The following is a 141,720-nucleotide window of genomic DNA, read 5'->3' as shown; positions in this document are numbered from 1 at the left end:
TTAGAAGCCTTTTTAAAATCGGCCTCAGGTCTAAATGATTTAAGGACTAGCGGTTTACAGCAGCACTTTATGTAGGCTACTAACGTTCAGTGAGTTCTTCTAAAAGATTAACACTAGCACATCTACGCGGTCCATCTGACCGATTTTGAAGTGGATTTTCTTTGCCCGTGAAGTTCTGAGAACGTTCCCCTTGCATGACTTTTTCTAAATGTTCGATTCAAATCATCTCTGTTTTTTTTCTCATCTGAAACGTTTTGTAAATATTATCGGGATCCTATGCTGAACGCTATTCTAAAGCCCTACGCTAAAATCGAGGCTATACCACTCACCTCGCTGTCCGCTGGGTCCACCACCACTACCTAGAAGAGAAAAGAAAGAAAATAAGTTATTTAATTTTCCCCATCACCGCCCCTCCAGAGAGGATCGGGCCTAAGAATGACAATTCCTGTGTTTGTTATATGAAGTATAACTAACCTCTCATCCTCTGCAGAGCCAAGGAACGAGGAGACCAAAGACATTTCTGTTGAACTGTTTATTGAAAGGAGCCAGCTGAAGTGGTTCGGGCATCTGGTTAAGATGCCTCTCGGGCGCCTCCCTAGGGAGGTCCTCGAGGCACGTCCCACTGGGAGGAGACGCCGGGGCAGACCAAGGCGCAGTTGGAGGAAACACATCGACTCACTGGCCTTGGAACGTCTCGGAATCCCCCAGGAGGAAGTCACTAATGTTGCTCTGGAGAGGGAAGTCTGGAGCACTCTGGTGGAGCTGTTGCCCCCGCGACCCGACTACGGATAAGCGGTTGAAGATGGATGGATGGATGGATGTTTATTGAATGAAACCCCTCTGAGTTGAAACCCATGCTGGGCGCACCTTTAAGTTTCAATAAAGAGAATTGTAAACCCTGTGCAAACCTGTGTCCACCAGTGGTTCTTGGTATCAGACCTCACATGCACGACATCAGTTTGTGTTGTGAGTGACGTCAGACTAGAGTTTGTCGGCCTATATAAGATGCCGCTCACATCTGGAGAGACACTTCGAAGGGGATAATTGACATTGAGGACCTAGACGGACAGAGTCAGCCAGACATAGAGTCCGAGGTAGAGATGTTGACCTGGACATCGACCCTGAGAAGAGGACCACAGACATCCCAATTCTTCTTTGGTTGTGTTGCTGGACCAGTGGAGGACAAGGTGTATTCCTTTGGAGGGTTCTTCTATAACGGGAAGACCTACAGCAACAAGGATCAGATTGATGTTCACGTCTTCAACACAGTGACTTTGTGCTGGACGACGTTGCCCCTGGTGACAAGGAAGAGAAGAGCAGGGTGTTCCGTTGAGGTTCCCTCCATGCGCTATGGACACACAGCTGTACTGATAGAAGATACCATTTACATCTGGGGAGGGATGATGAACTGTAAGACAAAAGAGGTTACCAACTGGTTTACCATCACAGGGGAATCGGTCAACATTCTTTATGCATTTGATGTCGACACCCACAGATGGTTCAAGCCGAACGTAACTGGAACTGTTCCAGAGGAGAGGTACCGCCACTCATCCTGTGTCTTGGAGAAGGTCATGTTTATCCATGGAGGATGGGCCCAGCTGACCAGACGCACTAATGACATCTATAAGTTGGACACCACCACAATGACCTGGTCTCTAATCATCACCAGTGGCACACCAGCACCGGCTTCATCAGCTCACACTGCCAACAGCATTGGAACAAAGATGTTTGTATTTGGGGGCTGCGGGCACCAGGAGAAGAACATCAGAGTGTTTGACACAGAGACCAACTGTTGGATGAACACACCTTCTGCACAGCTTCTTCCAGAACAACGTCAAAGTCATGCAGCCTTTGTCTACAATGGAGAGCTGTACATATTTGGTGGCATCAACTATAAGCAGAAGCAAGTCTTCAATGATCTGTGGAAGTTTAATCCTAAGAACTTCTCCTGGACGAAGGTTGAGCTCAAGGGGAAAGGCCCGGATTGGTTTAGTGCAATGTGCTGTTGCCTGGTGGGAGATCACATCGTCCTCTTTGGATCACGACTCGACTTAAAGATCTTGCACTTCAGTCCCAGCCTCAAGACATTATGCAAACTAGCTGTCATTCAGAACGGTCTGGAGCAGTCTGGACTCCCACACAACATCAGGTGGGAACTGGTGGCCATGACGACCAAAACAGGATAACAAAGGTAATCACTCCAGTAAAGTACAAATACCTCAAAATTGTACTTCAGTAAATGTACTTTCCACCACCCTGGGGTGCTACATAGCTATCTTGTAGCGCTGCAGCTGCAGAAGTCGAAGCAAGGTGATTGTTCAGTACTATAGGCCAATAAATACTGATCTATTTAATGTAGCCACAGTGCTACCCAGGGAAAGATTCATCCAGTAGGCATCATTGCATTTCCTTCACACCAAGGTGGGGGGATTGTTGTTGATGTACAAAATGTGAAAAAAAGGTATTTAACCCATTCAGGACGGGAACCCCTTTTGGTAAACTATGGTATATGAGTGTGTCCCTCACAGCCTTCTTCAACTCATCTCAGTTTCATCACATCCAGCACCATAGAGCACGGCCATTGTTTCTATTGCTATAGTGTAGCCCCCAGCCAAGACCCCGGCCCATTCTTCTTCCTTTGTGGCAACAGAAAAGAGAGGGAAATATATGTGTTAAAGGCAACTAAGTAACACCATTGTTTTTGGAAAAGGGTAACTAGGAAACATATTACTCTATTTGCAAACTAGCTTGTTAGGTTACTCAGTTACCAAAAAAAAGTATTCTGTTACAGTAATGCCGTTATTTATAACGCCGTTCCCCAACACTGACTATGCACGACATCAGTTTGTGTTGTGAGTGACGTCACACTAGAGTTTGTCGGCCTATATAAGATGTCGCTCACATCTGGAGAGACACTTTGAAGGTGTTACGACCCGGCCTAGGGGTTCACCAGGTGTAACACAAAAGTGTTCTCCCTCCTACCTAGTTCCCAAATATAATCAGCCAACACCAGTTGAAAAGCCAAAGTACAGTTGTTTATTGCATAAGTTACAGTGACATGGAATACATGGGATAAATTACCTCAGGGTGGGCACCTGTACAGAACATTACTACACTAAAAGAAAACCTATGCTTACCTACACAAAACAAACACAGGTATCTTACCTAACATCAACTAAAGAAACAGATTAACAAGGAAACCAAAAGAAAGAACACCCACCCCTACATTACCGGGAGTAAACCATGTTGACAGTGAAACGTCCTAAAATACTGGTAATGGCTAGCTAAAAGCACTCAAACACCAGGCTGGTGTTGTTGGGAGACTGGCATGGAGGAAGACCTCTGAAGATCTGAAGGTAGGCAGCTTTATACTCCAGACCAGAAAGCCAGGAGCCAATCACCTGTGAGGTTCCACCACTCCAGCCAGTCACACTCAGCAACCACTCATTCACCATTCACACAAGCTGGTAATCACTCAGTCACTCACTCAATCAGTCACACCCACACCAAGAGGGAAGAAACCTACACATATGACCCATGGTCATATAACAGAAGGGAATAATTGACATTGAGTACCTAGACGGACGGAGACAGTCAGACATAGAGTCCGGGGTAGAGATGTTGACCTGGACATCGACCCTGAGAAGAGGACCACAGTCATCCCAACGCTTCTTTGGGTGTGCTGCTGGACCAGTGGAGAACAAGGTGTATTCCTTTGGAGGGTTCTTCTATAACGGGAAGACCTACAGCAACAAGGATCAGATTGATGTTCACGTCTTCAACACAGTGACTTTGTGCTGGACGACGTTGCCCCCGGTGACAAGGAAGAGAAGAGGAGGGTGTTCCCTTGAGGTTCCCTCCATGCGCTATGAACACACAGCTGTACTGATAGAAGATACCATCTATATCTGGGGAAGGATGGTGAACTGTGAGCCAAAAGAGGTTAACAACTGGTTTACCGTCACAGGGGACCGGGTCAACATCCTTTATGCATTTGATGTAGACACCCACAGATGGTTCAAGCCGAACGTAACTGGAACTGTTCCAGAGGAGAGGTACCGCCACTCATCCTGTGTCTTGGAGAAGGTCATGTTTATCCATGGAGGATGGACCCAGCTGACCGGACGCACTAATGACATCTATAAGTTGGACACCACCACAATGACCTGGTATCTAATCAACACCAGTGGTACACAGAACATCAGAGTGTTTGACAGAGACCAAATGTTGAATGAACACACCTTCTGCACAGCTTCTTCCAGAACAGCGTTACAGTCATGCAGCCTTTGTCTACAATGGAGAGCTGTACATATTTGGTGGCTGCAACTATAATCAGAATCAGGGTTTCAATGATCTGTGGAAGTTGAATCCAAAGACCTTCTCCTGGACGAAGGTTTGGCCCAAGGGAAAAGGTCCGGAATGGTTTGGTTCAATGTGCTGTTGCCTGGTGGGAGATCACATCATCCTTTATGCATCACGACTCATCTTACAGATCTTACACTTCAGTCCCAGCCTCAAGACATTATGCAAACTAGCTGTCATTCAGAACGATCTGGAGCAGTCTGGACTCCCACACAACATCAGGTGGGAACTGGCAGCCATGACAAAAGAAACAGGATAAAAAAGGTAATCACTCCAGTAAGGCTGAACGATTTTGAGAAAAAATCTAATTGCGATTTTTCTGACCAATATTGCGATTGCGATTTGCCTCGCGATATATATTTGAGTTAATCGAGTAGTGGTTCGCCGGAACCGGGCCGGCACCCTGGCCGCATTCCTGTGGGTCTGGAACTTCCGGGGACCCCCCAGGGACCCCCACACGGGGGTGATTCTTTAGGTCAACCTCCTTCAGTTTAGTATACACTGTGTCCATTTAAAAAGTAATGGAACATTACAAAATGGCATAACATTAATTTACTAATGAAAACAAAAAGACTTGCTTCCAGTTCCAGCATGTATCATATTTATTGTTTCCAAGTACATTTTCTCCAGCACACCGGAAATTGGAAATCAATTATACAGTGTGGACATGGACAATATTATCAAGAAATGTCACCATCAGATAGATGCTACACATTATGGTGCAACAAAAGAAAATCAGGGCTATGAAAGCTCTTCTATAAACCCAGTAAGACCTGAGGCCCATTCTACAAGGTGGGTGTCTGAACTCTGAACAGTCAAGTGCATGTCTGTCTGACTGACCTGGCCCTGTGCTGGACAGGACTGTCTGTCCTGTGCTGGACAGGCCTGTCTGTCCTGTGCTGGACAGGACTGTCTGTCCTGTGCTGGACAGGCCTGTCTGTCCTGTGCTGGACAGGCCTGTCTGTCCTGTGCTGGACAGGCCTGTCTGTCCTGTGCTGGACAGGCCTGTCTGTCCTGTGCTGGACAGGCCTGTCTGTCCTGTGCTGGACAGGCCTGTCTGTCCTGTGCTGGACAGGCCTGTCTGTCCTGTGCTGGACAGGCCTGTCTGTCCTGTGCTGGACAGGACTGTCTGCCCTGTGCTGGACAGACAGATGCAGGACAGTTGCTACTTGCTACAGTTACTACTGTAGATGAACATTGAACTAAATCCCTTTTTTTTGCTCACAAGGCAATGTGCAAAATGTTCTTGGTAAACAGTTTTCTGAAAAGCCTATGCTGCTTCCAAGTAACATGTACTTAATGAAGTTTAAGTAATAGAAATAAAAGAAAAAGAATGACCATTTTGTGTAAACAATTCACAACTGAAATAAGTAGGTCATTCACTTATGGCTCCAGAAGCACACCAACAGAACTTTTACCTATAGGCTATAGCCAGTATTGAATTTGTAGTTTGGCATAAGACACTACTATGAACATTGAACTAAAACACTTTTGGTTTTTTTCACAAGGCAAAGTGCAAAATGTATGTTTTGCTTACAAAGGCATGGTGCAAAATTTGACTCAATGGCTAAGTCAACACACAAATAAAACTTAAATAAAATACGCTAAGGCAAAGTGCAAAATGTTCTCTTTTCACAAAGTTTAAGTCAAAACAAATACAAAAACTTAAATAAAATGCACTGAAGACGCCTTACATAACAAACACCACTTCCCTGTTCCCTTACTTAGTTCTCAATACTCAGATTTTTGGCCAAGAAAACCAACATGTCAACCTTTGCTGGTTTCAGACATGAACGATCGCATGTGACCACATTGCCTGCTGTACTGAAAAGTCTCTCTGATGGTGAACGTGTGGCTGGTATGCACAGGTATTTGCGAGCCAGTTGGCTCAGCATCGGAAAGTGTACCTTACGTTCCTTCCACCAGGAGAGGGGATCTTCCTCTTCATCAAGCAATGGTGTTGTCATGTAGCTGTTGAGCTCAGCTACAATGGCATCCTTCAGCTGCACAGCGGATGCTGCAGGCCCAGGGGCCACCCTGGCACTCTTAAGGAAGCTGCCCAATGACTTCTTTCTTTTCCCCCCAGTGCCAGTGGATGGTCCTGCTGCCTCTGCTGCACCTTGAAGCACGGTTTCTGCGGTGGCGGTGCTGACACGGGCCCTCTCCTACAAAACACAGAGACACAGAAAGAGTGGAGAAAGAGATGAGAGCTGTGCAGTTTTACAAGATATCATTTTGAACAATTGGGCATTTTATGTAGGGCTTATAAAAACTATTGTAATAAAAATGCAACAACTTGAATGCATTTGGCATCTCTTGTAATCACTAAAATAAAAATCACACCCGTGTGAAGTGAGGGGCGCTAATATATTAAAGTCTAACTCATGTTAATTTGGTGATGTAATGGTGATGTAACACAAACATTAAATGCCATTAACAATAAAGAGACAACATGATGTAATGAGGGACATTATGACGTACATTTTCCCTTCATTGTCAATGGCGTTTACAAAACAAACATTGAACTAAAGACAAACCTGTGTAGGAGGGGAAATATAAAAACCAGACAAGTTACCTTTTGTGCCACTTGTTCCATTTCCGTCTTCACTCTTGCCTTGGTGGTTCCTAGAGCCGGTATACTCATGTAGTCAAACTTGTATCTTGGATCAAAGAATGTAGCGATGTCTAGGAGCTCCTGACAATCTGGGTCGCTGTATTTATCCTCCATGTAGGCTAGGACCTTTGACTTCATTTCCTTGGTAAGGGGTGTGTCCTCAGGTTCTGCAGCCAGGAATTTGGTTCTCATCATATGCAGGACTGGCTTCAGGTATGACACGCTTACATACAATTCCCCAGAGAGGGCGTCTGTAAAACTCTTGAGAGGCTGCAGGGCGGAGTTTACGGCTTCGAGGACATCTTTGTCCTGCCAGGTGAGGACCAGGTGACGGGTCTTTTTGTCTTTAGACAGAACTTCAGACAAGGCCTTCTCCTGCTCCAAAACCCTCTCCATCATCCTCTGCCTCGATCCCCATCGTGTAGGACAACTCTCTGATCAATGAATGCTCCTTCAGATGGAGATCCCTCTGTGCCTCACCCAGTGCTCTCTTTTTCTTCCAACTGTGGGAGAAACAGCCAACCATCTCTTTACAGACTCCTGTTGGCCGGCTTACTCTGTTGTCATTTTTCACAGCATTTTCTGGAGGGAGAAAAAAAAAACAGACGTGGAGAAAGAGATGAGTGAGAGAGCTGTTAACTTTTATAAGATGTACATTTTAACAATTGGGCAATTTATGCAAATGCTTATAAAAGTATTATAAGTATTGGATTTTTCAAACTGATAATGTATAGAGAAAAATACAGTCAGAGCCCTATCTTGCACCAACCCTTACCCTCTATCCCTAAACTTATTTGCCATGGTTTACTATTTTAATATCATTCAACTAGCCAATCGACATGTTGTGAGCTTGTAGATCAGCTATTTTAAAATGTTAAACGTTTTAAAAAAAGAGTGAACTGGGAAGTTATGCTTGGGGTGGTGCAAGATATAGCTCTTAGCTACAACTCTGTAGCTAAGAAATACATTGAACAAAATACTCCATTAGTCCATTTAATTTAATAATGCACAGGATTTAAAGCACTTTTCTAGAAAATGCACTAAACAAATACATCGGAAAGCTAGTTATTGAATACATAAAAATAGTTTTATAGAACTTATACAGAAGGGGACTACACTTACCAATCGCCAAGTGCAGTCTGTGACCAAAACATTGCAGCCTGGTCCACTCCAACTCGGTTTCAATGGCTTTGATCACGTTTGATCCGTTATCAGTAGTAAAGCACGTCAGGCCCTCTTCTTTGAGCCCCCAGCCAGCCAGACTCTCCTTAAGTCCAGCAGCAATATTCTCTCCCGTATGGTCTTCGGGAAAGTACATAGTTTGCAGGCAGCGACTCTTCAACTCAAACTTGTGATCTATGAAGTGAACAGTAAGACTTAGGTATGGCTCGGTCGTTCTGCTTGACCACAGATCGGTGGTTGCTGCGTAGTAGTCCACATCGCGCAGCTCCAGTTCGACATCTTTTTTGCACTGCGTGTACATTTCAGGAATGCCAACTTGACTGATGTATGTGCGAGATGGTATTGCATATCTTCTATCCATTGTTCGGAGTAGTTTGTTGAATCCCGGTTTGGTCACTGTATTAATGGCAGCGCTGTCTTTAGCGAGGTGGTACGTTACGGCGTTGGTTATATCACGTTGCCTCCGCGAAGTCCTTTCATACGGAGTGACACTTTCAAACGACTGTTTCAGAGTTGTCTGTTTATTACTAGAATGGGCTTCATCAGTGCTACTGTTTTGTTTTTCACCTGTTTTAATCGTGTGCTCGTCGTAGAGGTGCCTGTGGTGTTTGTACAAGTGCTGGCGGAGGTTTGTAGTGTTGCCGCGGGACGTTTTGACTGTACCGCGACATGTCTTACACAAAACTCGCTCCTGTTGGACGTCTGTGGGGTCAAAACCAAAATAATTCCATAACAGCGAGATGCCTCCCCTCTTTGGGATTAAATTGTGCCTAGTTTGAGTTTCTTCGGGCTCTGCTGCGTCTGACTCTGCAGACGCCATGAGTATTGTTTCCTTCTTCTGCTGCAGTAAACAACACCAACACGTGTAGACGACTAGACGTAAATCATTCCTTTGTTTTGGGCACTGGGCGCGTGCGTGTACACATGCACTGCAGTCACATGCACTGCAGGGACACTTCTGATTGGTTAGAATAGATAGCACAGTAAGCAGTGTCGTAAAACACTCGAGCAAACTCGCTCCGGTTGAAATAAATAAATAAATAAAAATCGCATCCTTTGCGATTCGCTAATCGCGTGGTTTCACATCGCAATTTCGGTTTGAAAACGATTAATCGTTCAGCCTTACACTCCAGTAAAGTACAAATACCTCAACATTGTACTTAAGTAAATGTACTTTCCACCACCCTGTGGGTGCTACAGTACATAGCTATCTTGTAGCGCTGCAGCTGCAGCGGTCGAAGCAACCTGATTGGTCAGTATTATAGGCCAATAAATACTGATTTAATTAATGTAGCCACAGTGCTACCCAGGGAAAGATTCATCCAGTAGGCATCATTTCATTTTCTTCACACCAAGGTGGGGGGATTGTTGTTGATGTACAAAATGTGGGGGGGGGGAAAGTATTTAACCCTTTCAGGACTGTAATGGCAGTTTTAGAATGCCAATTATACTATTTAAATATATAAGTTCTCCCATTCAGTCAAATTGAATGGGCCACCACAACTACGCATTTGGACTGACCAACAGCTGTCACCTGACAGCTGAATCAGTTTCCAAGCCAGGCAGTTAAGGTGTTACTATTACCAAATAGATATACACACCTTAACTTCCATCCTACTGTAAGAACATTCGTATAACTCTCCCTATTTAGAACAGAAAGGAGACGAGACAGTTGTCTTCCTCTCCCAAACAACCACTAACGACAGCTGTCAATCTGACAGCTGTAGTTCCCATGCCCACTAGACCACTGTCAACAAAGGTGTCACTAATAGTGTGTTGTTCTCGCAATAGAACAGATTAGAATAAGCATGTTTGTTTCCTGCTCATTTAACTCCGACCATGAAAGGAGATGAGTGAATGACCACCTGTTATTATCTGCCTATGTCCTGTTGTATTTGAATAAACACCTGTCACTGACTGTCGATTTGGGGGGGTGTGTTTGGGAAATAAAGGGGAGGTAAATGAGGACTGGGAAGGATGGACCCAGTGATGCTACCACTTTGACTGTACTGAGATGATCTGACAACTTGAAATAAAGAATGATGCCACCATGATGATGTTGAGTCCTGCTTCCAACTCTGTCTGCTTCTCACAAATAGTGAGACCAAATACTCCCTTAACAGGACGGGAACCCCTTTTAGTCCATGGGCCAGACCAGAAGTGAGGGACATTTTTGGTGGCAAAATCTCGTTGCTACCATTTTGTTTGTTGGGTCCATATAAGTACTTTGAGACATGATAGCATTTTCAAAAGAGTAGCTTTAATACTTTTTTGGGACAATCATTGTTTCCCCATTAACTCCCATTATATGCAGAGTAGGATTTTGTGCAATTTACTGTAGGTGGTATATGTTTTAACAATTATGTTTGATTCACACTTATAATTACACACACACACACACACACACACACACACACACACACACACACACACACACACACACACACACACACACACACACACACACACACACTTTGCTTTACTTAACTTAAAAAGGTGATCTAAGAGTCTAAGTCTATGTTTGTGATGTTTAGAAATGCATCTGTTACCATAGTGCAATCATGCCACCTTTTTAATTTGCATAATTTGCATAAGTCGTGAAAGAAATGAGGTCAAAATAAGGACATTTCTATACTTTACTAGAAGTTTTCTACATTTTTCACAATTTAGTCAAGTTTTATCTTAGTCTCTCTTAGACTCTGAGTCTATACATGTCCTGAAATTCATATCTTGCCATGTCATGACTAAATTATTCAACCTTTTGTCATTTAGCATATTTGCATAAATGGGCTGAAACCCATAAATAGCTATTATATGTTTTGCTTTACCTTTATTGAGAAGAATCTTACAGTCTAAGTCTGTTTTGATGTCCATAAAATAATGTCTTGTCATAATTAAGTTATGTAACCTTGATGACTTTATTCCTGGGGCAAGCCTTGAATGAATCAAGCATGTCTGGTCTGGCTACTTTCAAGTCTTCATGCGCAAAACTGAAGCTGAGGATGTCCTGGTCGTGGACAGCATGTCAACAGATGACCCTTTTGGGGTTCCTAGCAAGATGTCCCTGAGGGCTTTCGCTGTACTGTACTGTACTTGTACTGTGATTTGATTGCAGCTCTACCTTATGAATGGCAAATACTGATAACAGTCTTGAAGCAGACACAACGGATGTACTGCATGATCACTGGAATACCGATAATCTTGGACCCAACACCATAGATAGAAGATAGTTGGCTTGATGGAGCCTGGAAATAGGCAAATACAGTATACAGTATATGGCCCTACTACAACAAGGCATATACTAGAAGCAAAGAACACGAATAGTTCTGTAGAAGCACACATGAAAACAGTCCTATTTCCCATCCAGAACGGTTCATGTGCAGAGTCAGCGCAGCTGGTTGAGACTTGAGAGCATGAGCAGCAGGCCATGCTACTACAATAAAATCTGATTCCCCTCTAAAAGACAATAATTCATCAATGTACATTTCATGTTCAATAAGAATCAGATCCCTGTGCCATTGGGTGAATAATGCACTTCACATAACAAAGGTCACTGTAGGCCTTGTGGACATAGGAGGAGAGAGCAAGGTCATACTCAAAATGCTGTCCAACCAGAAGAGGACTATATAACTTTGGTCAAACAAACTGAAATTTGATGTAAACACGACATGCTGTGGGCCAGCAACGCCTTTTTTGCCTAAGGAAACTAGCCAGGTTTAATGTTGACAGAAACCTGATGAAACTGTTTTACAGTGCCTATGTACATTCTATTATCTCCTTTTCTATCATCTGTTGGTATGGCAACATAAAAATTCCCTTAGAAGTATTGTGAAAACTGCCTCCAAAATTACTGGCATTCAGTTGGAGAGCCTCGATCCTTTTTACAATAGACAGCTGCTCATGAAGGCCAGGGCCATTCGGCAGGATAATGCCCACCCACTCGAGTCAGAGTACAGGCTGTTGCCATCGGGCCATCGTCTGGGTGCCCCCGTTGTCAAAAACAACAGATATAAGCACTCCTTTGTCCCTGCCTCGATTCGTGCAGTCAATGCTGCCAGTAATCATGTAATGTGATGATGATGATGCTGAAACATGCACTTTATGCGGCACTTTATATCTTATATCTTAGCACTTTTTTTGCCTTTCTTATTTTGTATCTCTTATTCTATACCTGCACTAGATGGGACCAGACCTCTGTTTATGCTATGGTGTCTCATGTCTGTTGTTGTCCTGTATTGTTTTGTATTGTTTGTATGTCGGAAACCACTACAATTGCTGTAAAAACAATTGCCCTTCTGGGACATTAATAAAGACCTTGAACCTTGATCCTTGATCAGCAACCAGAATAATACCACTGAATGTTTTCGCTTGCCAACAAAGGACAAAGATTATAGTGGAATGTGGTGTTTTGTTTCTCCTCGTGACATCACACCATCATATATGGCCGTCAGTGCCTCACGCCTTGTGACACATCACACCACCATATATGGCCATCAGTCCATCACGCCTTGTGACACGATCCATATATGGCCGTCTCCATATATGAAGATCACGACACTGCCCTCATCAAACCCTGGATAGCCATACATGGAGAAGACTGGATCATCACCTAGATCAGCATGGAGCTTCAAAACTGGAGCTGACCTGTTCTGACATTCCATATGTTGATCCATCCCCACCCGTCCTTCCTCTTCGATGTCTCCCTTTTGACTGATACCTACCTGTCCATTTAAACTCTAGACGGGCCTGCCGCAAAGGTATTAGTGCAGCCGCGCCCAGCAGCCGGCGAAAACTAGAGTTCTCAACAGGCCCGAAAATGAAGGCCCGGCCTACCTGGGCCCTCATGAAACCCTGTATATTCAATACACTGCCCCCGCCCACCATTAGATCTCCACATATGGAGCTGACCTGTTCTGACATTCCATATGTTGAGCTGACCTCATCAAACCCTGTACACTCAAGATACGCTCCATATATGGCCAGACTTCACCAAACCCTGTAGACTCAAGACACTGCCCCCGCTGCCACCCTTAGATCTCCATATATGGAGCTGACCCGTTCTGACATTCCATATGTTGATCTGACCTAATGAAACCCTGTACACTCAAGACACGCTCCATATATGGCCAGTACAGAATTTATTCCATATGTTGATCTGACCCCCCCATGGCCTGCAAGTGTATACAGACCTGCAAGCTTTCAGATTGCTCCTGCCTTGCGGTAACCCGACTCCGCCAGATGGGGCAGCAGAGAGTACACTGGGTTCCCCCCTCCTGCTCCCATCTGGGAACTCTCAGGCAGACTTGATGCCCGGCCACAAAACGGCCTGGCCAATCAGCAGCTAGAAGCTATAAGCTGATGCTATAAGCTGCTAGAAGCAGACTTTCAAAGTCAGGTTAGCCTTGCGGCCCTTGCCAACAAATTAAAGTGCACAGAAATGTGCACGCTACAAACCTGAAGTGAAACTGATTGATTATGTGATGATAATGATGAATATGACGAATACTGAAGAATTGATATTGATATGACAGTGATGATTATGTTGATGTTCATTGGTTAACACTCTTGGCGCCGGGCCAGATTCGAGCCATGTGATACGGAAACCCAAAGGGTTGGAGACAAGAGCCACGAATTTGGAGACATATCTAAAGAATTATTGAATATTCTCTGTTTTGTCTTTATGAACACACAATATCTCAAAATAAGCATTAACATGTCTGCTATCATGGAAAAAATAAACTGATTTGATAAAATGTACCGGTATGAAGCTGTAAGCAGCTGAATACAGCCCGTTTTCACCCAAAACAGCACACAGAAAAGGTTTCAGAGTTATGAGCCCGTTAGTGAAACGTAATTTCAAAGTACTTTCAAAGTACTTTCTACTAGGAATACCATTTCTCATTTCACACAGTGGTGCACTGACAACTATCTAGAGTTGAATGTGGTCAAAACAAAATAACTGGTCATTGAAACAAACCACACCGGACTCAACCCACTCCTCATAAATGGTAAAACAGTAGAACAGGTAGACAGCTTTACATATCTTGGACTCACATTGGACAATAGACTTAGGTTTGATCAACACATTACATCTATCCAGTCACGCTTTCAGCAAAGACTCCATGTAATCCGTAAATTAAGATCATTATCTGTTGCTCCTCATCTTCTGCTATTATTGTACAAAAGCATTATTCAACCTGTTCTGTTGTACTGTTCTGCATGTTTCTACACCATACTGTCCATGCCTAACAGGAACAAACTTTTCAGTATCACCCGTATTGCTTCCAAGATCATCGGACTTCCTACACCCACACTTTCTGATATGAACAATAATGCCATCACACGGCTAGCACTTTCGATATCAAATGACACTGATCATCCCCTGTATCGCTTCTTTAACCTCATGCCATCTGGACAAAGATACAGAACCTTGGAAAAAGGTCCGTTTTAGTAGGAGCTTTGTCCCCTCAGCCATCGCAGCTTTAAACAAACTGCCCCGCCGATAGGATGGTTCTGTACACAGTGGGGACCTCATGTTTTTGTTTTTGTATTGTCTTGGTGTTATGTGCTCTGTGTTGTTTTGATGTGGGTGTTGAACAGATTGTGAAGACAAATATCCTTCGGGACAATAAAGATTATTATTATTATTATTACATATCCATGACTTATCTCAAATTAAACCTTATGGTGTTGACTATAATTGTTTTAAAAAAAGAAGCTTCTCACATTTTCCTTTATAGAAATATGAACCTCAGATTATAGCATGCTTTTTCAACAGATGGCTGTATGTAGTGACACTGTGACACCGAACCATCTTCAACGGTCCATAACTCAAAAATGGAACATGATAGAAACTCACTTTTTGTGTGTGATTCAGACAGACATTCCAGGGTATATTTAAGCAATATTACACGAGAGGGTGTGGGTTAACGTGATTATTGCCACGACAGGGATGCGGTGAGGAACGAGACGAAGTCGAGTTCCGCAAGCATAGTTGCATAGTTTACTGAGACACTACACTGTATCTCTGCAATTATGCAGATATACAATTTACAATTTAGGCATTTAGCAGACGCTCTTAATCCAGAGCGACTTACATTAGGCAAGAACAAAAGTATGGGAATACATCACATATATAAAATGCATTTATCAAGAAACATGCGTAAGCTAAGAACGTAACTAGAACATATCTATATAATGACACTATACATATTAACTATACATATATACTCTACTATGCTATACATATGTACTATGATGTGCTATGACTACATACAATGCAATTATTGTGCTGTCTACATGACATGCTATAAGTCTGTTTCAAATGCTATCTAAGTCTAAAAAGTGGTATCTAAGGGGGTAGGATAAGTGCTATGGGCCATGATGGAGTCTGAAAAGGTGGGTCTTCAGACTACGGCGGAAGATTGGGAGTGATGCTGCAGTTCTGATTGCAACGGGGAGTGCATTCCACAGTTTTGGGGATATACAGTGTAGTGTAGTAAAAAGAGCTGATCTACAAGCTCTCTCACACACAAAGCTGAAACATCTCTATCAACAGTCAACAATCAAACCCCCCCCCCCCCCCCCCCCCCCCCTTCTGCGAGCCGAGCCTAAAAAAAATCAAAAAAGCCAAAGTTAGCATGCCACCATATCTCCCCTCCTCCCCCAGTCGATCGCCTTTCTGCTTGCATTTCGAGTTGTATTTATTTATACAAAGGCTACATAATAGCAAGGCGACTAAAAAAAAGTAGTCCTTCAAAGAGGCGCTGCTGCTGCCGTCTCTCCCCCCACATGTTGTACAAAAAGTCACGCTAAACAATAATAAAATCACATGGAAGCGAGAATGAGATATACCACGTTGCCTCTTCTCTCCTCCCACATTTTGTACTAAACCACCGTGGCCTCCAAGTCACTCTAAATAATTATAAAATCATGTCATTATCAAACGACATTCATTGTAGATGCGACGGCAACAGCAGCGCCTCTTGGAAGGAAAAAGAGGCGCTGCTGCAGCCGTCTCTCCCCCCACATGTTGTACAAAAAGTCACGCTAAACAATAATAAAATCATATAACGGATTATCAAACGACACAACGTATACAATACTATGGATTCACTGTAGAGGACTACATTTGTATCGCGTTTCATTCACTCAGTGGTCAAAACAAAAAAGGGGGCGTCAGCAAGATCCTAAACAACAGCAGCCATCCACCCACCACACTAAAATAAAAAAATATATAATCAAATAAATAATCATACAAATGTAATGTAGAGACATACCAGACATGAAGAAGTCACCATGGATAGATTCAGGGGCGACCGATGTCCTCGGGCGATCGTTCCGTTCCAGGCACTGGCCGGGTCATAGCTGGAGAGTATGGGCTTGTCATCGCGATCGGACACGGTCGCGGCTTGGTCCAGACACTGGGAGTGGGTCATCGAAGCTGGGGGGGTACGGTACGGGGACATCGTCCGGAAGATCACTCAGATTCATGTCGCCAGCAGCAGTCCTCTGGACGTCGAGCACTCGATGTTGTAGCTAGCCTGAACAACGTGTGCACCCGCCATCCAACGAGCCATCCAACGAGTCTGCCGAAGTGAAGGCTGACTTGAGCAGCAGGCGCGGTAGGGAGCATTTTCATTTTGTTGGTTTCTTTAGCGCCATCGCAACGAAAAAGAAAACAAAAGACTACTACACTGAACAATAAACTGGACGGACACACACTAAACCGGACTGACACACAAATAAACTAAAATCTATACTGAACTAATACTACAAACTAATAGGCTACTACTTGTCTCGATAACCAGGCTAGCTACTACAAACTAATCAACTCGTCTCTACCCCACAACAAACTGCCACAGGACCGATCCTATTTAGAGGAAAAAAACACGTTTGGGGGGTCACGTGTTTTTCCAGGCTTTAAGAGTGTTAAGCATTTGAAAAATAGCAGATCTTTTAAAAAAATGGCGAAAATGTGGCACAAATCTTTGAAATATTTATTCTTTCAGAGTGAATGTGGGGTCCCTGGAACAACCTATTTTGAGATGGGGGTCCGCAGCCAAATACAGATAATTCTGGGGGTCCTTGACATGAAAAAGGTTGAGTACCACTGACATAGAAACATAGTTTTTTAGGATTTAGAAGCCTTTTGTATCGGCCTCAGGTCTAAATGATTTAAGGCCTAGCGGTTTACAGCAGCACTTTATGTACTGTACTATCGTTCAGTGAGTTCTTCTAAAGGATTGACACTTAGCCCGCTAGCATTTATTGAAAAATTAGGATCTAATACACGCCAGCATTTTTTCCAGTTGAGCTCTTATTTTGAAAAGCCACATTTCCAGACTTCCGGAAGTAGTATTATCCTAGTAAGTCAACGGAGCCTGGACAGGCCTTGTTTACAAGATCAATCTATGTTGGTGCACTGGAGACGTCCACATTGTCGGCTCTGTGCCGTCAAATAAACGTTGTTTTGACCAAAAATGCCATCTGGGACAAGGAATAGGAGATACAGGCGATTGAAAGAAACATATAGAATGGATTATTATGGCGACGACAATCTAAGATGGGCGATCCAGTGCTGTGACAACAACATAGCTAGCTAACCAGCTAACGTAAGTAGCATTATGGCTTGATCGATCGAAATCGCTATAAAAGCCTAATTGCCATTAATCTACGGCAATGGCGGTAAGCGTAGTATCAAAAATTAGGCTTTAATTGACCTAGATCTACGTCAATGGCGTTAAAATAATTAAGGAGTAGCACTCTGGTATATAAGTGTGTCCCTCACGGCCTTCTTCAACTCATCTCAGTTTCATCACATCCAGCACTGTAGAGCACAGCCATCGTTTCTATTGCTATAGTGTAGCCCCCAGCCAAGACCCCGGCCCATTCTTCTTCCTTTGTGGCAACAGAAAAGAGAGGGAAATATAGGTGTTAAATGTAACTAAGTAACACCATTGTTTTTGAGTGTTGCAAACCACTCCAACAACTGGCTTTGTTAGTACCCGTGTGTGTTCGTACCAAAAATTACACCACTCAAAAAAAAGATATATATTTTTTCCGAAAAATTTATATCCAAAATTAATCTTTCCGATTATGAAAAATCACACCCGTGTGAACTGAGTGGTGTAAGGTCTTATATAGCCTGATCAGCTTTGGTCTGACGTAATGTCTGACGTAATGAAATCACACCCGGGTGAACTGGGTGACCGTAGCAACCATGCTCATTTTTTCTGCACAGACAGACAGACAGACAGACAGACTAAAAATGAGCATGGTTGCTATGGTTAGTATGTGACGTGGGTGTGATTTTTTAGAAAAGGGTAACTAGGTAACATATTACTCTATTTGTAAACTAGCTCGTTAGGTTACTCCGTTACCAAAACAAAGTATTCTGTTACAGTAACGCCGTTGCCCAACACTGACTATGCATGACATCAGTTTGTGGTGTGAGTGACGTCACACTAGAGATAGTCGGCCTATATAAGATGTCGCTCACATCTGGAGAGACACTTTGAAAGGAATAATTGACATTGAGGACCTAGACGGACAGAGACAGTCAGACATAGAGTCCGAGGTAGAGATGTTGACCTGGACATCGACCCTGAGAAGAGGACCACAGACATCCCAACGCTTCTTTGGTTGTGCTGCTGGACCAGTGGAGGACAAGGTGTATTCCTTTGGAGGGTTCTTCTATAACGGGAAGACCTACAGCAACAAGGATCAGATTGATATTCACGTCTTCAATACAATGACTTTGTGCTGGACGACGTTGCCCCCGGTGACAACCGGAAGAGGAGAATGTTCCCCTGAGGTTCCCTCCATGCGCTATGGACACACAGCTGTACTGATAGAAGATACCATCTACATCTGGGGAGGGATGGTGAACTGTAAGACAAGAGGTTAACAAATGGTTTACCATCACAGGGGACTGTGTCAACATTCTTTATGCATTTGATGTCGACACCCACATATGGTTCAAGCCGAACGTAACTGGAACTGTTCCAGAGGAGAGGTACCGCCACTCATCCTGTGTCTTGGAGAAGGTCATGTTTATCCATGGAGGAAATACCCAGCTGACAGGACACACTAATGACATCTATAAGTTGGACACCACCACAATGACCTGGTCTCTAATCATCACCAGTGGCACACCAGCACCGACTTCATCAGCTCACTCTGCCAACAGCATTGGAACAAAGATGTTTGTATTTGGGGGCTGCGGGCACCAGGACAAGAACATCAGAGTGTTTGACACAGATACCAACTGTTGGATGAACACACCTTCTGCACAGCTTCTTCCAGAACAACGTCACAATCATGCAGCTTTGGTCTACAATGGAGAGCTGTACATAGTTGGTGGCAGCAACTATAAGCCGAAGCAAGTCTTAAATGATCTGTGGAAGTTTAATCCCAATACCTTCTCCTGGACGAAGGTTGAGCCCAAGGGGAAAGGTCCAGATTGGGTTGGTTCAATGTGCTGTTGCCTGGTGGGAGATCACATCGTCCTCTATGGATTACGACTCATCTTAAAGATCTTACACTTCAGTCCCAGCCTCAAGACATTATGCAAACTAGCTGTTGTTCAGAACGGTCTGGAGCAGTCTGGACTCCCACACAACATCAGGTGGGAACTGGCAGCCATGACAACAGAAACAGGATAAAAAAAGTAATCATGTAGAAAGATGTAGTCATTGAATGCATACCAAACTTGGGGTCCTTGAAATGAGAAGGTTTTGATGAGTATTAAGGTCGACATGTGTTCCTCTCTGCCAAGCACCTTGATTTTTCTTATTAACGCTCGGCATTCGTACCCGGGTCTTCCGCGCGGAGGTACTCGTATCCGGGGCTCCTGTGCAGTAACCTGACTCCGCCAGATGGGGCAGCAGAGAGTACACTGGGTTCCCCCCTCCTGCTCCCATCTGGGAACTCTCAGGCAGACTTGATGCCCGGCCACAAAACGGCCTGGCCAATCAGCAGTAGCTAGAGGCGGGATAGCTGCTGCTGATTTGCCAGGCCGTTCTGCTGCCCCATCTGGCGGAGTCAGGTTACCTGTGCAGAGGGAAAGCCAAAATCTTAAGTGTCTAGCAGGTGTTCCTGGACTGTTAACCACAGAATGCTCTTTCCTTCTGGGTGGACCAATGCAATTTAAATTTAGGCATTTAGCAGACGCTCTTAATCCAGAGCGATTTACAGTAAGCAATAACAAAAACATCAAATAATAATAACAACAATCAAATGCATCAAAATAGTCATGACATGAGTCATACGTAAGCTAAGATCCTAACAGTGGAATATCTATATAATATTCCACTGTGTGCGTATACACACTATAGAGTGCTATGTCTACATACAATGCTATCTAAGTTAGGCTACATACATTGAACCTGCATACGCCTGTAAGGTCGTCGAGGCAATCGCAATAGATGTTTTTTTTCTTCTCTCAGACAAGTGTACTGACTAAACCAATATAATAGTAATGCTGGTGTGTAAAAAGTACAACTTCTTTGCTAAGAGTGCACACATTGGTAGTTACTAGACCTGTATGTGCCTGTCGGCGACCGGGCTACTTGAGAACGATGCACTTGGGAACCTAATAATACCTGTTGTCAACTTGTCATAGCACCGGTTTTAACTGTCTGTCGGTGTCCCACATGGAGATCTCTGTATCTGCCTGTCTGTGAAGAGGGCAAACTGACTGACTGTGACTGTGGTTGTGGTTAAGTAGGCTAATCAATTGTCAGGTGTGGGGTTGCCATGGCAATCAATTGGCTGAGGCAGAGACTGGAAATTGCACAGGTGAGGGGATTTAGGCTGATTAGGCCCACTGGCAGAGCCTGACCAGAGCCTTTTGTGGTTGTTCTGGAGAACCGTGGGTCCGACCGACTCGACTCCAGGCACTGCACTCAATGCGGGGGTGTGTCGAATATGAAGTCGTTGGGGCAAACGGTTCTCGAGTTACGTGCATTACAACCGTACATGCACGCAGACACGCACGCACACAGAGATGTGGTGCATTTATAGTAGGATTTGGTAATTCAGGCCTATAATCAGTTAACATTAAAAACTTGAACCCCATGCAACCTCCATTCTGGGGGGGGGGGGGGGGGTGTAGACGAAAAAGAAAAATAGCGGTCCAAATGCGTGCAGAGCTAACTCAGGTCCAGTTTATTAAGTTAAGTGGTCAAAAGAGTGCAAATCTGACAATGCATACAGACAGTTGATCTGAAATGTACGTACAGTAATGTTCCAGTCAGTGTGATTTACTTAACATTTTTTTTGCCAGGGAATTCTTCAAAATAAAAGGTGCTAGAGTGCCAGCAGATGAGACAGATTTTACTCTGAAAAGCTCCCGCCTTCCGTCCCCGTCCGCCCCAAAACCGGGAGGCAGAATCTTCCGTTCTTAACTCACGCTGTCACATCTAAAGCCTCTAGAAGTAGGTGAGTCAATTTATGAAATATATATCAAATATATATCACTTAACCCCCAAAAAATGGACACAAAATGTTTTTCCAATGGATTCTGGTAGTATTGGGCATGCTAAATAACATACTAAACGTCTACCAAAATCTAGCCGTCATTTTCTAGATTGCGTCCCAGACGGAGTTTAAACTTTTCTTTTGTAGACTTGTAGGCTATGTTATTTATATATGGGTTAAACCATATATTGATTCACCTAAAGCGTTTATATTCCAAACGAGATGCAGGCTGAACTTAAGTCGGAAATGAAGAATGTATGTCCCGGGCAACAGCACAATGTCAGGCACTGACTTTATCTTTAGTTATTTTTTATTTTTTTTAAGTAACACGTTAAATCCCACAAAAACGTTGTCATTCCAAACCATGCGTTCCTGCTAAGCCTTATTATGCTCCCTCGCTGGTATATCTGGCATAGCTCTATGTGCAGACTGTTCTGTATATCTCTCCTTCTCCTCAGCTGTGTGAATACAAAGAGTCTTTTAAGACTAGTAGGTCAACTGTTGAAAAGCTTTCGCACTTTCGTAATATCTGGGAACCAATAATTATATATTTCATGTTCTTTATGGGTGATCTTGTTTATTCAGCCAGGTCTGACTAGCTGGCTGGCTTAATTATGCAAGCCAGTTGTCTCTTTGTTCTACTGTTATTCAAAGTCTCACCTGGATTGAGGAGTCAGGACAGGAGGTGATGGTAAATTTGTTTACACTCCTGAGTCTCTTCCTGTGGCTATTTGTATGACAAAGGAGTTTGTTGACATGAAGGAACAGACTGGTTGATCAAAGGACTTATCTTTAAAGTGTATGCATTTTGTGTCGACACCCTACACTCATTTAAAATGCTTAAAAGGCTAACTAGAATACGACCACTCTGTCAGTTCGGGCGTCAGCCCTGTGTGGAGACGTCGGCCACTTTGCTGGCTGGCGTGCAGAGCCTTAAACCTGTGCTGTACTCTGAAATAAACATCAGAACATCTCATCTGCCGTCGTGCCGTGTCACACTTTTCTCGTGCTCTCCAGTTCTTGGTTAAAGCTGCTATAAGCAATAATATGTCAAAAAATCACACCCGTGTGAACTGAGTGGTGTAAGGCTATTATATAGCCTGATCAGCTCTGATCTGACGTAATGAAATCACACCCGGATGTGATTTCACAACTGGCTCTTTTTGTGCAGAAAAAATGAGCATGGTTGCTACGGTCATCCAGTTCACCCGGGTGTGATTTAATTACGTCAGAAATTATTTTGAACATAGCAACCATGCTCATTTTTTTCTGCACACAAAAGCCAGTTGTAGGAGTGGTTTACACCACTCAAAAACAAAATCAGACAGCCAGCAATGGGTAGAACGGTTCCAAGATGTGTCTCTGTGACACATCTAGGGGCCACAATCTGCATTCAAAGATGTTCCTAGAAGCTTTGTAATTGGTCGAAAAAAACCCGGTCGCAATGACCAATCAGGAAGCGGACAGGCAAATCGACCAATGACAAAGCTTCTAGGAAAATCTTTGAATGCAGATTGCGGCCCCTAGATGCCACCCTTAGATCTCCATATATGGAGCTGACCTGACCTGTGACATTCCATTATGTTGATCTGTACACTTAAGACATGCTCCATATATGGCCAGTACATACTTCATTGCATATGTTGATCTGACCCCCCCCCATGCCAAAGCGCCAGTGCTCACCCAGCAGTCTGCTGTCACCCAGGCGGATGCGTGCAAGCGATCTCACCCTCAGGCGTCTTACTGGTGATATTTAGTCGACTAAAACTAGACAAACACTAAAACATTCCAGGTGACTAAAATGTGACTAAAACTAAATGAGAACTATTCAAGATACTACGAGCCGCTCGATAATAAGATCAGATTACTGTACGAAAGAAGATTACTGTAAAGAATTCTCTTTTAAGGAGACGATTAGACGAGATATCAAGACAGACAGACAGTGTCTGAAAGTGGTAAATCTGTAGTGACTAGCTGTGTATGGAGCGATCGGCAGCACCATCTAATAATGCTCCTTAACATAATTGTATTAACTCCAACGTTGAAACATGCTGTAAAACAATCTTATAGCAGCTGGCAGGTTGGCCATGGTGACAGCTAAATCCGTACAGAGCTTTGCTATCTGTCAGCAATGTGAACCGACACCACACACGCTGTCTGGCAGTCGACACAAAGTGAAACAGGCGTCCCCCACTGTGAGAATCAAATTAAAACACAGTGTGAAAAGCTTAAAAGCCATCCTTATAGTGCTCCGTCTTGGATATGCGTACAGTCAGCAGAAACCGGTTCTATCACAGCAGCACAGGATGTGTTGGAGGAGTGACCTTGTTGTCTTGTTTTCCCCTGTAGATAAGCAGCAGCATGTCAGATGATGATGATATCCACAAAATTCTGCACCGCGGTGAGATCTATATTGGGTCAAAGCTGTTGTTACACCAGAGATACATTTGTCATATTCTAAGGTAATGTGAAGAAAACCTTCAGAAAACCATGCAGGGAATGAACATTTTTCTTTTGAAGTCAGTGTTAAGAGGTGAAGAAATAATAATCCACTTTGGGACAGGGAGTGCTGTCAGACATTTCTTTTTGTGTAAGTCTTTTGATGTATTGAGGGCAGAGTGTGATAATGATAATGCATATGTTTGACCCTTTTTGTGTACAGAAAAAATGTCAGTCTGCTCTCCTTGGGCAGGAAACCGGGTTCAATCCGGGGTAGAAAGTTACATATCGCTGCTTTAATTTGTGCATGTGTAGCCCCCCCCCCCCCCCCCCCCCCCAGCCAAGACGCAGCCCACAACAGCCCTACCAATCGGGCTCAGCCCTATTGGCACGGTAGGTTGCGCGTTGGTCTGGCAAGTGGGAGGCCCGGGTTCAATCCCCGCTTCCGCTCAATACTACAATCTGGCGTAGTCGGCAGGGCGTGGAGCGCGATATCCTCACGTGAGGGACATCGCGTGCGGCGGTCCGCGGTGTGAAGCGTGAGGACGCGCTTCAAAGACTGGGGGGGGGGGGTGATTGTAGCCCCAACCTCCGCGCAATGCTACATGAGCGTAGAATTATAGGCACTGAAATAGCAAACGTTCAATCTGGTGTTTATATTTTTGAGCACGTTGTGACTTGTAGTCCAGGAAAGAGACCACATTTTCATGACACGTTTCATGAACATGTATGGCGTCATGCCTAAAATATCACAATACACATATTACACGGGATCCAGACGCAATTCCGACGGAGCATTAGCCCGACATGCGGGAACAACGGTCGGACTAGCGCTCGAACATGCGCTGCTCCCATGCTTGCGGTTATGGTTAGGTTAGGGATAGAAGCAGGTTGTCGGACTAATGACCGTCGGACCAAAGCACGTGTCAGAACTTAGTTTCTTGTGACTAAACATAATTAAAATAAGATCTGGTTTCAAAGGGGGCCCTGTAACAGAGTCCCAGACCTGCAGTGCTAATTAATCTAAGCAGGGTATAAAACACATTTATTTTGCAGTGGGAACCATCAACCAGTAGCCCTCGTGTGTATTTCCCTCCACCAGTAGGAACGCATGGATCATGTCCTAACAAACTATACAGTATGCAACGGTTCCAGCGGGCATGCTTATGAAAATGTACTACATGTTTCACGAGCTAAAAAAACTTTCTGGAAGTGGAAATAAAGATTTAACCCATTTTGACCTGAGATCAGATTCTAAAAATGTCTTCTACATCCTGACAGTTTTCTGAAAAAGCTATGTTTCTATGTCAGTCGTTCTTCGATTTTTCAAAAATAGCAGCTCGTATTGTAGATCTGCTATCAATAGCTAAAGCATAACATAATGCTAACACCAAAAGGGGTTCCCGCCGAAAATGGGTTAAATCGCTGCCTGGAAGCACCTGCGCTCTATCATGGGGATACAACATCTTCCGGGGATGAAACGTTAGGAAGAGATATTCTCGAGACAAAATGTTTGCACCGAGAAGATAAAAGAGGAAGAGAGCCCAGGCAGGGATTTGTGTGTAGCCTGCTACGTGCCACAGCTCGCTGACGCCGAGCACTGCTGCTGAGTTTTCATTATTGGTCTCTCATCTGGACCCAAAGCACCGGGCGAGTGGACACAGGGATTATTCATGTGTGACAGAATCGCAAAAACCTCTATCAGAAACCACAGGATTTTAACCCATTTAGACCGGAGGCCATTTATAAAAAAACGTTTTCTGGAAAACCCTAGGGGCAGTATTATGCGTGTCTTAAGTACCAGGTCTTATTACTTAACTTAACACAGCGAACGCGAACAACGTATCCGTACGTTATTAATTAATCAAACGTCCGGTGCTAACCACGTATCCATACGTTTTAATCACTTTTTTTATAGCATACTTTCATTCATCTTTTTACCCACCCGGACAATGAAGAACCATCCCCCTGTCATTGCTGCTTAGTCCCGCTCACGTGATAAAAAAAATAAAAAATAAACAAAAGAAGCCCCCTCCCCTCCTGAAAACAGGAGGGCGGGCCGCTTTACGTGTAGAAGCCCGGGTAAAATGGACGCTCCCATAATCTAGTCGGTGTGTGTGAATAGAATAATCAAATTTCACCTAACCTCGCCTCACCAGGCTTTCCTCCACCTCGGACATTTCACCCAACACTATAATACTCGATTCCCCCCTCCCCTCCTGTTTCTCCAGGAGGAGGATCTTGCGAGATGGGGGCTCTGTCTCTCGGAAAAAAACATGATGAACGGAACGCTGCCTAAACACATATGCACCGGATCGGCATTGCATAACGTCTGCAACACACATGGACAGATGCATGTTTCCTTCTTCATACTGTAGCGACCAAACGATCCCCGAGCCTACAATACTACGAACTAACAAACGAACCACAGTATCGAGGGGCCGCCACGACAACAGACAGTGTTCCGTTGGTGGATCACGTATCGCCATGCAGAGCCGTCATAATCGGAGATCGCTCGGACGTGTGATTGTAACGCTTTTTTATTCATTATAATTGTAGCGATAAGACCGCAATGAACGCGTCGGGGACGTAATCGACCCGGGTGTAATGTATAACGAACCTTTCCGCGTCCTAAACCGTGGTGTTGTGATCTGTGGAAGTCATTTTTTCCTTGTCGTCGACATCACAGCCGGGCTTAGCACCTCTCTGGACACTCCCGGTGAAGCTTTTTTTTTTCTCCATCGCTTCCAAGCTGCATGCCCAGGCATGTTCCCCTATACTAGCTTGAAAAACAAAATCAGCTGATGATGACAACGCGTCTCACCGTTATACTATAGTTCTGAACCGAACGGTGGAATGGGACTTTTTATAGCCGTACGGATCAAGACTTTTGCTGCCCAATGTGCCCATGACCCCCCCCCCCCAATGTTACTGCGATCAAGACAATGAAAGCAGTGAGATAGATTAGGCGAGGCGAGGCAATCATCATCATCATCATCCTCATCTAATAAAGCAGAGTGAAGGTTTATAGTCAGACATTGACAGGCAGATATAAAAATAAACACAATAAATATGCTATACATCCTATACACCGAATGAAAGCCCTGAATGTGTACTTTTACGAGGAAAAGAGTAAACATTGATCCCATGTACAGTTTGTCATAAATTGGTTACTGGATGCACATTGCGCCCACCAGATATAACTGCTGAGAAGACATGGACCCGAACTCAAGATTCACAAAATAAGGCCTATTGCGACATATAAATACTATATACCGTATGAAACAGAAGACTCTCTGCTTTCATAAGAAAAAAACTTCTACTGTAGTAATAATAAAAATCACACCCCTGTGAAGTGAGTGGTGATACTCTGTCCCATATTCTGTTCTCTGCTTATTCAATACAGCTCGCTATATACGGACTGAGGCAGAAAGTCATGTAAACCTTTTATTTACAGTTTGGTCTGTAAACTTCTACTGTAATAATAAAAATCACACCCCTGTGAAGTGAGCGGTGCAACTGTTCTGTACTTATTCACTACAGCTCGCTATATACGGACTGAGACAGAAAGTCATGTAAACCTTTTATTTACAGTTGCACCGCGCAACTGTAGAGAACAGTTGCACCGCTCACTTCACAGGGGTGGGATTTTTATTATTACAGTAGAAGTTTACAGACCAAACTGTAAATAAAAGGTTTACATGACTTTCTGTCTCAGTCCGTATATAGCGAGCTGTAGTGAATAAGTAGAGAAGTAGAGTTGCACCGCTCACTTCACAGGGGTGTGATTTTTTATTATTACAGTAGAATTTTTTTCCTTATGAAAGCAGAGAGTCTTCTGTTTCATACGGTATATAGTATTTATATGTCGCTATAGGCCTTATTTTGTGAATATTGAGGAGTTCACGTCCATGTCTTCTCTGAAGTTATCTGGTGGGCACAAGCTGCATTCAATAACCAATTACTGTCTAACTGTACATGGGATCAATGTGTACTGTTTTCCTCGTAAAAGTACACATTCAGGGCTTTCATTCGGTGTATAGGATGTATAGGATATTTATTGGGTTCAATTTTATATCTGCCTGTCAATGTCTCTGACTTTAAACCATCCATAACTCTGCTCGCTGTTCAAGATAACCACTTCCAGGCAAATGCAGGTGTTGCAAAAAGGTCAATATCTCCAGAATGGAACATGGTAAAATCAAAATGTATTTTTTAAATTGAAGTGGACAAGTTCAGCTTTCTTTTGATGTATGCTTGTGATTCTCGCTATAAGAGAACATTTTGCTGTGGGCCCCCGAACAAGGCCTTTGTGCAATGTTAAACGGTAGCAACATCAAAATAGGCCTGGGGAGATTCTGTATAGCAATCAAAGTGTTAAGACCTGGAGGCGTGATCAATGCCATTTGGCTATTCTGAGTGGCCAAACAGCATTGACCACGCCTCCAGGTCTTAAGTTAAGTAATATAAGACCTGGTACTTAAGACACACATAATACTGCCCTATGTTTCTATATGTCAGTGGTGCTCAACCTTTTTCATGTCAAGGACCCCCCCCAGAATGACATGTAGGCTATTTTGGCCGCTCATCTCAAAATATGTTGTTCCAGGAACGACCCCCCCCACCCCCCACCCCCCCAGAAGCAAATATTTGAGTTAAAAGAAAAACGTTGAAATAATATATATTCAAATATTTGCACACAGACGGCGCAACGCTATGGGCTTGTAGATCTGCTATTTTTCCAACAGCTAAAGTTTAAAAATAACGGTTAAAGTGGTCAAACGCTAAAGCGACACAGGTGCGTTCCGTCCTAAACGGGTTAAACGTAATATAATAAGTAGCATGGTACATTATTGATTAGCGGCTATCGCTAAGTACCTGAATGATTTTACATGACACACCATTCTGTAATTCCTTCATCGAAACCTATTCGTAATATTGTTGTTACGATTGACGTCACTCAAAAGACGGTGGCGGTAGGATTTTGGGGGCAGTGGTGGCCTAAGGGTTAGAGGAGCGCCCTTGTTACCGAAAGGTTGCCGGTTCGATTCCCCGGACGGGCAGGACAAATCTGGGTGGGGGAGTGATTGTCATCACTCACCCAACACCGCTGAAGTGCCCTTGAGCAAGGCACTGAACCCCCAACTGCTCCTCCTGGAGCTGCTTAGTGGCCAACAGTATAAGACTGTGGTTGTACTGGTCAGCTCCCAGGTTTTAATGTGTGTGTGTGTGTGTGGTTCTATGTGCAGGGCGTTGCTGAAAATCCCCCCCAGAGTTAGCGTTGAAGTGTCCTTGAGCAATACTCTGAACCCCGAATTGCTCCTTATGTGCTGGTTGGTGCTTTGCATGGTTTCCGCCGCCATCTGTGTGTGAATGGGTGAATGTAATGCACTAAAGCGCTTTGGATAAAGGCGCTATATAAATGCACCATTTACCAAAAGACAGCCAGATGTGCCCAGAATGTTCTTTTTAAATCTCGTCAACGTACGTGTCCAGCATGTTGCAACATAAATAGGTTTTGAATGGCATAGCTTAACTAATTTAGGCTGCAGTAATTGGTAAACACCATCCACGCTAGTAGAATCCCACGATTTGATGTGTGGAGTCTTAAATGATTGTGATGGTTTTCATAAACTGGATCAATTACTGACAGATGGTAAAGAGATGGAAATGAAAAGCTCCCCCCCGTTCCTCTCTCTCTCTTGCACTTTTTCTTTCTCTGCTTAGTTCAACTTCTAACCCATTTAGACCTGATCGAGACCCGATGCTAAAGTTTTATGAATCCTGAAAATCCTATTTTTCATTTATGTCAGTGGTTCTCAAAACTATTTCATGTCAAGGACTCCCACAATAGTGTATTTGACCCCCATCTCAAAATATGTTGTACCAGGGACAGGGACACTGCCCCCAGAAGCAAGTATTTGAGTAAAAAAAAACGTTGAAATAATATATATTCAAAGTTTTTTCACACACATTTTCCCTGACGACGACAAGCTCGTAGCGCGGCACTCCTATGAGCTTGTAGATCTGCTATTTTTCAACAGCTATAAAGTTTAAAATAATGGTTAAAGTGGTTCAAAAGCTATGAGGTGACACTGATATGCGTCCTCCGGTCTATACGAGCTAATACAGCAAAGCATTTTTTCCAGCTGTAGTTGCCATAGAGATGGCGAAGAGATGGAGAACTACAAAGACATGGGGTCAGGGTTTATCTGTTCCAGCGCACATTACCACAAAGCGGATCAGAGGAGAGTACACAATGTGCTCTCAAGTCCATTAGGACGACAATTGGAATGTCTATTTTGGTAAAAGGAGAACGTGTATGAACGTGTGCGCATTTTGTCCATTTCTGACAATGAACTTTGTACCGAAATCCAAAGAGACGAGTGCACTCGAGATAAAATATTGAATACATGAAAAGGTAACAGGTACGCTCGCCCCTTTTCCGTCTCGCCCCACTACTCTACCTAGCTGTAAATAACAAACAAAATTCATGTTGGTGATTATATAAAAAGGTATTATCAGATGAATTAATTCACTCTGTATATCCACGGGCATAATAGCATGATGATGCCATTACAAAACATGGGCTACATGGAAGAAATGTGTTTAATAAAACGAAATTAACTGCTAGAAGGTCCTAAATTAACTTAATTAAGCAGTCACCGTCTCTGTGTCATGTTGTTCTTTCTTCATTTTACAGAGTATAGAGAACGACTACTATACAATCAAATAAATCTGTATACAAGATAATTTCAGATTTCAGAGAGGCCTTTATTTTATATATTTTATGGAGGGATTTTATGTAGGCTGACAGGAAATGGGGAGAGAGATGGGGGAGTGACCAAGGGGCCAGTGAGGCTATTCAACGTTGAAGCTCTGGGCCCTAGTGGTAGGAGGAGGGACTACAGGCGGACCCGTGGATTCATGACCGGGAAACCCCGTGCAGCTGGGCTTTAACATTGCGTCGTGACGTAGGACCATCACTCCAACGTCACCCCGGACCTCAAAATTTGAGGTCCGGAGGAGGGACTTCCGGCAGTCTTCCGGGTGCTTCAAAACGCCACTGAGCAACTTCCACTGACATGAATAGCTGGGGGGGCGGAGCTTCGCGCCAGTTCAGTCTCTATCCTTTTATATACTCTATGGGAGTGACATGCAGTAAATGTTCAAATCCCTTCTTAAAAACGCACCTTTTTTTCCCCTGGCGTTCAATGTGAACTGATATTAACCTATTTAGGCACTCATCACGCTGTTTTTTTTATATGCTATGTTTTTATGCTTAATGTATTCTGCTTTCATTTGTATCTGTTGTTGTGAAGCACTTTGGTCAACTCTGGTTGTGTTATAACGTGCTATATAAATAAAGGTTGATTTGGTTTGATTTTGTGAGGCACCCATGACATGTACAACTCAGTGCCGTCTCTACAGAGGGGGCATTGGGGGGCATTGTGCCCCTCCAGTCCATGGCCAGTAGTACCCTACCCCAGGGGTTCTCAACGTTTTTGGCCGGGGACCCCCGGAAATGATTTGGCAATATCTCGGGACCCCCGCCCCCTCCCGACCCCCAATATAAATTGACTGCTACAATAACCTTAACCCATTTTGGGCGGGAACCCCTTTTGGTGTTTTAAGCATTATGTTATAATTTAGCTATTGAAAAATAGCAGATCTACAAGCTCATAGCGCAAAAAAAAAAAATCTTTTTTTTCTTTTATAATTTGGGGACCCCCTAAAATAATTTGGCGACCCCTCGAGTGGTCGCGACCCACGGGTTGAGAACCCCTGCCCTACCCTACCAATATTTAAATGTTTTACAAGATTCACAAAACAGTGAATCTGTTAATGTTAATGTAATGAGTATTACGAATCATGTTCTGTTGTAAGTAGGATAGGCATTTATAAGCTTTTAGCTTCTGCCTATTCCTTTTGATCATCTTCACGTTTTGTTTTTGTAACAGCTTCCATTCATTGCCTTTAAATATTCTATCTGAAACTGAAGGATGATCAAATAAACTAAACTAAACTAAACAAATGTTAAATCTATAAGTTCTTCATGATTATTGTAAATATATACAAATTATACATGTTCAAATTCATTGAATAGTTAATAGAAATACAAGGTAATATATGCATGCAGAAGACATTATAATGCTCAACATATTTGTATGTCTTTGTTGTTTGTGCTGCTGCATAATTGCACCCTACTTGTAGCCTTTTTCAAGCATCGCTTTCTTAACACATTGAGAGCCCACGCAAAACTGCCCAAAATCACTTTCACCTAGAAAATCCATTCACATTTTTTATAATTCAGCTGACTGTGGAGACACATGCTGGAACTTTTTACTTTTAAATGTTTTATAGTTTCTGAGTTATTTAATTTAAACGCCAAATACATTCTCAATGGCAAGTGTTTCGATTTTTCTTATTTTTTTTAATAAAAAAAAAATTTAAAAAAAAAGAAAATTAAAATATATATATATATTTATTTTTTTTGGAAGACGTCCACAGACGTCTTGGGCTATGCACGTGCGGTAATACCCAGGACGTCCACAGACGTTTTGGGCACAAAATGTGCGACTATTTGTTATACATAGGGGGGTTTGAAAAATGAAGTGCCCCCTTTGGAAAAAAGTATGCCCCCCTGCTGATTTGTGCCTGGAGACGGCACTGGTACAAATACAAGAATACTGTTAAAGAAAAACAAAAGCAGGATCGGTATAGCATTAAATCACGATGACATCGTATCAACATCGTCTACCAAGGAAGGATATTCACAGTATGCATCTCGCTTTGATTTGGTTATGACAATCTGAGCTATAACACCTCGACATGCATTGTGACATAGATACTAAATATACTGGGATATAGATCTGCATATTTTCAGTAGGGATTTTGAATTATGCATAAACAGAGTTGAGCCAGAAGGCAAAGCTCTCTGTCTACCGAGCAATCTTCGTTCATGACCGAAAGAATAAGAACCGCTGCTCCTTCGCCTGGAAAGGAGTCAGCTGAGGTGGTTCGGGCATCTGGTTAGGATGCCTCTCGGGCGCCTCCCTAGGGAGGTCCTCGACGCACGTCCCACTGGGAGGAGACCCCGGGGCAGACCAAGGCGCAGTTGGAGGAAACACATCGACTCACTGGCCTTGGAACGTCTCGGAATCCCCCCAGGAGGAAGTCACTAATGTTGCTCTGGACTGAGAGGGAAGTCTGGAGCACTCTGGTGGAGCTGTTGCCCCCACGACCAGACTACGGATAAGCGGTTGAAGATGGATGGATGGATAAACAGAGGACTGTTGTGACAGACGCACTGTTGTGACGAAAAGAGAGCTCAGCCAGAAGGCAAAGCTCTCTATCTACCGAGCAATCTCCGTTCCTACTCTCACCTATGGTCATGAAGTGTGTGTGGGTCATGACCCGAAGATTAGATTGGATAAAAGCATACTATAGAATAGAATATCTATAATATGTTCACCCATATAGAGCGTCGCAGTCCCTTTCATGACGACGCCAGGCCCAGGAAATAATTCCCAATGCATTTTCCCCATAGACATTTCAAAAAGTATTGATTTAAAGACCTTTTAAGCATCGTACGAAGCCAACTCGAGTCATGACAAATCATGACAACACACACAATATTTGGACCAAACAAATAATTGTAAAGAAAAAAAAAAAAAAAAAAAGTGTTGTAACCTGCCGTTTTTTTCTTCTAATTATTTGTTCCGCCCAAAACATTGTGTTTATTGTCATGATTTGTCACGACAAGAGTTGGCTTTGTCCGCGGCGTAAACGTCTTTAAATAAATACTTTAAAAAAAGTCTATGATGAAAATGAACGGGGAATTCTTTTCCGGGTCTCTCGAGGTGGGCGGGACTGCGACGCTCTATTCAAGCTAACATTATTCATACTTCAAACAATGCCTCCTGCATATTAAATATATGGAATATATAAAAACTGGCCTGTTCTTCTGACATCACAACACTCCATATTTGGGCATGCACTGACACAGAACTCCATATATTAGGACTAAAGGACACAGAGAACCGGTGCTCTGACACGGGTACAACGGGTATTGCATAGTCGGGTGGGGGCATGGATCTCGTTCAGGTCCATTTGGTGTCATGTTACGCTCTCAAAAGTTATATTATTGTTAAACATCTTTATTACTTAATTTACAAGAAAGTCTACAGAATTTGAGAATGTAGATCATGAATTGTGATTTTGATCAAAGTTTCGCCTGTTAACTCTCTTAATGGTACCAACATCAATAGAGGGTATGCACATGCATGAAGTGAATGACAAAACGAGTGGCAAAGTGACAGGAATGAGTTTAGGAGTGAGTTTAACATTGTTTAACATTGTTTAATGTCGTTTAATGCAACTAGATATGACTTTTCTGTTTGGATGCATGGGCTGTCAAGGCCAGAAAGTCGTTTTTAGCCACTCAGTAGGCATTCCTGCATAACTTCCTGGTTTGATGATGATGTCACGCGCATACCCTCTATACAACATGGACAGTGAAGACGGGACGTCAAACTATTTGTTGTTCAAGCTCCCTATAGAGCGTCGCAGTCCCGCCCCCTTTCATGACGACGCCAGGCCCAGGAAATGATTCCCAATGCAATTTTCCCCATAGACATTTCAAAAATTATTTATTTAAAGACGGTTACGCCGCGGACAAAGCCAACTCGAGTTGTGACAACTCATGACAACACACACAATATTTACACAAATAACTACAAAGAAGAAAAAAAACAAAAATAAAGTGTTGTAACCTGCCGTTTTTTTCTTCTTTCTAATTATTTGTTCGGCCCAACATTTTTTGTTTGTTATCATGATTTGTCACAACAAGAGTTGGCTTTGTACGAGGCTTAAATGGTCTTTAAATAAATTCGTTTTGAAATGTCTATGAGGAAAATGAACAGGGAATCATTTCCTGGGCCCTGGTAGGGTTGCAGGACTGCAACGCTCTATAGTCCAGAGCCACAAGGAACCAAATCCACAAAGGATGTACCTTTGTTTCCAACACAATTCCCTTCCCCTATTTGCCCATACTAAGGCGTGATGTCACTGGAGCTAAAGGAAGGCTGGGGTGCAGGTGTGGTCACTGCTGAGACAGGTATATAAAGCCTGGAATCAGAATAAACCTTTTTCATGATGGCAGACATTTCTTACATGAAAAGTCATGTATAGGATAAACACAGGTGTGTTACCTACCGATGATACTATTAGGTTCAGTTCCATGTTGTGTAGTCTTTCCAGTGAGCCAACATGCACAATAGCCTCGGTCCCAGGCTCACTTATCTGCGAAAAGAAGAGCCTGGTCACAACGTAAGGCAAAGAAGCTATCGGCGGACGTATCCTCCGGAACATCCATCAGATGTATTTCCCCCGGATACGATATTTTCCCGACCAATCACAACACTTGTTTCATTCGCGGAGAATGTGAACTGATTTGTAAAGCATCAACGTCATTTCCTTGTTTCGGTGGGGAATAGTAAACACAGCCGCACCGCGTGACGTAGTTATCTTACACGCAACACTTCCGCCACTTCCGCTGATAGTCTTTTCAGCGTAGGTCTTGCCCAGGGTGCATGCACAATAACAACAGCATCCTTACGTTTGACCTGAATGGATAGTTCAATGGATATGGATAATTAGCATAACCATTATTGGTTACACCAGTGTTTATCCAGAAAACTGTCACGTCTGGGGTCATATAGACCATTTTTACAGCGGCGTAAAAATGGTCTATATGACCCCAGACGCGACAGTTTTCTGCCCCACAAAGGGAGGGACTTTCACCCTACAGTTTTAGACCGCAACAGAGAGGCAGAGAGACACCACCGAGAGAGCTAAACAATTTAGGCAATTAGCAGACGCTCTTAATCTAGAGTGATTTACAGTAAGCATGAACAAAAAGCATGGCAATACATCACATACATAAAATAGTAGTTATCATGAGTCATATGTAAGCCAAGAACGTGTGGAATCGTGAATATAGTCCATATGGCCATAATGCTATATTCTGTCAATAACTACACTACATTTTGGTACTACAGGTTAAGTGGAGTCACATTGTCTGGTCAGAAGTGCTTGGGTCTGAGAGCAAACACCTCAGAGGTTCTCATGAAGTACCCTGTGGCTAAAGCTTTGTTATACTGCTTGGAGCTTGGTCACAGGTGTGAATCAAAACACACAGGGGGACAGCCATCTGCTAACCTAAAGGCCATCTGTTGATCTGTATGTTAATTTTGACTCCACCTCTGAATTCAATTCTGTACTATATCATGTCATGTTGTCAATGTGAAAATCACTAGTCTGGGCTGGCTACGGTCAGTCATATGGAGGCCCTGGGCTCCATGCTCAGGGCCTGAAGCTCTGTTCTGTTGTATTTGTACTCCTGCAATAAATACTACTTCGATGGATCTCCAGTTCACCTCTCTGCCTGCCTGTTCTTCCTCCGATCCGATCTGATGCTTTTTGACGGGGTTTTTCACTACTCTACAGCCTAGTTCATCTCTCTAGAGTTTACTACGGTTTAGTGAGTTTTAGGTGTGAAAATACACCACATAGATGGATGCCTTGGAAACCCGGTCCTGTTGGTTGGGAGTTGATTTTCCTAGCCACCAGATACCACATAGATGTTGCCCTGAAACCCGGTGTCTTTGGTGCTTCCAGCGCCAGGCAGCAGAGGGCCAGCGGGGGCTTTTGGACAATTTCAGTCTGATTTTGGCGGTTGGTGGTTGGGGGTTTGTTTGATTTTTCGGGGACACGGCGTTCGTCTACAGCGGGAAGAAGTGGTCTTCTCTTCGGCGACCGGGGACGATGGCGCAAGCGGTGCGCTCCGGAGCTCTGATGTCGACGGCGACCATGCTTCTCTTCACGTCTCGGCGGGGAGCAGCGGATCTCCAACCCAAGGAAGGGGACGTCTCTACACGGCCTTCACCAAGCGGCGGGCCGAGGGTTCGTCGGGGGACCGGGAGAGGGTTCATCACGGCGTGCAACGGGGAGGAGAGAGCGATCAGCGGATGGTTCATTTCATTTCATCAGCGGAGGTGGTCACGGGCGGACCACGGGTTCATTTCGTTCTTCAGAAACAGCGGATCTGCAAGCTCGTTTTGCGGCGTTTCTTTGTTTCGATGGGGCCTGTAGCTACACATGCGTTCATGTTTTTCTTTCCAGTCATTTATGTGATATTTCATATTCATATAATGTCTGGAGGGGGGAGTATGGTGCTGTGTTGGATGGGACAATGGAAGCAGGGCGACGGCGGCGCGAGTTCAACAGCATGCAGCTTCTGTTTGACCCACGCATGGCTGAACGGACACGAGGTGAGAACAATGACAAATGCGACATTATAAGAAGTTTATTAATAATAGATGGAGAGATTCAATAGTCTTTATCTGTATTCAAAAAGTGTGTCTAAATGTGAGTCTATTCAGCGTATATGTAGGCATACGTTGATGTTTGTGTGTTTTGTCGAATTTAAATTAGTTAAGAAGTTGATTCAAGAAATAGAGCCTAAGGGAGATTTGGATCTGAATAGAAATATTGACCGGAGTAAAATTAGTTAGATGTTTCTTTGTCAGGCGAAAGACAGTGCCCCTGTCGTACGCATAAGTGTTAATCGTCCTAATTGTGCATAAGGTTCTTAGTTTTGTTCGAATAAATTTAGTTTACGATAATGTCAACTAGAGGCAGTTAGGGTGCCACGACGTGCAAGATTTCTTTGTTATTATTGAGAAAGCTTTTGCCTTTAAACGTGAGGGAGTTAGCGTTCATCAAGTAGTTACTTGAAAAGTTAGGGTCAGGATAAGTAACGTAACCCGATAGTACCCTGGTTAAGTTGAACTGTGACTTGTTAGTCTGAAGCAGGAGGTGGCCTCTGGCTAGGATCGTATTGGCATCGGATCTTATTTTGCCTCACTCCCTTCCCCGCATCGCGCTTACCAAGCCTTTGAGGAGAAGTTTCAAAATATAAATGAATTTATCAAACATGTCCGGAAAAACTTATTTGAAAATGAATGTTATGACTATGTTTTACTCTTAATATCATATTAAACTGGGTGTTTAGTTATTAAGATTGAAGGCCAATAATTATTCCAAACAAAGTGGGAGTTTCAAAGTGAAACAGAGGGGTTAAGACGGAATTGTTGTGATTTTAATGTCAGTATATGTTTAAAGTTTAATTTCTATCATTGATCGATAAGGTTATGTGAAATTCGTTAAAAAAAGTGATTTGAAGTTACAGACAGGGTATTGTGAGTGTTTTGAAGTGTCGAAAAGTGATGCTAGGTGTACATTGATGAAATTGTGGTTATGTAGAAGAAGAATCATTTAGAAGAACGAGAACATGTAATTTGAACCAGTTGTAATCATTTTGGGAACTTTGTGTAATGTTGTCATTTGTTGTTGTTTTTCCTGATGTTCGATAGGCTATGTGGAGTCAAAGGGGGGTGTACTACAGTTGAATATGGACTATATGTATTGTTTTGTATGCCAATCTTGTGATTGTCATAAGGGGGGAGTGTGGAATCGTGAATATAGTCCATATGGCCATAATGCTATATTCTGTCAATAACTACACTACATTTTGGTACTACAGGTTAAGTGGAGTCACATTGTCTGGTCAGAAGTGCTTGGGTCTGAGAGCAAACACCTCAGAGGTTCTCATGAAGTACCCTGTGGCTAAAGCTTTGTTATACTGCTTGGAGCTTGGTCACAGGTGTGAATCAAAACACACAGGGGGACAGCCATCTGCTAACCTAAAGGCCATCTGTTGATCTGTATGTTAATTTTGACTCCACCTCTGAATTCAATTCTGTACTATATCATGTCATGTTGTCAATGTGAAAATCACTAGTCTGGGCTGGCTACGGTCAGTCATATGGAGGCCCTGGGCTCCATGCTCAGGGCCTGAAGCTCTGTTCTGTTGTATTTGTACTCCTGCAATAAATACTACTTCGATGGATCTCCAGTTCACCTCTCTGCCTGCCTGTTCTTCCTCCGATCCGATCTGATGCTTTTTGACGGGGTTTTTCACTACTCTACAGCCTAGTTCATCTCTCTAGAGTTTACTACGGTTTAGTGAGTTTTAGGTGTGAAAATACACCACAAACGTAACAGTGGAATATCTATATAATGAAACTATGCATATATACCAGTACTATATAGTGCTATGTCTACATAAAATGCTACAAGTCTACATAAAATGCTATCTAAGTTGCATAAGTTGAGCCTTTGCATACGCCTGTAAGAAGGTCATCGGGGCTAGGGAAAGTGCTACGGGCTAAGACGGAGTCTGAAGAGGTGGGTTTTCAGACTACGGCGGAAGGTTGGGAGTGAATCTGCAGTTCTGATTATATTGGGAAGTGCATTCCATACTTTGGGACGTGTGGAGCGTTGTCCCGGCATTTTTAGTGAAGGTACTTCCAGCTTCCCTGCGTTGGCTGATCCGAGTGCACGGGAGGGTTTGTATAGGGTTCGATCAGAAGGTTGCTTTGAAGGCCAGCAGAGTTTTGTACTCTGTGCGGGCAGCGACCGGGAGCCAATGGAGGGAGTGGAGGAGGGGGGGGGGGGGGGGGGGGGGGGGGGGGGTAGACATGTGAGAATTTTGGCTGGTTGAAGACCAAGCGAGCTGCGGCATTTTGGATGAGTTGGAGAGGCTTAAAGCTGCTATAAGCAATAATATGTCAACATTTTAATGACCTTTTTATTTTTTTGGTATTCAGACAGCCAGCACTCACAAAAATAATTTAGTCTCTGTGACACATCTAGGGGCCTCAATCTGCATTCAAAGATGTTCTATAGAAGCTTTGTCATTGGTCGAAAAGAAACCCAGTCGCAATGACTAACCAATCAGGAAGCAGATAGGCAAATCGACCAATGACAAAGCTTCTAGGAAAATCTTTGAATGCAGATTGTGGCCCCTAGATGTGTCACAGAGACTACATTTTTTTTGGGAGCGTTCTACCCATTGCTGGCTGTCTGAATACCAAAACAATAAAAAGGTCATTCAAATGTTGACATATTATTGCTTATAGCAGCTTGAAGTGCGCATGCCGGTATAGGCCAGTAAGGAGGGAGTTGCCGTGTGGAACGTTTCGAAATTCGCTCGAGACGACACGGCCCCGTTCGAGTTGCGACCCGTCAGGCACAGAATATAGTAAATCCTCGTCGTCGTCCCCCACAATGAACACACAGCGGAGTGCTCTCTACCCCACTGACTGACGGCCCGTCTCAACCAATCACAAGCTGCGGCGCTCCTTCCAGCCCCTCCCTTTTTGTGGGGCATAAAACGGGCTCGCTCCTCAGACGTGTATATCCTACCCCTGAATCGTTAAGTAACACATATCAATGTAATTGTGCACAGCTGTGTAAAAAAATAGTGAAATGAAAATAATTTAGTAGAAGACCCAATGAGACACCACCCAGGGTTCGCTGGCCTCACGTTCAACAATTTTGAAAGAACAAATTCTCAAAAAAGATTTAAAATAAAATAAGCTTTGCGTCACTACCAGAAGGCATGTATTGGCCTCATTTCCACCAAAGTATGTCCCTATTAAACCAAAGCACAATCACAGCTTGGCAACTAGTTAAGACAGAGTGAACTTCTGAGCCTCCGTCTAAACAAATAGGCTTTCAATTGCTGCCACTGCCAATCATTATGTTAATTCGCTAATACAGATTAAAAAGTAATTGGCAACAATGTGTACACACATAATAATCTGTCTAGGCTGGGTGCCACGAAGAAGATAAGAATGAGGCTGCAAAGATGTCCAGCGTGTGTAGGGCCTTATATTATTATTATATGCTTCATTACACTTTTAGTCCCAGAGTTTATTAATCCATTTAGGCCCGATTTGTGCCGCATTTTCACGATTTTTCAAAAATAGCAGATCTACAAGCTCGTAGCGCGCCACTCGGTGGCGCGCTATGAGTTTGTAGATCTGCTATTTTTCAATAGCTAAAGTACAACATGATGCTTAGTTAAAACACCAAAAGGGGTTCCCGTTCAGAATGGGTTAAAAAGAATATTCTTCCAGAGTTGCCCATCTGTGGCATTATAACTTCCGGATTCATTTTCCCCCTCATTTAGTCTAATTTCACTTTACAACCATTAATGAGCTGTCAATTTAACCTACACGGAATGTGAAAATCTACCATATTTTTCAGGCCCATTTAAAGTAGAACTCTCATAAACATGAATCCACATTCGATGCCGCAGAACTGAATATAGATCTCAATGTCTAAAATAGACAAGTTGTATATTTTGAAAAAGTGACACTTTATATCACATTCTTAGATGTTTACAGTATTTTACACCAGTAAGATGCCTGGGGGCACTGGCCATATATGGAGCGTGTCTTGAGTGTACAGGGTTTGATGAGGTCAGATCAACATATGGAATGTCAGAACGGGTCAGCTCCATATATGGAGTTCTAAGGGTGGCAGCGGTGGCAGTGTCTTGCGTGCACAGGGTTTGATGAGGGCCCAGGTAGGGCCGGGCCTTGATTTTCGGGCCCTGTTGTGAACTCTAGTTTTCGCCGGCTGCCGGGCACGGCAGCACTAATAACTTTGGGGCAGGCCGGCCCGTCTAGAGTTTAAATGGACAGGTATCAGTCAAAAGGGAGACATCGAAGAGGAAGGATCAACATATGGAATGTCAGAATAGGTTCCGACATATCCATAATCCATATACTAATATTGACGACATCAGGGATCTCCATATATGGGCTGCAACAGCAGGTCATGTTTACTATGATATGATCCCTGATGATGTCATAGTGATGTCACGAGACCTGGGCAAAATATATGACGTGATGTGACAAATTGAGTGACACAATTTGAGTGTGACACAACGTAACAAAAACGCAATAAATGCATCCACCGCAAGAACAAAAATACATGTTTTCTTCCACCTTGTGATATGTTTCATATCATACGATATGAAATGTAAGAATACGATTATAAATGTAATTACTGTTTAACTGCACAAGCTAGGGCTTCTCTAGAAACTAAACTTTTCAGTTGCTTGTCACTTCAGGGGGTTCAGTTAATTGTCTCCACCAGGCCGAAGGCATGGGGAGAGAGTATGTTTTGCACTCCGTCCGTGTGCGTGTCCGTCCGTCCTTCCTTCCTTCCGTCCGTCTGTTACCAGCTAATCTCCGGCACCGTTAACCCGGTCGATGCCAAACTTTGCACACACACTCCCTGGATGCCAACGATGAACCTCTGCCCCACATTTTCCAGAACGGCCTGTTATAGCGCCACCATGAGGCAGCTTTTCACATTATTTAATTAAAACTGCACCGATCTGCGTGAAACGTTGCATGCACACTCCCTAGAGGCTAAGGACAAACCTTTGACCTGCACTTTCCGCATCTTCTTTTATAGCGCCACCAGGAGGCCGACTTTTGTAAAACACATTTTTGGATATTACTCCTCCAGATTCTGTCCAAAAATCTCACAAATCGTTACACAGTATCTCTATGGTCATGTGCTCAAGTCGGATCTGTCCGATATTTCATATTCCATCCTAATTGGCTATAATTGGCTTTCACAGTTTGCAAGATTGCCCCGTTTTGAACAAAAGCCTCAAATCATGAACGCAGCATGCAATTTACGTGAAATCTTTCACATATTTTCTTACTGGGCTGAGGAATATATCCCACCCTTTTCACATTGGCCTGTTATAGCGCCACCAACAGGTTGATTTTTGCAAAACACATTTTTGGAACAAAATGCCTCAAATCATCCAATTGCCATCAAAGGCGTATGAAGAAATGGCACCCTTTTCACATTGGCCTATTATAGCGCCACCAGGAGGCCACAACCTGACCTGCCCTGGTGGAGACCTGTGCCCAGAAGGGCACTTTTTCTAGTTTGTAATTATTTCTAGGCTCGAGTACTATCACATCCATAAGGTTTCTCTCCAGTGTGAATTCTCTGGTGCTTTTTACAATGAGAAGCGGACGGGAGCTGGTGCCACTTGGACCCGGACATAACGTAGGACTACAACATGACGGACTAAAATACCGAATTGGCATTGCGCTCAGTCACTCAGTGTGCCTAACGCACCCCAAGTCTGTGTTTTGGCTCTTAACGAGCCCCTTTCTCACTTTATCAAACTGTACGTATTTGTCTAAAAAGCACCAGAGAATTCACACAGCATGGAGAGAAACCCTATGGATGTGATCAGTGTGGACAACACTTCTCTCTAATGTACAACCTTAAAAAGCATCAGAGAATTCACACTGGAGAGATATATTAAACCCATTCTCAACAAGCACTGGAACTAGCATTTAGCATATATATTCTTTCAGAGCGAACGTTTTTAACTTTAGGGCGGCTGTGGCTCAGGAGGTAGAGCAGGTCGTCCAATGATCCATGGGAAGAAATTATAAAGGAAGTGCAAAGGGGCTCACTAAATTGACATGACATACCAGGGTTTCTAATAAGAGGTGGAGGCTTCTAATAATCCAAACTATAACATTCTCTTTTCCAAAACAATATTTGATATTATGAAAATGAAAACATAAAACTGGCTCCAACATAGGGTTTGGTGTGATAATGTACAAATGTTTATTGAATGTTTTGTGATATTTTGTGAACAAGTGTTTTAATTAATTCAGTGCATTGTGTGTTTTATAAAAAACGTTCTGTATGCAGTAAGACTGACTAAAAAAGTAAACAATACAAGGTTTAAACAGTATTGACTGAAAAAGTAAAGTACAGAGACTGATTAAAGTAACGTTATTACAAATGTGAGTTTTGGAGCACATACAGTACACATGTATTTTCTATACAGTATTTTGGTGAAATGTGACGACAGAAAAGTTGTATTATTCTACAGTAACAGTTTATTGTGAATTGTGAAATATGAATGTGATTATTGAATATGATTGAATTTAAAGAGAGAAAAAGAGAGAATATGAACATAAGATTCTGTGAATAAAGACAGATTTGCAGCCTGCTCTGATGAACGCAACATAAATCTGCTGTCTGTATTTTCCCTGTACAACAGGATTTATCTTCTGCCATCAGGCAACTCAATCGTGAGGCCTGTAACACAAACAATGTCACTACTTTGAACTAACACCATAATTATGGTCTTGCAAGACCGACATTCAATAAGTCAAATATGTTATGATAAACTATGACCTACTGTTTATACCATTCTTAAATCTGTTCAAGTCTATTCCTACTGTAACTGTACAACAATAGAATGTAGTGTTTTCTTGCATTATGTGGTTTGGTTTATGGGTGAGCTTGGTGAGGGGAATATTGGGAATGGAAGGAAAACATACAAAGCCAAATCCAACAAAGGCACATTGAGCTTTACCTACAGTCATGGTGGCAAAATGATTAGCTTGTTTGAGTAAAGCTGGTATTGACAAAAATGTGATCTATTATTCTGCATATTCTGTTGTGAGTTACATTTGGATTACATTTAAACCCATATTCATGTCCTTGTATGAGTCTTCCTCACGTTCCACTTGCTATTCAAGCAGAACCATTCAGATATATGTGACAATCAAGTACACATAGAAACCTAATTTGCACCTGATTTCTCCAAATTAAGCTGTTAAATTGTCCTCATAGTATGCACTATAGATCGTATCAGTCCTGCCCCCTACCAGTGCCCCCTTCATGTCCTTGTATGAGTCTTCCTCACGTTCCACTTGCTATTCAAGCAGAACCATTCAGATAGACGTGACAATCAAGTACACAGATAAACCTAATTTGCACCTGATTATTTCCTTCTAAATGGTATTTCATGTGATTGACTGGAATTACCACACAGTACAAAAAAGTTAATAACAAACTAACAACAGAAAAACAGAAAACACTTCCTTTATTTGAGTCTGCACAGCCATTCTTTATGCTAAGTTTACTTGCAATTAATCAACACAATCAAAATACATCATGCAACACTTGTAGATGTGCTGATATTTATCAGCCTCTATTTAATCAGATTGATGTAGTAAAACTATTTCCACGTCGACCACAAGGGAGCAGTTTAAATCCATTGTGTACAACCTTGTGAAAGTATACATCATTTGAGCATCTGAAATCTTTCCTACTCACATATAGGGTTTCTCTCTGGTGTGAATTTTCTGGTGCGTTTTAAGGTTGGACATTTGAGAGAAGTGTTTTCCACACTGATCACATCCATAGGGTTTCTCTCCAGTGTGAATTCTCTGGTGGCTTTTAAGACTGGTCATTTGAGAGAAGTGTTTTCCACACTGACCACATCCATAGGGTTTCTCTCCAGTGTGAATTCTCTGATGCTTTTTAAGGCTGTCCATTAGAGAGAAGTGTTGTCCACACTGATCACATGCATAGGGTTTCTCTCCAGTGTGAATTCTCTGATGCTTTTTAAGGCTGGATATTTCAGAAAAGTGTTGTCCACACTGATCACATCCATAGGGTTTCTCTCCAGTGTGAATTCTCTGGTGCTTTTTAAGGTTGGACATTTCAGAAAAGTGTTGTCCACACTGATCACATCCATAGGGTTTCTCTCCAGTGTGAATTCTCTGGTGCGTTTTAAGGTGGGGCATTCTAGAGAAGTGTTGTCCACACTGATCACATCCATAGGGTTTCTCTCCAGTGTGAATTCTCTGGTGGCTTTTAAGGTGGGACATTCTAGAGAAGTGTTGTCCACACTGATCACATCCATAGGGTTTCTCTCCAGTGTGAATTCTCTGGTGTGTTTTAAGGTCAGACATTCCAGAGAAGTGTTGTCCACACTGATCACATGCATAGGGTTTCTCTCCAGTGTGAATTCTCTGATGCTTTTTAAGGCTGGATATTTCAGAAAAGTGTTGTCCACACTGATCACATCCATAGGGTTTCTCTCCAGTGTGAATTCTCTGGTGCTTTTTAAGGTTGGACATTTCAGAAAAGTGTTGTCCACACTGATCACATCCATAGGGTTTCTCTCCAGTGTGAATTCTCTTGTGGCTTTTAAGGCTGGACAGTTCAGAGAAGTGTTGTCCACAATGATCACATCCATAGGGTTTCTCTCCAGTGTGAATTCTCTGGTGGCTTTTAAGGTGGGACATTCTAGAGAAGTTTTGTCCACACTGATCACATCCATAGGGTTTCTCTCCAGTGTGAATTATCTGGTGCTTTTTAAGGCTGGACAATTCAGAAAAGTGTTGTCCACACTGATCACATCCATAGGGTTTCTCTCCAGTGTGAATTCTCTGGTGCTTTTTAAGGTTGGACATTTGAGAGAAGTGTTGTCCACACTGATCACATCCATAGGGTTTCTCTCCAGTGTGAATTATCTGGTGTCTTTTAAGGTGAGATTTGTAATGGAAGCGTTGTCCACACTGGTCACAGTCGTGCTGTTTTGGTTTAGCCAAGCTTCTATGTTCATTTACTGTTGGTAAGACAGGGAGGCCAGACTGATGATGCAACACTGGATTGGGAACAAAGATAAATGAAAACACATTGAGAGGTTGAAAGACAGAACTTTGTGAAATGTACATCTAGTTCTCTAATTAATACCAGCAAATGAATCCCAAATTTGTATTTAAGAAATAGTGTGTCAGCTGTCTATTTATTTCTAAATACCAAATAATAATCTAAGTTATGTTCATTGCACAATGCATATGGTACATACCATGGTCTTTGGGTTCCTCCTGTTCAGCAGAGTTGAGGTTGATAGAGTTCATCTTCTCCTGAAGTCTGGAGTCCACAGTCAGATCTGATCAGAAATGGAGCAGTTGTGGAGAACTGACACAGAGCAACTCTTGTTATACTAGAGAGCCTGAGGTGGAGCCACTAACTGCTTGGATTGATAGGCCGAAGAGGCGAACAATATAACCATCTCTCAGCCAATCACAACTTAACAGCCTGCTGCATGCTCCACCCCTCCCTCCTCCCCCAGGCATGCTCTATCTATATCCAATACATGTATGGACATTATGTACATAGTATTAAAAGCATAAATGTATGTACTGTATCAGTACAGTGAATTGTTACTGAAGCAGAGACATATTCCTTCAGTCACAACAGAACCAAGTAGAACCAGCTCTGATGAAGATACAACTGCTCCTTATACCGTGATCTTCATTTATCTTATAAAATGTTACATGCTTTAAAATTACAAAGTTTACTATTGACTCTCTATTTTATGTTACTCACTAAATGTGTGAACACACATGGACACACAGCACTCCTACAAACCACAGATTAACAACAACTCTTGACTCTGAACATTTAACCAAGATAAATAAATCACAAGTAAAATCAATGAGTCTACCAGTTATGTGTTTTCCAAGACACAAACTGCCACCCACCCCTGCACTACATAGTACACAAGTCACACACATTGACTTGTAAACTATTCTACATTATTATAATTAAGTTGCTTTATTATCTAGAAGACAGTTTTCTGGTTTCACAGGACTGGTGTTGTTTTGTACAGAATATCATACAATGACCGCTTAGCCCACATACAAGACAGTGAAGACTTGTACACCATGTATGAGAAAATAAAAGCTACAATTAAATTAGCAATCATGTTTCAGCATTTACTCAAATCAGCAAGGAATGCACAAGTCCAATACTTTACAGCAGATGAAACAAGACATTAGATTGAAAATCACATTCAGAGCAAGTGGAAATATTTCAAACATGAATCTGTTTAATGTATAGTTTGCCTGCTATTTCACCATTTGACCCAAGTTACAGTGATTCGTTGTTGATGTGTGTATGGGCGGGGGGGGGGGGTCTGTATGGCTATGCTATTGAGATGCAATTCAGTCAGACCATTGACTCATTGAGAATAAAGTAGTGATTTACATGTGTGTATGGGACAGTAGCCTATAATGTGTGAAATGATGATGTAAATCACTGCTATTGAGATGCAATTCAGTCAGACCATTGACTCATTGAGAATAAAGTAGTGATTTACATGTGTGTATGGGACAGTAGCCTATAATGTGTGAAATGATGATGGCTCATTTGCAATTGCTTGGTCTATAGTTTTACTTTTGAGATGCAAGTGAGTCACTAACTTAGTACTAGAAGTTAAAATGATATGGTTTGTGATCAATATCCAATAAATATTTAAGTACTTTTAGTACTTAAAGTACTAAAAGTAAAAGTACTCATTGTGCAGAATGTGCCATTTCACAATTTCAAAATGTGTACAAAATCTATTGAAAATAGCAGATCTACAAGCTCACAAAGCGACGCATTGTGAGCTTGTAGATCGGCTATTTTCTGATGTGAAGTAGAAGTTAACGTTTGCATTTTTCCATTAGTGTCTGAAAGCCAAATGTTTTGTCTTTCTTGTGTGTCGACATTAGAGCCTGGCCTTGAACTTGATTCCATTTTAAATTTGCATTAAATGAATCAAAATACAAAAGTATCCAAATCAAAAGTAAATATAAAGTAATTTGCATCCAAATAGTCAGCATACACAGCCCTATTAGTATGCGTGTGTGTGTGTGTGTGTGTGTGTGTGTGTGTGTGTGTGTGTGTGTGTATAGTCATAATGAAGGCCATTGTTCCCCTCTAAACTGCCTAGCAAATCTAAACTATCAATGCAGACCCTATGTCTTCAGCATGTAACGATAGGTATTTATGTGCCTATATATCTCAATTAAGAGACGGCACTCCTGGGCCACCCGGTCCGCGGGTATTAGAAAGCGGGCCGACCCGTTCATGCGCAAGAAAAACAACAAACAATAGCCTGCAACCGGAGCTATAGGCTAAAGAAGCTTTGCCTACGGGGAACAATAACAAACTAGAAAGGTCGCAATTTTACAAAATTGCAGAGTGTGGTTGCCTCAATCCCCAATATAGGACCCTCCCAGTAATTTCTTAATCATGCTGTCATGTTGCACCACTTCTGTTTTCCCATGCTGTCAAAATCCTTTCATTTATAAATGTAAGTGAGCACTATACTAACAAATCAAATTCTACTACCCAATCTGTAGCCATCCAATCAGCGATCGGGTTCCACCATTGTATCAAATATCCCTGCTTCTTGCCTGTCATCTTGTCATTGTCCTTTCAGTCAGCATCCAATCACCTCCTCCATCTCCAGCCGCACCTCAATGCTGGAGGTAGTTCATCTGCACTGTCAGATGCATGGGCAGGGGGATTGCTCTCCTATTGATGTTTATTTCAAATCGGTGTGATTTCTTTTATTGAAATGTATTTAATACACAAAATGACTTTACAAGGTTGTCATACGGACGGACACAGACAGTGTCCAAGATCTACTGGTATTGTCACTCATTGTTCTGCCTAAATTGACCACATTAAGAAGAGCTCCACCATTTCACACATAGTAAAGGATTTGTCTTGTTCCAGCATTCAGCAACTGTCCTCAACCGTTTCAGTGTCAAATAATAATAATACGCAATACACAGGATTGTGGTAGCTGTAGTAAGTACGCAGCACTCCAGACTGTAGACATTGCTGTGGTCTGGAGATGTACATGTGATCCAACAGCGTGTTCTTGTCTGTGGTCGCCTCCTTGATGAGTTGTGCATATCCTCTGGAGTCTAGCAGCCTGCTTATGGGCCCACCAAAAGTGGGCCCTTGAAGTAGATCTTCATTAAAATCTCCACAGAGTACGATGGGATGGTGGTCCATAATTTCTAAGCCGTCCAGGAGGGCCTTCAGGTTGTCCAGGAACGGGTCACCGTAACGTGGTGGTCTGTACACCGCAGCGATCAGAAGCTTGACAGGGGACTCGATCTTGACGACCACAAACTCCATGTTTGTCACATTGAAAATGTTCCGCCTTTCACTAGCCTGGAAATGGTCCTTCACATACACAGCCACACCTCCGCCGTTCTGTTCTGCACGGTCAGGGTTGCTTGCGTATGACACGTGTCTGTTGCGGCTGAACATGGTGTACCCATCCAATTGCAGACCGTCATCCACAACAGAGCCAGTGAGATGGGTTTCTGTCAAGCACAGGACATCTGCAAGTGGAAATTCGTGATGTTGCCTGATGTCCTGAATGTGAGCCCGTAAGCTTTGCGTGTTGTGATGGACAATCGTCAGCGTTTGCGCTTGGCCCATCCTCTCTCGAAAATGCAACAGTGGCATGACACTGTCCAGTGAGGCGGTCTTCATGGATTCCAGGGCGGCTGTGATTTCCGGATCAGCGTAGATTTTCTTCTCATCAAAGTCGATGATGTGCAATCCTTGCAATGACGTTGTCCTACTGAGGGCAACGTAGGCCATGCCTGGTTGGAAGATCCGTTTCAGGGAAACCACGGCGGATTGCGTAGTCATGCCTTGGACTTTGTGAGCTGTGCAAGCATATGCCAACTTGATGGGAAATTGCCTGCGAATCACTTTCTGGTCACTCAGGTATTCCTCCACCCTTATGATGTGCACTTGCTTAGCGCCAGGTGTAGTTCTGCGATATTTCAGCCCGGCATCAGGCTTGTCTAGCAGAAGCCAAAGCTTTGCTACCGTAGTGCCGTCCTGGTTCACCAGATACTCGACACTATCGATCTTGCCAAATGTCCCGTTGACAAGGCCATCTTCCACATCTATGTTCCTGATGATCATGACAGGGGCGCCTTCTGCAACTTGCAAATTGTCAAGAAGGTCCTTTTGCTGTCCTGTACAGGCTCTGTTAAGACGAGTCATCTGGTGATTCCGCTCATCTCTCCTGTAGTCTTCTGCAGGTATGTCAACGATGTGGGTGTGGAGCTCAGACAAGGACTTGTTGTTGTGTGCCGCAACTTCTTTGTTGGTTGCGAAGATGTGCACAACATCCTTGGGACAAAGGTGACGCTCAGTCACTCTCTGAGCAAGAAGATCTTTGTCTGCAACACTCAGCGGATCCTTCTTCCCTTTGACTCTCAGCCGATTGAGAAGTTCTGCGTAGGGCACATCATCTTTCTGTCGCATGATCTCCGTCAACGTGATCATCTGAAAGTGTTCGTGCAAAAGGTCCGGTTTGCATTCCTCGAGCACGCAGAGCGGTTTCCCTTGTGACGTTGGAGGGAGCTGGTGAAAGTCACCTACTGCAAGCACAGACATGCCTCCGAATGGCATCTTGCTGCCTTTAATCTCTTGCAGTCTCCAGTGGACGAAGGCAAACAAGTCTTTGGAAATCATCGACACCTCATCAATGACGATGATCTGCGCATTCCCCAGCTTCGCTCGCATGTCATCCAATCTATTTCCCAAGCCTGTGTAGGGGGGTTTGAGGCTTCTTGGCAACTTCAACAGGGAGTGCAGAGTGTTCCCTGAGATGTTGTATGCTGCAGTTCCAGTGAACGCAGACAGCAGCACTCTGGGCGTAGATGGATCAGTGTTTTCAAACAGTCTGGGGAGTCGACGGAGAATTCTTGTTCCCTCACCGTAGACGCACCTTATCAGGTGTGATTTGCCAGTTCCAGCACCTGGTGTGCAAGAAATGTGAGTGCCATGCATGTACACTGATGATTCCTTGAAAATGCGGGATATGAAGGATGATCCTGACTTCTGGATGCTTGCACAGATATCACAGAGGGTGGTGGAATGCATGGTTCTTGTACAGGGTCCGTGTTGGAAAGGTCCATAGCCTGCACACCGCTGTCTTTTTCATGAACTTCATGCTGTGCATGATGCAGAGCTTTTTTAGGAGAAGGCTCCACGGCTGGAGGAATTGTCTTCCGTATCTCTGCATTGACTTGCTGGACTGTAGCACTACCGTTTGGTGATCGTGAAAGGTTCGCCTTAGCAGCATTAGCAGCCCGGCTTTTCTTTGCAGCGACCGATTTCGGACTGGGACGAGGCATGATCACAGTTATGTGACAAAATAATGACTAGATCTAAACTTAACAATTTCAAAATCACAATTTACCTGTAAATATGCAGTCTAACTCTAACCAAGAATGAACTTACTTACCGTTAAATATATGCAATCTAACTCTAAACAAGAATGAACCTACTTACCATTAAATATGAAGTCACTCACTGGTGTAGCCGTTCAGACCTGTCAACCAAAGCAGAAAAATATTATTAGTATATTTCAGACTAGCGGCTATATTTTGGAGATAAAAAAAACGATTTTGGCAATCTATAATTGTGTAAAAAAAGATTTAATTTCATGCCATAACTTTAAAAACAGCTAATCTACAAGCTCACGACCTCACCAGGTTGCAAAAGCCAGAAGGGCCTCTGAGACCTTAGTGTTAACCCCTGGAGCATGATATGCAATGCCACTCATATTTTCTGAAATAGGCAAAATTATAATAGCAATGTCGGTAAACCCAAAAAAGCAACCCAAATGACACAAACTGATACGTTTAGTGTTGCAACCACTAACAACTAATGTTACCATGTACCTATAAGAGTAGGAAGGTAACGTGTAAAATGTGTGGACACAGGATGCAATTAAAGTAGTATAATATGTAATGGCATGGAGGCACAAACATTTTGGTGTCAAACCATTGTCAGTATAGATGCGGCATGTCAGGCACAAATCACATTATGTAAACTAGGTCCTTAGTCCCTGGTGAGGTAGGCTATTGTGAGCTATCAATGTTAGGACAGCACCAATCAGGATAGAATATAAAAACAATTGGATGGGTCTGTCTTGATCACTTGATTATAGAGATGTGTACCGTTTTGTTGTGAGAGTAATGCGTTTGTAGGAGCTGTGTTAATGATTTGTAGGATTTTGTTCAAAATGGCCACTATATGAAATGTGGCCTCTAGGAAGGGATGTAGCTCTGGTCCATGAGTAAGGCTATGGACCAGAGCTACATTCCTACCTGCTTTCTCTGCACCATTTAAGGCCGTTTCCAAATGTTAAAATGTAAAAGACCAATATTATTATGAAGATGTTAAGACCGCTAAACCAAATAGAATAAAGTTTACCTTCAGAAAAAGCGTTGTTTATGGCTTCTGAATGTAGGTCTTTTAACATGTAATGTCTATGGAGTGACGTCACGTCAACACCACTAGGTCTGTAAAGGGGGCGTGGAAGGGCTGTGAGATATGCCTATTCTAGAATAGAAGGACAGCCAATAGGAAGACAGTGGCAATAAAATTCTAGAATAGAAAAAAAATACCCGATCTACAAACTTAAAGGTAGCAGCGTAATCTTGTAGATCAGCTATTTTTGGTGCACAGATTTTTGGACATATGTAGGAGTACTGATAAAAAAATGTGTTTTGCACAAATTGGCCTCCTGGTTGTGTTTTAACAAGCCTGTGCGAGATTCTCCTCTGGCATCCAGGGAGTGTTTCACTTCACTGTAATGTACACTATACTGTACTAGTACTCTGTGGTGTAGTGTACTGTACTGTACACTGCTGTACTCACTGTACTGTTCTTTGCTGTGCTATTGTAATAGTTAGGGTGGTTTTAAGTTCAACAGTGCCACTTGAAGTTAGGTCACCCAACATCAGTGCAGCCGTTCATACTGCAAATATACAGTACATACATAGGCCCGGACAGAGGGACACATTGTGTGCGTGTATGATCTATCAGCTTACAAGGCTTGGCATTTCCGACAAATGTGCTTGTAGAATCTGCATTTTCACCGTTGCACCAGCACCACAGAAAGCCATTATCCTACACTTCAGTTTCTAAAAGCAACCTATTCTCTATAACTGATTATCTGTAGCAGTTATGAACAGTCTAAGCTGTATTTATGACAGCATAAATCCTGTTGCCAAGTGTTGTGTGAATAATAACACATTACGATTACCATAAACCAGAGGCATGCAGAAAAAAATACTGTATAATACAATGTGATATACTGATGTAATAGGAAACATAGGAAAATTGACAGTTTATAGGGGGTGTAAGTGACACTTGTATGTTGTAATACATTTTAAAAAACAGCTCAAATTATAATAGTAACCATTGATACCGAGTGTTCGTTCAGTAACCGTGGTCTCTGTGAATCTCCAGCTTTTTAGCAAATAGAACATCAGGTTGGGATAATTAAAACTTGTGACCCTACCATTAAAATCCTATGGAAGGCAAAAATGTCAAACTTTCCATTTGCTTTAAGTAGCATGTCAAACTAGGGGGTTTTCATGATTCTGAATCCATTCCAAGCATTAGTTTTGCACAAAATACACTCCTTGGGCTAAAAACGGCCATAGACAGCAGAGTGGCGATGGCTGCTTTTAGCCCACGGAGTGTATTTTGGGCTAAAAGCAAAATACACTCCTAAAAATACACGAGGGGCTTTTAGCCCAAGGAGTGTAACAGAAGCCTGTCGGCTGCCGGACTACATGGAAGCTACAGCATCATGAGACCCTGTCTTGCCAGTGTTTCCTGCAGGAATAAAGCTTTGGCATGGAGGGACCTCAAACATTTTGATTAATTAATTAATTTGATTAATAATTGTATTATTGCTCTTGTATTGCTATTGGAGACACTGGGGAGACACTGGGGAGGCACTCAGGGAGGCACTGGGGAGATACTGGGGTGGCACTGAGGAGACACTGGGGAGGCACTCGGCAGACACTGGGGAGGCACTAGGGGGACACTGGGCAGGCACTGGGGAGGCACTGGGAAGACACTGGGCAGGCACTGGGAAGACACTGGGGAGGCACTGGGAAGACACTGGGCAGGCACTGGGAAGACACTGGGGAGGCACTGGGAAGACACTGGGGAGACACTGGGGAGGCACTGGGGGACACACAATTATTATTATTTATTTATTTTCAGCTCTGCATGGCGCGATTTATTTCAAGCATGGCGCAGCGCCATGCCAACAACATTGTGGGGGAAACCCTGCTTGCTAAAGTGACGACACCTCATAAGCTGTTGGAAAATAGCAGATCTACAAGCTCATAGCACGGCACGCTACGAGCTTGTAGATCTGCCATTTTTGAAAAATCATGAAAATGTGGCGGGGGGGGGGGGTCCCTGGAACAACATATTTTCAGATGGAGGTCCAGCTCTTTAGCAAACAGAATATCACGTTGGGATCATTAAAACTGACAAATCAGAATGGGCTAGAACATTGCCCAAATATAGTTGACTTGGATCATAGAATGACATGTGTCGTTCAACAGCCACATGGAAGCTACAGCGTCAAAAGTGACGACACCTCATTAACTGACAATGGCTTGATAACAAAACAGTGCTCATATGCCAACATTACAGCATTGTGTTGTGCACGTCAAGAGAAATATAAAAATATTCAAATGTGACAAACCTGTGCGAGTACAGTAGACTGGAAACTTATCCACTGGACCAGGACGTCTGTCGAGTAGTGGAACTGGAGGTCACCCACTGTAAATAAAAAAATGTAAAGCTTAGAAATTGTCGCTGTGTGATCTTGTAGATTGATTTGCAGCATTCTGTACAAAACAGGCCACTCCTGAAAACTTTGGAAGGCAATCTCAGCCAATCAGGATGGAATACGATACATCAAACAGACCCATGTTGATCACATGACTATAGAGATAATGTGTACCGATATGCAACAACATTGTGGGGGAAACCCTGCTTGCTAAAGTGACGACACCTCATAAGCTGTTGGAAAATAGCAGATCTACAAGCTATGCATGCAACAGTTCCCTCAAATTGCACTCTGTGTTCATGATTTGCACTCTGTGTTCATGATTTGAGGCATTTTGTTCATAACAGACCAATCCTGCAAACTTTGGAAGGCAATCTTAGCCAATGAGGATTGAATATGAGGAAGCAGACAGGTCCGTGTTGATGACATGACTATGGAGTAGGCATGCCACGGTATACCGAATTTCGGTAATACCGCGACAGGAAAAGCCACGGTGTTGATACCGTGAGATTTCCGAGCTGACGGTATTTGAATACAGCGTCGGTGGGCTGCGCATGCTGCGCGCATGCAGTGCAACTCCACTCGCAGACTAAGGCAAAACATTTATTTTCACCACACAGCTGCAGTAGATTGAAAAGTTGCTTCCTACCTTTGAGTTAGTGTTGCTGAAAGACACCCAGATCCAATTGTATATTCCATATTTCCATATGTAGCCTACTATGTGTGAAGTTGTGAACTGTCAACACGGCACACAGAGTTGTGATCATGCGCAGTTGAGATTATGCACTAGCTCTGCTGCAGCGTGCAGGGTACAAAACGGCCATTAGGGGGAGCCATATAGTACAGTGAAATACAGTGGGGAATAGTTATTGATTAATTGATTGAATACTTTATTGGCAGAAATGTAATCAGTATAGGGTACAGTCAAACACATGTCCAAAGGGATCACTGAAAAAAGTCCCTGCAGTCTTGTTTCCATTCAGGTCCTGGGTAATCAATTCATAATCATGACAAGTCACATGACAAATTGAAATTATCATAAAAGGTAAAAATACAAAATAATATATGTAGGCCTACAGGTTGGGGAACAAAGAAGGGCTTATAAGGAGGTAGGGGTAGTCACTATACATAGGTGGGGGGGGCAATCTTTTTTATTTTTTATTATATATAAATACCGTGGAATACCGAGGTATAGGTTATCAATACCGGCACCGTACCGTACTGTAAAATATCATACCGTGGCATGCCTACTATGGAGATAGTGTATACCGATTGATGTTTGATTGATTGATTGAAGAATTTATTAACAGTTTGCAGAATTACAGTACATTTCAAGCACAAACTCAATACAAAGGCTGTTAACTGTGAGTGGACGACCCAATTAAGCATTACACTTGTTTCCAACAGGGTCCACCATGTTCAAATCATCAAAACATTTAGAGACGTACAAATAGACACTTCTATAGACAGAACAGGAATTCATCAAAAAATGTGATGTGATGTATGGATAAAATGTGTACCAGTAATGTAAAGAAATGTGTTTAGCAAAAGTTGGGGCATCGAGGGAGTATGTGTATGTGTGCAGTTTGGCATAGGCCGGGCCAAGGGTGCTGGAGATTAGCTGTACACAGACGGACGGACACACACAAGGACACACGGACGGACGGCAAAACATACTCTCCCCATGCCTCTGCCTTGTGGACACAATTAGGATGATGTAACACAGGACAGAGGCCTAGGGTCTGATCGCCTTGGACAGTTCAAAATGTGTAGATCTGCAAGCCTGCGACGGGTTGCGAGCTTGTAGATTTGCTAATTTTGACGTCTATCCGGTCAATATGGAGTTGCCGTTCATCCATGCACATGTACATGTCAGGACAAAAAATGCTCAAATGTTAAAACAATGTGACAGACAAACCTGAGTGTGGCTACACTACAGTAGACCAAGATGGAACCACGATCAATCTCCAGATGTCTGTCAGCAGCTGTGAATTGCTAATGGAAAAAATATATATTTTGTATTTTAGATGCAAGTAAATATTTTAACCCCAGCATTCACATTCTAGAATAGCCGAAATAGCCTATCTACAAGCAGCATAGCCAGGAACCAAATGGACCCTTATGTCTGTAACTCAGAGAATGTACAAATGGAACCAAATGGACCCATTAGGGCTAGAGCATGTGCATACAAAGTTGGGTGTGGTTCTCAAATGTTTTATTTGCAATGACCCCCTTAACTCAGAGTGTACAAATGGAACCAAATGGACCTGTACATTAAATGCCTTGTACTGTACCTTAACCTTACATGCCAAAAAATACCCCAAATGGGTCCATTTGGTTCAATTAGTAGCCTGGGTTAGGATTAGGTTACAGTAATGGAAAAGTGCCCAATTGTTTTACTTAAGTTAAAGTATCTCCTACCCTATTTATACTAATATAAAGTTAATGCATGTTTTATAATAATTATCAAAATCACGCATGCATGCATGCGTGCATGCGTGCAACAGCTACACACGCTTACATTGCCAATGAATGGTAGACTGCATCTTTGCATCTTTGCAATGCAAAGAATGGTAGCTAACGGCTAATAGGCCAGGCAGATGCAAAGTTTGCATCTGCCTGGCCTATTAGCCGTTAGCTACCGCCGCTAGCCGAATAGTACTAAGCCAGTTTTCAGCAAAAGGCGGAAATGTCCAGGCTAAATTACTTATCGACGGGAGTCGTGTTCGTATTACTTTAATAGTCGTTGTCATGTACATTCCAAATAAGCAAGTATTGAGCACTTATGATGGTATATGGTTATCATGGTAATATCAAGTAATAAAGGATAGAGACCGGACCGAACCGGGTACAAATTACTTCCGCGTTTTCAGGAAGTCAACAAAGGACAGAGCCAATCACAGACGCCTGCGTCATACGGCATTAGCCAATCTCTGGCCGCTTTGACAAACTCCGTGTTTGTTTTAAACACAATACATTGATTTATCAACAGAACGTGGCTAATATTTGTTCATTTTGAACGTTCTTTGGCTGGTATTTACTGTAAGAATAACGTGACTCGTGTCGATTGGTAGTTTCGAGCCAATATCTCGCCATTTACGTCCACACGTTGCCTCAGTGTTGAAGTAAGCTAGTTAATTTAGCCGAATCATGCTAACGGCTGGAGGACGGAAATGCGAGGAACCATGCTCGCGTTTAAAAACCAGCGAAGAAGAAGCCGTAATGTTTAAAATATATGCATGGAATACCATTACGTGGCTAATATTTACTTGTAGCTCGTTTTTTTAGCATTCATTGTTACATTAATTTCATACCAACTATTTTAACTGATTAAGAAAGGAGTTTAACATACCTGCAAGTCTTGGCCTGTAAACGGGGAAAAACACACACAAAAACAACAAAACAAAAAGGCAAACAATACTACTAATAAGGAGTAGATACGATACAAATCCAAAAAAGACAAAAGCACACGAGAAACACCAAAACAATACTACTACTAATACGGAGTAGATGACAAAAATCCAAAGAAATTGCTGTTGTGTTCAATTTCGATCTGCTTCGCTCTGTGTCTATGAGGAAAGGAAAGTGGAAACGGAAAGTGCCTTCAAACTTAGTGAATATTTCAAAAACTCACACCATGGCAATTCGGCCAATAGGAAAGCAGCTCACGTGGCCAATGGACGGCGACGTCGCTGCGTGGCGGCCATCTTACTTCGGGACAGCATAACATATACTCTATGGTCTATGGGCATGTACTTTTTAAATAACCATAACTTTCTCAATTTTCAACCGATTTTCAAACGGTTTGGTTTGATATAAACAGAGACGTCCCCATACTTATATGCTTTTATATGATGTTCATGTAAAAAATAACATTAAGCAGATAGGCATCTTGAATCATAGCCAAATAACATTATAGTCCACTTGCCAGAACGTGAACCCAGACATGTTGAGTACACCAACGTTTTATATGTTGAGTATGGGTCCCCACCCAGCATGTAGACACTGCCAGATGCTAACTTGCATATGTTGAGCAATTTTCATAATTGGCATAATATGTGACCATACCATTAACAACCTATAGAAGGCAAACAATTCAAATGTCATCCATTCCACGCATTAGTTTTGCACAAAAATACAAAAGTAATGAAAACACAATAGGCAGGTCGATTTATTTATTAGTACAAATGTTTGGGCAATTTATAATAATAATAATAATAATAATAGGTAATATAATTTGCATAGGCCCCTCCCACAAATCTTGCTAGCCAATAAGGGCCTTTCTCAGCCCCACCTCTCCCTGTGTTTTAGGATCCAAGATGGCCGCAGCACCAGGAGGGGGTAGCCTTACTGGGCTGCGTTCACAAATTCAAGACACCTGTCTTGCGTTTGTCTTGTGTCTGTGTTTAATGGCCACTCCAATGCATTTCCAATGGAACCCCATATGGTTTGACCAAACATTTTGTTTGATAGGGGGGGGGGGGGGGCAGAACAGAACAAATCCATCAAAGCTGTGTTCAGACACAAGTCAGGTGTCAGACACAAGGCAAGTGTCTTGAATGCAGCCCAGTAAGTCATACGTCGACCCCGCCCACTCACCTCTGCCCCACCCCCTCCTGGTGCTGCGGCCATCTTGGATCCTAAAACACAGGGAGAGAGGTGGGGCCGAGAAAGGAATATCACCTCACCTCTGTGATCATGTGTAAGTATTTTGGAAGGGATTTATCCCCCAAAAATCATGTTTTGGCTACAATTGGTTACGTTTTTCGCATTTGCGGCACCCCCTATGGATGAAAAAAGCCCTCCCAGTAATTGTGCTAGCAATTACAATGTCAAGTCACCCCTGCGGTCATGCGTAAGTAATTCGGAGGGGATTTATCCCCCCAAAAATCATTTTTCTGCAAGAAACTGTTACATTTTTTGCATTTGCGGCGCCCCCTATGGATGAAAATAGAATCGCTTTTGGCTTTTGGTTGATTAAACCACCCCGGACATGTGATTCAAATTTGGGATGGATTGGACATTCCGTTCGTGATTTTAGGCATTTTTTGTAAAATAGGCCCCTCCCACTAACTTCGGACGACGATTAAGGCCGAGCGATACGGACCAAAAAAATTCAAAAAATCTGAAAAAAATGTAAACGCGGTCCGATAGGTCCAGAGATCATGTGTACCGATTTCTGTGAGATTCGGACCAAATCTGTAGATTGAGAAAATTAAAGTGTGTTTTGAAGAAAATTCAAAATGGCGGAAAATCTATCCTGACGCAAATGGGCGTGGCCTATATGGGGAGATGCGTCATGACCCAAGGAATCCAGGGCAAAAATACATTTGATTTTACGACCTACGGTTCAAGAGTTATAAACCAAAACGTAAAGTGGGCTGTTATAGCGCCACCATGAGGCCGACCGATATAATTATAAGTTAATTAATTTTAGTAAGTATTACAAATTATCCCTCCAAGTTTTGTAACTATAGCCCTTACGGTCTCCGAGGAAAAAATACTTGAACGTGATTTTTCGCATTTTCCCATTCATGTCAATGGGGACATTTAATGCACGAATAAATTAATATCAATTAAACTATACAACATTTCTCTTAGAAACGAGCAAGCACACCATTCCTGACAATTTGAGATATGGCTCAAGTGCGTACAGTCAAAACTGTGGGAGGAGTAGTCCGGCAAAGTTTAGGGTTACTCCAGTAAATGAAAGTGAAATAATAATAAAGTGTTACAATTACAATAGTCTGGTTGCCCTTTAGGGCAACCACACTAATAAAGTTCAATAGAGAATTTGAACCCAGAATACACAGAAATGCGTCCATAAACTAATGTTTATGCACTAGAATTTCGCGGGCCTTCGGCCCGCTCATCCTAGCGCCATGCGATACGCAAATGGGAAGAAGGCAATGGCAAGCCATGATGTTTTCATTTATGCATTTGCTTGGAAAGCGCAAAGTTGCCAAGCTGGCTGAGTGGCCTTGTTTGGTTTTGTGTATTTGCGTATGAAAGCGAGCATGGCAAGGCGCAGGAACAGTATACTGTAGGCTACTGTAAGTCGTTGTACTGTACTGTACTGTACTGTACTCATGTGTACTGTACTGTTCTCTGTACTGTTGTTATTAGTGTTGTGTTCTTATTTTTTATTATTATTATTATTATTACATGGATTAATATTCTGATGTACTGTACTGTACTCTGTACTGTTGATATTATAGTTGTTATTAGTGTTGTGTTCTTATTTTTTATTATTATTATTATTATGATTATTACATGGATGACTATTCTGATGTGAGCTTTCTTTCTGTACTGTACTCATGTCTCATGTGTACTGTACTGTTCTCTGTACTGTTGATATTATTGTTGTTATTAGTGTAGTGTTCTTATTTTGTATTATTATTATTAGTAGCGTTTGTGGCGTGTGTGTGCGTGCCATTTGAGCTGCATCGCGAGGCGATCCAAACCCCCCCCCCCCCCCCCCGCACGCGCGCGCACACACACACACACACACACACACACACACACACACACACACACACACACACACACACACACACACACACACACAGACATCACACACACACACACACACACGTGTCTGCAGTGACACTGCGTTGTGTCACTGCAGTTGTAGTGTTGTTGTTCTTATCCATATATGCGCCTCGGTTCGTCCCGTTTGTACCACGCCAGGTGTCGACACGGTCGTGTTTGCATTATTTTAACTGTGTATGTAATCGCGGCGCTCTCCATCCAAGTTAGAATCAGTGTGTGCGGTGTGTTGTTGTTCTTCTTCTTCTACTTTTGGTGTGTGTGTGTGTGTGTGTGTGTGTCACGTGGTGGGCTTTGAGCAAATGGGAGAGGGAATGTAGTGTTGCCAGGTCCGCGTATTGTAAGCGAGTGGTAGTGTGTGTAAGTAGCGTGTTGAATGGCATATTTTCTGTGCTTGTTTTCATAGACGTGGCAACAAATTAGCAACAGTAGCCAATGGGAAAAAGGATTCAGTGTTGCCAGGTCCGCGAGTGTTGTAGTGTGTATGAGTAGCGTGTTGTATGGCATTTTTTCTGGGCTTGTTTGCATAGACCTGGCAACAATGTTCCGTGGCCCGTGAGTGTGCGCGCGCGGGGGTGTCGGTGCTTGTGGCGTGTTTGTGTTTATTATTGATATTGATATTGTTTGTGAGTCTGGACGGGAGCCGGCTTTAGTGGCAGTGCAATGACAATTTTTACGCGGGTGGTGTTGAGGGTGGGCGTGCGGCGCGACATGAGGAGATAGCCGTGGATCGACGCGGAGGGTAAGTCTGTGACGTCTTAGTGTGTTGTTTAGTGTGTTGTTGCAGTGTGTGTTGCAGCGTGTCAGTGACGTAGTAGCTGGTGACTTTGTTTCCTGGGTTGCGTACAGCTTTTTGGGTACACCTTTTCAATTGTATAATAGATAAATACAGTAGGCTGCAAGTGCAACAGTTAAAAGTAATTGGACTAATGGATTTAGTTGATTATTAAAAATATGTCGATTCATTGACATTTATATCATTTGATTAATCCAAAGGCGTAACTGATTGCGAAGAAAATAATCCATAGTTACAGTTCTTGCAACTAACTGTTGTCACCCGACGAGTTGGTAGTGGAGTTTTCATATTCTCCCCGACTCCAACCCGGCCTTTTAGGGGGCTGGGCCTAAAACGTACGCTGCCAATTAGTCGAGGCCTAATAAATATGTTTCACCTGTGCATTTATCTATTATTATGAAGATGGCGCTGACTGGCGTTTCACTTTTACTCTATGATAGAGCTCTAAAATTCTGCCAAAACCCGACACTTCCCGACGTTTTGGGGCCCAGCCGTGCTTAAAATGTATGCAAATTAGTCGGCCTCGAGGCCGGCCAAGTTAAGGCCGGGGCCTTCAATTTTCAGGCCAGTTGAGAACTGTAATTGGTAGACAGAGGGGTGAACACTCAGTAGCGCCCTGGTAGTTTTGAAGACGTATGCAAGCCTGCACGGCGCACAGCCATTCACAGTTTCGCACCTCGCTTATAAACTCCCTAACAAAACCTGCCGATCGATACGGAGTACGTGTCACAGCTTGAAATAACAGGAATGACCGACCTAGGCCTGACGGTCCATTGTGTCGACCTGCTAGTGCCGAGTAGGCTACCGTAGTCGGATGTTCTGTCTGAAGTAGTCTGACGGAATACCGGATAACTTACCCTTTTTCCAACTCAGCAGAACTGTGGACAGCCCACCCAAGAGACGGACAGCTCGCCCAAGACACATAAGAGTATAAATGACTATGAGACATTGTAAATAAATAACCTGGGATTGCCTCTTTCTGTAGAATGTTGTTCAGAAGACTTGCATTTGTAAAGCTGGTAACCAAATGGACCCTTATAGATCTTTAACTCTCGAGTGTAAAATGAAACCAAACGGACACTTACCTGTCCATTTGGTTTAATGTGTTAAATTAGTGTTAATCATCTGCATTACTTAATTTACAAGAAGTCTAGATACACAATTAGATAATTAGAAATTAGTTAGAAATAATGGTTATTTTGATCGTTTGCCCGTTATCTCTCCCAATGGTATCAACATCAACACAGCATGGAATTGTGGACAAAATCTTATCCCAACGGCAACAACATATTCTACATCTTGGGACCGAGAGGCTAAATCTCATCTAATCTCAACGGTGGTTCCGTGGCTCAAAAGCCAAATAAATATAGGGCCTTGATATGATATGAAAAGGGTTGAAAACCACTGTAGACAACCAGCCAGTCGGGACAATAATGTCTGAGAGGTTTGAGATATTATCGTCAAGCTGTATATTCAGGTTTGTTTTGATTATATTCACTTATGGAATGGCTTTATACAGTCGAGCAGCACTTCAAAGGCATTTTGGCATCGATGAAACATTTGGACCCAGAATACACAGAAATGCATTCATAAACTAATGTGTATACATAAATACAGTAGGCTGCAACAGTTACTGTTAAAAGTAATTGGACTAATGGATTTAGTTGATTATTAAAAATAGATTATGAGATGCATTTGTCGATTCATTGACACATTATCATTTGATTAATCCAATTTGAGTAACTGATTGCTAAGAAAATAATCCATAGTTCTTGCAACTAACTGAATTTAGTTGTCACCCGACGAGTTGGTCGTGGAGTTTTCAAATTCTCCCCGACTCCAACCCGGCGTTTTAGGGGGCTGGGACTAAAGCAAAGCAAAGTAAAGTTATTTGTTTACCCAGGGTGAATGGACTAAGCTCGACGAACTTGTTTACAGCCAGACCCTGCTCATAGAACATTTCATGGTAGGGGTTCAATGCCTATGTACGCTGCCAATTAGTCGGGGCCTAATAAATATGTTTCACCTGTGCATTTATCTATTATTATGAAGATGGCGCTGACTGGCGTTTCACTTTTACTCTATGCTAGAGCTCTAAAATTCTGCCAAAACCCGACACTTCCCGACGTTTTGGGGCCTAAAATGTATGCAAATTAGTCGGCTTCGGGGCCGGCCAAGTTAAGGCCGGGGCCTTCAATTTTCAGGCCAGTTGAGAACTGTAATTGGTAGACGCAGGGGTGAACAGTCAGTAGCGCCCTGGTAGTTTTGAAGACGTATGCAAGCCCGCACGGCGCACAGCCATTCACAGTTTCGCACCTCGCTTATAAACTCCCTAACAAAACCTGCCGATCGATACGGAGTACGTGTCACAGCTTGAAATAACAGGAATGACCGACCTAGGCCTGACGGTCCATTGTGTCGACCTGCTAGTGCCGAGTAGGCTACCGTAGCCGGATGTTGTGTCTGAAGTAGTCTGACGGAATACCGGATAACTTACCCTTTTTCCAACTCAGCAGAACTGTGGACAGCCCACCCAAGAGACGGACAGCTCGCCCAAGACACATAAGAGTATAAATGACTATGAGACATTGTAAATAAATAACCTGGGATTGCCTCTTTCTGTAGAATGTTGTTCAGAAGACTTGCATTTGTAAAGTTGGTAACCAAATGGACCCTTATAGATCTTTAACTCTCGAGTGTAAAATGAAACCAAACGCCATGAAAACAAAATGGACACTTACAGGTCCATTTGGTTTAATGTGTTAAATTAGTGTTAATCATCGGCATTACTTAATTTACAAGAAGTCTAGATACACAATTAGAGAATTAGAAAGAAGTTAGAAATAATGGTTATTTTGATCGTTTGCCCGTTATCTCTCCCAATGGTATCAACATCAACACAGCATGGAATTGTGGACAAGATCTTATCCCAACGGCAACAACATATTCTACATTTTGGGACCGAGAGGCTAAATCTCATTTAACCCATTTTTGGCGGGAACCCCTTTTGGTGTTTTAAACATTGTTATAATTTAGCTATTGAAAAATAGCAGACCTACAAGCTCGTAGCGCGCCACCGAGTGGCGCGCTACGAGCTTGTAGGTCTGCTATTTTTGAAAAATCGTGAAAATATTTATTTCAGAAAACTGGAGGATTTTTTTTCGACGTCAGGCCAAAATGGGCTAATCTCAACGGTGGTTCCGTGGCTCAAAAGCCAAACAAATAAAGGGCCTTGATATGATATGAAAAGGGTTGAAAACCACTGTAGACAACCAGCCAGTCGGGACAATAATGTCTGAGAGGTTTGAGATATTATCGTCAAGCTGTATATTCAGGTTTGTTTTGATTCTATTCACTTATGGAATGGCTTTATACAGTCGAGCAGCACTTCAAAGGCATTTTGGCATCGAGCATTGATGAAACGTTTGGTCCATAAACAAGTCTTCTACAAGGACAAAGATGAAATGATTGTAGAGTATTGATGCATACATTTTCCTCGTTTCACAATTATTCTAATAGGCTCCCCAGTCGCCCCGTAGTGTAATTTAAGTTTGATTCATGGTACAGAACGGACATCCTGGATGCTTGACCTACTGTATATATTCATGTCTCATATATGCCGTAGTGATTAAAAGGGACATTTCACAAGAAACTGCCGTCACTCGATGTTAATAGTATTTGTAGTATAGATAACAGTAGCACAATTTGAAATTTGCACCCTATGGCCAGAAAAAGAATGAAGTCTGTGTGAAGTTTGACTGGATTGCTGAATTCCTACAATGCCCAGAATGCTTTAGTGCACTGCTCCTCCTTGTGGAGGCTGGCTGGAGGTGTGACTTGTAGTCCAGGAAGGAAGTGAGACCACATTTTCACGACAGATTTTGGTCATGAAAATGGGCATCGTGACTAAAATATCTAAACACAAAAGTACCCAAATAGAAGAGAAATGAAAAACAGCAAAGTGTTTCTGGTTGCAAAAGGGGTGAAGTGGCCCTTTAAATGGTTCAGATCATACGACGTGTGGGGACATCATAAGCAATCCAACCGACGGGGTGCTTATCAATGATATCAAACGAGAGAAGAATATTCTGTTTTGAAAGAATCCCGGCGCCGATTGTGTTAAAGACGGAACCCCTTTTTCAAGACAGGAACCTAGCCTAAGATTTAGACTCTCATAGACGTTTTTGATACCGATTCTGATGTCATCACTCTCTACGAGAGTCTAAGCGACCTTGCCCCATGGGTTGCTGTCTAAACTTGTCCGGTACCACATGCACTATACACAGTTTATTCCGTTCAAGTAGGCAATGTTTGCACATGATTTCCCCCCCACCCCTTTTTTTCCCTCACTGTATATGTTTCTTTTCCCTTTTTACCTCCTTTATGATGAATTCCTGTTCTGTCCTTTGTCTATATAGAAGTGTCTATTTGTACGTCTCTAAATGTTTTTGATGATTTGAACATTGTGGACCCTATTGGAAACAAGTGTAATGCTTAATTGGGTCGTCCACTCACAGTTAACAGCCTTTGTATTGAGTTTGTGCTTGAAATGTACTGTAATTCTGCAAACTGTTAATACATTTTTCAATCAATCAATCAATCAAACCCTGACCGCTAGGGGCGCTGTTGCACATTTACAATGTCGGGAAATCCAAGATGGATGCCAGATTCCGAGATTAAAATACTTTATTGAAGACTACAGGCGTACGGGTTGCAATTGCTTGAACTTAAGAGTTACTTTGAGGCACAGCTTTTCAGACAGCAACCCATGGGGCAAGGTCGCTTTACTTAGACTCTCGTAGAGAGCGATGACGTCAGAATCAATACAAATGTCTACGTCTACGAGAGTCTAAATCTTAGGCTAAAGGGAACCCATTATGGGGTTGTTGTTGTTGCCATATCCAGTATATTATCATGGCAACATAATTGTTTTGTAATTTTTGAATACATGTTTGAAGTTTTTCCAGAAGGCGAATTGGCCATCAGGCCTGAATGGCTTAAGAATCCAGTATAAATTCCTTATTTTATTCTCCATGTTTTATAATGCATACACGAGACACTACAACTGTGTTTATGTAGCAGAGTGGCTCAGAGCCTCAGCCTGGTGGCCTCAAAAGAGGATGTATAGAAAGAGAATTACAATCCGTACTCTCAGTCATAGTAAGAGTCTGGTTTAACCCATTCAGGCCTGACGTCGAAATAAAAAAAAAAGGTTTTCTAAATCATGACAATTTTCGGAAAGATTTGAGGCACATTTTAACGATTTTTCAAAAATAGCAGATCTACAAGTTCATAGCGCGCCACTCGGTTTCGCAACATTCGATGTTGCACAACAGTGGGACGTCATCGAAAATGTCCCCCCCCCGTTTAGCCGACGAGACGTTAATAAGTCATTCCGTCCAATTCCAGAATTAAATCATACCTCCCGTTGTTGTCGATCGCCTCTGGAGTGTTTTGGCTACATCAAGCTGCTTCAGCCACATCCGGGATAACATCCGGTCCGTCGGTGAAATTGCTCCGCTGCAATCGGTAGTGCTGTCGCCTCACAGCTAGAAGGTCCGGGGTTCAATTCCCGCTGGGGACGCTGTGGGCGTGTTCTCTCCTCCGCGTCATCAGTGCCCATACCCGAGGCGGGGTTGGCGAAAGGGCCTTTCTGTGTGGAGTTTGCATGTTCTCCCCGTGTCCCCTAGGTTAGGTAGTGGTACCCTCACATGTTCTCCCCATGCCCCCTAGGGTAGGTACCCTCACATGTTCTCCCCGTGTCCCCTAGGGTAGGTACCCTCAAGAGACATTGCCAAAGCATTTCCGGGGGTCCCCGGACAAAAAAACGTTGAGAACCCCTGCCATGTACAATATATACTATAGTCCTTTGACGAGCGCACAACTCATGACTTTCAATTTGGAGACTCTCTATTCCAGGGGCAACTTTGACGATGGAGGGCCACTAGATTTCCACACTCACTCCAGAGGGCCACATTGCATATTGCTATTTTTGCTATATTTGAATTGAAATCCTGAATTATTTTTTTGCTATTTTTTAATTGGAATCCAGAAAATCATCATTTTTATGTCATTTCAAATGCCTTTCAAATTCCTTTAAAGGACCACTTCACCACTTTTCAACATCTCTTCATATAATTGGTCCTCAATAATGTTCATGATAAAACACCACAATTTTTTTCTGCTCGGTCTGTGTCTCATATAGGAGGGCTGTGGGCAGTTCAGAGATCCGTCCACCAGTGACATCATCGTTAGGCAAATTTGTTTTAAAATATATTTAGATTTTTATTATCGTGAGAACGATGGCTTCTATTTTTGCATTGCAACTTTTCAGGAAAAGAAAGCCTGTAGTTTCTATTGGCTTGGAATCCCCATCGATGATGTCACTGGTGGACGGGTTTCTGAACTGCCCACAGCCCTCCTATGAGACACAGATTGAGTAGAAAAAAATTGCGGTATTTTAGCATGATCATTAGTGAGGACCAATTATAGGAAGAGAAGTTGAAAAGTGGTGAAGTGGTCCTTTAATTATAGTTATGTTAACATTATAACTAAATACAAATATATTGGACAAAATTACAATTAACATTGTAATACTAGTCATTAAGCTACTAATTTACAGTAGACTGAAGTAATTAAAGCGGGTCATGTTTGCATGTTTGGAATTACAACAGCTGAAATCAATAAATAGATCAGTATTCTGATATTAACCGGGCCGCCCAGTTGCCCATGTATGCTCGATTCAGATCCTTTAGATTAGATTTCCAGAAGCCATCTAGCCTAGTAGCCAAAAAGTGAACCCGGACATGTTGAGTACACCAACGTTTTATGTTAGAAATGTTGAGTATGGGTCCCCAGCATGTAGAAACTGCCGGATGCTAACTTGCATATGTTGATCAATTTTCATAATTGGCATAATATGTGACCATACCATTAATTAACAACCTATAGAAGACAAAATATTCAAAATTTCATCATGCTTTATCTAGCATGTGACGTGTCAAACTAGGGGGTTTTCATGATGCTAAATCTATTCCAAGCATTAGTTTTGCAAAAAAATCACACCCGTGTGAACTGAGTGGTGTAATGTCTTATATTGTCTGACGTAATGTCTGACGTAATGAAATCATGTCTGACGTAATGAAATCACACCCGGGTGAACAGGGTGAACATAGCAACCATGCTCATTTTTTTAGCACAGACTAACAAAGCCAGTTGTGGTTTACATCACTCAAAAACACTCATTGGGCTTAAAACGGCCATGCCCACTTGCCCAAATGTGCTGACATCATCAATTTGTGATGACGGCATTGGCCGTTTTGTTTTTGACATGTCCGGGTTCACAATGGGGCTCTATGGGCTGGCTACTAGAATAATCTACAACGATAAGCACAGCAAAAAAAAACCATAGACACACAACCAGTCAGAGCAGAAAATGATTTGAGAAATATTTCTTATTCAGGTGGAACAGCCATTGAAAATGGATGAGGAGGGGGGAACATTTCTTTACAGTGAGGGTAAAATAGAAAAGTCACAAATAGATACACTATTATGACATCTCTCTTATTCTCCTTCCAGGCGTTCAACCACCAAACGGATGTTGCATAACTTAAAGGACCACTTCACCACTTTTCAACCCATCTTCATATACTAGGTCCGCACTAATAATCATGAAAAAAAATGGCGCAATTTTTTTTTACTCGGTCTGTGTCTCATAGGAGGGCTGTGGGCAGTTCAGAAACCGTCTTCCAGTGACATAATCGATGGGGAATACAAGCTAATAGAAACTGCAGGCTTTCTAGTCCTGAAAAGTTGCAATGCGAAAATGGAAGCCATCGTTCTCACGATAATGAAAATCTAAACATTTTTGTAAAACAATCTTGTTTAAAAAAAAATCTGCCTAATGTCGTCACTGGAAGACGGTTTCTAAACTGCCCACAGCCCTCCTATGAGACACAGACTGAGTAGAAAAAAGATCGTGCCATTTTATCATGATTATTAGTGAGGACCTATTATGAAGATAGGTTGAAAAGTGGTGAAGTGGTCCTTTAACGGGCGGGAAACCAGTTCACTTGTTGTAACAGATGGGATACACACAGCGTTAAAATAGTTATTTACTAGGGTATTACAGTACAATTAAGACAGCGTTACTTAATTCTTAATTTAATAAGTACAAGTTCATATGCGAGAGAGAGAGAGAGAGAGAGAGAGAGAGAGAGAGAGAGAGAGAGAGAGAGAGAGAGAGAGAGAGAGAGAAAGTAATTGCAAAAAGCTACACTGCATGTGCGTATGGAGCTTGAACTGTTGAACTGTGTTGAAGCCTGCAGGGCAAACAAAAGCCACCTCGAGAACCGTCGGTCTGTTCATTTTCATTTCACGGCTGCCGTCGGAGGGGGAGGTGGGGTGGGGTGGGGTGGCGAGGTTCTCTCTGGCCCCATTTACAGCATCTTCCTCTTCTCAAACTCCTGCCAGAGTGGACAAGATAGAGAGAGAGAAAAAGAAAAGGAAAAAGTCTTGAGAAAAGGACAGGGAATGATTTATTCATGGCCAATTCTATAACAACTTGTTTTTTTTTTTTTATCTGGAGTTTCAGATCTTGCCGTTCAGAAGAAATGGGCGAGGGCCATCGTTAAGAGACCCAGACAAAAAGGTTTCCCCTGGGGGGGGGGGGGGGGGGGAATAAAAAAAAAGAAGCTATTTTACTTCCTTATACTATCAAATCTGGTTTGAATCCATTGTCACAATGTGAGATCGGCTATTCTCGCCTTTTTTTTTTTAAAGAAAAAAAACACAATTAGTTAAATCAGATGGTGAGTTTTATAAATATAAAACATTAAATGAATGAAAACCATTAACAAGCGTGTGTGACTACATAACAGAACAACATTGGATCCATTCGCTATCGTTACTCTTCCCCCCATTTACTGAATAACGTAGGTTTGGGACGTACAAGGTTTCTGCAGGACAGCCGTTTGTAATTAACAGTTCAGGTTAATTTAGTGAGTTAAAGGAGCACTTCGCCACTTTTCAACCTATCTTCATATAATTGTTCCTCACTAATGATCATGATGAAATACCACAATTCTTTTCTACTCAGTCTGTGTCTCATAGGAGGGCTGTGGGCAGTTCAGAAACCCGTCCACCAGTGACATCATCGATGGGGAATTCAAACTAATAGAAACTGCAGGCTTTCTATTCCTGACAAGTTGCAATGCGAAAATGGAAGCAATCGTTCTCACGATAATACAAATAAAATAACAAATATATAGAAAGAAAATCTTCCCAACGATGATGTCACTGGTGGACGGCCCACAGCCCTCCTATGAGACCCAGACCGGATAGAAGATATGGTGGTATTTTTACCATGAACATTAGTGAGGACCAATTATAATTATGAAGTGGTGAAGTGGTCCTTTAAGACAGTGGTTTTCAACCCTTTTCATATCATTGAAGCATTTGAGCCACGGAACCACCATTTGATGACATTTAGCCTCCCAGACCCACCATTAAAGAATATCTGTCATCGTTGGCTAAGATTTTGTCCACAATTCAATGATGTTGGCAAACGTTGATCAAAATAACAATTATTTTACATATGCTCTAATTGTGTAGACTTCTTCTAAATTAACTAATGCAGATGTTTAACAATAATGCAACTCTAGTGTAACATTTGGTTTCATTTTACACTCAATAGTTAAAGAGCTATAAGGGTCCATTTGGTTACCAACTCTCCATCATTTAACCCATTTTTGGCGGGAACCCCTTTTGGTGTTAGCATTATGTTATGCTTCAGCTATTGAAAAATAGCAGATCTACAAGCTCATAGCGCGCCACCGAGTGGCACGCTACGAGCTTGTAGGTCTGCTATTTTTGAAAAATCGAAGAACGACTGACATAGAAACATAGCTTTTTCAGAAAACTGTCAGGATGTAGAAGACATTTTTAGAATCTGATCTCAGGCCAAAATGGGTTAAGTTGGGGACCACCTGGAACCCCCTCAAGGACCACTGGTGGTCCCCGGTACTACTGCTTGAAAACCACTGCCTTTAGACACACACTTAAGTGCAAAGAGTTCAAAAACATGACGGCGACATATGACAAGAGAATCATGTCAGCCATTACACACACACACAGGATGTAGTCGTTTACAGATGCAATTCACAAACATATCAAACAGGCAGGATGATAGAATGTCCCTCCCTCTAGAATCTCCCCATTCCCACACAAACATTCCTTAATATATGCAAATGCGTTATCAGTTCTAAAAGAACGAACACACACACACACACACACATGTCTGGCCCATTCTACACATGACTTGAATAGGCGGTGGCATACTGCCATCTTGTGGAGAAAGTTATATCTTCATAATAATCCTCCAGTCAAACTAGCTTAAATACCAGGGAGGAAACTCTAATGTCCTTCAGTCTACTCTCTGTCCTCAGCTCTGTCAGACAGAGAAGAGAGAGATAGAGAGAGAGAGAGAGAGAGAGAGAGAGAGAGAGATAGAGAGATAGGGGGAGAGGGAGAGAGAGGGAGAGGGGGAGAAAGAGGGAGGGAGAGGGGGAGAGAGAGGGAGAGAGGGAGAGAGAGGGAGAGGGAGGGAGGAGTGCGTGCGCACATGTCATCAATCATGGCATCATGACATTTCTGGAAGATGCTTCTAAACTTGTATTCTATTGCTAGTTTGATCACTTCAAATATTCTTTCATCTTAAAGTAACTAATGACCGAAAGTAGCCGATCTGCAAGCTCACAACGCGTCGCGCTGCGACGCGTTGTGAGCTTGCAGATCGGCTACTTTCGGTGCGCAGCAAGCACAGAAGACGCGCTGAAGGCTTCTATGAAATCCAAAGGACTGAGAACTTTAACCCATTTATATATGGCTTCTAAATCCTAACAGTTTTCTGAAAAACAACCTCATGTTTCTATGTCAGTGGGTGCTCAACCTTTTTCATGGCAAGGACCCCCGGAATTATCTGCATTTGTCCGCCGACCCCTCATCTGGAAATATGCTGCTCCAGGGACCCCACCGAGGAGCAAATATCAGAGTTAAACTTAAATATGCTGCTCCAGGGACCCCACCGAGGAGCAAATATCAGAGTTAAACTTAAATATGCTGCTCCAGGGACCCCACCGAGGAGCAAATATCAGAGTTAAACTTAAATATGCTGCTCCAGGGACCCCACCGAGGAGCAAATATCAGAGTTAAACTTAAATATGCTGCTCCAGGGACCCCACCGAGGAGCAAATATCAGAGTTAAACTTAAATATGCTGCTCCAGGGACCCCACCGAGGAGCAAATATCCGAGTTAAACTTAAAACCGTTCACTGTGAAAGAATATCTATTCAAAGATTACAACGAGAGAAGGCGGTCGGGGGAAGCATGGGTACACAACACATTCCCCGTTAGAACATACAATGATCAGATCGCATCAGATAGAGGATTATACCCACAACTCAAGATAAGATGGATCCTTATACGTTGCGTTAATGGTCACTCATGCCAAACCCCTTCAGCCCAACTGATGATTAATTGGATTTAGAACACACACACACACACACACACACACACACACACACACACACACACACACACACACACACACACACACACACACACACACACACACACACACACACACACACACACACACACACACACACACACACACACACACACACACACACACACACACACACACACACACGTGTGTGTGTGTTTGCGTCATCTCAGACGGCACGCTAAAGTGTCACGGAAGCCTGGTTGAAAAACACTGGGATACAGAGTGCATGTATATGTGTGTGCGTGGGATACAGAGTGTGCTTGGGATACAGTGCGTGTGTGTGCGTGGGGGGGATACAGAGTGTGTGTGTGTGCGTGGGATACAGAGTGTGTGTGCGTGGGATACAGAATGCATGTGTGTGTGAGATACTGTGTGTGTGTGTGTGTGTGCGAGAGAGATACAGTGCATGTGTATCTACAGCCATCACTGTGATAAATGGCTAGAGTACAATATGCTATAGATGGCAGACTTGGAAGACCAAAAACTTTCAGCATTATTAATGTTGCCGGCTGCCTTTTATTGCAATTCTTATATTTGCAACGCTTCAAATAAACACTCTCATTTCCTTGAGGACTATAAACACTCACCGAGACGTGAACCATCGAAAGACGGCGAGTCCTTTCTACCCATTTAGACCCGAGGACGCGTCTGTGTCACCTTACTGACAGTTTTCTGAAAAAGCTATGTTTCTGTGTCGGTCGTTCTTCGATTTTTCAAAAATAGCAGACCTACAAGCTCGTAGCGCGCCACTCGGTGGCGCGCTATGAGCTTGTAGATCTGCTATTTTTCCAATAGCTAAAGCATAACATAATGCTAACACCAAAAGGGGTTCCCGCCCCAAAATGGGTTAACCACTTTAACCATTATTTTACACTTTAACTGTTGAAAAAGAGGAGATCTACAAGCTCATAGCACGGAACCGAGTGCCGTGCTTCAAGCTTGTAGATCTGCTATTTTTGCTATTTAAATCGCGGAAAAACGTGGCGCAAATCTTTGAATATATGTTGCTTCTGTGGGGTCCCTGGAACCACATATTTTCAGATGGGGGTCTGCGGCCAATTACAGTACGTGCCCGTCAGCCACCGGCTTTCGCCTTTATTTTATAGAGGGACAGACAGTAGGCTGACAGGAAATGGGGGAGTGGCATGCAGTGAAGGCCGTCGGGATCGGGAGTCGAACCCGCGGCACACTGCCAGACTCGGACTACCGGCCAAGGTGCCTGGACCGCTGAGCCACGGCCCAGGCCAGGCCACCGGCCTACTTGAGAACGATGCAACTTGGGAAGCTAACAATACCCGTCCGTCTGTGTCCCTTTTGTGCCCATACTGTATATGGAGATCTCTGTATGCCTGTTGGCTGAAGAGTGGACTGGTTAAGTAATCAATTGGCAGGTGTGGGGTTGCCATGGCAATCAATTGGCTGAGGCTGGAAATAGGCCTATCTCACAGCATTTCCCCGCACCCATTTGATGATGTCATCAAGATGTGTTTCACCATGTTAATGATTTTTTTCATAATTGCAGTTCTAGAAACACAGAATGGGGGGGACTTTTTATTATTTCCACACAACAGCTCTAAGGTATATTAATGACATAGTAAAATGTTGAAAATGAGTGGAATGCCCCTTTAAGTGGCTAACCAGTGGGTTTGAGACACAGAATGTGATGATAGTCCACTCACTCCTCAGCCCATAATGCTATGCTACAGCAGCACATGTTTGTTTTCTCCCCTTGTGCGTTAGCGCTCCGATTACAGCGATCAATGACATTAAGCCATTTTGACCCGAGATCAGATTCTAAAAATGTCTTCTACATCCCGACAGTTTTCTGAAAAAGCTATATGTTTCTATGTCAGTCGTTCTTCGATTTTTCAAAAATAGCAGATCTACAAGCTCGTAGCGTGCCACTCGGTGCCGCGCTACGAGCTTGTAGATCTGCTATTTTTCAATAGCTAAAGCATAACATAATGCTTTAAAACACCAAAAGGGGGTTCCCGCCCAAAATGGGTTAACAGAGATGTATGAACACAATGGGCTGCAAAATTAACAACGAGCGAGAGCACGTTTTTCATCATTACGCGCAATGATTATGAATTAAACCTGGGGACGAAAAACACGTTTTAATCCATACGCGGTGTGCGGTTGTACGTCGGCCGGGTGCGCCGCTAATGAAAGTATATAAGATGATGAATGGCTGTAATACAAATGCTTTCACTTTTTATACATCTTGTTAAAAGTGCTTTCCCCCGGTAATAAATAAATTGAAATAAAATAATAAAAAAACAGGGAGGCAGAGGTGGTGCCAACTCAACAGACGTTTATTAAGGCGTTCGGGACGGGAACCGCTTTTTGGTGTTTTTCAAGCGTTATGTTGTACTTAGCTGTTGAAAAATAGCAGATCTACAAGCTCGTGGCGCGGCACCGAGTGCCGCGCTACGAGCTTGTAGGTCTGCTATTTTTCAAAATGTTGAACATGTCACATTTTTGAATATATTCTTTCACAGTGAATGTTTTAAACTCAAATCTTTGCTTCTGTGGGGGTCCCTGGAACAACATATTTTCAGATGGGGGGGGGGGTCGGCGGCCAATTACATATAATATTTTTTGGGGGTCCTTGACATGAAAATGTTTGAGAACCACTGACATAGAAAGTTAGAAACATGGGGGTTTTTCAGAAAGCGGTCAGGATTTAGAAGGCATTTTGTAGAATCACTTCTCAGGTCTAAAAGGGTTAATTTCTCCCCTTCAACATCGTCTGTTTATTGCATATTAAAAGTTAAATTCCTACCTAGCCAGATACAGCAATTTTGATTTGCCAAGTTGTAAGGAGGAGCACCACAGTCACCGATAGTATAGGACAGTTCTCAGTTTTCATGTCAAGGACCGCCAAATTGACACCAATTAGCCCCGCGGACCCCCATTTGAAAATATATTGCCAGGGACCCCCCCATGAGAGAAGATTTGTACGGCTCTAGCAATGATTCTCGACCCGTTATAATTTCAAGGACTCCCCAGTGTGACATGCATTAGTCTATTTTTACACTTGCTGAAAATAGCCGATCTACAAGCTCACAACGCGTCGCGCTGCAACGCGTTGTGAGCTTGTAGATCGGCTATTTTCAGCATGCAACCAAGTGTAAAATGACTTATACTGGATCTCTTGTCCACTAGTCCCTTCCTAACAGTTTCGTCTAGTTTTTATTTGTTGACGAAATTGTCAGTATATTTAGTCTTAGTTTTAGTCACCATAGCTTAGATTTCATTTAGTTTCCAATAGTTTGTCAGTGGAAAAAGGTAGTCGACGAACGTCTTAGTTTTAGTCGACAAAATCAACACTGGTCTACAGGTGCAATACGGAAAATAGTGCCAATAATATTTCTGCACGCAAACAAGGCAACAGAAGCCGAAATGCGGCCTGGTTCGTTTTGACTACACTGTATAATGTATATCAAAGACTTGGTCAACTCTAAATTTAAAATACGGTCTATAATACATCATTTGCATGACGGATAATATGAAGTGGTAATCTTTAGTGATGCACAAATCAGAATTAAAAAAATGGGCATATCGGTATGGCGCGATAATAATGTGACCGTGAATAATGCACCCCCCCATCTTCTGATGACACACACACACACACACACACACACACACACACACACACACACACACACACACACACACACACACACACACACACACACACACACACACACACACACACACACACACACACACACACACACACACACACACACACACACACACACACACACACACACACACACACACACACACACACACACACACACACACACACACACACACACACACACACACACACACACACACACACACACACACACACACACACACACACACACACACACACACACACACACACACACACACACACACACACACACACACACGAAAAGGAGCTCACCTTGAATATGGTGCTGCCCAGCTGGGCAGGAGACATGCTGACCACAACGCCGGCCGACTGCAGGGCGGCGATCTTCTCTTTGGCGCCGCCCTTGCCTCCGGCGATGATGGCGCCGGCGTGACCCATCCTGCGGCCCGGAGGGGCCGTCAGGCCCGCGATGAACGACACCACGGGCTTGGCCTTGGCTCCCTGGAGGTGGGGTGGAGGGAGAGAGATATGAGATTAACCCATTTAGGCCCGACGTCGAAATGAAAAAAAAAGTCTTCTGAAAGAATATATATTCAAAGATTTGTGCCGCATTTTCACGATTTCTCAAAAATAGCAGATCTACAAGCTCGTAGCGTGCCACCGAGTGGCGCGCCAAGAGCTTTTAGGTCAAAATTACCTAAAATAATGAGGTCACGAATACAAGCATGTTCAGTCACGCAGAGAGAGAGACTCGGAGTAGAGTCGCCTGCTTCTTCGCTTGGAAAGGAGCCAGGTGGTTCGGGGCTTCTGGTTAGGATGCCTTTCCAGTTTCCGAGCATCTCCCTAGGGAGGTCCTCGAGGCATGCAGTTGCATCTCTTTTGCAATGTATTATATTACATTCATTAGAAGTGCAAAGCTCCCAGTCTGTCCTCCCATATTATTACTAGAGTGGTCACGGTCTCGATCAGCATTGACATTATTAAAACGATGGGTCAATCAGACAATGTAATTACGTGTGTGTGTGTGTGCGCGTGCATGCGTCCAGAAAGGGTCACAGGCTGTCGCCAATTCACATGATCTCATTTCTGAGCTGGTAATTAGTCATGTTGGCGGTGATTAGCCCCGTCAGCTTTGCTCCCTCACTGATAGATCGCTCACATCCAGCAGGTGAGATCATTTCCAAAAAGGGTGGCCAAAGCTAATATTTCATCTTCAGCAACATCATAATCTGAAGTGTGTTAGCCACAAACAACGTGTGAGAGAGACAGAGAGATTGTTGCGTGACTACATGTGAGTAATGGCTAATATTTCATCATAAAGCCTGATTTATATTCCATTACGACAATATTCTGTTGCATTGTTAGCTTGAAAATCAGTTATTTTAACCCGTTTAGGCCCAACGTTAAAAAAAAAAGTCTTCTAAATTCTGACAGTTTTCTGAAATACCCTATGTTTCTGTATTAGCGGTACTCAATATTTCATGTCAAGGACCCCAAAGATTATATGTAATTGGCCGCCGACCCCCATCTGAAAATATGTTGTTCCAGGGACCCCCCACAGATGCAAAGATTTGAGTTAAAAACGTTCGCTCTGAAAGAATATATATATATTCAAAGATCTGTGCCGCATTTTCACAGGTTTTTCAAAAATAGCAGACCTACAAGCTCGTAGCGCGACACTGTGCCGCGCTACGAGCTTGTAGATCTGCTATTTTTCAATAGCTAAAGCATAACATAATGCTTAAAACACCAAAAATGGGTTCCCGCCCAAAATGGGTTAGAGCGAGCAAGAGCGCCATGATGTGACAATCAATCAATTACACTTTACACACAACGCCAGGATCATAAGGAAGAGAAAGGCAGGACGTAAACACCGTAAAGCCCAACACATTTAAATTGTATACTTTTTTTTTTTTTAAACAAACGAAATCCTACGAATAAAAACAAACAAAAAAACTATTAAGAACTTTGTAATGCTATACTGATGTTTGTTTGCAACGCTCAATCGAGTCAACTTAATTCAAGTGGCAGATGCCAAAAAAGTAGTTGAAATCAGGGACGTAGCTGACCATTTGGTTGCCCTACTCGTAGGATATTTGTGCTCCGCGTAGTGCCGAGTGCCGCGCTACGAGCTTGTAGGTCTGCTATTTTTGAAAAATCGAAGTACGACTGACATTGAAACATAGCTTTTTCAGAAAACTGTCAGGATTCAGAAGACATTTTTTTAATCTGATCTCAGGTCAAAATGGGTTAGGGGAACGTCATGTGTTCTACCTGACAGCCTACTGGTAGGTTGCGATCTACCTCTTGGGGCAGCCCTCCCATATAGGATAGGAACACATTTGTATGGAGGTGACTTCTTGCAAGGCCGTGATGCTACATTGGCAAGCTTCCCAGACACAGATGCAGAAACCCAACCTTGAAATGTGTTCTTCTGCAACATAAAACCCGTCAGTGGGAACTTGTTGAGAAGTAGAACAAGTTTTATTGCAATTTCCTGTCCACAGCTGAACAATAAAACCATCGGTTAGTCTCCAGGAACTAAACTGCAACTTATAGGAACAATCTTTTGTCATTAAAAAAAAGTGACCACTACATGGTCTCCTCTATAGAGCGTCGCAGTCCCGCCTCCTACCCTGGCCTGGACCAGGAAATTATTCTCCGTTCATTTTCCTCATAGACATTTCAGAAAGTATTTGTTTAAAGACGTTTACGCCGCGGACAAAGCCAACTCGAGTCGTGACAAATCATGACAACAAACACAATTTTTTGGGCCGAACAAATAATTAGAAAGAAGAAAAAAACGGCAGGTTACAACACTTTTTTTGTGGTTTTTCTTCTTTGTAATTATTTGTTTGGTCCAAAATATTGTTTGTGTTGTCATGAGTTGTCACGACTCGAGTTGGCTTTGTCCGCGGCGTAACAGTTTAAATAAATACTTTTTGAAATGTCTATGGGAAAAATGCATTGTGATTAATTTCCTGGTCCATGGTAGGGGGCGGGACTGCGACGCTCTATAGAGCGTTGCAGGCCAGCCCCCTTTCATGACGACACCAGGCTCAGGAAATAATTCCCAATGCATTTTCCCAATAGACATTTCAAAAAGTATTTATTTAAAGACCTTTTAAGCCTCGTACAAAGCCAACTCGAGTTGTGACAACTCATGACAACAAACACAATGTTTTGGGCCGATCAAATAATTTGTAAGAAGAAAAACAAAACAAAGTGTTGTATCCTGACTTTTTTTTCTTCTTTCTAAATCATTTGTTCGGCCCAGAACATTGTGTTTGTCGTCATGATTTGTCACATTGTGTTTGTTGTCATGATTTATCACATTGTGTTTGTTGTCATGATTTGTCACAACTCGAGTTGGCTTTGTCCGCGGCGTAAACGTCTTTAAATAAATACTTTTTGAAAAGTCTATGAGGAAAATGAACGGGGAAATTCTTTCCCCTGGGTCTCTCGAGGGGGCGGGACTGCGACGCTCCATTCAGAACGTCGGCCCCATAGACTGGGGATGGAATAAAGTAAAAAAAAATCTCAAGACTGAAAATGTAATGACGTAGTTTTAAGGGTCGACCAGCTGAAGAAATCACAGATTTGAGGAATTATTTATAAGGTTTGCTTTTATGACATTTCTGAGATCATTCATGTTTTCTGGAAGATGCTTCTAAACTTGTATTCTACTAGTTTGATCACTTCAAATACTCTCCGCGCTATGAGCTTGTAGATCTGCTATTTTTCAACAGCTAAACAGGGCTTCCCGCCCAGAATAGGTTAAGAGTCAAATTCAGAAGTGGGATCGCGTGGCTCTTGCGACACAAACACTCACAAATAATAAAGTGTAATTCTCAAAAGCACAAAGGTTGAAATGCACGGCTAAGCCCGCTGCCAAGCAAACAGGGTCTCACTGCTCCAACGCGCTTCGTGCTGTGCATTTAAATTAGGTAATTATGCACATATATTTGGGACTAAATTGTCTCCCAACTATGCAAATGATCCCAATTGCAAAAAAATAAACACTTAGTGTTAAATGGTAAATAGTGCATTTATATAGCGCTTTTATCTAAAGCGCTTCACATAGATTGTGCATTACATTCACACACACATGTTCACACACAGATGGTGGAGGAAACCATGCAAGGCACCAACCTGCACATCAGGAGCAATTAGGTTTCAGAATCTTGCTCAAGGACACTTTGGCCTCATTTACACTGGCAGACAAATCTAGCCTGAATCAGATCTGTGCCACATCAGGGTAGAAATCTGATTGGTTTAAATGGTCACATGACTCATTTAAACAAATCAGATTCCAATCTGGATGTGGCTCAGATCTGATTCAGGCTGGATTTGGCTGGCAGTGTAAATGGGGCCTTAGACACCGACTCTGGGGGAGCCCACAGGTATCGAACTGGCAACCTCAGGTGTTTTTTTTGGGGCCACTCTACCCCTGGGCCACTGCCTCCCCGGCCATGTTAACCCATTTTGGGCGGGAACCCCTTTTGGTGTTTTAAACATTATGTTATAATGTAGCTATTGAAAAATAGCAGATCTACAAGCTCATAGCGCGCCACCGAGAGGCATTGACCATAATAATATGGACGTCTTAACGAAGCCCTTTTTCCAATTTAACAAATTATAAATGAATAATGAATGTATTAGTGAATTAAAAATACGAAAACGCACCCAGGGCGCAGTACCCCCTGCGCCGCGCCCCCCCCCCCCCCCCCCCCCCCGGGGGGCAATATCTCACAACGGGTAAGGGCTAGTTGCATATCATTTTTGTCTGCTATTTTTGAAAAGTCGTGAAAGTGTGGCGCAAATCTTTGAATATATATTTCAGAGTGAACATTTTTAACTACAATATTGGCTTCTGGGGGTCCCTGGAACTACATATTTTGAGATGGGGGTCCGTGGCCCAATAGAGATAATTCTGGGGGTCCTTGACATGAAAAAGGTTGAGCACCACCGACATAGAAACATGGGTTTTTCTCAAAAATGTTAGGATTTAATCGACCTCAGTCCAAAATGGGTTAAAATATTATTTTCAAACAAAAAGGAGCGTCAAAATGGCAGATGTTTGGCTCTAAAAACTAGCCCTTTGATTACTCAATTTGGCACTTTACAGTTTCAAGGCGTTTGCTAGGCCAACGGAACACCTTGGCACCGGCTTCTCAAACTCTCCATGGCTGTGTCAAAAGACGCACATGAATAAATAGTGCTGTGAAAAAGCCACCATTAATAAAAATTGACATTTTGACACATGGATAATTGCAATCAAATGCAAAACAGCGGTAAGCGGCACTAAGCTGCAAGACGGTGTGGGCGTTGTTTACGCCAGCATTTCATTAAGAATTGGACCTTAACCCATTTAGGCCTGATGTCGAAATTTTAAAAAATATATTTTTAAAATGTATTTTTTTCTGAAAAACTCATGTTTCTGTATCAGTGGTGATCAATATTTCATGTCAAGGACCCCAAAAACTATATGTAATATGCCGCCGATCCCCATCTGAAAATATGTTGTTCCAGGGGCCTCCCCCAGAAGCAAAGATTTGAGTTAAAATGTTCACTCTAACAATATATATTCAAAGATTTGAGGCACATTTTCGCGATTTTTCAAAAATAGCAGACCTACAAGTTCATAGCGCGGCACCGAACTTGTAGATCTGCTATTTTTCAATAGCTAAAGTATAACATAATGCTTTAAAACACCAAAAAGGGGTTCCCGCCCAAAATGTGTTAAAAGGGAAATTACACTTTCAAATAAACGTCTCATCGTCTACCTCGATTCAGTATTTAGATATAATATTAATTTTAGCTGCCCCACCCTCTTCCTATACAAACTCATTCCACATTGTAACTTCAAACTCCATTTTAACCACGACAGAATCTCTTTTCTGGCGACTGACATTGTCCTTCTAATACATGGAGGTGTGGTTTTTCTTTTACTGGTTATTTCTTTTTTGAATAATTGTTCTTAGAAAAGAATGAGGACCCCCCCCCTGGAGGACAGAGTAGACTAAAGAATCAAAACAATAAAATGTTAACTCATTTTGGTCCATTTGGTTACCATGCTCTCCATCATTTAGCTGGGGGGGGGGGGACCACCTGGAACCCCCTCAAGGACCACTGGTTGAAAAGCACTGACCCAAATCTTTAACCCATTCTGTACGGGAACCCCTTTTGGTGTTAGCATTATGTTATGCTTTAGCTCAGGGGTGCCCACACTTTTTTGACTTGAGGTCTACTTTTAAAATTGCCAGCTCAAGGTGATCTACCAACCAAAAGATAATTATCCCTTTGCTTAAAATACTCAAAATATGTACCTATATGGCGAATAAATAAATAACATTAAGGCATTAGGACTTTCAAAATCTAGGTTTCAAAATCAATTCTATTTATTTATCTTTTCAGTTTCCCCGCATTGCAAAGAAGATACTTAATTTCTGACTTTTTCGGATTTTCTGACTTGATCTGGCCTGTTAACATTTTCATAGACCTGGTTGCTTGTTTCTCTCTCAGTCACGAAATGTGGCAACCGTCAAAACTAGTCCTAGTTTGTTTTGGTTGTGACGCATGGATGATGGCATCATGATGCTACCGCACAGACCACACAGAGACTACCGTGGCGGCGCGGACCCCCACGCAGACTATCGCGGACCCCCACGGAGGTCGGCGCGGACCCCCGCGGAGGTCCGCGATAGTCTGCGTGGGGGTCCGCGTCGACCTCCGCGGGGGTCCGTGCCGACCTCCGTGGGGGTCCGCGATAGTCTGCGTGGGGGTCCGCGCCGCCACGGTAGTCTCTGTGTTGGATAGATATCCTTTTAATTTGTTTGTTTAACAACAGAACAGACCCGAAGTTCTCCTTCAAAGCCACCGGCGCGCCGCCGCCTGCCCGAGGCGATTGTTTTTCTTCTTTTTTTTTCATGGCAAGGCCAAGCGGTCTACCTGCGCAGCGCTTGCGATCGACTGGTCGACCGCGATCGACGTAATGGGCACCCCTGCTTTAGCTATTGAAAAATAGCAGATCTACAAGCTCATAGCGCGCCACCGAGTGGCGCGCTAAGAGCTTGTAGGTCTGCTATTTTTGAAAAATCGAAGAACCACTGACATAGAAACATAGCTTTTTCAGAAAACTGTCAGGATGTAGAAGACATTTTTAGAATCTGATCTCAGGTCAAAATGGGTTAATCAACTCTTCACCATACCGCGTGGGGTGGCCGTACCAAGAATGGTCATTCATTCTCAAACCCAGTCCCAGACTAAACTATTACTACCCGTCTGTCTTACTTAATGCAAATACCATAAAACATATTTAACTGAACGAGATGTCAGTTTGAACCATTAACCCATTTAGGCCTGACGTCGAAATAAAAAAAAATGTCTTGTCTAAATCCTCCAGTTTTCTGAAGTACCCATGTTTCAGTCGTGCTCAATATTTCATATCAAGGACCCCAAAAATTATGTAATTGGCCTCCGACCCCCATCTGAACATATGTTGTTCCAGGGACCCCCTATAAGCAAAGATTTGAGTTAAAAACGTTCGCTCTGAAAAAATATATATTCCAAATTTGCGCCACATTTTCACGATTTTTCAAAAATAGCAGACCTACAAGCTCGTAGCGCGGCACTCCGTGGCGCGCTACGAGCTTGTAGATGTGCTATTTTTCAATAGCTAAATTATAACATAATGTTTAAAACACCAAAAGGGGTTCCCGCCCAAAATGGGTTAATAAAACAAATGTCTTGGAGAATTAGGCAAGGTTCTATCACACAATAGCTTATTTTGTGGCTGGCCCCGATCCATTTAAAAAAGGCTTAACTAAACTATTGTGTGTGTGCCGTGCACTACACGAAAATCAACTTCACAAGTGGAAGATCAATGTGTTCAGTCACGCCCCATGGTCTTTTTTCCCCATGCATGTCGGTGTCTCGCGCCAATGGTCTCTGGTCGTCAACACTCGGGGTGATTGGGTGGGTGGGTGGTTGGGGCGAAGCGGGGAGGGGAGAGGTTGTACTTTGAGAGAGAGGAGTTATTCTTTTGAGACACCGTGGAGAGATTTGCATGCATTAGAGCAGCCAGGAAGCAAATCAAATCCATTTCTCAGCTCCAGAGCACCTTCGACAAACACACTCACTCAGAAAAGGAAAAAAAAGGAAAGAGAGAGGGAAAAACTCATCTCCGAGCAAGCGAAATCCTACAGAGGTCTATTCAAGTGAGGAAGCACCACTTGAAAGTTATTTTGCGTCTTAACCCATTCTGGGCGGGAACCCCTTTTGGTGTTTTAACTAAGCATTATGTTATACTTTAGCTATTGAAAAATAGCAGATCTACAAGCTCGTAGCGCGCCACTCAGTGGCGCGCTACGAGCTTGTAGATCTGCTATTTTTGAAAAATCGTGAAAATGTGGCGCAAATCTTTGAATATATATTTTTTCAGAGTGAAAGTTTTTAACTCAAATCTTTGCTTATGGGAGGGTCCCTGGAACATCATATTTTCAGATGGGGGTCGGCAGCATATTACATATAATTTGTGGGGTCCTTGACAAGAAATATTGAGAACCACTGATATAGAAAAAAATCACACCCGTGTGAACTGAGTGGTGTAAGGTCTTATATAGCTTGAACAGCTGTGGTCTGACGTAATGTCTGACGTAATGAAATCACACCCGGGTGAACTGGGTGACCGTAGCAACCATGCTCATTTTTTGCGCAGACAAACAGACAGACTAACAAAGCCAGTTGTAGGAGTGGTTTACACCACTCAAAAATGAGGTTTTTCAGAAGAAAATACATTTTAAAAATATATTTTTTAATTTTGACGTCAGGCCTAAATGGGTTAACTATATAATCCACCCACACAGTCCTCCAAAAAAAAGACGACTTTCTTTCACAGCTCGCTTCACCCCAAATGTGAAATCGGCATCAGAAAAGGATGTTTACAAATCACCAGCGTGACCAATCTCTCACACATCTCGAATAAAGCCAGTGAATCTCCCTGTTCGGATGGTCCACTCCCTCACAGAGAGCAAGCCAGGTATAGGCCTTTTTCTGTCACAAGTAATACATACTCGCCTGATCACACCTATTTTTAGATGAATCGCAATAATTTCCGCGTTGTCTGAACAAACATTAACCCATTTTAGACGGGAACCGCTTTTGGTGTTTTAAACATTGCGTTATGATTTAGCTATTGAAAAATAGCAGATCTACAAGCTCGTAGCACACCACTCGGTGGTGCGCTATGAGCTTGCAGGTCTGCTATTTTTGTTTTAATCGTGAAAATGTGGCGCAAATTTTGGAAACATGGGTAGAAACATAGGTATTTCAGGTATTGTCATGATTTAGAAGACATTTTTTGAAATGTCGACGTCAGGCCTAAATGGGTTAAAATGCCATTGACCAGAGAATTTACGTCATATGTGCCTGAGCAAATCGGTCATATGTATGTCGGTGGGAACCATTGGCCAATAAGGGACCACCGTTATTGCTGATGATGTACGATGATTAGAAGCGCCCCTCACTTCACACGGGTGTGTTTTTTTTTAATGATGCATTACCATGTTTTTGTTCTTACTTACTGTAAATCGCTCTGGATTAACACATTCTGGGCGGGAACCCCTTTTGGTGTTTCAACTAAGCATTATGTTATACTTTAGCTATTGAAAAATAGCAGACCTACAAGCTCGTAGCGCGCCACTCTGTGGCGCGCTACGAGCTTGTAGATCTGCTATTTTTGAAAAATCGTAAAAATGCGGCACAAATCTTTGAATATATATTCTTTCAGAGCGAACGTTTTTTTATTTCGACGTCAGGCCTAAATGGGTTAACACATTTAGACCGTAGGTCGGATGTCTAGAAACGTCATATCTAATCCAACCGAGGGGTCCAGATGACGTGGAGGCACATCACATTTTTATTGATAAACAAAAAAAAATATTTATTTTTGGGTTGGCCTCTCCTTCTGCACCATACTCCTTCCTCGCTCCTTCGCGCATGCAGCGCGCTGTCGTTCACTTCCCCGTTTACGGCTCAGAAAGAATTCCTCGCATCTCCTAATCTAGGGAGCCCTACGTGGTTTTGACCAAAACGGCCATGATACTTCTGTACTTCATTTCGGACTTCAACAAACCTCTCGTTTTGGAATATCAACGCTTCTAGAGAGACTTTAGATGCGACATCGTGAGGGTGAAGACGGAACATGTTTTTGTAGGAAAACGGAAGGGCTTTCAGAGTCAAGTAAAAATCTGTCATATCTGCCCCGGCACCCTGAGCTCCTATTTTGAAAGAAATCCCGGCACTCGTGTTAACCCATTTTTGTTGTTTTGTTTTAAGCATGTTATGCTTTAGCTGTTGAAAAATAGCAGATCTACAAGCTCATAGCGCGGCACTGAGTGCCGCACTATGAACTTGTAGGTCTGCTATTTTTTTTTAAATGGTGAAAATGTGCCTCAAATCTTTGAAAATATATATATATATTACAGAGTGAACATTTTAACTCAAATCTTTGCTTCTGGGGGGGAGGTCCCTGGAACAACATATTTTTAGATGGGGGGGGGGGGGGGGGGGGCGGAGGCATATTTACATATCATTCCTTGACATGAACTATTGAGCACCACTGCTATAGAAACATAGGTTTTTTCAGAAAACTGTTAGGATTAGAAGACACTTTTTTTGAAGGTCTAAATGGCTTTAACCCATTCTGGACGGGAACCCCTTTTGGTGTTTTAACTAAGCATTATGTTATGCTTTAGCTATTGAAAAATAGCAGACCTACAAGCTCGTAGCGTGCCACCGAGTGGCGCGCTACGAGCTTGTAGGTCTGCTATCTTTGAATATAATATTCTTTCAGAAGACTTTTTTTTTTATTTCGATGTCAGGTCTAAATGGGTTAAGAGAGTCTGCTAAATGCCTACATTCTTTTTTTTTTTGTATAATTTTTATCCCACGATTTCGTAACCCATTTTTCACCCCTGTGTCAATGATCTAATGTGATCCTGGGCTCTACACACCCTCCGCCAACCTAGTCCCCATATATGGGGGACATGGGGAGAGCAACGGACTTGAACTCATGCTTCCTTCATGCCTGAGTGTCCAAGTTGCTCCTTTACACCTGACGGGGGGGGGGGGGGGGGGGGGGGGGGGGGAGTTTCCCTGGTTGGACGTAGCGCGTGGAAGGAACACGTTATTCCAACCAGTTGCCTACATTCTAGGGGTGTGCTGAAATATCGATATGGCGATATATATCGATACGTCCTCCCGCGATAAATAATCGATATTGATTATTAAAATATCGATATATTTTCTTTTTTTTTTTTTGAAATTTGAAATGTTGTTCATAATGAAGTGATGAACAACATTTTTTGAAAAGGAGGAAATGACAGCTAAAATAAAGCAAATCCCACTCAGATTCCACAGCAACCAGAAGTACTGAATTACTGGATGGTGATTTGTCCAAAGTCTCCAAACAGCTTTGTGGGAATACAAAATGCTGCATTTTTTCAGTTCCAAGTATTTTGTAGTTGCAGATATCGTGATATATCGTTGATGAAATTTCATACAATATATCGATATATCGCAATATATCGAATATCGTGATATTATCGTTATTGAGGGCCTAATATCGTGATATATATCGTATCGTGAGGAACCCATATCGTCCCACCCCTACTACATTCTATAATGTGCTGGTTTTGTGTCCCCCTCCTTACCGTGTTGTGCTGTTTGAGGTAATCGGCTGCGCTCTCCTCCGCGTTGCCTCCGATCTCGCCGATCAGGATGATTCCCTCCGTCTTCGGGTCCTGCAGGAACACCTCCAGACAGTCGATGAAGTCCGTTCCGTTGAACGGGTCGCCACCGATGCCTGAAAGAAGACACAAAACATCATCGGATGTTCCATTTCATCGACTAAAAGCCATAAGAAAAAATGTCAGTCGACTACCTTTTTTTTTCCAGCAGCGAAAACTAAATAAAAACTAAGCTATTAACCCATTTTGACCTGAGATAAGATTCTAAAGATGTCTTCTACATCCTGACAGTTTTCTGAAAAAGCTATGTTTCTGTGTCAGTCGTTCTTCGATTTTTTCTAAAAATAGCAGACCTACAAGCTCGTAGCACGCCACTCGGCGCGCTATGAGCTTGTAGATCTGCTGTTTTTCAATAGCTAAAGCATAACGTAATGCTAACACCAAAATAACCTTAAAACCCAAAATGGGTTAAGACTAAATATATTGACAATTTCATAAACGAATAAAAACTAGACTAAAATGTTAGGCAGAAGAGATCCAGTATAGAACTAAAAAGACAAGTCATTCTGTGTTTGGTTGTGCTCTGAAATGTGCAGATCTACGAGCAGGACAACTTGTCGCGCTGCGACACATTGTGAGCTTGCTCCTAAAATCTAAAAGCTGTTTGGCTTTACAATCTATTACATTTTGGTGATGTTTGTCAATTATCCCAGAGACTGTATATGTATATAAATACCAGTTTTATGAGGGGTTCACAAAATTACTGTACGTTCAAGTGTTACGTAATTTTTTTCCAAATATCCATCAGAATGCAGAACATAGTTACACAAATCATACATGTCTGCAAGAAAAATAACAGCAGTTGCTATATCATTATTTACATTATTTTGAGTACTTTACTGATAAAAAATTAAAAAAAAACGTTTTACAATACACTTTTTTTTTTTAAAGCTGAATTTGCATATTGTGTACTCTGCGTTTTCTCAGGCAATAAATCAACATTAACATGAGAAACGCTGAGAAATAATTGCTATGGTTGGATCAAAGAAATGTTGCATTCCGTGTTGCAGTCTAGTGTGAAGTAAATTCATTAAAACGGATGGCGGTTAACCCATTTTGAGCAGGAACCCCTTTGTGTTTTAAAGCATTATGTTATGCTTTAGCTGTTGAAAAACAGCAGATCTACAAGCTCATAGCGCGCCACCGAGTGGCGCGCTACGAGCTTGTAGATCTGCTATTTTTGAAAAATCGTGAAAATGTGCCTGAAATCTTTGAATATATGTTCTTTCAGAACGAGTTTTTAACTCAAATCTTTGCAGATCTTTGAAAACATGTTGTTCCAGGGTCCTTGACATGAATATGTTTGAGAACAACCGACATAGAAACATGGGTTTTTAATAAAACTGTCAGGATTAAGAAGACATTTATTTTATGTCGACGTCAGGCCTAAATGGGTTAACACACAAAGCTTACCGATGCAGAGTGACTGGCCGAGGCCAACTTGTGTAGTCTGGTGCACCGCTTCATATGTGAGCGTGCCCGACCTGGACACGATGCCTAAGAAGAAAAAAAAACACACACAAGCGGAAATGTAATTAGCCTTTTCGCTAAATCCCACCCCAAAAAGCGATTGTCCAATGCCAATCCAAATACTTTAGCAACTGTTGCTATGCAGCAAGCTTCTTTTTTTTTTATATATAATTTTTATCCCATGATTTTGTAACCCATTTTTCACCCCTGTGTCAATTATCTAATGTGATCCTGGGCTCTACACACCCTCCGCCAACCTAGTCCCCATATATGGGGGACATGGGGAGAGCAACGGACTTGAACTCATGCTTCCTTCATGCCTGAGTGTCCAAGTTGCTCCTTTTACACCTGACAGGGGGGAGTTTCCCTGGTTGGACGTAGCGCGTGGAAAAAAATCACCTGCAAGGAATTTCTTGACATAACATAACACGTAACATCTCTACCATGGATTTTTATGAAACAAACACTTTGCAGATAGAAAGAGGATAATTAAAGCTTTTCGTACAGCTGCAATGTTGGTGAGTTTGACATAATTTCATACAATTAGAGGACTTTGTCTGTTTAGATGTATGGGCGGTCAATGGCAAATTGTGGCTAGTTTCCACCCTGCCATTAACTTGTGGAAAGATGACCGCCGTGTGCATATGGTCTATTGAGTATTCAAACATGAGTATTCTGAACATTTTGAGCATCTCAGAAAATCTGTAGCTCTACTCCAACGGTTTAGAAGTTAGAGCCATGTTTCAACTAGCGGTCCTTTTACATAGGGTGTGGTCATTTGCAGGTATTTCGTCCCGGATAGAGAATTAGCCATAGTTCCCAAGTTGTTCGCGGCTGGTCATATTAGCCAAGAACAGTTGAGATATTCTCTCCTAAATGACGTTCATACATATCTTAGCCAGGTCCTCTACTACACGGGGGGAAACGTTTCAGTAGCAACACTTGCCAGCGTTCACACCAATTCCGCGCAGCTTAACCCGTTTGGATCTGAGAACGCATCTGTATCGACCTTCGTTTTTTTTAAACCACTTTAACCATTATTTTAAACTTTAGCTGTTGAAAAATAGCAGATCTACAAGCTTGTAGCGCGGCACCGAGTGCCACGCTACAAGCTTGTAATTTTTTTTTAAATGTGGTGCAAATCTTTGAATATATATACTTTCACAGCGCATGTTTTTAACTCATATCTTTGCTTCTGGGGAGGTCCCTGGAACTACATACTGTATTTTCAGATGGGGGGGGGGGGGGGCAAATGTTTGGGATCCTGGACATGAAATACTTTGAGCACCACCGACATAGAAACAGAACACAGAAATGTCATGATTTACAGTAGAGGACATTTGTAGAATCAGGTCTTAAAGGGTTAACCTTGAATCCACGGCCATTTCCCAAACCGGCCTCCATCATCAAATATTCAACGTATAACCCAGTCTGGACGGGAACCCCTTTTTGGTGTTTTAAACTAAGCGTTATGTTATACTTTAGCTATTGGAAAAATAGCAGATCTACAAGCTCATAGCGCGCCACCGAGTGGCGCGCTACGAGCTTGTAGGTCTGCTATTTTTGAAAAATCGTGAAAATGCGGCACAAATGTGACCAGATTTGACCGAGGGGCTGCCATTGGATTTTTTTGAATTTCCGTTTTTTCATGTCATGTGAAAGCAGGGAATCATAGCTTCAAATTGACATATTGGTTGTTCAGTTTGACCCACCAGGTTTGGAGATATGGCTTATAGAAAAATGTCTTGCAGGAGTAGTGGAAAAAAGACCAAGCAGAGAAAATGGACTTCTAAGCTTTAGTTCAGTGATCTGTGACTTTAGGGGGCGCTGTTTTCCCTTCATTTCTCCATTAGTCAACCAGCAGTGTTGCCATGTCTGCTTATTATAATTAGTTGGCCTTGTTTCTAAAGAAAAATAATGCATAGGCCTACTGTACCAATTTTATAATAATTTATAACCTGTTAATAAAAATGTATTTGACAAAAATAAAGTGTAGTTGATTATTTGGGCTTGTTTTTAAAGTGTAGTTGATTATGGAGAGTTGGTAACCAAGTGGACCCTTATTAGATCTTTAACTATCAAGTGTAAAAAGAAACCTTAAAAAGGTCCATTTTGTTTCATTTTACACTCTCAAGATATACATAATTGTTAAACATCTGCATTACTTAATTTACAATAAGTCTACACAATTAGAGAATGTTGTTATCTTGATCGTTTGCCTGTTATCTCTCCTTTTTAAAATAGGCTACTGTATTTATTTGGCCTTTTGTAGTATGAAAAAGGGAAAATAACAGTGGCAGATAAATTAGGCCTATGTAAATGTTCCAGATGAGTACAAATAAAAGAGCTATATGAATGCAATAAATAAAAAAATAAAAAAACAGTAACCAACAGACAACAGGACAGTTTGCTCTCAAACCCTCCCAGCACAAATTGTGCCCTCTTGGCTCTTCTCTTAATTCCTCTGTTTCATTAGCCTGTTATTATTATTATTTGTCTGCAGACCCCCATCTGAAAATAATTTATGCCAGACACAAGATTTGTGTTGTTTGTATGCATGTAGATCCGCTATTTTCGCTTATTTTGGGCTTGTTTTCATATACCGGGTTGCTTATTTCTCTCGCAGAAACTGGCAACCCCACAATGATAGCCGTTAGCTACATTTAGCTAATATATTGATATCAATCCTGTAAGCTAAAACAAGTACATTATCGCGCTATATTACATATCGATGCGATCTGCGTTATTATGACCTTAATTTTCATGGCAGGTACATTCCAAAGCAACTAATAATAACCACGTTATGGTGACATAATGTTACAATGTTTACAATACATTCATTCGAGTCTTCTTCTTCTGCTATTGGAAATAGGAAGCCATTTCCGCATTTTCCATTGTTGTGGTCAACAGTGCCCCCAGCTGGAACATTAGCATGAATTAGCTTTAGGCGGACCAAAATAAACACACTTTTTACAAAATATCGTTGTTAATACTTATTTCTGTGCTATTTCTGTTAGCCAGTTAGTAAAAGACTAGTATTATCTTCCAAAACGATTGTGTACAAAAAGGCGGATTTTAGCGGAATTTGCATACTATAGCAGGGAAGCCGTATGTCTAGTTAGCATTGGTTAACCCAATGGTTATAACATTAGACATAGTGACATGTTTAAGCATTTATTTCATATTTATATGTCGATATCAGCTCTGACATTTATTACAGACCTGCTCTAACATGACATGAATAATAATATAGCTTCAGATTATTTTAGACAGAAAAATAAAAAAGGACAAAGAAAATAGTCTTTCAGCTGTCCTCAACAATTGCCACCCCCGCGATGGCAGGCTCTATATCGCGTGTGGTCACAAATCATTGAATATATATTCTTTCAAGACTTTGACGTCAGGCCTAAATGGGATAAATCAACCTTGTACTGTGAGTAATACAAATATTGTGATTGATATACATACAGTACACACACACACACACACACACACACACACACACACACACACACACACACACACACACACACACACACACACACACACACACACACACACACACACACACACACACACACACACACACACACACACACACACACACACACACACACACACACACACACACACACACACACACACACACACTCTCTGAGCTTTGAGCTATACGCTGGGTAATAGAAGTTTTCATTGGCTATTGTGGGCTGCTGCTACAGGGTGATTTATTGGTATGGAATCACTATTTTTCTTTCAGCCTGCTATGTAGTGACTTTTGGTGGAACGGTTATATTTATGTTTTTTTGCGATCTGAGATTACCAGCACCGTAGTAACAGTAGCAACATGTCAAATGGTAATTAAGGCCTGAAAAAAACAAGTCTTCTGAAAGAATATATATATTCAAAGATTTGTGCCACATTTTCACGATTTTTCAAAAATAGCAGACCTACAAGCTCGTAGCGCGCCACTCGGTGGCGCGCTATGAGCTTGTAGATCTGCTATTTTTCAATAGCTAAAGTATAACATAATGCTTAGTTAAAACACCAAAAGGGGTTCCCGCCCAGAATGGGTTAAAGCATTAGTCACCAGTATTGGCATTTCTGTTTATTCGGGAAATAGAACTGGTTCAAGACGGACACGCTTAACCACTTTTACGTTGACCAACCCACATACCGGTATTCAGACTTGCATTCCTAATTTAATTCAAATTAACCTTTTTTGCCGTTAATTTTTTGACTAGTGTTTTAACCCATTCTGGACGGGAACCCCTTTGTGTTTTAACCATTATTTTATACTTTTAACTATTGAAAAATAGCAGATCTACAAGCTCATAACGCGCTACGAGCTTGTAGATCTGCTATTTTTAGATCTGCTACTTTCTTTCAGAGCTAATGCTAATGGGGGGGGGGGGGGGTCCCTGGAACAACATTTTCAGATGGGAGTCAGCAGCCAATTACATATATTTTTGGGGGTCCTTGACATGAAAATGACATAGAAACATGGGTTTTTCAGAAAACTGTCAGGATTTAGAAGGCATTTGTAGAATCGTCCTCTGGTCTAAATGGGTCAACAAGTCGTTTTGTTTCCCTTTGTTCCGTTCTATAAAAAGGACTTGAAATTGTATATTTTAATGTGTCTCGTCTCGTGTAGGTCTCTGTGGCTGTAAATGCCATTTTATTTTTGTTCATTCACCCGAGGCTCATGGGGAGTGAGTGACACATTTTATCCATCTACGGAACTTCTTCTACCTCTAGCACATTTAGGCATGACATCGAAATTTAAAAAAAATAATCTAAATTCTGACAGTTTTCTGAAAAACCTTATGTTTCTGTATCAGTGGTGCTCAATATTTCATGTCAAGGTTGTTGTTCCAGGAACCCCCCTTAGAAGCAAAGATTTGAGTTAAAAGAATATATATTCAAAGGTTTGGTGCACATTTCACACAGGCACATACGATTTTTCCAAAAAAAACGCAGATCTACAAGCTCGTAGCGCGGCACTCGGTGCCGCGCTATGAGCTTGTAGATCTGCTATTTTTCAATAGCAAAAAGTACAACATAATGCTTTCAACACCAAAACGGGTTCCCGTCCTGAATGAGCTAGTCTAGGAAACATGCTCGCATATATATATATATAAATGTAGAACTGGTTTCCTTTTCAGGTTATTGGGCCTCTGAATACTTTCACATTTCCATACACACGATTCATCAAAACCTTACCGATTCTGCCCTTCTTGTGAATGTGGCCAGGCATGATCCCAATCTTACATTCCCCAGGCTGCAAAGAAAAAAAAGCATTTCACAGAAATAACTGCAGTTACTAGCAGGGGTGGTAACGATACATGTTAACACATTGAGAGCCCACGCAAAACTGCCCAAAAATCACTTTCACCTAGAAAGTCCATTCACATTTTTCACATAATTCAGCCGACTGTGGAGACACATGCTGGAACTTTTTACTTTGAAATGTTTTATAGTTTCCGAGTTATTTCATTTAAACGCCAAATGCATTCTCAATGGCGAAAACAAACTTTGGCACCATGTATTAAAAAAAAAAAATTGTTTTGATTTTTTTTATTAAAAAAAAAGATATATATATTTGTTTTCCAAAGACGTCCACAGACGTCTTGGGCTCTGCCCGTGCGGTAATACCAAAGACGTGTTAACAGCGCTACGATACGCATCACGATACATGGTTGACGATACATGGACGATGTTGGTTCATTATGGGCGATACGATTCAATTATTTAACCCATTTTGGGCGGGAACCCCTTTTAGTGTTTTAAACATAGTTATAATTTAGCCATTGAAAAATAGCAGATCTACAAGCTCATTGCGCGTCACCGAGTGCCGCGCTACGAGCTTGTAGGTCTGCTATTTTTTGAAAAATCGTGATAATGTGGCGCAAATTTGGAAATATATATTTTTTCAGAACGAACGTTTTTAACTCAAATCTTTGCTTCTGGGGGGTCCCTCCCTGGAACAAAATATTTTCAGAATAAAAATATATATATACATTTAATTTTTGGGGTCTTTGACATGAAATATTGAACACCACTGATACAGAAACATAGGTAGGCTATCTGTCATGATTTAGAAGACATTTTTTAAATTTTGACGTCAGGCCTAAATGGGTTAAAATCGATACAGTAAATATTTAGCAAAATCTGTGTGAAACATGTGGATAGAGCAGGTTTTTATGGATATAAAGTAAACAATTTTGTCGACAAACAAATACACTAAAATGTTAGCTAGGGACTAGTGGAGAAGATATCCAGTATAAGTAAAAGACAAATATACAAGCTCAGAATGTGACACGTTGTGAGCTTGTAGATCGGCTATTTTCAGCAAGTGTAAAGAAAAGAAAATCAGCCTTTATGACAGCATCGAGGCCCGCCGAAATACATTTTAGTCGACTAAATCAACTGTAGATTTAGTCGACTAAACTCTTGTGACATTTAGTCGACTAAAACTAGACTAACACTAAAACATTCCAGGTGACTTAAAACTAAATTAAACACTATTCAAGAGACTATGACTAAAACTAAAATCAAAATGTGCTTTCAAAAACAACCACTGGCAACATATCTCCGAAATTGAATCTATGCATTGCGTCTTTCTTGACATTGATGACTCCTGGGCAGTTGTAAGATGTGATGCAGCCATTGGTCCTCATTCACAAAGGAGAAATACAACAGAGTGTAACGGAAGCGTATACAGATACTAAATATCATCGTATTTCTCTGTCCGATCACGCTGCGATTTGCTCCCGTCTTATTCAGGGAAGCTGGTGTAATCACTTCATTTGTGCGGATCGCAGAGTGTAGCCTTTCCGCATTTTCCCCAAGCGATTCGCCTGGTGTCGCCTGGTTAGAAGGAACATCCACGCCCATCCCACACCATATAAGGCAACAGGAAATATCGAAATACGTCATCATAGCCTGCACCGGGCTTTAAATTATATACAACAGCCGCGATAAGCTTGTAGAGCAGTTAATTTTGACAGGCGGGTCTCTGCACGGACAGATCTTCAAGCAAACAGCGCGAGTTTTGTATATAATTATAAACAAAACTTGCCAACTTGGCACGCATTGCTTCACTCCTTGTTAAATGTCAGAACGTTAATAAGTTAACTGATGTTACAGTTACTTTCACATAATGAGAAAGAAGTTAATTTGTAGCCTACTGTTCACCACACGACCAAATGCTATATTACAACTCGGCAATGATAAAAGCCCTTACTGATGAATGCACTCCAGGGTTATAAAAAAAAAAAAAAACAATTGCACACTCGCCTTCAGAGGTAAAATAGATATCCGATACTTGTTTTTATCAGAGCTGCATTGATTCATGCGGGGAATAGATTAATATCATCTCACTGTCATCTGTCTGAATGCCATGTGGAGAATGGATTTGTTCTGATCATGGACACGTAGGCATAGGCCTATAGCTATTTAAATTTTCAACCACGGCGGGTAGCCTCCTCTTTGTCAGATCCTCTTTGTCAGCCTAAGTGCAGGTTCATTTCATGATGTCGTCATATTAAAATGATTCGCGGGACATTTGGCACCAAACTTGATTGATCTCATCGAGATCTATCAATGTAGTAGCCTACAGCCTAGCTATAAGTTCCCCATATTATAATTAATTAAGGTGCACTGGCTTAAAACTATGACTGGCCGAATTGCACGCGCTGATGCAATAATGTGGACTTCTATTTTTTTGATAGGGCTAATTAGCCCTGGTGACTGCTGTCTGTCTGTCAGACCGGCATGTCTGTGAACCATAGAAATCATCTGTCCTGTCCTGTCCGGGCTCACCGCGCCGTTATATTCATTTTCCAATGTGAATTTCACCCAGATTGGACTGTTCAGCGGCAGCATGCTGCTGTGCTCCACGTAAATGCCTGTCCGCTCACGCTCCGCTCACGTAACGTCACTTTATGAGCGTAAACGCCGTTGTGAATGAGGACCATTGTGTGTAAGTTAAGCAAAGTTACTATATTTACCCAGGGTATCTGGGCTAAGCTCAAGAACTTGTTTCCAGCCAGGCCCTGCTCATAGAACATTTCATGGTAGTGGTTCAATGCCTTGTTCAAGGGCACTTCAGCGGTGGTAATTTTAACGTGTCGGACCGCTGATTCGAACTGGCGACCTTCCGGTATCAAGACTCCGCAATCCGTTCGGCCACCGCTGCCACTGTGTGTGTGTGTGTGTGTCAGTGTTTTTGGCAGCACATTTAGATTTTAGTTCTAGTCTTTCGAAAAGTTTTCATTTAGTTTTAGTTAGTTAGTTTTAGTCGACTAAAACTACAGTTGATTTAGTCGAGCAAAATGTGTTTAGGGCCTTGATGCCGTCGTAATGACTGTTTTTTTTCACAAGCTCACAACTGCGACGCGTTGTGAGCTTGTAGATCTGCTATTTTCAGCATGCAAACAAGTGTAAAATGACTTATACTGGACCTCTTGTCCACTATAGTCCCTTCCTAACATTTTAGTCTAGTTTGTATTTGTTGACGAAATTGTCAGCATATTTAGTCTTAGTTTCCAGTTAGTCAGTGGAAAAAGGTAGTCGACGAAAACAACACTGGTGTGTGTGTGTGTGTGCGCGCGCGCGTCTCTCTCCTTACATTGATGACTCCAGGGCAGTTGTATATGATAATGATAAAGCATGTGTGTGTGTGTGTGTGTGTGTGTGTGTGTGCGCCTCTCTCCTTACATTGATGACTCCAGGGCAGTTGTATATGATAATGATACAGCCTGTGTGTGTGTGTGTGTGTGTGTGTGTGTGTGCCTCTCCTTACATTGATGACTCCAGGGCAGTTGTATAATGATAATGATACAGCCTGTGTGTGTGTGTGTGTGTGTGTGTGTGTGTGTGTGTGTGTGTGTGTGTGTGTGTGTGTGTGTGTGTGTGTGTGCGCGCCTGTCCTTACATTGATGACTCCAGGGCAGTTGTATAATGATAATGATACAGCCTGTGTGTGTGTGTGTGTGTGTGTGTGTGTCTGTCCTTACATTGATGACTCCAGGGCAGTTGTATAATGATAATGATACAGCCTGTGTGTGTGTGTGTGTGTGTGTGTGTGTGTGTGTGTGCCTCTCCTTACATTGATGACTCCAGGGCAGTTGTATAATGATAATGATACAGCCTGTGTGTGTGTGTGTGTGTGTGTGTGTGTGTGTGTGTGCGCGCGCGCCTCTCTCCTTACATTGATGACTCCAGGGCAGTTGTATACGATAATGATACAGCCTGTGTGTGTGTGTGTGTGTGTGTGTGTGCGCCTCTCTCCTTACATTGATGACTCCAGGGCAGTTGGGCCCGATGAGACGGGTCTTGCTCTGCCTCATCAGCCGGTGCTTCACTCGGACCATGTCCTGCTGGGGGATGCCCTCCGTGATGCACACCACCAGAGGGACCTCCGCGTCGATGGCCTCGAGGATGGCGGCCGCCGCGAAGGGAGGAGGCACGTAGATCACAGTGGCCTCACACCCCGTGGCCTCCCTCGCCTAAAACACAAAATAAATTAAAAAAACACAAGTTGAAAGCATGAGGCGCGTTTGATTGATTAACGCATTTCGACCTGATACCAGATTCTACAAATGGTCTTCTAAAATCATGATAGTTTTCGGAAAAACTTTGCAGAACGCCCCCCCCCATCTGAAGATATGTTGTTCCAGAGACGCCCGCCCCCAGAAGCAAAGATGCGAGTTAAAAACGTTCGCTCTGAAAGAATATATATTCAAAGATTTGCGCCACATTTTCACGATTTTTCAAAAATAGCAGACCTACGAGCTTGTAGATCTGCTATTTTCCAATAGCTAAAGTATAACATAATGCTTAGAACACCAAAAGGTGTTCCCACCCAAAATGGGTTGATACAAAAACTGTTACATGTGGACGACACCATGATTAAGCACTACACTCGTTTACGACAGGGTCCACCATTTTCAATTAATCAAAACATTTAGAGACGTACAAATATACATTTCTATAAAAAAGAAAAAACAGAAAATCATCACATAAAGTAAAAAAGGGGAAAAGACTTGTACATTATGGGGAGAAAAACTCTTAAACTGGCAATTTTTTTAAAGTTATGAAACAGTGCCATCTAATGGTTCCAGGGATCCCCCAAAAAATACCATAAATGTCAACGTTTAATCTCATGTCTCTCTGAAAGCCTGCGCAAGTTCATTTCAACACAGCACAGTTCTCAATGCCGAGATAACTCCCGACAATCTACTGTGCATTACAAAGTTAAAGTCAAACCCCTACTGTACCTCCGTGACGGAGTTGAAGACTGGCTTTAGTTAACCCATTCTGAACGGGAGGCCCTTTTGGCCGTTTATAGCATTATGTTATACTTTAGCTGTTGAAAAATAGCAGATCTACAAGCTCATAGCGCGCCACCGAGTGGCGCGCTATGAGCTTGTAGGTCTGCTATTTTTGACTATCCCTGACATAGAAACATGAGGTATTTCGGAACAGGGTCAGGATTTAGAAGACTTTATTTTTTATTTCGACGTGCCTAAATGGGTTATAATGGTGTGTAAAAATGAAAACCCACGGGAAAATACCAAGTCTGTCCCACGGACACATGTGTCTGTGTACGGACAACATTGTTGACGCCCATAATACAGGTTAAAGTGCTAAGTACACTGATTGCTTGTTGCCTCAGAGTCGGTAGATAGAGATAGGCCATGTGTGTTTGAAAACGTGGATCAAGAGACTTAGGTTAATGGTTGGCTATAGATGGACTCAAAGCAATACACATCAGGTGGCGCAAATCTTTGAATATACATATTCTTTCAGAGCGAACGTTTTTAAAGGACCACTTCACCACTTTTCAACATCTCTTCATATAATTGGTCCTCACTAATGTTCATGATAAAACACCACAATTTTTTCCTACTCAGTCTTTGTCTCATAGGAGGGCTTTGGGCAGTTCAGACACCTGTCCACCAGTGACATCATCATTAGGCAGATTTTTTTTTAAACAAGATTTGTTTTAAAATATATTTAGATTTGTATTATCGTGAGAACGATGGCTTCAACTTTTGCATTGCAACTTTTCAGGAAAAGAAAGCCTGCCGTTTCTATTCGCTTGGATTCACCATCGATGATGTCACTGGTGGACGGGTTTCTGAACTGCCCACAGCCTTCCTATGAGACACAGACTGAGTAGAAAAAAAATCGTATTTTATCATGAACATTAGTTAGGACCAATTATAGGAAGAGAAGTTGAAAAGTGGTGAAGTGGTCCTTTAACTCAAATCTTTGCTTCGGGGGGGGGGGGGGGGTCCCTGGAACAACATATTTTCAGATTTCTTTCGGCAGCCAATTACATATAATCTTTTGGGGTCCTTGGCTTGAAAAGGTTTGAGAATGACAGACATGGAAACATGAGGTATTTCAGAAAACCGTCAGGATTTTAGAAGGCATTTGTAGAAGTCTAAATGGGTTACAGTAAAAACACCTACCTCCTTGACGGAGTTGAAGACTGGCTTTCCGAGGTGCGTCTTCCCTCCCTTGCCGGGAGAAACCCCTCCGACCAGCTGGGAGCCATAGTCCAGAGACTGCTGGCTATGAAATGTCCCCTAGAGGGAGGCAGAGAGTCACCATTCAAGGATTAGAGCATGTTAACCACACATTCTCAGCCTCAGCTCTACAGTTGGGTGCCACCGATATTGTCCCTTATCATTTGACCCATTTAGGCCTGACCTCAATTTAAAAAAAAATCCTTCTAAATCCTCCAGTTTACTTAAATAAATATTTTCACGATTTTTCAAAAATAGCAGACCTACAAGCTCGTAGCGTGCCACTCGGTGGCGCGCTATGAGCTTGTAGATCTGCTATTTTTCAATAGCTAAATTATAACATGTTTAAAACACCAAAAGGGGTTCCCGCCCAAAATGGGTTAACTGACCTTTTGCGCAGATCACGCAAACCTCAGCAAAAAGAAAAGGACAATATCGATGGCCTCCAACTGTACAAGTACAGGAAATCTATGGAAAATACAGGATCAACCTCTAACTAATTGCAAAAAAAAATGAACTCAGCTGATTTTGTATCTTCAATATATCCTGAATAACAGAAAGAAAGTTGCCTGGAATTGTCTGAGGGGAAAGTGTTGAAAATGGCCTGTACAGTATGGCCACCATTGACATCCTATCATAAGGCAATATTTTCTAAATGTCCTTATGCTTCAAGTAGCATGTGACATATCAAACTAGGGGGTTTTCATGATGCTGAATCCATTCCAAGCATTAGTTTTGCATAAAACACTCATTGGGCTAAATTTGGCCATAGCAACTTGCCCAAATGTGCTGACGTAATCACATTTTGGCAAGTTGATATGGCCAAATTTAGCCCAATTAGTTAGAGGTCAAATTACATTATTACTGGACTAACACCTTGACATGTCATTCTAGGCCAGTGGTTCCTTAAAGTCGGACCCGTGGAGCCCCAGGGGGTCCTTGAGGGGGTTAAATAATAGTTACAAACCAAAATGGACCCTTATGGGTCTGTAACTCAAAGAGTGTACAAATGGAACCTAATGGACCCGTCGGGGAGTCCATTTGGTTCCATTTGTACACGTTTGTTCACTGGCCTATCTTTTTAAATGGGGGTCCGTGGGATAATACGTGTACATTTGGGGGTCCTTGACATGAAAACGTTTGAGAATCACTGTTCTAGGCATGAGTGAAGCTGAAAATGAATCATTTGCACAGGATATTGAAAAGGTTAAAGGGGTGGACAGCTCTAAAGGGGTGAGCATGTTACACATCTGCATCACACACACACACACACGAATACCATCAGTTCAACTAAGCGGTTAGCATAAACCCCTGATATCAATCAATACATGATTACAGTCAACAGATGATAGCATTAATGTCAGGAGGTTATCCAGTAATTGGCTCCACCGTCACATTTAATTGGGGCATGCCGTGTTCTTCAGGAACCTCACCGTTTGGTGCCATTAGCAAGTAAAACATTGAACGAAGCAAATGATGCAACCAATTAACCCATTCTGGGCGGGGACCCCTTTTGGTGTTAGCATTATGTTATGCTTTAGCTATTGGAAAATAGCAGATCTACAAGCTCATAGCGCGCCACCGAGTGGCGCGCTATGAGCTTGTAGGTCTGCTATTTTTGAAAAATCGAAGAACGACTGACATAGAAACATAGCTTTTTCAGAAAACTGTCATTTGCCATGCCGGCTTGTGGTGGACATTTCTGTCAAAATTATTTTTTTGCCACTGAAATACAACATCAGTGGACAATAATATTACCAGAAAAACACAAAGAGATAGCCCTGAATGACCATAACAGGTCTGTAACTCTGAGAGTGTACAAATGGAACCTCCATTTGAACACTCTCAGAGTTAACCCATTTTGACCTGAGATCAGATTCTAAAAATGTCTTCTATACATCCTGACAGTTTTCTGAAAAAGCTATGTTTCTATGTCAGTCGTTCTTCGATGTTTTAAAAATATCAGACCTACAAGCGAGTGGCGCGCTACGAGCTTGTAGGTCTGCTACAATGTTTCATAGTTGTCACATGACAGTGAATCTAGTTACTCAAGGATTATGATTCATTTTAGTTATTGTAATGTTTTACCATGACAGGTTTTTGTTTTTTTAACTATTATTTACCCAGGGAGGTAGCTAAGTCAGAACACACACACACACACACACACACACACACACACACACACACACACACACACACACACACACACACACACACACACACACACACACACACACACACACACACACACACACACACACACACACACACACACACACACACACACACACACACACACACACACACACACACACACACATTTTTAGGACTCGAACTTCGGCAGGAATTTTCGAGCGAACATCCGAACCATTCGTTTCTAATTAATTAAAAAAAAACAGGCTGCAATTCATAAATAGATCCTATAGTGGGCGAAATTGCATAGGCCATCAGTGAAATAAGGGTTAAGTTCAGAACGCGTCCTCTGGACGCACAATTATTAATAACATCTAAATCTTATAAAAGCCTATATAAATACAAAATAGTATTTAATAAGACAAAAAATAAAATGAATAAAAAAATAAATAAAATGAATGGTTCAATCCCATTAATTAAGATTCGAGTGCCAACCCTAACATTCGAACCTCAAATGTTTGGGGACAGCCTTAACACACACACTGACGGGAAATGCTAGATTCCATAGTTAACTGCGACCTGTGATCGCAACATAGTCGTTTCTGGGTGAAGCCAGGACATGTAGTTACTGTATACAATACCTGTTTCCCGGTAAACCCTTGGCAGATGACCTTTGTGTTCTTGTCGATGTAGAGGTTCTTCCTACTGGCAGTATAACAGTGCCTCACTCCACTCTGCTGCACTGGAAGGACAAAGAGAGGCCAAAAAGAGTGAGATTTGGAGTGTAGCCTGATTGACTAGTTTATTGAACATGAAATGTATAAACAGTACTAAGTCCACTTGCCAGAATGTGAACCGGCCATGTTGAGTACACCAAGGTTTTATGTTAGAAATGTTTGAGTATGGGTCACCAGCATGGAGAAACTGCCGGATGCTAACTTGCATGTGTTGAGCAATTTTCATAATTGCTCAACATATAATATTAACCACCTATAAGAGGAAAGAACATCTAAATTTCATCATGCTTTAAGTAGCATGTGACGTGCCAAACTAGGGGGTTTTCATGATGCTGAATCGTTAGTTTTAGTTTTGCACAAAAAAACACTCCTTGGGCTAAAACGGCCGTCATCATGTGGCTATGGCCGTTTTTAGCCCAATTAGGTTTTTTTTTGCAAAACTAAAGCTTGGAATGATTGGTTGTTAATGTCAATTGTCAAAGTGATCGATTGAAAACTTTATTTCACAGTATGCAGAATGGGTACATTTCAAAACGAAAGCACGGGTCAATACAAAAACTGCTACTTTGGACACACCATGATTAAGCACTCACACTTGTTTACAACAGGGTCCAGCATTTTCAATTCATCAGAACATTTAGAGACGTACAAATATACACTTCTATAAAAACAGGAAATCATCATATAAAAAAGTAAAAAAGGGAAATAACATGTGTTTTTTGTTTTTACGGGGGGCCAGTTTCGAATTGCAGCCGTCCGTAGGTGCTCTTTGAGAACGGTTTTGAAGGAGTCGGTAGGGTGTGTTCCACATTGTAGTGACATTGGAGCGAAATTAATCCAATCCCTCGTTTGAGCCGAATCGGGGTGTCCTACTGTCCTTGAACAAGACACTGAACTCTAAGGCGCGATACATACTCCTATTTTAGAGCTGAATAAAAGTCGGTTCGGCTCTGTAGAGCCTACAATGTGACGTCATTTGAGGTTCGGGGGGGGGGGCGGGTACCGTCCTAAAGTCGGCTCTTCGGTGCTACTGAAAATGTATGACGAGCCAAAATCATTTCGGCACTACAGTGGTAAAATAGGAGTATGAATCGGCCCTAACTGCTCCTGATGAGCAGGTCAGTGACTTTCATGAGAGTGGTGTGGTGTGTGTGTGTGTGTGTAAGATTATATAAATGCACTGCACCAGTTATTACCATTTTAATTTACCTGATGTGTATTGCTTTGAGTCCATCTATAGCCAACCATTAACCAGTCTCTTGATCCACGTTTTCAAACACACATGGCCTATCTCTATCTACCGACTCCGAGGCAACCAGCAATCAGTGTACTTTAACCTGTATTATGGAGATCAACAATGTTGTCCGTGGGACAGACTTGGTATTCCCTGTGGGTTTTAATTTTTACACACCATTATAACCCATTTAGGCCCGACGTCGAAATTTTAAAAGAAATGTCTTCTAAATCCTGACAGTTTTCTGAAATACCTCATGTTTCTATGTCAGTGATAGTCAAAAATAGCAGACCTACAAGCTTGTAGAGCGGCACTCGGTGCCGCGCTATGAGCTTGTAGATCTGCCAAAAATGGGGTTTTAAAGTTGTTATTTTGATAACACGGACAAGACCAAATCACTGAATGCCAAGTCTCCAGGTTTTCTTCAGAATTATGTATGACACTGATTTACTATGGCATATTAGGAGTCAAATAGACCCAAAAGCTGGGTCCATTTGGTTCCATTTGAACACTCTCATATTTACAGACCCGTTATGCCTGGTCATTCATTTTATGGGTTTCTGATAATATTACTGTCCATAATTTTGTATGTCGATTTGTTTCATGTATTGTTTTAAGGTAACCCAGGGAAGGGAAGCCTTTTGTCAGTGGCAGTGATTTATCAAAATGGCATTATTGTTACTTTGAACCTTTACCTAATGTAAAAATGTGCCAAACTGATGGTATGGGTCACTGCTGTCAAATCCAAGGCAAAAAAAATCACACCTGTGCGAAGTGAGGGGCGCTCTTATCAGACAATACATCATCTCATTCCGGCCAATTAGAATGTGCGCCCTCACCTTCGTCTTCAATGTTTGTGACGTTATGCAATGTTTGTGTTTACACGAACACTCAAAGCTGTCCATTGACTCCATTCCATTGTCAATGGCATTTCAATGTTTGTGTTTACACACACCCTCAAAGCTGGACATAGTAGTAGCATAGGACTAGCTCCCCTCAGAAATGCTGCTGAACATGGAAACATTATAAGCCGCCTCCCGTAAAACTGAATGAAACTTTAATCGTAGCCATGACAAGATAACTTGCATGAGGCACAGGGAAGCACATGGTCATGCTAAAATAAGCAAGAGAGTCATGCGAGGTCAAAGTTCTACTCTGATACAACAGCCAGGCCACCATTCTGTTCCAATGGTCGCCGTGCAGCGACATGAAGAAGCCACATACAAACATTCTGTTCCTTCCAATGGCCGTTATGCAGCGACATGAAGACACATATATACAAATTACAAACAGACAACCCGACATTTGTAGCAAAGCTTCCAAACATACAAATAATTTGAGGTGCTTTCAACTTCAGTTGCAAATCGTGCTGTGTATCTTTGTATTTTCTGTATCCGTCTGAACTGAACTGTGAACAAAGCATTGTAATAGTAAAGTAAAGGCAGTCGGGCTCAACAGTCAAAGGAATGTGAACCCACTCTGTACGGGTGGTTGCAATTTGAAACTGTCCCCAGTAAAGAAAAGTCAAAGACCCACCCACCTTACTGTACATATAATTTCCTTTTAGATTTAACAGCTTTGCTTTTGCATAGTGTATGTGTCATTACATGTTCATTTTAATTGAATATGATGGACCCCAATGGAAACAAGCCAGCCATAGGCTTTCTTGGGGCATAGATCCTCTTTAATAGCAGACGTTGAATTGCACTTCCCTGTGATTTATTTTTTTGTTTCTGCAAACTTCATATAAAAGCAGTGGTTCCCAAGGTGGGGTCCTGGGGACCCCCAGGGGTCCTCGAGGGAGTTCCAGGGGGTCCCCAGCTATAATGATAGAATGGGTCTGTAACTCTGAGAGGGTACACCTGATTTGTACACTTAAGTTAAATTAACATTGATTTTAAAATATAAATCAGGGTCTCAGAGATAGAAAATCGATTAAATGGGGGTCCGTAGACTAATACATGTCAAACTGGGGGGGTCCTTGAAATTAAAATGGTAGAAAATCAGTGCTAAAGCTGTACAAATCTTCTCTTATGGGGGTCCATGGCATACATTTTCAAATGAGGGGGGTCCGCAGGCTAATGAGTGTCATTTCGGGGGGTCCTTGACATGAAAAGGTTTTGGAACCACTGATAATATAAAGTATTCAATTCAACCAGGGTTACCACTGAGGCTGGCTAGCTGTAGCAGCCACCGGCTAACATCCATTCCATGGCAAAGCTAAATGCCAAACACTAGCACTGTTAGCTGACAGCTAAACACGGTGTGTTCTCCTTGACCTTTGCTATTGTTCTGCAGTGACAACAGACTAGTCTGTGCTGTGGTTTATTTAAACATTATTAAATAGCAGTGTTGTACTTACAGAGCAGCCTGGTAAACAACCTACAGTGAGACACAGACATCTTCGGTCATTCACCAATGACACGGGAGGCTGGGGACCTAATGCTGAGCTGTAGGTGACCACGGATATGCCTGACTGGAGGCTGGGGACCATGATAGCTGACCACACAATATGCCTGACTGGCCCGATGGAGTTTATTTGGCAGTTCTTGTTCTTGATCATAGGTTCTTTTTTTTAACACTAAACAGCGATTATGTTTAATTTATTTTATTGATGTTACACTAAAATAAGTACGTTCGCAAGGAACCCTGGATATTGTTTTTAATACACACCATACTTGAAATAACGCTTTGTCAACACTAGAGGGCGCCACTACCACGAGCAGTATGGGGTCAGGTCAGTACAGAAACCACAGGCGTTTTTCAATAAATGGTAAATGGTAAATGGTGCATTTATTGTTTTTAATACAGCGCCTTTATCCAAGGCGCTTTACATAGATTGTGCATTACATTCACCCATTCATACACCGATTGCGGCGGAAGCCATGCAAGATGTACCAACCAGCACATCGGGAGGAATTTGGGGTTCAGTGTCTTGCCCAAGGACACTTCGACATGTAGACAGGAGAAGCCAGGATTCGAACCGCCGACCCATGGATCATTGGATGACCTGCTCTACCTCCTGAGCCACAGTCGCCCCCAATACACAAACTGTTAAAGGGATTGATTGATTGATTGATTGATTGATTGATTGATTGATTGATTGATTGATTGATTGATTGATTGATTGACAGGTCAATACAAAAACTGGATGAGGATGAAACCAGGAAAAGCCCTACAAAGACTTGTTTATACTTATAGCCTATAGAAATATCACTTTTTTACAGGGGCCAGTTTCTTTGAGAGCGGTTTAGAAGGAGTGATTGATTGATTGAAATATGTATTAACAGTTTGCAGAATTACAGTACATTTCAAGCACAACTCAATACAAAGACGAAGAGTTAACTGCAGTGGACGACCCAATAAAGCATTACACTTGTTTACAAGAGGGTCCACCTTGTTCAATTCATCAAAACATTTAGAGATGTACAAATAGACAGTTTAGGGAGTCTAGGGAGTCTAGGGATTCACATTTCTTAATGGCTGTTGGTAGGGTGTTCCACATTTTAGAGGCAGTGAAAACATCCTTGGCAACAGTGAAAAGCCAGTTTAGGGAGTCTAGGGAGTCACATTTCTTAATGGCTGTTGGTAGGGTGTTCCACATTTTAGAGGCAGTGAAAACATCCTTGGCAACAGTGAAAAGCCACTCAGCATCAAGAGCACTGTCTGGGAGACACCAAAGGCTGAACTTTATGTTGATGTCAACGCTAATTGGAGACTATTAAAGTTCAAGTTGAAAGAAATAGAGGATAAATAATATGTCCCAAATAGCAAGAGCAGAACATGGAAAAAGGCCATGAAAAGTAAAGATCCAGAGATCTAAAAAGATTATCGTAGAATTAGAAACTGTGTGAGAACGAGAACAAGAAATGTAAGAATTCAATATGAAGAAGAGTTAGCAAGACAATCTAAACTGAAACCGAAGGTTATTTGGGACTAAAAATAAAACATCAGTAGGAGATCTATATGTCAATCAAGACAATAAGAACTCCCCAAAAACAGAGAAGGACTCAGATAAAGCAGAAATACTAGATTATTTGTGAATGAACCTGAAGGGCATGTTATACCTGAATTGCCAAGAGTGGAAGTTCAGCATGCAGAACGCTTTACAATAACAACTGAGGACACAACAAAACTGCTACAGAGCATGAATATTTACAAATCACCCGGGCCAGGTGCAATACACCCTAGGATAGTAAAAGAACTAGCCTGTGTGATTGCTGAACCAGTAACAATGCTATTTAACACAACTTTGGAGGAAGCAACTTTACCAAGCTGTTGGAAAGAGGCACAAATCAGTGCAATATTTAAAAAAAGAAGTAAGGCACTGGCAGGGAACTACAGACCTGTCAGCCTGACATCATGTAAAACAATGGAAAAAGTAATTAGGACACACATTGTAGATCATATGAAGTCCAACAAGCTCTTTAGTAACAGCCAGTATGGCTTTATATCTGGAAGATCAACCACACTTCAACTTCTCACAGTTCTTGATAAATGGTCAGCATCTTTAGATAGAGGACAGTCGGTTAACTGTATATATATGGATTTCCAAAAAGCTTTTGATAAAGTTCCCCATAAGAGACTGATATCAAAATTAAGGTCTTACTGTATAGACAACAGAGTTATAGGCTGGGTACAGGATTTTCTCAGTAACAGGAAACAGAAGGTGGTGGTTAATGGAGCCACTTCAGATTGGAAGTCAGTGACCTCTGGAGTCCCACAGGGATGTGTATTAGGACCTGTGCTTTGACACGGACACAGCACAACTCCAAGCAGACCTCCAGAGTACCAGCAGTGTGACAGGTGGTTACTGAAATTAAATCCAGATAAATGTAAACAGTTGCACATTGGGAAAAAAAGTGACAACTTGGCTAATTATACAGTTGGAGATCTAGTGATCCATCAAGTAGAGGAAGAAAAAGATATAGGGGTGGTGGTTGATAATTCACTAGAATTTGAAATGCACATCTCTGAAAAAGTAAAAAAGGCAAACTCCATGTTGGCGATAATAAGAAGAACCTTTTTAAATTTACGTAAATAACTATTTATGCCATTATATAAATCCTTGGTGAGATCACATCTTGAATTTGCAAGCTCAGTCTGGTGCCCAAACAAAATAAAATACATAGAGAAAATAGAGAAGGTTCAGAGAAGGGCTACTAAAGTAATACCAGGGTTGAAAGAAGTGTCATATGAAGAAAGGTTAAGACACTTAGTTACCAACATTAGTGTATAGGAGGCACAGAGGAGATATGATCGAGGTCTATAATCTTGTTCACCAGATATATGACCGGAGGAAGTGGTCCAGGCTCCTTCAGTCAACACTTTTAAGAATAGACTTGACACATTTTGGTCAACAAAAGATTTTTTGTATAACTATAGGGCTGGATTGTAAGGTCATAGACTGGTAAATACGGGACTTTGAAACTGTATTATGTATAGATATAAGAACAAAAAACAAAGAGTGCGGGACCACATTAACTTGTTTGTTTTAAAATGTAAAAAAAAAAGAGAAAAAAAAATACGAAATGTATTTATGTCTGTTCATCCTGTGCTGGAAATCTTTTCAATACATTTCAATACATTTCAATATAGGCCTCTGGCATTTTGGCCAGAGATGTGACAGTCTATGACTGTTGTGAATGTGATTCTTTTGTGAACACACTCATCCGGTGACTTCAGAGAGATTTAGTTCCACCGTGTCTATACTTTGTCATTTTAAAATGGTAGTTTTGTAATAGTAAAACTAAAAATCACACCCGTGTGAAGTGAGGGGCGTTCTTCTCATTCTGGCCAATCAAAGTTTGCGTCCTCACTTTTGTCTTCAATGTTTGTGTTTACACAAACACTCTGCGTTATAGGAGGACACATTTTGGGTTACATACACTAAAAGATGCCCCTGGAAGAGAGGAAAATAGATAAAAGAAGAAAGGTTGCCAGTGTGACAATGACAAAATGTATAGGAAAAACTGCACATTCACAGAAGCTGTTTTATATGCAAACATTTGTTTTTGTGTAATTTTGTCTTCAAGAGATAGCCTACAAATTAGGCTCGTAATAACAATCATATGAAGTATTTATAATATAGTGAATTCAAAGGAGCTTTATTGGCATGGTGATGAGAAAACATACGTTTACATTGGCAAAGAAAGTGTCACAATAGTACAATAATAACAGTTGAAAATGGGGAAAGTATACAGTTGGAGGAGGTAGGCTACAGCATGTTGTAAACAGAGCTATGCCACATTGCATATGACACACACGCACACGCACGCACACACACACACACACACACACACACACGCGCGCACACACACACACACACACACCCGCACACACACGCACACACACACACACACACACACACGCACACACACACACACACACACGCACGCACGCGCAATGGCGCGGCTGCGCGCTCCATGCCAAGGTTTCCGGCGTCCAATCAGATAGCACCAACTACTCTAACGTTCATTGGGCAAACGCTATGACGTCACTGCCCAGGGCCGCAGTTGCGCTCAGTGTTGCCATGTCCGCTTATTATAAGCGACTTTGGGCTTGTTTTTTTTCCTGTAAAGTTGCTTGTAAATATTATGCAGGCTAGTTGCGGTTATTTGGAGGATTGTTTCTAATCTAAAGTGTAGCACTAGCTGCTTATTTGGGCTTTTTTTAAACCAGGGATTCTCATGTCAAGGACCGATTTGTCCAATTTAAAATATGTTGTGCCAGGGACCCCCATACCAGATTTGTGTTGTTAAAATGTTTCCAAAAATATTCCACATTTGTCACTTTTTCCCCCAATATTTGTCTTGTTGAAAATAGCACATCTACAAGCTATTTTCAAATAGCCTAGTAGTAGTTCAGGCTTCTTTTGGGCTTAATTGTTTTCATGGACCCGGTTGCTCATCTCTCTCACATGACGTGGCAACCCCGGTTACGCCTATTCTCCAACGGACGTTGCGTTACGTTGCGGTCGTGTCCACGTTTCACCACACCACGGCCACCGTATGCACGGAGGCTTTGCACCGAAATAAGCGCAGTGACGTAGAGCAGCCTGAGGGAACCATACGTACGACTCAAATGTGAAACTTTCTAGTGTACTTGTCTTCACACTAGCAGAACTATTATATTATTGTCCAACCATGGTGTTAGAATCCATATTCAGGATCATCAAAGTCCAGCTTCCAGCCTACCTCAGGAAGCTGCCTCTACCGGAGTCCATAGGAGGATTCGCACAGTTAACAGGTAAACTATACATGTATGTTGTTACAATGTTGCTATACGGTTGTCCTCTGATCTGTGATCTCCGTACTGGAGACATGTATCAACTTATTTCTTTACCAAAATGTTGCTGCGGTTGTCCTATGATCTCATCATGTCGCTATAGTGGACATTATTGTATCATACTTTCTTTACCAAATGTTGTCACAATGTTGCTACGGTTGTCCTCTGATCTTAAGCCCAATATTTAGACTCTCGTAGATGTATTTTAATGTCGATTCTGACATTTCTGTCAGAATTGATTCATACATCTACGAGAGTCTAAATGTTTTGGGCTACTTTGATCTCATCTTCGTACTGGAGACTAGACATTGTATCAAAACGCTCTTTCTTTACTAACATGTTGTTACTATTAATGTTGCTACGGTTGTTAACTCTGATCTCATCACCTCGGTACTATAGTGAAGCAAAGCAAAGCAAAGTTAATATATTTACCCAGGGTAACTGGACTAAGCATCAGATACTTGTTTACAGCCAGGCCCTGCTCATAGAACATTTCATGGTAGTGGTTCAATGCCTTGCTCAAGGGCACTTCTTGTATCATACTTTCTTCACTAAATGTGTGTGTGTGTGTGTGTGTGTGTGTGTGTGTGTGTGTGTGTGTGTGTGTGTGTGTGTGTGTGTGTGTGTGGTGCAGTACTGAGCAGGAGTTCACATATGAATGATGTGTCCAGACAGACAGATCTGTTTATTTCGTTAAATTCTGACCTTAAAGGACCACTTCACCACTTTTCAACCTATCTTCTTATAATAGGTCCTCACTAATAATCATGATAAAATGGCACGATTTATTTCTACTCAGTCTGTGTCTCATAGGAGGGCTGTGGGCAGTTTAGAAACCGTCTTCCAGTGACATCATCATTAGGCAGATTATTTTTACAAAAATGTTTACATTTTCATTATCGTGAGAACGATGGCTTCCATTTTCGCATTGCAACTTTTCAGGACTAGAAAGCCTGCAGTTTCTATTAGCTTGGATTCCCCATCGATGATGTCACTGGAAGACGGTTTCTGAACTGCCCACAGCCCTCCTATGAGACACAGACAGAGTAGAACAAAATTGCGGCATTTTTTTCATGACTATTAGTGAGGACATAATATGAAGATAGGTTGAAAAGTGGTGAAGTGGTCCTTTAATAACAGCTTCAATGTATGAATCACATATTATTGCTGCTCACTCGTTCTTATTCTCCCAGTGGTATTACACTACAGTTTTTAGTCCTTGAGTAGGCCTACTGTGTCAAACGTAGCTCCCTTTGCGTTTATTGATAGCTGTATCATGTCCAAAATGAAGCAATGCCTGTTCCTTAACTAAAAACCTGCCAGGTGAGTATGCTGCTGTCCCAGACCCCCCCACCGCATAAAGACAAACAAGAAACTTGCATCCCTATGGGGGGGAGGGTCACTCTACTGAATGGGCACAGTGGTGACATTCCTGATGAAGACCCGGAGGGGTCGAAACCTAGAGTATATATGAATAGAGACGACACCCGGAGGAAACCCTGAGGCGAAATGGACATAGTGGCCGAATTTGGTATTGCAGCGCTGGGCCAAACTCATGAACGCGCTGGTCCGTTGACTATCATTGCGCACATGTCATGATGACATGTGAACGCTGTTTCATACGCGAACGCACGTGAACGTGTGCAATGATAGTCAACGGCCAACGCGTTCATGAGTTTGGTCCAATCCATCCCAGAATGCACTCTGTTCCTACCCGGATGGAGGAGTGAAATCGCCTCATGCACTTTTGAGCAACGTAATGCAAGTGGATGGAAGGAGAATTCCGGTGCCGTCTCTATTCATAAACGTTGATTCCTGACCCGATTCCTAAAAAACTACGTGTGTGCAGACATCCTACCTTCTCACAGTGGTGATTGGCCTGCCTGCAGCAGTTTCTGATTTAGCTACAAATTAGCTACAAATTAGCCCAAATTAACCAACTTTTTAGATGTGTGACAAAAATAATATAAGACAGAGGCCCCATGTTGGATCAAATAGATTGGGGACTCTTTGAGGCCCCGTGGTGGATTTGTTTTAGTGGCACAGAATGATTTAACCCCTGCGTCCTGCGACAGAGGCCCCATGTTGCTGTATATGTATTTATTAATTCATTGAGGATATCTCATGGGGCCCCCTGACTTCTTGAGGCCCCATGTTGGATTTTTTTTTTTAGGGGCACCCGTGCACCAAATGATGCTCATGTTATTAACCCATTTTGACCTGGGAAGGATTCTACAAATGTCTTCTAAATCCTGACAGTTTTCTGAAAAACCTCATGTTTCTATGTCAGTCGTTCTCAAACATTTTCATGTCAAGGACCCCAAAGATTATATGTAATTGGCCGCCGACCCCCCATCTGAAAATATGTTGTTCCAGGGAGACACCCCCCCCCCCCACCCCCCCCAGCGCTATGAGCTTGTAGATCTGCTATTTTTCAATGCTTAAAACACCAAAAGGGGTTCCCGCCCAAAATGGGTTAAGATAGAAGAGTCGAAGACCGCGACTTTCAATGGGCCTGGCCTACACATTATACACCTCATTGATATGCATGTACCTGTCTAACTAGTTCACACTTCGACCAGACAGTGGCCTTGTGGTTAGAGTGTCCGCCCTGAAACTGGGAGGTCGTGTTCGATCCCCGGCCGGGTCATACCAAAGACTGTACAAATGGGACCCAATGCCTCCCTGCTTGGCACTCTGCATCAATGGGTTGGATTGGGGGTCAAATCAACTAATGATTCCCGAGCGCGGCGCACGCTGGCTCACCGTTCCAAGAGATGGGTCAAATGCGGAGAACAAATTTCACTGCGGTAATCGTACGACTTTGACTTTGACTTCAGGGCCCTGACTGTTTGAGGCCCCATGTTGGATTGTTTTTAGGGGCCCCGAATGGATTGGAAAGCTAAATATTTATTATAAAAAAAAAACAGGTCCAAACAGTTCCCGCCCCAATGTTTGGGACACATTGTATAGATGTAGTCTGTCGGTTGATCTTCACCTTAACGTTTTATCAATGCCAATCGCAGCCAGTATAGGCTCCCAGACTACATGCAGTAGGTCGATAAGATCGGCTTGATAAGTAACCTACTGGGAATTATCGGTTGATTTTCACTGGAATCCGTTGTCTGCAATGTCTGCATGTCTGTTGTCAAACATTTGTTTGAATGACTTATAGACAGAGCAGGTCCTTAAAACCCATTCTGGGCGGGAACCCCTTTTGGTGTTTTAACTAAGCATTATGTTATACTTTAGCTATTTTTGAAAAATCGTGAAAATGCGGCACAGATCTTTGAATATATATTCTTTCAGAAGACTTTTTATTTCAACGTCAGGCCTAAATGGCTTAAGGACTGAGGCCGATTCTAAAAAGGTATCTAAAATCCTAAAAATAAATCTAAAATCCTAAAAGTTCTCTGATAAACTGATGTTTCTGTGTCAGTGCTACTCAACCTTTTTCATGTCAAGGACCCTGCGGAGTGGACCCCCATATGAAAATATGTTGTTTCAGGGACCCTCCACAGAAGCAAAGATTTGAGTTAAAAACGTTCACTGTGAAAGAATATATATTCAAAGATTTGCACCACGTTTTCACGATAAAAAAAAAAAAGCAGATCTACAAGTTCGTAGCCGCGCTATGAGCTTGTTGCTGACAAAGTTCTATGTACCAAAAGTTTAGTAGGCAGTTGAGCAGCTATGAGGGATTGTTGTGCCAAGTATGGAAGCAATTCACCCTTTGTCAAGTCCCGCCCGTGGTTCTGCCCCTCTTCGCACCCATTGGTTGCCGTTTTGTGGTTGGACAAAAATCCTCTTATCTCCATCCACTACCATTGAAATAAGGTGTTTTTCAGTTGCTTCGTATTGATATTCTGTGCATTCAATTCCAATTTTAAACGGTAACAGGTACGTTCGCCCCAATTCCATCTCGCCCCAGCTTTTTTCCGCCGACCTCACGCCGACAGCTCGGTGCGGCAGTTCTTGTATTCTTTATTTTGTTTTACTGAGAATAAGGTTAGAAATAAGTTTAGGGTTAGGCATCGTTTTACTGGGGTTATGTTTAAGAATAGGGTTAGGTTTAGGCATAGTTTAACTGGGGTTAAGTTTAAGAATAGGGTTAGGTTTAGGCATAGTTTTACTGGGGTTAAGTTTAAGAATAGGGTTAGGTTTAGGCATAGTTTTACTGAGGTTAAGGTTAGGAATAAGGTTAGGTTTAACCGTTTAACCGGCGAGTTGGTAAAGGGGCGTGTTGTTTGTTTTTAGTTTAGCAAATTCAATATAAACAAGGTGGAACCAGGACGGAACAGTGATAGGAAAGTATCAGCAAGAATGAAAGGGAAGGTGTACAAGACAGTGGTGAGTCCAGCTATGTTGTATGGCTTAGAGACAGACAGACAGACAGCTATGTTGTATGGTTTAGAGACAGACAGACAGCTATGTTGTATGGTTTAGAGACAGACAGACAGCTATGTTGTATGGTTTAGAGACAGACAGACAGACAGACAGACAGACAGACAGCTATGTTGTATGGTTTAGAGACAGACAGACAGCTATGTTGTATGGTTTAGAGCAGGGGTGGGCAACTTTGACGATGGAGAGGGCTTCTATATTTCCACACTCACTCCAGGGGGGCCACGTTGCATATTACTGTCGTGGCGTTTTGAGCTTGTAGATCGGTTATTTTTGCTATATTTTAAATGATATCCTGAATAATGTTTTACTATTTTTGAATTGGAATCCTGAAAAATAACCATTTCATTTCAAATGCATTTAGTTATGTTAACTCTATGAACTAAATATAAAATAAAAGACAACAACATTTTAATTCTAGTTATTAGCTGAAATCAATAATATTATCACTATTCTGATATTAACCTGTGGGCCGCATTAAGTGATGGTGGGGGCCTCATGTGGGCCGCGGGCCGCCAGTTGCCCATGTATGGTTTAGAGACAGACAGACAGACAGACAGACAGACAGCTATGTTGTATGGTTTAGAGACAGACAGTTATGTTGTATGGTTTATAGACAGACCGACAGACAGACAGACATACAGCTATGTTGTATGGTTTAGAGACAGACAGTTATGTTGTATGGTTTAGAGACAGACAGCTATGTTGTATGGTTTAGAGACAGACAGCTATGTTGTATGGTTTAGAGACAGACAGTTATGTGGTATGGTTTAGAGACAGACAGTTATGTGGTATGGTTTAGAGACAGACAGTTATGTTGTATGGTTTAGAGACAGACAGCTATGTTGTATGGTTTAGAGACAGACAGCTATGTTGTATGGTTTAGAGACAGACAGTTATGTGGTATGGTTTAGAGACAGACAGTTATGTTGTATGGTTTAGAGACAGACAGCTATGTTGTATGGTTTAGAGACAGACAGCTATGTGGTATGGTTTAGAGACAGACAGACAGACAGACATACAGCTATGTTGTATGGTTTAGAGACAGACAGTTATGTTGTATGGTTTAGAGACAGACATCTATGTTGCATGGTTTAGAGACAGACAGCTATGTTGTATGGTTTAGAGACAGACAGACAGACAGCTTAGTTGGTGTGAGAGAAGAGGAGGCAGAGGACAGGGTGAGATGGAGGCAGATGATTCACTGTGGCGACAGAGGACGAGATGGAGGCAGATGATTCGCTGTGGCGACAGAGGACAGGGTGAGACGGAGGCAGATGATTTGCTGTTGACGACAGAGGACAGCGTGAGACGGAGGCAGATGATTCGCTGTGGCGATCGAACCCCTGAAGGGGAAAAGCCGAAAGGAAAAGAAGATGAGGATTGTAACCATAGAACAGGAAATTAAGTCCTTCAACAGCTCAGTGTGTGAGCCAGAGATACTGTAAGCCCTATACTGCTCCTCAGATCAGTGGCCTTGTGGTTGAGTGTCCTCCCCGGCCGGGTCATACCAAAGACTATAACATGAGACCCGATGCCTCCCTGCTTGGCACTCGGCATCAAAGGGTTGTATTGGGTGTGTAAGTCCCTGCGACATACTAGCGTTGTCATGTCCAGGGGGTGTACTTGTACATCGAGCTGCCTCACACTACAGAAACAGGAGATAGGCTCCTGCCCTAGTATGGGCCTCATGGCTCGGCAAGGCTACTTAATTACTACTGCACTTGGACAGCAGTGTACACTTTCCTCACGTGTGTCCACAGTACAGTACGCAGTGTGTCCACTCCACAGTACGCACGGTGTCCACTCCACAGTACGCAAGTGTGTCCACTCTACAGTACGCACTGTGTCCACTCCACAGCACGCAAGTGTGTCCACTCCACAGTACGCACGGTGTCCACTCCACAGTACGCAAGTGTGTCCACTCCACAGTATGCACTGTCCACTCCACAGTACGCAGTGTGTCCACTCCACAGTATGCACTGTCCACTCCACAGTACGCAGTGTGTCCACTCCACAGTATGCACTGTCCACTCCACAGTACGCAAGTGTGTCCACTCTACAGTATGCACTGTCCACTCCACAGTACGCAGTGTGTCCACTCCACAGTATGCACTGTCCACTCCACAGTACGCAAGTGTGTCCACTCCACAGTATGCACTGTCCACTCCACAGTATGCACTGTCCACTCCACAGTACGCAGTGTGTCCACTCCACAGTATGCACTGTCCACTCCACAGTACGCAAGTGTGTCCACAGTACAGAACATGGTAGGATTGCAGAGGGATTGCATATGCCGGAGTTGAAAGTCAGAATTATTGTAATGAAAAAAAAAGAAAAGATAATTTGATAGATCATTTCTCATCTGGACGAGCTGAGGAGGCATGGGCAGTCCCCGATTCGCTTGACCGGCTCTGGTTAAACATATACCACAAAGTGTCAAATTTCGCCTATTAATAGCCCCCCAAAAAACCCCAATGCTGAGCAATGCTCTGTGAACTGTGCTGTGACAAGTGATGCAGGAACGTTCACCATAATGGTTTTCAACCAGTGGTCCGGGGACCACCAGTGGTCCTTGAGGGGGTTCCAGGTGGTCCCCCAGTGAAATGATGAAGAGTTGGTAACCATGGACACCTATAGATTTTTAACTCCTGAGAGCCGTAAAATGAAACCAAATGGTTACGGGTCAATTTGGTTTCATTTTACGCTCTCAAGAGTTAAATTATTGTCCGCACAATTAGATAACGTTATGATAATTGTTATTTTGATCAACGTTTGCCTGTTATCTCTCCTAATGGTACCAACATAAATACAGCGTGGAATTGTGGATCAAAATCGTATCAAACGATTGAAGTTAGGAGTTGCCTGAAGTGCTATTCGTATTGGATTTGTGTATAGACTAGTCACGAGTGTGTGTTTTTTTTTTAAATTCTAGATGAGTTAATTGAAATGCCCGTCGTCAATTTTAGGCAAATCCATTATAGCTTAGCTTGAAATATGATTATTAATACTATTATATTCCCTAAATGTGATGATTATGATGATATTACGTACTCGGTAGGCAGGATTCAACAAACAGGCAAACGGTTTATTTGACTAAAGTCCAAGCCGAGAGAAAAGGAGGATGATGGAAATTAGAATTCCGCACCAAAAGTTCAGAGTACAGGGTTATTTCAGGGCAGAGACCATGTTGGAGGGAGGCTGGAAAGCAAGTTAAAACGATACTGCCTGAGGTGAAGTGAAACAGTGGGGGTACAGTATGGTATACTGTAAAGGGAGTAAACTCTATTCACCTCGGAGGAAAGCCTGTGTCATTAAATCGCCCTGTGAACCGATCTGGAGCGGACGATATCGGTACGTCATGTTGTCGTAGTCAGCAGTGGTGGAAAAAGTACTCAATTGTTTTACTTAAAGGGGCATTCCACTCATTTTCAACATTTTACTATGTCATTAATATACCTTAGAGCTGTTGTGTGGAAATAATTAAAACGTTCCCCAATTCTGTGTTTCCTAAAACTGGAGATCTGATTTTTTTCATACTTACAGTTCTAGGAAACACAGAATGGGGGAACTTTTTAATTATTTCCACACAACAGCTCTAAGGTATATTAATGACATAGTAAAATGTTGAAAATTAGTGGAATGCCCCTTTAAGTAAAAGTACCAATACTGCAGTAAATGTACGGAATTGAAAATGTACTTGAGTAAAAGTACAAAAGTATGTGTACAAAATCTATTGAAAATAGCTGATCTACAAACTCACAATGCGTCGCGTTGCGACGCATTGTGAGCTTGTAGATCGGCTATTTTCAAATGGCCAAAATGTATAGGGTTGAAGTGGTTAACGTACTAGTACGTAACTAGTAACTCAAGTTTTCAAATAATTGTGTAGTGAAGTGAAAGTACAAATTGTGGCTCCGAGATGTAGCGGAGTAGAGGTAAAAAGTATTGGAAATTGGAAATACTCAAGTAAAGTACAAATACCTGTACTTAAGTACAGTACTTAAGTAAAAGTACTTAGTTACTTTCCACCACTTGGTAGTGCACTGATTTGTAGTCACCGGGCAGGAAACCACAACCGGAGGAGCGAGGTCTGACCAAGGGGCCAGTGAGGCTATTCAACGTTGAGGCGCTCGGCCCTAGTGGTAGGAGGAGGGACTACAGGCGGACCCGTGGATTCATGACCGGGAAACCCTGTGCAGCTGGGCTTTAACATTGAGCGCTCGGTTGCACTTCCGCATTTGACCACCACAATTTGGTGGTCAAATGCGGAAGTAGACGTTCTGAGACGGTACTTCCGGCAGTCTTCCGGGTGCTTCAAAACGCCACTGAGCAACTTCCACTGACATGAATAGCTGGGGGGGCGGAGCTTCGCGCCAGTTCAGTCTCTATCCTTTTATATACTCTATGGTGACGTGAGGTGGCTAAACTGGAATGATTAGGACAGATTTGAGGAGTTTCACCGGGAGATGTGGATCTCTGGAATGGGGGGGGGGGGGGGGGGGGATGGGTCAGGCGTAAGCTGCTTGACTAATGACTATGCCTTTCACATGGAAATAGATCTGCACAATGAGATTAGAAAAAATGTCTCGTTTGATTCGGCATCAAAGGCCATTTAATTGAAGTGTTTAAGTGATTATGAACATAGGGAGGGTAGGTAGGTACCCTCACAAAAACATACATGCAGCGGTAATCCTGGTCTCTAAAACTGCCTGATGGATGTGAAAGGAGCTGGTTGGAATACGTGTTCCTTCCATGCACTACGTCCAACCAGGGAACCCCCCCCCTGCCTTGGAGACTGGAGTCCTCATGCATTGAAGGAAGCATGAGGTCATTCCGTTGCCCTCCCCAAGTTGGAGGAGGGAGTGTAGCGCCCAAGGATTACATGATTACATAATTGACACAAATGGGTTACAAAATTGTGGGATAAAAAAATAAATAATATAATCAACAAAAAAAAAACTTTACTCACAACTAACATTGTAACAATATGACAAAGGTAAATGGATCCTTTGCATCTTGTCTGTCTACCACTACTTGTCCCCTGGTCACAGGTCTGTGGTGGGTGACATACAATTTACAATTTAGGCATTTAGCACTTAGCAGACGCTCTTAATCCAGAGCGACATATTTCATACGCAGTGATCTATCATACATGGGCAACTGGCGGCCCCCATCTTCACTTAATGTGGCCCTCAGGTTTATATCGCAGTACTGATATATTATTGATTTCAGCTGTTACAATTCCAAACATGCAAACATATAGCTTTAATGAGTAGTATTATAAGGTTATTGTCTTTTTTTTTTCATGTCTAATGTATTTGTATTTAGTTCAAGTTAACAAACATAACTATCATTTGAAAAGGCATTTGAAATTGAAATAAGAAATGTTACTTTTCAGGATTCCAATTCAAAGATAGAAAAGAAAATGAGTGGTGCAACTCGACCGACAGAAACGTGGGTTTTTTCAGAAAACTCTCGGGATTTAGAAGACATTTGTGACTAAATTTGACTGAGGGACTGCCATTGGACTTTTTAGAATTTTCGTTTTTTCATGTCATATGAAAGCAGGGAATCATAGCTTCGAATTGACATTGGTTGTTCAGTTTGACCCACCAGTTTTGGAGATATGGCTTATAGAGTAATGTCTTACAGAAAACAGCGAGTTGAGAAAACAGGCTTGAAAGGTTCACTTCTGTGGTCTCTAACATTACACCTAGCTACATATTTAAGCATTTATTTCATATTTACATCAGCTCTGACACTTATTTCAGACATGCTCTAGTATGTGAAGAGTCTGCCTGTGCTATTAACTCGTTTTTTGAAAAAAAATAAAACGTTTTTCTCCTCTGGTGAAAAGCAGGAATTTGCACGATGGCAGGCTCTCAGTCAAATCTGGTCACATTTTGTAGAATCGTCCTCGGGTCTAAATCTATGAAGGAAAAAAAACAACTCTTTTTGTGTAAACATTGTGTGCTTGTTGTACTTGTTCTATCTGTCTTTAGTGTCAGAGTGGCTCCGGTTGCTGCCTCTCCTGGGTATCCTGACCCTGGTGGGCTACATGTCCATTCGACCCTTCCTGCCCAAGAGGAAGAAGCAGAGGGACAGCCTCATCAACCTCAAGATCCAGAAAGAGTGTCCCAAAGTGATCAACGAGATCGATATAGAGGACCTGAAAATCGGCGAATTCTGCTACTGTCGCTGCTGGCGCTCCAAAACGGTAAGTTACACACACAACAACAAGGACCACTTTTCAACGGGAGCGTACGCGTACCTATGTTCCCCAGGTTCTATGTTCCCCACCATGCAAAAAAGGTTCTTTGTTCCCCACTTTAAATAAACCTAACCTAGTAATTCTAGTAAGAATTATTTTAGCAACTTAGTCTTATTGTTACTTTTAGTAGCAAATTCTGATTTAAGCTCAGTCTTTGAACAATCCATTGAACTTTAGGCCTGCCTAGGCTACTTAAACTATCTAGTCTTAGCCAACTAAAAATTAACACTGGCATAAAATAAAATAAAACATAATTGCTCAGACTCAGACAAACATTCTTTGTTCTGTACTTATACATACAATTGTATACAAAACACTCAACCTAACATCCTCAACCTAACGCTAACCCTAAACCCTAAGGTAAGTGGGGAACATAGAACCTGGGGAACATAGAACCTGGGGAACATAGAACCTGGGGAACATAGGGATGACCCCCTTTTCATCTTCAAATAGGTCCTCACTAGTAATCATGAAAAAAATTACGCAATGTTTTTTTTTAAGTGACATCATCGATGGGGAATACAAGCTAATAGAAACTGCAGGCTTTCTAGTCCTGAAAAGTTGCAATGCGGAAATGGAAGCCATCGTTCTCACGATAATACAAAACAAAACATTTTTGTAAAAAATCCACAAAAATCATGCCATTTTATCATGATTATTAGTGAGGATTAGTGAAGATAAGTTGAAAAGTGGTGAAGTGGTCCTTTAAGTGTTCTTGCAAATTGATTACATAGTTGTAGCCGCAATTTGCAACACTATATTTGTTTATAATGGGATGGGATGAATCTAGAGTTGCAATACCCTCCATTGACTCCCCACTCATCCAAACCGAATGTCCGATCTGCTTGTATGAAACAACGTTAAACTCGCCAACATTGCAGCTGTAGGGCAAGCTTGGATTATCCTCGTTCAATCTGCAAAGCGTTTGTTTCATAAAACTCCACCGTAGACATGTTATGAGCATATGAGAAAGTATTGTAGTTTGGAAGCGCTCGTCGAAGTCACTGAACCGCCCCTGCGTTCCACCTGTTTCGAATTTGCACAATAGTGCAGGAGGCAGCAAGCACGACCCGTTAATAAAAACGAGTGCTTCCAAAGTCCAACACTTAGACAAAAATATCACGGCACAGAATGTCTTAGCAGAAAGTAGCTCGTAACATGTCTACGGTGGATTCGTATGAAACAAACGCTTGGAATGATAATATTCTGCTTCTTAACCCATTTTGGCCTGACCTCGAAATTAAAAAAAAATATTCTAAATCCTTTTCTGAGCTTGTAGATCTGCTATTTTTCAATAGCTAAATTATAACATGTTTAAAACACCAAAAGGGGTTCCCGCCCAAAATGTGTTAATTTAGAACTGGTGTTAACAATTCAAGGAAAATATATGTATAAAATATAAATATGTAGGCCTGGGCCATGGCTCAGTGGTCCAGGCACCTTGGCTGGTAATCCAGTCTGGCAGTGGGCCGCGGGTTCGACTCCCGATCCCGGCGGCCTTTACTGCATGTCTTCCCCCCATCTCTCTCCCCATTTCCTGTCAGCCTACTGTCTGTCCCTCCATAAAATATATAAAATAAAGGCGAAAGCCACAAAAAAAACAAACCTTTAAAATATAAATATGTATATTGTATATAATGCATTCTTATTACCACAGTATTAAACCACTTTCAATCAATTCAGCTAAGGATTACTACTTCAGCTAATATGTTGCATTTTTCTGTTTTCAGTGGCCCGTTTGTGACAAGTCGCACATAAAGCACAACGAACTAACTGGCGACAACGTGGGGCCAATCATAGTCAGAAAGAGGAGTCTATCCGTGCAATACGATGGTATAGCACCATCGTCCGTGCAATACGATGGTATAGCACCATCGTATAGCCGTCGTATAGCACGCCACTAGTACGTTTGTCTTAATTTTTTATAAAACCTTTTTTTTGTGTGTGTTTAGAAAAGGTTTGGTTTCTATATTTGCAGATGTTTGTGTTTGTGCTGATAATAAGTGCAGAATTCTGTTTTGATCCTGCATAGTGTATGTACACCATTTATGTCACACACTCCCCAGTTCTACATTGAGAAAATGTTTGTGTTGTTGTTGTTGTTGTTGTTGTTCGTTAATGATAGTGAGTGTGCAATGATGACCATGCGTCCGAACTTGTTACAGCAGTGGTTCCCAAAGTGGGGTCCGGGGACCTCCCAGGGGTCCTTGAGGGAGTTCCTAGGGGGTCCCCCAAACTAAATGATAGCTAGGAACCAAATGGACGAGGAGGGGCACGGTGGCACGGCCGGTAGTGCTGTCGCCTCACGGCAAGAAGGTCCTGGGTTCGATTCCCGCTGGGGGTGTGTCCTCTCCTCCGTGTCATCATCAGTGCCCATACCCGAGGCGGGGTTGGCGAAAGGGCCTTTCTGTGTGGAGTTTGCATGTCCTCCCCGTGTCCCCTATAGGGTAGGTATACCCTCACACAAAAACATGCAGTAATCCTGGACTCTAGGCTACCTCCCCCTGGCCAGCCCGGGGCGCCTGATGGAGGGGAAAGGAACTGGTCGGAATAACGTGTTCCTTCCACACGCTACGTCCGGCCAGGGAAATCCCCCCCTGTCAGGTGAAAAGAAGCAGCTTGGCAGAGGAAGTGTAGCACCCAGGATTACATTAGATAATTGACACTGGGTGAAAAAAATGGGTTGCAAAATCATGGCCTAAAAAAATTAAAAATAAATAAAAGGAACCAAATAGACCCTTATGGGTCTGTAACTCAGAGAGTGTACAAATGGAACCAAATGGACCCTAACGGGTCCATTTGGTTCCATTTGCACACTCCCAGAGTTAAACTAACTTTGATTTTACAATATACATTGGGGTCCCAGAGATAGAAATGGGGGGGCCGTAGCCCAATTCAGGTCAAACTGGGGGCCCTTGAAATTAAAATGGTTGAGAATCACTGCTAGAGCCGTACAAATCTTCTCTTATGGGCGGTCCCCTAGCTGGCATTTCGTTTTCAAATGGGGGTCCGTGGGCTAATACCTTAGTATATATGAATAGAGACGGCACCCGGAGGAAACCCTGAGGCGAAATAGACATAGTGGCCGAATTTGGTATTGCAGCGCTGGGCCCCAAACACATGAACACACGCGCTGGTCCGTTGACTATCATTGCGCACGTTCATGATGACACGTGGACGCTGTTTCAGAGCAATGATAGTCACCGGCACAGCGCGTTCGTTCATGAGTTTGGGCCCAATCCATCCCAGAATGCACTCTGTTCCTATCCGGAAGGAGGAGTGAAATCGCCTCATGCGCTTTTGAGCAACTTGATGCAAGTGGATGGGAGGAGAAATCTGGTGCCGTCTCTATTCATATATATACTCTAAGGCAGCCGTTCCCAAACCTTTTTGTCCATGCAGCCCCTGTTAGTGCCCGACCTAGCTGACGCACCCCCCCCCCCCCCCCCCCCACATGGAAATACAAATTGAATAAGCTATAAAGAGACATATTTCCTATTTATCCACATATATGCACATAAATGAACCTGAATATGGCACATATATGCAGCATATTCTGTATATACTTGCCCTATATGGGCATAATATGTTAATATATTTAAAATAAAACTATAGCACCACCATTAGCCTTTTCATGTTGCGCACCCCCTAGAAGGCGCTCGCGCACCACAAGGGGTGCACGCACCACGGTTTGGGAAACGCTGCTCTAAGGCTTAATACGTGTCAATTTGGGGGTCCTTGAGGTGAAAAGGTTTTGGAACCGCTGTGTTACTGGGCCTTTCAGATTACTGCTGCGCAATTTATCCCCAAAAAGATCGAGATCTATTATTCAGACAATTTCATTTTGTGGAAGAATGGTAGCCTGGCTAATAAACCAGACTCAAATCACACTGTCGTGTGGTATTTGAGTCTGGAGATGCTGTGTATGCGGATCTTGTTTCCTGGGGGGCGGGTTCAAACATTTTCTCTTTGACGCAATTGGTCAGAGCTACTGTCAGTCAAAGCTCTCAAGCATTGAACGTCACTGACTGTACCAAAGCCCGCCCATATTGCATACAGTGTTCCGATTGGCCACACCAGTTCTCTGGTGTAGGAAATGGGCGTACAATTGAGCCTCTCCAGACCGTAATCCACCGGAAGGCTTTTTTTTTTTGGCCAACGGGTGATTCGGTCTGGCTTATTAGCCAGGCTAGAAGAATGGTTGCAGCACTAAGTTGGCCGTCCAATTCATTTTTAGTTACTCCTATGTTTTTTTTAATGAATAATTTCATGGAAAAAAATTGGAATCGTGTGAGAAGAATCGTGATCTCAATTCTTCGTGGAGGAATAAAAGCGAGATTTCACATTCGAGCGAGAATCGTTTCCGTTTCAGAACTATTTCAGATTTGTTTGTTCAGTTTACTGTATGTGTCTTGCCTGCATTGGTTCACTTGATGTTCAATAGCCATTTCTACTGTAGGTTACAGTCAGAACTTTGCACTGTGTTGCTGTAATAGCTCTCAATATTTAGGAGTCTTGGATTCAATCGCCTGTTTGAAAAACCATCTGGGACCACTTCTAGGAATATTTTGTATTATTACTGTTATTATTATTAATTGCCATCATGACGTTTGTAGCAATGAAGTAACCTCACTAATGTAACCCCCCCTGTACTGTACTGTACTGTACGCCAACATATACTGTATTCCAAATCCTGCCTGGTGTTAAGAATAAAATGTTGAGAATTACAACAACAAAAATCCCACCTTTTACGCACAATTCATGGAATTTATTTGACCAAGCATTCAGTTCAGTGCTTTAGATCGTTTGAACTGTATTATTACCGGTACAATTGTGTATTTTGTCAGATGCTAGACTGTTTAGCCTGATGATTCATATTCTGGTTCATATCTCTTAAGTTGTACTTTTTTTTTCATCCAAAGTTCATGTTTTAGGTGTAGTAGGAGTGGACTATAGTAAATAACAGACATTGCCATAATGTTTTGTTAAAAAAAAACTTTTAGCCACTTGTTCGAAATATAAATGAATACATAACACTCACCTTTTACTTTCTCGAATAACAACCTAAAACATGAACCTTCGTTGAAAAACTAAGTTGTCCTTTAATATGTTGCACAATTTGACGTCCATTGCTTTTATTCAACCATTTGCCTTGAGAACGTTCAACTTAAGCAGAATCCAATGATGTGTAAGTATTTAACATCAATATGTGCCTGTCTGACTCCCCTTGTGTTATCATCATCATCAATGTCAAAACGACTGTTCATTTGCCTTCCTGTTGAAAAAAAACGTATCACCCTCATTCTTGATCAATGTTGTATAAAGGTGAGAATAATCTGTCAGATCTATATTTTCATAATGAACAATAATAAAGTCCTTTCATTGCTCATCGTGTTTTATAAGAGACAATGGCCTGGTTTATGTTCTTAACGCATTCAGAACCGAGGACGCATATCTGTGTCACCTTCACCATCATTTTAACCATTATTTTTAAGCTGTTGAAAAAATAGCAGATCTACAAGCTCGTAGCGCGGCACTGCTATTCTTTTGAAATATCGTGAAAATGTGTGCAAATCTTTGAATATATATTCTTTCAGAGCGAATCATCTTTGCTTCTGGGGGTGTCTCTGGAACAACATATTTTCAGATGGGGGTCGACGGCAAAATGCATATCGTTGCTGTCAAACCTCATAACTCCAAAATGTTCAATTTTCAGGACTGAAAAATATGCATTTTTAAGGAAATTAAGAAAACCATATATTTTTGAGTGGTGCAACCACTCCAAGGAACAGCAATGTCCGTGTTCACCCACCCACCTATGTGACTATGAGCACGAGTACCAATGACTACCAAAAGTGGCGCTGTTGTGCCAGAAACAGAGAGAGAGATAGTGCTGCACTGCTGCCTGCTAATGAGAGACAGAGAGAGAGAGAGAGAGGGAGGGGGGGGAGTTGCACCACTCAGTTCACATGGGTGTGATTTTTTTAAATGAAGCAATACTGCCTCATGAAAGTTGGTGTTGTGACTTTAGATATTGTCAATTACTTGCATGAGAAGGAGAGAGGTGGTGGAGCTAGTTGTTTTTGTTTGAGGGTCCAATGGAGTTACTTTACATTGGTTCAATATTTTCGAAACAACACACAGACGTAAAGGGTGTTCAATAGCGCTGACTCATGAAAACAAAATCAAAAACCTCAAATTGAATTGTTTCCTCCGGACAACAACAATATAATGTTTCGGGTCCTTGATGTGAAATAGTTTGAGTGCCACTGATTATAGAAACATAGGGTTTTCAGAAAACTGTCATGATTTAAAAGACATTTAGTAGAATCAGTTCCCAGGTATAAATGTGTTCTGAAAGAATATATATTCAAAGATTTGTGCCACATTTTTACGATTTTTCAAAAATAGCAGACCTACAAGCTCGTAGCGCGGCCGAGTGGCGCGCTATGAGCTTGTAGATCTGCTATTTTTCAATAGCTATTTTCAATAGCTAATGTATAGCATAATGCTTAGTTAAAACACCAAAAGGGGTTAAAGTACCATTTAGAATTGACCAGGTGATATGAATATAATTTAATATGGAGGGTTAGGGTCTAACTGATTAATGTAATGTGTGATTCAGATGTACTGTAAATGAGATTGATGGCTATGGAGTGCTCAGTTTCAATATACTGTACACAAATTGCAAACACACAAATTGTTCCATGTATTCGTAACAATTTATTGCTAAAATATTTTTCCGTTTTGCTACAAGAAGACTTGTTTTCTTGTATAAAACTAAACAGAATTCTATTCACACCATTCAAAACAGCTAAAACAGGAGGCCTTATCAATGCAATAAAACAAGAAAATAACAACTGATTTAACAACAGTTCACAATGTATACAAACAATACAAAAGAAAGACATAAATACAAAAAATCTTTTTTGATGGTTTGGTTTTACAGATTGTCGTAGATGTCAATCTTCAATGACTTATTGACGGGGTCTTCTTTATTTTAGGTTTTATGACCTCAATTGGGTTTTCTCTGTGTGTTCTGAAGCCTTTTGAGCTGTAATGGAAACAGGCAAGGATCCCTCAACAGTGACATATGCTGGCAAATGTTTTGTCATAAGGGATTTGTGGACTGTTGCATCACAGTCCACAGGCCAATCAGAGCACTCGTTTGAACCTAATTATTCAGAAAACCACAGAAAATCAACGACATGTTCAAAGTTCATGTTTTCTTTTGGGTGCAATTGAGCTCAGAAAACCTAAAAAAATAAATAAAAGAAAAATGACAAAAACCTTTTTTTTTTAAATGTCACCAGACCTTTAAGTAATCCTTCATGTTTTAGTTCATGTAAAACATTACATTTTTGTACAAAGCGTACACAACGTGGGTCTCCTACGCTGTAAAAAAAATAACGCCCATGTCATGTAAAAAATAAATACAGCCAAATATATATAGCTATCTATTCATAAATAAACCATTTGATGAAATACCGTACCAACATTATTGCAGAAGGCCTAATAATGGCTAGAATTCGATTCAGTGTAGCCAAAGTGGAATATAGTACAGTATTAGCTACATACATTATACATTCATTACGTAATCCTGCAATGTACCACATCTAGGGCAAAATACACTAGCTTTGTTTGAGTGGTGCAACCACTCCAAGGAACAGCAATGTCCGTGTTCACCTATGTGTTCACCGACCCATGTGTTCACCCACCCACCTATGTGACTATGAGCACGAGTACCAATGACTACCAAAAGTGGCGCTGTTGTGCCAGAAACAGAGAGAGAGAGATAGTGCTGCACTGCTGCCTGCTAATGAGAGACAGAGAGAGAGAGGGGGGGGGGGGGGGAGAGTTGCACCACTCAGTTCACACGGGTGTGATTTTTTAAGTACATACTGCGTGTGTGTGTGTGTGTGTGTGTGTGTGTGTGTGTGTGTGTGTGTGTGTGTGTTATTTATTTGGTACATAAAGTCTAGAAACAACCAGGAGCTGCTGTGTAATCCATAATGCACGACAAGGTGTCCTGATATTGCAGTGGTTTTTCAACCAGTGGTCCTTGAGGGGGTTGAAGGTGGTCCCCAATGCAGCTAAATGATGGAGAGTTGGTAACCAAATGGACCCTTGAGTGTGAAATGAAACCAAATAGACTTTTACGGCTCATTTGGTATTGGTATTGTTAAACACCTGCATTACTTAATTTACAAGAAGTCTACACAATTAGACAATGTAGAAGAATTGTTATTTTTGATCAACGTTTGCCTGCTGTCTCTCCTAATGGCACCGACATCAATGCAGCGTGGAACTGAACGTCTTATTCAACGACAACAAAATATTCTAAGACAAGTTTTGGGACTGAGAGGCTAAATGTGATCAAATGGTGGTCCGTGGTTTAACCCATTTTGGGCGGGGAACCCCATTTGGTGTTTTAAGCATTACGCTACGAGCTTGTAGGTCTGCTATTTTTGAAAAATCGTGAAAATGTGCCTCAAATCTTTGAGTCAACGTTTTTAAGTCAAATCTTTGCTTCTGGGGGGGAGGGGGTTCGTCCCTGGAACAACATGTTTTCAGATGGGGGTGTCGGCGGCCAATTACATATACCTTTTGGGGTCCTTGACATGAAATATTGAGCACCACTGACATATAGAAACATATTTCAGAAAACCGTCATGATTTAGAAGACGGTTTTTAAATTTCGATGTCAGGCCTAAATGGGTTTAAATGCAGCATCATTAATGGACCTACACCTGGTGTAGGTTTTTTTTATTTGGTTACACAAAGTCTAGAAACAAGTCTAGAAACAAGTCTAGAAACAAGTCTAGAAACAAGCAGGCGCTGCTGTGTGTTAATAAGCGATAATGCACGACAAGGTGTCCTCTGATATAGGAATGTAAAAGCACGAGGCAGAGGTGAAGATCTCCCCGATAGTCTAGTTCCGTCGCGCCGAGTCTTATTATTTTCGTACATCGGATTCAGGACGTTGTGCATAAATTAATACAATAATACAACGCTTATACAGTACAGTGGCCCCTGTTCCGAAGGGGGGAACGTTTGTGTTTACACAAAAGCATGTATACTTTATTTGGTATAGACATTTTACGACACATAAATAAACCCATTGTCAGTTCCAGAGTTGGTGGTGGGGGGATTTTTAAGGATGAGGATTACCATATTATTACAAACGACAGCAATAGCTTTAAAAGTTAAATAAAATAAATTACCATAATTAAAAAGCTACAAAGTGCCTTTAAAACTGGGCGTAAAAAAAAGTGGAACTCGTGGTCTAAGGATGATGCTATAGGCTATAGGCCACCAAAATCAATAGTAGTGCCTTTTAGATTATAAGATGTGGAAATGGTGGAAAATCTCTGGTGGAGCTGTTGCCCCCGCGACCCGACTACGGATAAGCGGTTGAAGATGGATGGATGGATGGATAATTGAGGAAATACGATTGAGGGTGGCTTTGGGTAGGCTAAAGGTCACGAACGGTCCCATGAGGCTGCATGCATTTTTGATTGTAATATTTGATAAGCGTTGATTTAATGATTAAACAGTTGACCGGTCTGGAACCATATGTCTGAGGTGTCCCGACTTCCCGATACATGATTTAGCGGACAGTATATTTCGCCTTGGTATATAATAACAGATGAATAGATAGATAGTGTGTAATGTATTCCTGCAGAATGTCAAGCACCAAAGTCAAGCGCCAAGAAGTGATTGTCAAAAACACATAAAAGAAACACGAGGGGGGGGCAGATTCACACTATGGTTCCCGGATGATGCGCACTACTCGGGGACCACTTGGCAGATTAGTGTGAAGGCTGCGTTCACCCAACCGTTCCCGGGACCGCATGGAGGTGGTCTCGGGACAGATTGAAGTGTGTACTCGGATACGGATCGATGCGATGTGAAAACATTGAATACAGTTGAGCGAAGTGTACTCGGATATGGATCGATTGCAATGTGAAAGCATTGAATACAGTTGTAGTGAAGTGTACTCGGATATGGATCCATTGCAATGTGAAAGCATTGAATACAGTTGTAGTGAAGTGTACTCGGATACGGATTGATTGCAGTGTGAAAGCATTGAATACAGTTACTCGGATAGGGATCGCTGCAATGTGAAAGCATTGAATACAGTTGAGTGAAGTGTACTCGGGGTGCAGTAAAATCGATGCCAATTTTGTGAATCATGTCCAGCGGGGGGACCAGGCGATCGTATTCGGGAAACCGTTTTGAATCAAACGGACTCGAATCTGTCCTAAAAGATAGCTCCACTATTACCCAGATGGTAGGTATATATACAGTTACATGAAGGTCTTTCATATGGTGTTGCTACTGTCAGAGGGTGCTCTCGTAGGTTATGGGAGTCTCGGTGTCGCCTTCGGCTCCTGCCGCGCTGCCTGCGTTTCGGGAAAGGTGGGAGAGAGAAAGACAAAGCGTTGCGTCAGTAACATAACGTCAGCCTCCAGCCCCCATGTTGGCCTAACTAACTCATCTAACCCATTTAGGCATAACCTCGAAATTTAAAAAAAATCTTCTAAATCCTCCAGTTTTCTGAAATAAATATTTTCACGATTTTTTCAAAAATAGCAGACTTACAAGCTCGTAGCGCGCCACTCTGTGGCGCGCTATGAGCTTGTAGATCTGCTATTTGTCAATAGCTAAATTGACCCCATTTGGTGTTTTAAGCATTATGTCCTAACATAATGCTTAAAACACCAAATGGGGTTCCCGCCCAAAATGGTCTAAAGCACAGTAAGCACTCTATTCTATAAGGGGCTGTCGCAATCACCACTAAACTACAGGCAGGTGTGTCATGAAAAACGCAGGGAAATTGATGGAAAACATGTTGGAAACTGTTTTGTCAATATTATTTTGTTATATAGGCCCAGTTAACAGTTTATACATGTTCCACGTAATTGTGAAGACAAATATAAATGTCTCAAAAGATTCAAAAAAATCCAAAAAGGTAGCACATCCAAAAATTAAATAAATGGCGGACACGTTTCCATTTCTTTATTGGCACACATCTGATGAAGGCTGCATAGCCGAAACGCGTAAGCGTTCCATTTTTACTTTGTCCGCCATTTATTTAATTTTTGGATGTGCTACCTTTTTGGAATTTATTTTAAATTCCTATTTTTTTAATGTATACTGGATTTGGGTTTGGCACTGCACTGAACACCATTGCTGATGTGCAACCTCTTTTTCTCATTTAAATATAAATGTAAATATAAATATAAAGGCCTAGTATGTAGGCCTTGTATTCCTTGTAGCCAATTGTGCAACAACCAAAAGTGTAACAACATTTCTGGACAAAGTCAAAGTATCTCAGTTATTGGCCTGATGTCGAAATAAATAAAAAGTCTTCTGAAAGAATATATATTCAAAGATTTGTGCCACATTTTCACAATTTTTCAAAAATAGCAGACCTACAAGCTCATAGCGCGCCACTCGGTGGCGCGCTATGAGCTTGTAGATCTGCTATTTTTCAATAGCTAAATTATAACATAATGTTTAAAACACCAAAAGGGGTTCCCGCCCGAAATGGATTAAAACATGAGGTTCTACCACAAGCCACGGGTCATGAATGAATGACCCACGTACACTTTTGCGAAAAGTGAAAAAGAGTGGTGAAACCGACAGCTCGTCGTATATATCTGAACAATGGACAATAGCACAGGTGTGTACAGGCACACGCAGTATACCACAAACTAAACAACGTCAATGCAAATTGTCATACTATCCCTGCGACGCAGAGCAACACTGCTTTTCATAATGGGACACCATCGCTGATAGAGACAAATCGGAGGCTTCGTACACTAGGGCATTCACTTCTAGTCATTTTTACTAGTTGACTAGTTGCCTAGTTTACTAGTCGACTACCTATTAACCTATTAACCTATTAACTACCTATTATGTAAAAAAAATAAAAAAAAAAAAAATAACTAACTATAACTATAATCTACTTGATCTTGAGGCCTACAAAATCGGGGGAAAAAAAATAAAATAAAAAAATATATATATATATTTTTTCTTATCAACTAGTCAACTAGTACCAACAAGGTCGACTAGTGGATTTACTAGTCGACTAGTAAACTAGTCGACTAGTTGCTTAATTCCCTATCGTACACACACAAAGAACAACTGTGCTGTGTGCTCTGCTTGTGTTTCATGGCCCGCCCCGTTGCTTTTCCAATGGAAGTCACGTGGTTTGTGGCTTCGTACACACATAAAGAACAACTGTGCTGTGCTCTGCCTGTGTTTCATGGCCCGCCCCGATGCTTTTTCCAATGGAAGTCACGTGGTTTTGACCGAGCACTTGTGTTTGATTGCCCCCCCTCCCCCCATCACACACACACAAACCACGTGACCTCCATTGGAAAAGCATTGAGGCGGCCATGAAACACGGACAGCACAGAGCATGTTCGTCTGATATGTGTGTGTACGAAGCCTAAGCGGGTGGGCAAGAGAATTACTAATTCATTATTCATTTACAATTTAGGCATTTAATATCAGACGCTCTTAACCCATTCTGGGCGGGAACCCCTTTTGGTGTTTTAACTAAGCATTATGTTATACTTTAGCTATTGAAAAATAGCAGATCTACAAGCTCATAGCGCGCCACCGAGTGGTGAAAATGCGGCACAAATCTTTGAATATATATTATTTCAGAGCGAACGTTTTTGTTATTTCGACGTCAGGCCTAAATGGATTAACCCATCAGAGCGATTTACAGTAAGCAAGAACAAAAAAACATGGTAATACATTCAAATACATACAAAATAGTCATCATGAATCATACGTATAAGCTAAGAACAGAGGGATATCTATATAATGAAACTATGTCTATACACTACAGAGTGCTATGTCTACATAAAACGCTATTTAAGTTACATAAGTTGAGCCTTTGCGTACGCCTGTAAGGTCGTCGACGCTAGGGCAAGTGCTACGGGGCTAAGATGGAGCCTGGGGGGTGGGTTTACACTTCAGACTATGGTGGAAGATTGGGAGTGAGTCTGAAGTTCTGACTGCAATGGGGGAGTGCATTCCCATAGTTTTGGAATGCACTTAACACAAATTATTGGGAGAAAGGGTAGAGCGAGTGGGGTGGGGTGGGGGTCATCATATGTGACTAAATTTGACTGAGGGACTGCCATTGGATTTTTTTTAATCGTTTTTTCATTTCATATGAAAGCAGGGAATCATAGCTTCAAATTGACATATTGGTTGTTCAGTTTGACCCACCAGTTTTGGAGATATGGCTTATAGAGTAATGTCTTGCAGAAAACAGTTGAGTTGAGAAAACAGGCTTGAAAGGTTCACTTCTGTGGTCTCTAACATTACACCTAGCTACATGTTTGGGCATTTATTTCATATTTACATGTCGATTTCAGCTCTGACACTTATTTCAGACATGCTCTAGTATTGTGAAGAGTCTGCCTGTGCTATTAACCCATTTTGGGCGGGAACCCCTTTTGGTGTTTTAAACATTATGTTGTAATTTAGCTATTGAAAAATAGCAGATCTACAAGCTCATAGCTATGAGCTTGTAGGTCTGCTATTTTTGAAAAATCGTGAAAATATTTATTTCAGAAAACTGGAGGATTTAGAAGAATGTTTTAAAAGTTTGAGGTTAGGCCTAAATGGGTTAAGCATTTATTTCATATTTATTTTTTATGTCGATTTCATCTCTGACACTTATTTCAGACATGCTCTAGTATGTGAAGAGTCTGCCTGTGCTATAAACTCATTTAAAAAGAAAATAAAGTTTTTCTCCTCTGGTGAAAAGCTGGAATTTGCGCGATGGCAGTCTCTCAGTCAAATCTGGTCACATATGTACGGGGCTGTGTCGTGTATAAACCTTACCTAAGAAAAAGGCGGATAAATTGTGTTTGACTGTGACTGATGATGGCTCACCCCAGGCGGACGGGCCCTTTGGCTTCTGCAGGAGGTAGGGTCCAGAGAGGCCGATGAGGAGGGCCCCTACGGGGGCCGTGAGGAGGATGGACAGCACGGCCACGGTCAGGACGTCCATGCCGTACTTCTGGGCTACCTCGTCGTTGTTGGACCTGGCCATGTCCAGCGCTGTGGAGCCGATGGCCGCCTGGGAGAGGGGTGGGGGGGGGGGGGGGGAAAGCAGTGTTGATTTGGTCGACTAAAACAGTGGTTCCCAAACTTTTTCGTGTCAAGGATCCCCAAATCAACATTTATTAGGCCACGGACCCCCCATTTGAAAACATATGCCAGTGACCTCGATAAGGGAGGATTTTTACGGCTCCAGCAGTGATTCCGAAACATTCCGAAACATTTCAAGGACCCCCAGTTTCACACGCATTATGCCATGGATCCACGATTGAATGGCATTTCTATCTCTGGTACCTGAATTTATATTGTAAAACCACTGTTAATTTAACTCTGAGCCAAATGGACCCTAACGGGTCCATTTGGTTCCATTTGTACACTCTCTGAGTTACAGACCCATAAGGGTCCATTTGGTTACAAATGATCATTTAGCTGGGGACCCCCTGGAACTCCCTCAAGGACCCCTGGGGGTCCCCGGACCACACTTTGGGAACCACTGGACTAAAACTAACAGAAAATGTTCGTCGACTACCTTTTTTTCCACTGACGGAAACTAAATGAAAACTAAGCTATGGTGACTGAAACCTGAGACTACATATATTGACACTTCCGTCAACAAATGAAAACTAGACTAAAATGTTAAGAAGGGACTATAGTGGACAAGAGATCCAGTATAAGTCGTTTTACACTTGGTTGCATGCTGAAAATAGCCGATCTACAAGCTCGCGACGCGTTGTCAGCTTGTAGATGGGCTATTTTCAGCAGTTGTAAAATCTGCCATTACGACGGCATCAAGGCCCGCCAAAATACACCTTAGTCGACCAAATCAACTGTAGATTTAGTCGACTAAAATCACATGACATTTAGTCGACTAAATCTAGAGTCGTCTAAATCTAGACTCACATTCCAGGTGACTAAAACTAAATGAAAACTATTCAAAAGACTATGACTAAAACTAAAATCAAATGTTGCTGCCAAAAACAACACAACAATAAAACATTGTCCACGTTTTTGTATTCAGGAAGTGAGGAGGAGCGCAACTGAACCTCTGTGAACACACACGTTCCTGGCTGGCTGACTTTATTACATTTTATTACATGGTTTGGTTGAATGCTCGATTCTGATTGGTCAATCGCTGAATTCTGTGGTCTGTTATTTCTTGATAATAGACCGCTCCGCTCTATAACAGACCGATGCCAAATGGCAGCTGGCCAGACGCAGCCAGCGCGACACTTAAGGAATATATTTTTTTTGTTATGTTTTGAGTCAATGTATTAATTTATGTTAGGTAGCCATGTAATAAGCGGGATAGTATCTGGCTATGGGTGGTCATTGTCGGGAGATAATTCACCTTCAGGGTGATTAACCTCCCTGTCGGTGAATTATCTCCCGGCAATGACCACCCATAGCCAGATATGATCCCGTACATGACTATGGGAACGGACCACCTATAGCCAGATATGATCCCGTACATGACTATGGGAACGGACCACCTATAGCCAGATATGATCCCGTACATGACTATGGGAACGTTCCTGGCGATACCCCGACTTTTATTACATTATGTTAATAACGTGCCATCAATATTGATACATTTGCAATGCCCCCCCCCCCCAGCACACATAGTTATGCTATACTGTATAGAGATCATCGGCTAAAATAAAAGCGTATTACTTATCGCACCTGTTCCTTATAGTGTGTCAAACAGGATCAATATACAAAGACTTAATGAATACTTCACTGGCTAGCCGGATCCCAAATAGCAGAGATTAAATGTTTATATTCACGGAGATAATAATCTCATCAGTAATAATCTCATCAGTGTTGTTTTCGTCGACTAAAACTAAGACGAAAAATGTCCGTCGACTACCTTTTTTTTCACTGACGAAAACCAAATGAAAACTAAGCTATGATGACTAAAACTAAGACTATATATAATATATATACTGCCAATTTCGTCAACAAATAAAAACTAGACTAAAATGTTAGGAAGGGACTAGAGGACAAGAGATCCAGTATAAGTCATTTTACACTTGTTGGTTGCATGCTGAAAATAGCCGATCTACAAGCTTGTGAGCTTGTAGATCTGCTATTTTCAGCAAAAAACACTTATTTCGACGGCACCAAGGCCCGCCAAAATGCATTTCAGTCGACTAAATGAACTGTAGATTTAGTCGACTAAAATCCTACGACATTTAGTCGACTAAACTCCTATGACATTTAGTCGACTAAAACTAAACTAAACACTAAGACATTCCGGGTGACTAAAATGTGACTAAAACTAAATGAAAACTATTCTACTAAAAACTATGACTAAAACTAAAAATCTAAATGTGCTGCCAAAAACAACACTGGGTGAAAAAATTCTAAATAAATATTTTCACGATTTTTCAAAAATAGCAGACCTACAAGCTCGTAGCGCGCCACTCGGTGGCGCGCTATGAGCTTGTAGATCTGCTATTTTTCAATAGCTAAATTATAACATAATGTTTAAAACACCAAAAGGGGTTCCCGCCCAAACCAACCTGCACGGTGGCCTTGGGCATCCACGCCAGGGAGATGAAGATCTTCTCCTTGAAGTTGAAGCCCGCACACATCACACAGAGGAAGGTGAAGAGGAGTCGAACCGTCAGCGCAATGAGCAGAGACGCTATGCCCAGACCTGACCCATGGGCGAGAAGACGAGTGCAAGTTAGAGGAGTCCAGTTAACCCAATTTTTTAAAATGCATTTTTTCTGAAAAACTTCATGTTGTAATGAAGTTGTAATGTAACACATTGTGTGCCCACACAACACTTAAAAAAAACCCCAGGGTGCCCACTTTTTACATTATTTCTTTTTGACATTTTTGGCATATTCTTTTTTATATAA

The 141,720-nt window shown here is 42.2% G+C and overlaps 3 protein-coding genes across 4 annotated transcripts in view; 1 reads left to right on the top strand and 2 right to left on the bottom strand.

The window, feature by feature from the left end:
- Positions 1 to 70,112: 70,112 nt before the first annotated feature.
- Positions 70,113 to 109,294, bottom strand: suclg1 (succinate-CoA ligase GDP/ADP-forming subunit alph). The gene is made up of 9 exons (XM_079499410.1): positions 109,157 to 109,294; positions 105,465 to 105,565; positions 102,634 to 102,750; positions 100,450 to 100,662; positions 96,374 to 96,431; positions 91,097 to 91,180; positions 89,588 to 89,739; positions 78,186 to 78,374; positions 70,113 to 71,141 (listed from the first exon to the last, which is right to left on the bottom strand). The coding sequence occupies exons 1-9, from the start codon at positions 109,194 to 109,196 to the stop codon at positions 71,115 to 71,117; spliced, it is 981 nt and encodes a 326-aa protein (XP_079355536.1). The 5' UTR covers positions 109,197 to 109,294; the 3' UTR covers positions 70,113 to 71,114.
- Positions 109,295 to 113,853: 4,559 nt separating this feature from the next.
- On the top strand, positions 113,854 to 126,898 carry cisd2 (CDGSH iron sulfur domain 2; the record flags this gene model as incomplete). Its single annotated transcript, XM_079498487.1, has 4 exons — positions 113,854 to 114,042; positions 124,491 to 124,705; positions 126,490 to 126,592; positions 126,885 to 126,898. The coding sequence occupies exons 1-4, from the start codon at positions 113,940 to 113,942 to the stop codon at positions 126,896 to 126,898; spliced, it is 435 nt and encodes a 144-aa protein (XP_079354613.1). The 5' UTR covers positions 113,854 to 113,939.
- An 8,127-nt stretch (positions 126,899 to 135,025) lies between these two features.
- LOC306922041 (sodium/hydrogen exchanger 9B2) overlaps positions 135,026 to 141,720 on the bottom strand; it is a 48,018-nt gene continuing 41,323 nt past the window's right edge. For both annotated transcript variants that reach the window (XM_079499408.1, XM_079499409.1), the window contains exons 11-13: positions 141,376 to 141,512; positions 138,686 to 138,872; positions 135,026 to 135,165 (exon numbers count right to left, since the gene is read on the bottom strand). In XM_079499408.1, coding sequence (XP_079355534.1) covers positions 135,104 to 135,165; positions 138,686 to 138,872; positions 141,376 to 141,512 — 386 coding nt within the window. In that variant the 3' untranslated portion in view covers positions 135,026 to 135,103. The remainder of the gene's footprint in view (positions 135,166 to 138,685; positions 138,873 to 141,375; positions 141,513 to 141,720) is intronic.

Source organism: Electrona antarctica, assembly GCF_951216825.1.
Source record: "Electrona antarctica genome assembly, chromosome: 4".
Classification (NCBI taxonomy): Eukaryota; Metazoa; Chordata; class Actinopteri; order Myctophiformes; family Myctophidae; genus Electrona; species Electrona antarctica.
Note: the sequence above shows the minus strand (reverse complement) of the source record. Positions and strands in the feature narration are given on the sequence as shown.

Bases quoted from the DNA above. Each gene is read 5' to 3' on its own strand.
- suclg1 (XM_079499410.1), bottom strand. From the start codon at position 109,196: ATGTCTGTGTCTCACTGTAGGTTGTTTACCAGGCTGCTCT. The intron at 105,566-109,156 runs GTAAGTACAACA...TTGTCCTTCCAG, and splicing joins GTTGTTTACCAGGCTGCTCT to TGCAGCAGAGTGGAGTGAGG. The intron at 78,375-89,587 runs GTAAGGAGGGGG...CCCCACCTCCAG, and splicing joins ACCTCAAACAGCACAACACG to GGAGCCAAGGCCAAGCCCGT.